The sequence below is a fragment of the Mobula birostris genome, unplaced genomic scaffold (assembly GCF_030028105.1).
Source record: "Mobula birostris isolate sMobBir1 unplaced genomic scaffold, sMobBir1.hap1 scaffold_783, whole genome shotgun sequence".
NCBI classification, from domain to species: Eukaryota; Metazoa; Chordata; class Chondrichthyes; order Myliobatiformes; family Myliobatidae; genus Mobula; species Mobula birostris.
This window is the reverse complement of record NW_027278500.1, coordinates 50,707-188,437: the sequence shown is the minus strand read 5'-3', so window position 1 is coordinate 188,437 and position 137,731 is coordinate 50,707. Positions and strand designations below refer to the sequence as shown.

General features: G+C 44.7%; 1 protein-coding gene and 1 long non-coding RNA gene across 5 annotated transcripts; one reads left to right on the top strand and one right to left on the bottom strand.

Moving 5' to 3' along the window:
- Positions 1–28,275: 28,275 nt before the first annotated feature.
- LOC140193736 (uncharacterized) lies at positions 28,276–32,170 on the bottom strand. The gene is made up of 3 exons (XR_011884919.1): positions 31,721–32,170; positions 30,013–30,140; positions 28,276–29,334 (listed from the first exon to the last, which is right to left on the bottom strand). It is a non-coding gene; the product is annotated as an uncharacterized lncRNA (long non-coding RNA).
- LOC140193735 (polyunsaturated fatty acid 5-lipoxygenase-like) lies at positions 31,784–106,130 on the top strand. Of its 4 annotated transcripts, none has more exons than XM_072250912.1 (14): positions 31,784–32,144; positions 47,079–47,277; positions 47,463–47,544; positions 51,959–52,081; positions 58,337–58,443; positions 62,923–63,092; positions 70,970–71,113; positions 72,268–72,471; positions 74,272–74,358; positions 77,496–77,569; positions 81,896–82,017; positions 89,202–89,302; positions 90,998–91,195; positions 104,113–106,130. In XM_072250912.1, exons 1-14 carry the CDS (start codon positions 31,995–31,997, stop codon positions 104,290–104,292), a joined length of 1,941 nt encoding a protein of 646 aa, XP_072107013.1. In that variant the 5' UTR covers positions 31,784–31,994; the 3' UTR covers positions 104,293–106,130. The 4 variants fall into 4 exon arrangements, with proteins under 4 accessions (XP_072107013.1, XP_072107010.1, XP_072107014.1 ...); XM_072250909.1 differs by having other exon boundaries at positions 31,786–32,144; positions 77,400–77,569; XM_072250913.1 differs by lacking the exon at positions 104,113–106,130 and adding an exon at positions 92,467–98,636 and having other exon boundaries at positions 31,786–32,144; positions 77,400–77,569; positions 90,998–91,168.
- The last annotated feature ends 31,601 nt before the right edge of the window (positions 106,131–137,731 follow it).

Sequence of the window (137,731 nt, the reverse complement as noted above, 5' to 3'; positions counted from 1 at the left end):
ACACCTTTCAACATTCGGTAGGTTTCAATGAAATCTTCTCGGCATTATTCTAAATTCCAGTGAGTACAAGCCCAAAGGAGCCAAACGCTTCATTCCTGGAATCATCCTTGTGAACTTCCTCCGAACTCTCTCCAAAGACAACACAACCTTTTTGAGATGTGTGGCCCAAAATTGTTGACAATACTCCAAGTGCGGCCTGACTAGTGTCTTATAAAGGCTCAGCATTATCTCCTTGCTTTTACATTCTATTAACCTTGAATATAATACCAACATTGCATTTGCTTTCTTTACCACAGACTCAGCCTGTAAAATAACCTTCTGGGAGTCTGGCACAAAGTCTTTAACTCCCTCTGCACCTCTGATGTTTCAAACTTCTCCCATTTAGACAATAGTCTGCACTATTGTTCCTTTAACCAAAATGCATTTTCATACATTTCCCTACGCTGTATTCCATCTGCCACTTTTTTGCCCATTCTTCCAATTTGCCTCAGTACTGCTGTAATCACATTGCTTCCTCAGGACTATGTACCCCTCCATCTACCTTTGTATCATCTGCAAACTTTGCCACAAAGCCATCAATTCTATTATCCAACTCATCGGCAAACAATATAAAAAGTAGTGGTCCCAGTACTGAGTCCTGAGGAACAGCAATAGTCACTGGCTGTCAACCAGAAAAGGCGCCCTTTATTCCCACTCGCTGCCTCCTGTCTGTCAGACATTCCTCTGTACATGCCAGTATCTTTCCTGCAATGCCATAGGATTTTACCTTGTTAAGCAGCCTCATTTGTGGTACCTTCTGAAAATCCAAGTAAGTGATATCCACTGCCTCTCCTTTGTTCACCCTGCTGATTACTTCCTCGAAGCGCTATAGCAGATTTTTCAGGCAATATTTCCCTTTGCAGGAACCATCCTGACTTTGACTTATTTTATCATTAGTCTCCAAGTACTCCAAAACCTCATCCTTACTGAAAGACTCCAACAATTTCCCAACCACTGAGAATAGGTGGACGAGCCTATAATTTCCTTTCTTTGGCCTCCCTCCCTTGTTAAAGAGTGGAGTGGAGTGGAATTTGCAATCTTCCAGCCTTCCAGGACCATGCCAGAATCCTGAAAGATCATGACTAATGCAAAGAATATCTCTTCAGCAACCTCTCTCAGGTCTCTCAGAAGCAGTTCATCTGGTCGAGAAGACTCTTCTACCTTAGGACCTTTGAGTTTGCCCAGCACAATCTCCTATGCAATAGCAATGGTGCTCACTCCTGCTCCTTGACACTCATCAACCTCTGGCACACTGCAAGTATCTTCCACAGTGAAGATTGATGCAAAGTACATTAAATTCATCTGCCGTTTGTTTGTCCCCCATTACTGCCTCACCAGCATCATTTCCAGTGGTCCAATATCAACTCTGATCTCTCTCTTACTCTTTATATAACTTTTAGTATCTTGCTTTATAAATATGAGGTTAGTTTGCCCTCATATTTCACCTGTTCCCTTCTTTTAGCTCTTTCCGTTGCCTTTTGTTGGATTGTAAAAGCTTCCCAATCATCCAAGTTCCCTTTCACTTTTGCTACCTTATTTGTCCTTTCCTTGGCTTTTATGCATTCCTTAACTTCCCTTGTCAGCCACATTTGCCTACCTCTGCTATTTCAGAACACCTTCTTCTGTGGGGCATATCTGTCCTGTGCTTTGTGAACTATTCCCAGAAACTTCAGCCATCTCTGCTCTGCTGCCATCCCCACCAGTATCCTCCTCCAATCCACCCGGAAAACTTCTCTCTCACGTCTCTGTAATTCCCTTTATTCCATTGTGATACTGATACATGTGACTTATGCTTCTCCCTCTCATATTGAAGTATGAATTCAATCAGATTATGAAAACTGTCTCCCAGGTTCCTTCATGTTAAGCTCCCTAATAAAATCCGGGTTATTACACAACACCCAATCTAAGATAGCCTTTCCCAAAGCAGGCTCAAGCACAAGCTGCTCTAAAAAGCCATCTTATAGGCATATAACAAACTGCCTCTCTTATGATCTGACAGCAACCTGATTTTCCCAACCCCCTTTCATAATGAAGTCCCCCTTTACAATTGTGTAATTACCCTAATTACATGCCTTTTCCAGCTCCCTTTGCAATCTCAAAACCACATCTCAGCTACTATTTGAAGGCCTATATATGATTCCCATAATGTTTTTTTTACCCTTGCAGTTTCTTACCTCTACCCATATTCTCTGACCCTCTATCACCTCTTTCTAAAGATGTAATTCCATCTCTTACCAACAGCGCCATACCATCACTTATGCCTTCCTGCCTGTCCTTTCAACACAACATTTAAATGCATTTAAATACAGCACCTTCAATCCTGCATTCTTTGCACTTTTGAATTTTGCCTCTGTGGTACAATTTAACTCTTTGCTCTGTCTGCATTTGCACTCAATTATTGGCTTGTCCTTCCTTACATTCAGATTACATCCATCATCTAATTGTAAACCTGCTGGCTCAACCTCAGCTCCATCATACTGGTTCCATTCCCCCTGCCATAATAGTTCAAACTACTCCCAACAGCTCTAGTAAATCCGCCGTGGAGAATATTGGTTCCCCTTGGATTCAAGTGCAACCCATCCCTTTTGTATAGGCTCCACCTACGCCAGAAGAGGTCCTAATGATCCAGAAACTGCCCCCTGCTCCAAACCTTCAGCCATGCATTTCATCCGCCACCTGGTCCTATTCCTATTTTCCCTGTCGCATGGCACAGGCAATAATCCTGAGATTACTACCCTTAAAGTCATGCTTCTCAGCTTCATTCCTAACTCCCTGTATTCTTTTTTCAGGACCTTTTCCCTTTTTCTACCTATGTCAGTGGTACTAATATGTACCATGACTTCTGGCTGCTCACTCTCCCTTGTCAAGATCTTGTGGATGCATTCAGAAACATCGCAGAGCCTGGACCCTGGAAGGCAAACTACCATCCGTGTTTCCTTTTTACGTCCACAGAATCGCCTATCTGTCCCCCTGAATATAGAGTCCCTATTACATGTTATTATAAATAATATATGAGATCATAAAAAGACAGCATAACTTCATTGGACATGTGATTAGGAAAGAGGAGTTAGAATGCACGGTAATCATGGGAAAGATTGAAGGGAAGAAAGCAAGAGGAAGACAAAGACAAATGATGATGGAGACAGCAGCCAGAGAACTGGAAATGAATACCAATGAATTGATCCACTTGACCCGAAACAGGAGTGTGTGGGCCATGGCAGTCAAAGCTCAAACTGGGCACGGCACCTGATGATGATGATGATTATTGCTGCCAGTCTCTTCAGTTCCCTATCCTTCTGAGCCACAGGACCAGACTCAGTGCCAGAGGCAGAACCGCATTTGCTTCCCCCAAGTAGGTCGTCCCCCTTCCAACAGAACTCAAAATGGAGTAATTATTGTTGAGGTGGATGGCCACAGGAGCGCTCAGCTCTCACTGCCTATTTCTATTTCTCCTGACGGTCACCCAGCTACTCGCCTCCTGCAACTTCGGGGTGACTACTTCCCTGTAACTTTTGATCAATTGTATCCTTGCTCTCCAGTACAAGCTGAAAACCATCCGATTGCTGCTCCAGATCCCTAACACGGTCTTCGAGGAGCTGCAGCTGGATGCACTTCACACAGATGTAGTTCCGGGAGAGTCTGGGTCTCCCAGTTCTCCAACATCTGGCACGAAGAGCACACCATAGCCATTTAAATAGTATAGTAAGAGAGGAAAAAGTAAAGCAGAAGGAAACATTAACAGACATTTATTGGTTGTTTATTCTTTTGTATTTTTCTTCTGTTTTGCAAGAGTAAGAATTTCCGGTTATATATTGTATACATTCTCTGGTGTTAAATTGAACCATTGAACTCAGTGTACGCATAGAAATTTGTTGCTTTAAGACTTTGGTACAGAGCAAGGCATAAAATAAACTACGACTTACAATAAGAAACATACCTTGAAATAAGTTAAACAAATTCTGCAAAAAGAGAGCAAAAATAGTGAGGTAGTGTTCATGGGTTCATTGTCTGATTAGAAATCTGATGGTGGAGGAGAATAAGCTGTTGCTAAGATGTCGAATATGTGTCTTCAGGCTTCTGTATCTCCTCTCTAACCGTAGCAATGAGAAGAGGGCATGTCCTGGCTGCAAGGGTCCTTCTTGACGGATGCTGCCTTTTTGATATTACCTCAATGGTGAGGAGGGAAGTGCCCATGATGGAACTGAATGAATTCACTTGAAGATTTATCGATCCTATGTAGTGACCCCACCATCTCCCCAATGTTTCCCTTTCTGTTTACCACAGGGAACCCTCTCTCCCTGATTCCCTGCCATGTTCTTCTCCTCCCCATCCTCAAGCACTTACCCATGACACTCGAGGAGACATAAAATCTGGTCCTTTCACCTGCTCCCTCACTACCTTAAAGGGGACCTAAGCAACCCTTCAGAGTGAGGCAGACAACCGCAAGGTTCACCTGCACTTCCTCCAACTGGGCTGAGTGCACTCTGTGGTCACAATGTGGCCTCCTCTGCATTGCCGACCATTTCACTATTCTACGTTCTTTCTGTCCTCAAAGGTGGTCTTCAGATTTGCATTGCACGTCATTTTAACTCTCTTCCTCATTCCCACAACAACCCGTCTGTCCTCAAACTGCTCTGTTGCCATTGAGACACCGAGCCTGAATTGGTTGGACAACATTTTATTTTTCTGGGTATCTTACAGGAAAAGGATTGAATTACAAGAGCCCATTTAATGCAGAGAGGAGATAAGTATTTTATCTCCCAGAGTATTTGGAATTCAGTTAATGAAGGGCTTAGTACATATTTATGGCCAAGATAAAACAGACTCTTGATAAGATAGACATGTGGTATGGTAACATTGTGGTTAGCACAAAGCTAAACAGTGCTAGCTGTGAGATTGGCATACGAATTCTGCCACGCTCTGGAAAGACCCTGTACATTTTCTCATGACCACGTTGCTCATAGGGATATTCCCACATTACTACAGGAAAAGCTGTACGGTTGGGGTTAGTGAGTTATGGGCACCAGAAGCATGGTGACACCTGTGGGCTGCCCAGCACAATCCTCACTGAATTCATTTGACACTAACAACACAACTCACTGTATGTTTTAATGCAACTGAGACAAATAAAGCCAATAGGTCTTTGAAAGAAGAGGAAAACGTTACAGAGAGCAGGGAGCAGCATGATATTGGCACTGGTTGGGATTCTAATTGTCAGATGTACCCAGTGGAAAAACCTGTTTAATATTGTGTTCGTACAGATCAAATTATTACACAGAGCATCGAGGTAGAACAGGATAAAGCAATAACCATGCAGAGTAATTTGTCAGATTTACAGAGAAAGAGCACTGCAGGTGAACAATAAAGCGTAGGGTCATAACAACTGAAGTCATCCATACCAGTTCACGAGCCTGATAGCTGAATGTTAATAACTGTTCCTGAACTTGGTGATGTGGGCCTTAAGCTTTCTGTACATTATGCTGGATGGTAGTACCACGATGGCAGTATCGACCTTTACTGTTCCTTTGGGTTCATCGCTTGCATGGAGAGGGGGAGGTTGTTACATAGGCCACAACCTGCTCTCCATATCATACTGCCCAGACTTGCATATCGAGACAACTAGGACACAATATCCATGGTCTACTCTGACCAACGGAAGCCCTCACCTCACCTCAGTACCAAGGAGTGGGCATGACCTGCATGATTGGGATCTCTGACGGATGCTGCTTTCTTGTGACAACACTGCTTTTAAAGGTGCTCATGCTGATCAGGCATCTTTGATGAACTGAGCCATATCCACCACTTTTTGTAGGCTTTCTGCCTTCTTGAGCATTGATGCTTCCATACCAGACTGTGCAGCAACCAGTCAGGACAGTCTCCACTGGGCATCTATAGGAGATTGTCAAAGTATTAGATGAGATGCCAAATCTATGTAAACTTCAATAAATTAGAGGCACTGCCATACCTTCTTTGTGGAGACACTTGTACGATGGTCCCAGAACAGATTGTCTGATGTGTTCATGCAAAGTATTAAAGTTTCTGTCACTCTCCAACTCCGATCCCTAAATGAGCACTGGATGGTTGGCCAGTCCCAAATCAGGCCCAGCATTGGTTGCCCCTGGTGAGTTACTTGTGAGATCCAGATGTGCACAGTCAGTATGCCTCCTGGTGCCCACTTAACCCCTACAGATATGAAGCTGAAACGTCAACTGTACTTTTTTCGATAGATGCTGCCTCGCCTGCCAAATTCCTCCACCATTTTCTGTGTGTTGCTTGGATTTCTAGCATCTGCAGATTTTCTCTTGTTTGCCTTCTTGCCATATCCTTTGATGACCTGACTGATTAGGTAACTATCAACTTCCGCCTTAAGTATGCCCATGCTTGGCCTCCTCCACAGTCTGTGTCAGAATATTATACAGATTCACTCTAACTAAAAAAAATCCTCCTTACCTGTGCTCTAAAAGGTCATCCCCAAATTTTGAGGTTGTGCCCTCTAGTTCTGGATACCCCACCATAGGAAACATCTTCTCCCCATCCACATTATCTACACCTTTCAACATTCGGTAGGTTTCAATGAAATCTTCTCGGCATTATTCTAAATTCCAGTGAGTACAAGCCCAAAGGAGCCAAACGCTTCATTCCTGGAATCATCCTTGTGAACTTCCTCCGAACTCTCTCCAAAGACAACACAACCTTTTTGAGATGTGTGGCCCAAAATTGTTGACAATACTCCAAGTGCGGCCTGACTAGTGTCTTATAAAGGCTCAGCATTATCTCCTTGCTTTTACATTCTATTAACCTTGAATATAATACCAACATTGCATTTGCTTTCTTTACCACAGACTCAGCCTGTAAAATAACCTTCTGGGAGTCTGGCACAAAGTCTTTAACTCCCTCTGCACCTCTGATGTTTCAAACTCCTCCCATTTAGACAATAGTCTGCACTATTGTTCCTTTAACCAAAATGCATTTTCATACATTTCCCTACGCTGTATTCCATCTGCCACTTTTTTGCCCATTCTTCCAATTTGCCTCAGTACTGCTGTAATCACATTGCTTCCTCAGGACTATGTACCCCTCCATCTACCTTTGTATCATCTGCAAACTTTGCCACAAAGCCATCAATTCTATTATCCAACTCATCGGCAAACAATATAAAAAGTAGTGGTCCCAGTACTGAGTCCTGAGGAACAGCAATAGTCACTGGCTGTCAACCAGAAAAGGCTCCCTTTATTCCCACTCGCTGCCTCCTGTCTGTCAGACATTCCTCTGTACATGCCAGTATCTTTCCTGCAATGCCATAGGATTTTACCTTGTTAAGCAGCCTCATTTGTGGTACCTTCTGAAAATCCAAGTAAGTGATATCCACTGCCTCTCCTTTGTTCACCCTGCTGATTACTTCCTCGAAGCGCTATAGCAGATTTTTCAGGCAATATTTCCCTTTGCAGGAACCATGCTGACTTTGACTTATTTTATCATTAGTCTCCAAGTACTCCAAAACCTCATCCTTACTGAAAGACTCCAACAATTTCCCAACCACTGAGAATAGGTGGACGAGCCTATAATTTCCTTTCTTTGGCCTCCCTCCCTTGTTAAAGAGTGGAGTGGAGTGGAATTTGCAATCTTCCAGCCTTCCAGGACCATGCCAGAATCCTGAAAGATCATGACTAATGCAAAGAATATCTCTTCAGCAACCTCTCTCAGGTCTCTCAGAAGCAGTTCATCTGGTCGAGAAGACTCTTCTACCTTAGGACCTTTGAGTTTGCCCAGCACAATCTCCTATGCAATAGCAATGGTGCTCACTCCTGCTCCCTGACACTCATCAACCTCTGGCACACTGCAAGTATCTTCCACAGTGAAGATTGATGCAAAGTACATTAAATTCATCTGCCGTTTGTTTGTCCCCCATTACTGCCTCACCAGCATCATTTCCAGTGGTCCAATATCAACTCTGATCTCTCTCTTACTCTTTATATAACTTTTAGTATCCTGCTTTATAAATATGAGGTTAGTTTGCCCTCATATTTCACCTGTTCCCTTCTTTTAGCTCTTTCCGTTGCCTTTTGTTGGATTGTAAAAGCTTCCCAATCATCCAAGTTCCCTTTCACTTTTGCTACCTTATTTGTCCTTTCCTTGGCTTTTATGCATTCCTTAACTTCCCTTGTCAGCCACATTTGCCTACCTCTGCTATTTCAGAACACCTTCTTCTGTGGGGCATATCTGTCCTGTGCTTTGTGAACTATTCCCAGAAACTTCAGCCATCTCTGCTCTGCTGCCATCCCCACCAGTATCCTCCTCCAATCCACCCGGAAAACTTCTCTCTCACGTCTCTGTAATTCCCTTTATTCCATTGTGATACTGATACATGTGACTTATGCTTCTCCCTCTCATATTGAAGTATGAATTCAATCAGATTATGAAAACTGTCTCCCAGGTTCCTTCATGTTAAGCTCCCTAATAAAATCCGGGTTATTACACAACACCCAATCTAAGATAGCCTTTCCCAAAGCAGGCTCAAGCACAAGCTGCTCTAAAAAGCCATCTTATAGGCATATAACAAACTGCCTCTCTTATGATCTGACAGCAACCTGATTTTCCCAACCCCCTTTCATAATGAAGTCCCCCTTTACAATTGTGTAATTACCCTAATTACATGCCTTTTCCAGCTCCCTTTGCAATCTCAAAACCACATCTCAGCTACTATTTGAAGGCCTATATATGATTCCCATAATGTTTTTTTTACCCTTGCAGTTTCTTACCTCTACCCATATTCTCTGACCCTCTATCACCTCTTTCTAAAGATGTAATTCCATCTCTTACCAACAGCGCCATACCATCACTTATGCCTTCCTGCCTGTCCTTTCAACACAACATTTAAATGCATTTAAATACAGCACCTTCAATCCTGCATTCTTTGCACTTTTGAATTTTGCCTCTGTGGTACAATTTAACTCTTTGCTCTGTCTGCATTTGCACTCAATTATTGGCTTGTCCTTCCTTACATTCAGATTACATCCATCATCTAATTGTAAACCTGCTGGCTCAACCTCAGCTCCATCATACTGGTTCCATTCCCCCTGCCATAATAGTTCAAACTACTCCCAACAGCTCTAGTAAATCCGCCGTGGAGAATATTGGTTCCCCTTGGATTCAAGTGCAACCCATCCCTTTTGTATAGGCTCCACCTACGCCAGAAGAGGTCCTAATGATCCAGAAACTGCCCCCTGCTCCAAACCTTCAGCCATGCATTTCATCCGCCACCTGGTCCTATTCCTATTTTCCCTGTCGCATGGCACAGGCAATAATCCTGAGATTACTACCCTTAAAGTCATGCTTCTCAGCTTCATTCCTAACTCCCTGTATTCTTTTTTCAGGACCTTTTCCCTTTTTCTACCTATGTCAGTGGTACTAATATGTACCATGACTTCTGGCTGCTCACTCTCCCTTGTCAAGATCTTGTGGATGCATTCAGAAACATCGCAGAGCCTGGACCCTGGAAGGCAAACTACCATCCGTGTTTCCTTTTTACGTCCACAGAATCGCCTATCTGTCCCCCTGAATATAGAGTCCCTATTACATGTTATTATAAATAATATATGAGATCATAAAAAGACAGCATAACTTCATTGGACATGTGATTAGGAAAGAGGAGTTAGAATGCACGGTAATCATGGGAAAGATTGAAGGGAAGAAAGCAAGAGGAAGACAAAGACAAATGATGATGGAGACAGCAGCCAGAGAACTGGAAATGAATACCAATGAATTGATCCACTTGACCCGAAACAGGAGTGTGTGGGCCATGGCAGTCAAAGCTCAAACTGGGCACGGCACCTGATGATGATGATGATTATTGCTGCCAGTCTCTTCAGTTCCCTATCCTTCTGAGCCACAGGACCAGACTCAGTGCCAGAGGCAGAACCGCATTTGCTTCCCCCAAGTAGGTCGTCCCCCTTCCAACAGAACTCAAAATGGAGTAATTATTGTTGAGGTGGATGGCCACAGGAGCGCTCAGCTCTCACTGCCTATTTCTATTTCTCCTGACGGTCACCCAGCTACTCGCCTCCTGCAACTTCGGGGTGACTACTTCCCTGTAACTTTTGATCAATTGTATCCTTGCTCTCCAGTACAAGCTGAAAACCATCCGATTGCTGCTCCAGATCCCTAACACGGTCTTCGAGGAGCTGCAGCTGGATGCACTTCACACAGATGTAGTTCCGGGAGAGTCTGGGTCTCCCAGTTCTCCAACATCTGGCACGAAGAGCACACCATAGCCATTTAAATAGTATAGTAAGAGAGGAAAAAGTAAAGCAGAAGGAAACATTAACAGACATTTATTGGTTGTTTATTCTTTTGTATTTTTCTTCTGTTTTGCAAGAGTAAGAATTTCCGGTTATATATTGTATACATTCTCTGGTGTTAAATTGAACCATTGAACTCAGTGTACGCATAGAAATTTGTTGCTTTAAGACTTTGGTACAGAGCAAGGCATAAAATAAACTACGACTTACAATAAGAAACATACCTTGAAATAAGTTAAACAAATTCTGCAAAAAGAGAGCAAAAATAGTGAGGTAGTGTTCATGGGTTCATTGTCTGATTAGAAATCTGATGGTGGAGGAGAATAAGCTGTTGCTAAGATGTCGAATATGTGTCTTCAGGCTTCTGTATCTCCTCTCTAACCGTAGCAATGAGAAGAGGGCATGTCCTGGCTGCAAGGGTCCTTCTTGACGGATGCTGCCTTTTTGATATTACCTCAATGGTGAGGAGGGAAGTGCCCATGATGGAACTGAATGAATTCACTTGAAGATTTATCGATCCTATGTAGTGACCCCACCATCTCCCCAATGTTTCCCTTTCTGTTTACCACAGGGAACCCTCTCTCCCTGATTCCCTGCCATGTTCTTCTCCTCCCCATCCTCAAGCACTTACCCATGACACTCGAGGAGACATAAAATCTGGTCCTTTCACCTGCTCCCTCACTACCTTAAAGGGGACCTAAGCAACCCTTCAGAGTGAGGCAGACAACCGCAAGGTTCACCTGCACTTCCTCCAACTGGGCTGAGTGCACTCTGTGGTCACAATGTGGCCTCCTCTGCATTGCCGACCATTTCACTATTCTACGTTCTTTCTGTCCTCAAAGGTGGTCTTCAGATTTGCATTGCACGTCATTTTAACTCTCTTCCTCATTCCCACAACAACCCGTCTGTCCTCAAACTGCTCTGTTGCCATTGAGACACCGAGCCTGAATTGGTTGGACAACATTTTATTTTTCTGGGTATCTTACAGGAAAAGGATTGAATTACAAGAGCCCATTTAATGCAGAGAGGAGATAAGTATTTTATCTCCCAGAGTATTTGGAATTCAGTTAATGAAGGGCTTAGTACATATTTATGGCCAAGATAAAACAGACTCTTGATAAGATAGACATGTGGTATGGTAACATTGTGGTTAGCACAAAGCTAAACAGTGCTAGCTGTGAGATTGGCATACGAATTCTGCCACGCTCTGGAAAGACCCTGTACATTTTCTCATGACCACGTTGCTCATAGGGATATTCCCACATTACTACAGGAAAAGCTGTACGGTTGGGGTTAGTGAGTTATGGGCACCAGAAGCATGGTGACACCTGTGGGCTGCCCAGCACAATCCTCACTGAATTCATTTGACACTAACAACACAACTCACTGTATGTTTTAATGCAACTGAGACAAATAAAGCCAATAGGTCTTTGAAAGAAGAGGAAAACGTTACAGAGAGCAGGGAGCAGCATGATATTGGCACTGGTTGGGATTCTAATTGTCAGATGTACCCAGTGGAAAAACCTGTTTAATATTGTGTTCGTACAGATCAAATTATTACACAGAGCATCGAGGTAGAACAGGATAAAGCAATAACCATGCAGAGTAATTTGTCAGATTTACAGAGAAAGAGCACTGCAGGTGAACAATAAAGCGTAGGGTCATAACAACTGAAGTCATCCATACCAGTTCACGAGCCTGATAGCTGAATGTTAATAACTGTTCCTGAACTTGGTGATGTGGGCCTTAAGCTTTCTGTACATTATGCTGGATGGTAGTACCACGATGGCAGTATCGACCTTTACTGTTCCTTTGGGTTCATCGCTTGCATGGAGAGGGGGAGGTTGTTACATAGGCCACAACCTGCTCTCCATATCATACTGCCCAGACTTGCATATCGAGACAACTAGGACACAATATCCATGGTCTACTCTGACCAACGGAAGCCCTCACCTCACCTCAGTACCAAGGAGTGGGCATGACCTGCATGATTGGGATCTCTGACGGATGCTGCTTTCTTGTGACAACACTGCTTTTAAAGGTGCTCATGCTGATCAGGCATCTTTGATGAACTGAGCCATATCCACCACTTTTTGTAGGCTTTCTGCCTTCTTGAGCATTGATGCTTCCATACCAGACTGTGCAGCAACCAGTCAGGACAGTCTCCACTGGGCATCTATAGGAGATTGTCAAAGTATTAGATGAGATGCCAAATCTATGTAAACTTCAATAAATTAGAGGCACTGCCATACCTTCTTTGTGGAGACACTTGTACGATGGTCCCAGAACAGATTGTCTGATGTGTTCATGCAAAGTATTAAAGTTTCTGTCACTCTCCAACTCCGATCCCTAAATGAGCACTGGATGGTTGGCCAGTCCCAAATCAGGCCCAGCATTGGTTGCCCCTGGTGAGTTACTTGTGAGATCCAGATGTGCACAGTCAGTATGCCTCCTGGTGCCCACTTAACCCCTACAGATATGAAGCTGAAACGTCAACTGTACTTTTTTCGATAGATGCTGCCTCGCCTGCCAAATTCCTCCACCATTTTCTGTGTGTTGCTTGGATTTCTAGCATCTGCAGATTTTCTCTTGTTTGCCTTCTTGCCATATCCTTTGATGACCTGACTGATTAGGTAACTATCAACTTCCGCCTTAAGTATGCCCATGCTTGGCCTCCTCCACAGTCTGTGTCAGAATATTATACAGATTCACTCTAACTAAAAAAAATCCTCCTTACCTGTGCTCTAAAAGGTCATCCCCAAATTTTGAGGTTGTGCCCTCTAGTTCTGGATACCCCACCATAGGAAACATCTTCTCCCCATCCACATTATCTACACCTTTCAACATTCGGTAGGTTTCAATGAAATCTTCTCGGCATTATTCTAAATTCCAGTGAGTACAAGCCCAAAGGAGCCAAACGCTTCATTCCTGGAATCATCCTTGTGAACTTCCTCCGAACTCTCTCCAAAGACAACACAACCTTTTTGAGATGTGTGGCCCAAAATTGTTGACAATACTCCAAGTGCGGCCTGACTAGTGTCTTATAAAGGCTCAGCATTATCTCCTTGCTTTTACATTCTATTAACCTTGAATATAATACCAACATTGCATTTGCTTTCTTTACCACAGACTCAGCCTGTAAAATAACCTTCTGGGAGTCTGGCACAAAGTCTTTAACTCCCTCTGCACCTCTGATGTTTCAAACTCCTCCCATTTAGACAATAGTCTGCACTATTGTTCCTTTAACCAAAATGCATTTTCATACATTTCCCTACGCTGTATTCCATCTGCCACTTTTTTGCCCATTCTTCCAATTTGCCTCAGTACTGCTGTAATCACATTGCTTCCTCAGGACTATGTACCCCTCCATCTACCTTTGTATCATCTGCAAACTTTGCCACAAAGCCATCAATTCTATTATCCAACTCATCGGCAAACAATATAAAAAGTAGTGGTCCCAGTACTGAGTCCTGAGGAACAGCAATAGTCACTGGCTGTCAACCAGAAAAGGCTCCCTTTATTCCCACTCGCTGCCTCCTGTCTGTCAGACATTCCTCTGTACATGCCAGTATCTTTCCTGCAATGCCATAGGATTTTACCTTGTTAAGCAGCCTCATTTGTGGTACCTTCTGAAAATCCAAGTAAGTGATATCCACTGCCTCTCCTTTGTTCACCCTGCTGATTACTTCCTCGAAGCGCTATAGCAGATTTTTCAGGCAATATTTCCCTTTGCAGGAACCATGCTGACTTTGACTTATTTTATCATTAGTCTCCAAGTACTCCAAAACCTCATCCTTACTGAAAGACTCCAACAATTTCCCAACCACTGAGAATAGGTGGACGAGCCTATAATTTCCTTTCTTTGGCCTCCCTCCCTTGTTAAAGAGTGGAGTGGAGTGGAATTTGCAATCTTCCAGCCTTCCAGGACCATGCCAGAATCCTGAAAGATCATGACTAATGCAAAGAATATCTCTTCAGCAACCTCTCTCAGGTCTCTCAGAAGCAGTTCATCTGGTCGAGAAGACTCTTCTACCTTAGGACCTTTGAGTTTGCCCAGCACAATCTCCTATGCAATAGCAATGGTGCTCACTCCTGCTCCCTGACACTCATCAACCTCTGGCACACTGCAAGTATCTTCCACAGTGAAGATTGATGCAAAGTACATTAAATTCATCTGCCGTTTGTTTGTCCCCCATTACTGCCTCACCAGCATCATTTCCAGTGGTCCAATATCAACTCTGATCTCTCTCTTACTCTTTATATAACTTTTAGTATCCTGCTTTATAAATATGAGGTTAGTTTGCCCTCATATTTCACCTGTTCCCTTCTTTTAGCTCTTTCCGTTGCCTTTTGTTGGATTGTAAAAGCTTCCCAATCATCCAAGTTCCCTTTCACTTTTGCTACCTTATTTGTCCTTTCCTTGGCTTTTATGCATTCCTTAACTTCCCTTGTCAGCCACATTTGCCTACCTCTGCTATTTCAGAACACCTTCTTCTGTGGGGCATATCTGTCCTGTGCTTTGTGAACTATTCCCAGAAACTTCAGCCATCTCTGCTCTGCTGCCATCCCCACCAGTATCCTCCTCCAATCCACCCGGAAAACTTCTCTCTCACGTCTCTGTAATTCCCTTTATTCCATTGTGATACTGATACATGTGACTTATGCTTCTCCCTCTCATATTGAAGTATGAATTCAATCAGATTATGAAAACTGTCTCCCAGGTTCCTTCATGTTAAGCTCCCTAATAAAATCCGGGTTATTACACAACACCCAATCTAAGATAGCCTTTCCCAAAGCAGGCTCAAGCACAAGCTGCTCTAAAAAGCCATCTTATAGGCATATAACAAACTGCCTCTCTTATGATCTGACAGCAACCTGATTTTCCCAACCCCCTTTCATAATGAAGTCCCCCTTTACAATTGTGTAATTACCCTAATTACATGCCTTTTCCAGCTCCCTTTGCAATCTCAAAACCACATCTCAGCTACTATTTGAAGGCCTATATATGATTCCCATAATGTTTTTTTTACCCTTGCAGTTTCTTACCTCTACCCATATTCTCTGACCCTCTATCACCTCTTTCTAAAGATGTAATTCCATCTCTTACCAACAGCGCCATACCATCACTTATGCCTTCCTGCCTGTCCTTTCAACACAACATTTAAATGCATTTAAATACAGCACCTTCAATCCTGCATTCTTTGCACTTTTGAATTTTGCCTCTGTGGTACAATTTAACTCTTTGCTCTGTCTGCATTTGCACTCAATTATTGGCTTGTCCTTCCTTACATTCAGATTACATCCATCATCTAATTGTAAACCTGCTGGCTCAACCTCAGCTCCATCATACTGGTTCCATTCCCCCTGCCATAATAGTTCAAACTACTCCCAACAGCTCTAGTAAATCCGCCGTGGAGAATATTGGTTCCCCTTGGATTCAAGTGCAACCCATCCCTTTTGTATAGGCTCCACCTACGCCAGAAGAGGTCCTAATGATCCAGAAACTGCCCCCTGCTCCAAACCTTCAGCCATGCATTTCATCCGCCACCTGGTCCTATTCCTATTTTCCCTGTCGCATGGCACAGGCAATAATCCTGAGATTACTACCCTTAAAGTCATGCTTCTCAGCTTCATTCCTAACTCCCTGTATTCTTTTTTCAGGACCTTTTCCCTTTTTCTACCTATGTCAGTGGTACTAATATGTACCATGACTTCTGGCTGCTCACTCTCCCTTGTCAAGATCTTGTGGATGCATTCAGAAACATCGCAGAGCCTGGACCCTGGAAGGCAAACTACCATCCGTGTTTCCTTTTTACGTCCACAGAATCGCCTATCTGTCCCCCTGAATATAGAGTCCCTATTACATGTTATTATAAATAATATATGAGATCATAAAAAGACAGCATAACTTCATTGGACATGTGATTAGGAAAGAGGAGTTAGAATGCACGGTAATCATGGGAAAGATTGAAGGGAAGAAAGCAAGAGGAAGACAAAGACAAATGATGATGGAGACAGCAGCCAGAGAACTGGAAATGAATACCAATGAATTGATCCACTTGACCCGAAACAGGAGTGTGTGGGCCATGGCAGTCAAAGCTCAAACTGGGCACGGCACCTGATGATGATGATGATTATTGCTGCCAGTCTCTTCAGTTCCCTATCCTTCTGAGCCACAGGACCAGACTCAGTGCCAGAGGCAGAACCGCATTTGCTTCCCCCAAGTAGGTCGTCCCCCTTCCAACAGAACTCAAAATGGAGTAATTATTGTTGAGGTGGATGGCCACAGGAGCGCTCAGCTCTCACTGCCTATTTCTATTTCTCCTGACGGTCACCCAGCTACTCGCCTCCTGCAACTTCGGGGTGACTACTTCCCTGTAACTTTTGATCAATTGTATCCTTGCTCTCCAGTACAAGCTGAAAACCATCCGATTGCTGCTCCAGATCCCTAACACGGTCTTCGAGGAGCTGCAGCTGGATGCACTTCACACAGATGTAGTTCCGGGAGAGTCTGGGTCTCCCAGTTCTCCAACATCTGGCACGAAGAGCACACCATAGCCATTTAAATAGTATAGTAAGAGAGGAAAAAGTAAAGCAGAAGGAAACATTAACAGACATTTATTGGTTGTTTATTCTTTTGTATTTTTCTTCTGTTTTGCAAGAGTAAGAATTTCCGGTTATATATTGTATACATTCTCTGGTGTTAAATTGAACCATTGAACTCAGTGTACGCATAGAAATTTGTTGCTTTAAGACTTTGGTACAGAGCAAGGCATAAAATAAACTACGACTTACAATAAGAAACATACCTTGAAATAAGTTAAACAAATTCTGCAAAAAGAGAGCAAAAATAGTGAGGTAGTGTTCATGGGTTCATTGTCTGATTAGAAATCTGATGGTGGAGGAGAATAAGCTGTTGCTAAGATGTCGAATATGTGTCTTCAGGCTTCTGTATCTCCTCTCTAACCGTAGCAATGAGAAGAGGGCATGTCCTGGCTGCAAGGGTCCTTCTTGACGGATGCTGCCTTTTTGATATTACCTCAATGGTGAGGAGGGAAGTGCCCATGATGGAACTGAATGAATTCACTTGAAGATTTATCGATCCTATGTAGTGACCCCACCATCTCCCCAATGTTTCCCTTTCTGTTTACCACAGGGAACCCTCTCTCCCTGATTCCCTGCCATGTTCTTCTCCTCCCCATCCTCAAGCACTTACCCATGACACTCGAGGAGACATAAAATCTGGTCCTTTCACCTGCTCCCTCACTACCTTAAAGGGGACCTAAGCAACCCTTCAGAGTGAGGCAGACAACCGCAAGGTTCACCTGCACTTCCTCCAACTGGGCTGAGTGCACTCTGTGGTCACAATGTGGCCTCCTCTGCATTGCCGACCATTTCACTATTCTACGTTCTTTCTGTCCTCAAAGGTGGTCTTCAGATTTGCATTGCACGTCATTTTAACTCTCTTCCTCATTCCCACAACAACCCGTCTGTCCTCAAACTGCTCTGTTGCCATTGAGACACCGAGCCTGAATTGGTTGGACAACATTTTATTTTTCTGGGTATCTTACAGGAAAAGGATTGAATTACAAGAGCCCATTTAATGCAGAGAGGAGATAAGTATTTTATCTCCCAGAGTATTTGGAATTCAGTTAATGAAGGGCTTAGTACATATTTATGGCCAAGATAAAACAGACTCTTGATAAGATAGACATGTGGTATGGTAACATTGTGGTTAGCACAAAGCTAAACAGTGCTAGCTGTGAGATTGGCATACGAATTCTGCCACGCTCTGGAAAGACCCTGTACATTTTCTCATGACCACGTTGCTCATAGGGATATTCCCACATTACTACAGGAAAAGCTGTACGGTTGGGGTTAGTGAGTTATGGGCACCAGAAGCATGGTGACACCTGTGGGCTGCCCAGCACAATCCTCACTGAATTCATTTGACACTAACAACACAACTCACTGTATGTTTTAATGCAACTGAGACAAATAAAGCCAATAGGTCTTTGAAAGAAGAGGAAAACGTTACAGAGAGCAGGGAGCAGCATGATATTGGCACTGGTTGGGATTCTAATTGTCAGATGTACCCAGTGGAAAAACCTGTTTAATATTGTGTTCGTACAGATCAAATTATTACACAGAGCATCGAGGTAGAACAGGATAAAGCAATAACCATGCAGAGTAATTTGTCAGATTTACAGAGAAAGAGCACTGCAGGTGAACAATAAAGCGTAGGGTCATAACAACTGAAGTCATCCATACCAGTTCACGAGCCTGATAGCTGAATGTTAATAACTGTTCCTGAACTTGGTGATGTGGGCCTTAAGCTTTCTGTACATTATGCTGGATGGTAGTACCACGATGGCAGTATCGACCTTTACTGTTCCTTTGGGTTCATCGCTTGCATGGAGAGGGGGAGGTTGTTACATAGGCCACAACCTGCTCTCCATATCATACTGCCCAGACTTGCATATCGAGACAACTAGGACACAATATCCATGGTCTACTCTGACCAACGGAAGCCCTCACCTCACCTCAGTACCAAGGAGTGGGCATGACCTGCATGATTGGGATCTCTGACGGATGCTGCTTTCTTGTGACAACACTGCTTTTAAAGGTGCTCATGCTGATCAGGCATCTTTGATGAACTGAGCCATATCCACCACTTTTTGTAGGCTTTCTGCCTTCTTGAGCATTGATGCTTCCATACCAGACTGTGCAGCAACCAGTCAGGACAGTCTCCACTGGGCATCTATAGGAGATTGTCAAAGTATTAGATGAGATGCCAAATCTATGTAAACTTCAATAAATTAGAGGCACTGCCATACCTTCTTTGTGGAGACACTTGTACGATGGTCCCAGAACAGATTGTCTGATGTGTTCATGCAAAGTATTAAAGTTTCTGTCACTCTCCAACTCCGATCCCTAAATGAGCACTGGATGGTTGGCCAGTCCCAAATCAGGCCCAGCATTGGTTGCCCCTGGTGAGTTACTTGTGAGATCCAGATGTGCACAGTCAGTATGCCTCCTGGTGCCCACTTAACCCCTACAGATATGAAGCTGAAACGTCAACTGTACTTTTTTCGATAGATGCTGCCTCGCCTGCCAAATTCCTCCACCATTTTCTGTGTGTTGCTTGGATTTCTAGCATCTGCAGATTTTCTCTTGTTTGCCTTCTTGCCATATCCTTTGATGACCTGACTGATTAGGTAACTATCAACTTCCGCCTTAAGTATGCCCATGCTTGGCCTCCTCCACAGTCTGTGTCAGAATATTATACAGATTCACTCTAACTAAAAAAAATCCTCCTTACCTGTGCTCTAAAAGGTCATCCCTAAATTTTGAGGTTGTGCCCTCTAGTTCTGGATACCCCACCATAGGAAACATCTTCTCCCCATCCACATTATCTACACCTTTCAACATTCGGTAGGTTTCAATGAAATCTTCTCGGCATTATTCTAAATTCCAGTGAGTACAAGCCCAAAGGAGCCAAACGCTTCATTCCTGGAATCATCCTTGTGAACTTCCTCCGAACTCTCTCCAAAGACAACACAACCTTTTTGAGGTGTGTGGCCCAAAATTGTTGACAATACTCCAAGTGCGGCCTGACTAGTGTCTTATAAAGGCTCAGCATTATCTCCTTGCTTTTACATTCTATTAACCTTGAATATAATACCAGCATTGCATTTGCTTTCTTTACCACAGACTCAGCCTGTAAAATAACCTTCTGGGAGTCTGGCACAAAGTCTTTAACTCCCTCTGCACCTCTGATGTTTCAAACTCCTCCCATTTAGACAATAGTCTGCACTATTGTTCCTTTAACCAAAATGCATTTTCATACATTTCCCTACGCTGTATTCCATCTGCCACTTTTTTGCCCATTCTTCCAATTTGCCTCAGTACTGCTGCAATCACATTGCTTCCTCAGGGCTACGTACCCCCATCTACCTTTGTATCATCTGCAAACTTTGCCACAAAGCCATCAATTCTATTATCCAAATCATCGGCAAACAATATAAAAAATAGTGGTCCCAGTACTGACCCCTGAGGAACAGCAATAGTCACTGCCTGCCAACAAGAAAAGGCTCCCTTTATTCCCACTTGCTGCCTCCTGCCTGTCAGCCATTCCTTTATACATGCCAGTATCTTTCCCGTAATGCCATAGGAATCTATCTTGTTAAGCAGCCTCAGGTGTGGTACCTTATCAGATGCCTTCTGAAAATCCAAGTAAATGATATCCACTGCCTATCCTTTGTTCACACTGCTTATTCCTTCCTCAAAGAACTCTAACATATCTTTCAGGCAATATTTCCCTTGCAGAAGCCATGCATGCTGACGTTGACTTATTTTATCATTAGTCTCTAAGTACCCCAAAACCCATACTTACTAAAAGGCTCCAACAATTTCCCAACCACTGAGGTTAGGGTAACTAGCCTATAATTTTCTTTCTCTGGCCTTCCTCCCTTCTTAAAGAGTGGAGTGGAGTGAAATTTGAAATCTCCCAGTCTTTCAGGACCGTGCCAGATTCTTGAAAGATCTTGACCAGTACAAAGAATATCTCTTCAGCACCCTCTCTCAGGACTCTCAGAAGCATTTGATCTGGTCCAGGTGACTTATCTCCCTTAGGACCTTTGAGTTTGCCCAGCACAATCTCCTATGTAATAGCAATGGCACTCACTCCTGCTCCCTGACACTCATGAACCTCTGTCACACTGCACACTGTGAGTATCTTCCACAGTGAAGACTGATGCAAAGTACTTATTATATTCATCTGCCACTTATTTGTCCCCCAATGCTGCCTCACCAGCATTACTTCCAGTGGTCCAATATCAAACTTTCATCTCTCTCTTACTCTTTATACATAACTTTTAGTATCCTGCTTTATAAATATGAGGCTAGTTTGCCCTCATATTTCATCTTTTCCCTTCTTATTGCTCTTTTAGTTGCCTTTTGTTGGATTTTAAAAGCTTCCCAATCATCCAACTTCCCTTTCACATTTGCTACATTATATGTCCTTTCCTGGGCTTTTATGCAGTTCTTAACTTCCTTTGTTAGCTACATTTGCCTACCTCTGCTATTTCAGAACAACTTCTTCTGTGGGACATATCTACCCTGTGCTTTGTGAACTATTCCCAGAAACTTCAGCCATCTCTGCTCTGCTGCCATCCCCACCAGTATCCTCCTCCTATCCACCTGGCAAGCTCCTCTCTCATGTCTCTGTAATTCCCTTCGTTCCATTGTGATACTGATACATGCCACATGTGCTTCTCCCTCTCATATTGAAGTATGGATTGAATCATATTATGATCACTGCCTCCTAGATGTTCCTTTATATTAAGCTCCCTAATAAGACCAGGGTTGTTACACAACACCCAATCTAAGATAGCCATTCCCCGAGTAGGCTCAACCACAAGCTGCTCTAAAAGGCCATCTTGTAGGCATTTAACAAACTCCCTCTCTTGTGATCCAACAGCAACCTGATTATCCCAACCCCCTTTCATAATGAAGCTGTCCATTACAATTGTGTCATTACCATAATTACATGCCTTTTCCAGCTCCCTTTGCAATCTCAAAACCACATCTCAGCTACTATTTGAAGGCCTATATATGATTCCCATAATGGTCTTTTTTAACCCTTGCAGTTTCTTAACTCCACCCACATTCTCCAACCCTCTATCACCTCTTTCTAAAGATGTAGTTCCATCTCTTACCAACAGAGCCATACCACTACCTATGCCTTCCTGCCTGTCCTTTCAACACAACATTTAAATACATTTAAATATAGCACCATCACTCATGCATTCTTTGCACTTTTGAATTTTGCCTATGTGGTACAATTTAACTCTTTGCTCTGTCTGCATTTGTACCCAATCATTCGCTTGTCCTTCCTTAAATTCAGGTTACATCCATCATCTAATTGTAAACCTGCTGGATCATCCTCAGCTCCATCATACTGGTTTCCATCACCCTGCCATATTAGTTTAAACCAGTGGTCCCCAACCACCGGGCCGCAAAGCATGCGCTACCGGGCCACGAGGAAACGATATAATTTGGTGACATGAGTCAGCTGCACCTTTCCTCATTCCCTGTCACGGCCACTGTTGAGCTTGAACGCACGCGAGGTCATTACCCGCGCGTCATCCATGTCAGCGCGGGAAGGAGATCAACTCCTCGAGCTTGCAAATGACAGTGGGCTGAAAAGTATGTTTGACATAACATCTCTGCCGGCATTCCAGATCAAAGTCAAGGCTGAATATCCTGAGATAGCCACAAAAGCACTGAAAACGTTTCTTCTACTTCTAACATCATATCGCTGTGAAGCAGTGTTTTCTGCGATGAATGCAACGAAAACGAAATTGCGGAATAGACTGGACATCAGGAACCTCCTTTGAGTATCGCTGTCTCCCATCACCCCTCAATAGGACCGTCTTGTTGCAGGGAAACAAGCCCAGGGCTCCCACTGATTCAGCGATATTGGTGTGTTGCAATGATTTTATATGTTCATACGGGGAAAATATGTGCTGTGTGTTTAATATCCAAATGTTACTTAAAATGTTATGATGCTATTGACTTATAAGTGATTTATATAACGATGTAACAATTACAGCACAGAAACAGGGGATCTCTGCCCTTCCAGTCTGAGCCAAACTCCTAGTCCCACCGACCTGCACTCAGCCCATAACCCTCCTTTCCTTTCCTGTCCATATACCTATCCAATTTTTCTTTAAATGATAATATCGAACCTGCCTCTACCACTTCTACTGGAAGTTCGTTCACACTTACTTCAAGCTCTCCGTCCTCCCCTGATAATTGACTTATCGCTATATTCATGCGAGGAAAATATGCGCTGTGTGTTTAATATTAAATTCGTTAGATAAACCCATTTAGAAAGGAAATTGAGTGTATTAGCCACTTATCACCTATATTCTGGTCATGATTAACAACCCTCCTCCCCCCGAACAGAATCACCAAAAACAATTTGTAGAAAAAAATTGGCACATACAGGCATGCGCAGGTCATGCATGCGCACTGGTGCCCGCGCAAGGCTTCATGGTCATTGTAGTCTCTTTGGGGTAAACACAACGTATTTGACTGCTACTCTTGTCGGTTGGCAATCCCAACATATACACTCAGTGGTCAGTTTATTAGGTACAACTGTTCACCTGCTTGTTAATGCAAATATCTAATCAGCCAATCACGTGGCAGCAACTCAATGCATAAACTCATTCAGTCATGGCCAAGATGTTCAGTTGTTGTTTGGACCAAATATCAGAATGGGGAAGAAATGTGATTTAAGTGACTTTGGCTGTGAAGTGTTTGCTGGTGCCAGATAGGGTGGTTTGAGTATCTCAGAAACTGATGATCTCCATAACTGATGCTATTTCACACACAACAATCTCTAGATTTTACAGAGAGTAGTTCAAAAAACTAAAAACAAAATTATCCAGTGAGTGGCAGTGGGTGACAATAGCTTGTTAGTGAGAGAGATGAAAGGAGAATGACTGGGCTGGTTCACGATGACACGATGCCAGCACGTGTTACAACTGTGGTGTGCAGAAGAGCATCTCTGAATGCACAACACATGAAACCGTGAACATGCAGCAGCGAAAGACCATGGACACACTCAGTGGCCAATATATTAGGTACGGGAGGTACCTAGTGGAGAGGCCACTGAGTGTATGCAATGAAATTTGTTGTTTGAAGGCAGTTATACAGCATAAGACATAAAATAAACTGTAAGTTACAATAAGAAACATACCTTAAAATAAATTAAATATGTGTAACAGCAGTGGAACTCCCAGGGTGAAACATATTTAGTGAAAAAATAGTGAGGTAGTGTTCGTGTCTTCATTGTCCGTTCAGAAATCTGATGGTGAGGGGAAGAAGTTGTTCCTAAAATGTTGAGTGTGTGCCTTCAGGCTCTGCACGTCCTCTCCAATGGTAGCAATGAGAAGAGGGCATTTCCTGGGTGGGAAGGGTCCTTCATGAGGGATGCTGCCTTTTTGATGGTACTTAAATAGTGGGAAGGCTAGTTCCCATGATGGAGCTGGCAGAGTTTACAACCTTCCACAGCTTTTTCTGAACCTGATCTGTGACCCCCACCATCTTCCTCCCTCTCTGCCCCTTTTCTGTTTACCGCAGGGAGCTCCCTCTTTCTGATTCCCCCTGCTGCTCTTTCCTGTGCCGCTATAGGGGATGTCACATCTGTTTCCATCACTGCCTTCCAGCAGACCTAAGCAACTTCTTCAAATGAAGCAGAGAACCAAGCGGGTCACCTTCACCTCTTCCAACGGGGCTGAGTACCTCCTGTGGTCATGGTGTGGCCTCCTCTACATTACTGACCATTTCATTTCAGTTTTGTGTACTTTAACTCTCCTCCATTTTCCCACACCAACCTGTCTGAACTAGGCTTTCTACCAAACTGGTAGAACAATATTTCAATTTCCTGGGTAGTTTACAGCAAAAGGATTAAATTATAAAGTCCATATAGTGCAGAGAAGAGGTGAATATTTTGTCTCCCAGAGTGTTGCCTGTCTTTGGAATTCTGTTAATAAAAGGCACTGGAACGCATTTTTGACAACGGGAAATAGAACCTCAATGAGATAGATAAATAGCGGTTAGCGTATCGCTTTACAGTGCCCGCTGTAGGATTGAGGTTCAATTCCCACCACTGTCTGCCAGGAGTTTGCACATTTTCCCCATGACTGTGTAGGTTAACTCTGGATGCTCTGGTTTTCTCCCAAGTTCCAATAAAAAAATCCTTCTTGTTTCGTGGATGTCTCTGTGAAGAGTAAGAATTTCAGATTGTGCACTGTATAATTCTCTGATATTAAATTGAACCACTTGTACAGTTGGTAGGGTTAGTGAGTTGTGGGCATGCTATGTTGGCACCAGAAGCAAAGTGACACTTGCGGGCTCTCCAGCATAATTCTCACTGATTTGATTTCATGCAAGCGTCACAGTTCACTGTAAGTTTTTATGATCCTCTGACAAATAAAGTTAATCTTTCTTTAAAAGATATGGAACATTTCATAATGGGTAGGGAGATGTATGATATTAGTCAGATGTATAATTGTCACATGTACCAAGATAGTGAAAAAACTGTTTAACATCCTGTTCATACAGATCAAATCATGACACAGTGCAATGAGGTAGAACAAGGTAAAATAATACAATGCAGAACAAAGTGTAATGTCTGCAGAGAAAGTGGCGTGGAGGTAAGCAATAAAGTGCAAGACCATAACAAGGTAGAATGTGAGGTCAAGAGTCCATCATACTGTACAAAAGTCTGTTTAAGAGTCTGATAGCAGGAGAATAGAAGATGCTCTTGAGTTGATGGTACATGTTTTCAGCATATATAATGGAGGTTACAAACAGATTAGCTGTGACTCGTTGAATAGTCCAGTGGTCTTGAGGGACTGAGTGACCTGCTCCCAGTACTAATTCATGTCTTCACACAAAGCCTTAACCATCCCCTCTCCTCCACATTCAAAGCTCTAAGTAAATTTTTTATCAAAGTATGTTTATATGACTAAGCAACACACATAAAAGTTGCTGGTGAACGCAGCAGGCCAGGCAGCATCTGTAGGAAGAGGTACAGTTGACGTTTCAGGCTGAGACCCTTTGTCAGGACTAACTGAAGGAAGAGTGAGTAAGGGATTTGAAAGTGGGAGGGGGAGGGGGTGATCCAAAATGATAGGAGAAGACAGGAGGGGGAGGGATGGAGCCAAGAGCTGGACAGGTGATAAGCAAAAGGGATACAAGAGGATCATGGGACAGGAGGTCCGGGAAGAAAGACAAGGGCGGGGGGACCCAGAGGATGGGCAAGGGGTATATTCAGAGGGACAGAGGGAGAAAAAGGAGAGTGAGAGAAAGAATGTGTGTATAAAAATAAGTAACAGATGGGGTACGAGGGGGAGGTGGGGCCTAGCGGAAGTTAGAGAAGTCGATGTTCATGCCATCAGTTTGGAGGCTACCCAGACGGAATATAAGGTGTTGTTCCTCCAACCTGAGTGTGGCTTCATCTTTACAGTAGAGGAGGCCATGGATAGACATGTCAGAATGGGAATGGGATGTGGAATTAAAATGTGTGGCCACTGGGAGATCCTGCTTTCTCTGGCAGACAGAGCATAGGGTCTCGCCAATATATAAAAGGCCACATCGGGAGTACCGGACGCAGTATATCACCCCAGCCGACTCACAGGTGAAGTGTTGCCTCACCTGGAAGGACTGTTTGGGGCCCTGAATGGTGGTAAGGGAGGAAGTGTAAGGGCATGTGTAGCACTTGTTCCACTTACATGGATAAGTGCCAGGAGGGAGATCAGTGGGGAGGGATGGGGGGGACGAATGGACAAGGGAGTCACGTAGGGAGCGATCCCTGCGGAATGTAGAGAGAGGGGGGGAGGGAAAGATGTGCTTAGTGGTGGGATCCCGTTGGAGGTGGCGGAAGTTACGGAGAATAATATGTTGGACCCGGAGGCTGGTGGGGTGGTAGGTGAGGACCAGGGGAACCCTATTCCTAGTGGGGTGGCGGGAGGATGGAGTGAGAGCAGATGTACGTGAAATGGGGGAGATACGTTTAAGAGCAGAGTTGATAGTGGAGGAAGGGAAGCCCCTTTCTTTAAAAAAAGAGGACATCTCCCTCATCCTAGAATGAAAAGCCTCATCCTGAGAGCAGATGCGGCGGAGATGGAGGAATTGTGAGAAGGGGATGGCGTTTTTGCAAGAGACAGGGTGAGAAGAGGAATAGTCCAGATAGCTGTGAGAGTCAGTAGGCTTACAGTAGACATCAGTGGATAAGCTGTCTCCAGAGACAGAGACAGAAAGATCTAGAAAGGGGAGGGGACATCAGTGGATAAGGTGTCTCCAGAGACAGAGACAGAAAGATCTAGAAAGGGGAGGGGACATCAGTGGATAAGCTGTCTCCAGAGACAGAGACAGAAAGATCTAGAAAGGAGAGGGGACATCAGTGGATAAGCTGTCTCCAGAGACAGGACATCAGTGGATAAGCTGTCTCCAGCTCCCTACGCGACTCCAGTGTCCATTCATCCCCCCCATCCCTCCCCACTGATCTCCCTCCTGGCACTTATCCGTGTAAGCAGAACAAGTGCTACACATGCCCTTACACTTCCTCCCTTACCACCATTCAGGGCCCCAAACAGTCCTTCCAGGTGAGGCAACACTTCACCTGTGAGTCGGCTGGGGTGATATACTGCATCCGGTGCTCCCGATGTGGCCTTTTATATATTGGCGAGACCCTACGCTCTGTCCGCCAGAGAAAGCAGGATCTCCCAGTGGTCACACATTTTAATTCCACATCCCATTCCCATTCTGACATGTCTATCCACGGCCTCCTCTACTGTAAAGATGAAGCCACACTCAGGTTGGAGGAACAACACCTTATATTCCGTCTGGGTAGCCTCCAACCTGATGGCATGAACATCGACTTCTCTAACTTCTGCTAATGCCCCACCTCCCCCTCGTACCCCATCTGTTACTTATTTTTATACACACATTCTTTCTCTCACTCTCCTTTTTCTCCCTCTGTCCCTCTGAATATACCCCTTGCCCATCCTCTGGGTCCCCCCCCCCTTCCTTGTCTTTCTTCCCGGACCTCCTGTCCCATGATCCTCTCATATCCCCTTTTGCCTATCACCTGTCCAGCTCTTGGCTCTATCCCTCCCCCTCCTGTCTTCTCCTATCATTTTGGATCTCCCCCTCCCCCTCCAACTTTCAAATCCCTTACTCACTCTTCCTTCGGTTAGTCCTGACGAAGGGTCTCGGCCTGAAACGTCGACTGCACCTCTTCCTAGAGATGCTGCCTGGCCTGCTACGTTCACCAGCAACTTTTATGAGTGTTGCTTGAATTTCCAGCATCTGCAGAATTCCTGTTGTTTGCATGTTTATATGACTATATGGAACCTTTAGAGTAGTTCTTGCACAGGAAAATAAATACAACAGTATTTATGACAAACTGATTTATGATTTATGACTTTAATCAAAAACTGACAAACAACCAATCTGCAAATGAAGGAAAATTGTGCAAAGAACTTTAAAAAGCAAATAAATAACTAAAACTAAGAACATGAGTTGTAGAGTCCTTGAATGTGAGTTTTAGGTCATGGAATCAGCTCAGTGTTATGGTGGGTGAGTTCACAAGCCTGAAGGGTTATAATTGCTCCTGAGCCTGGTGGTGTTGGCTCTAAGGCTTCTGTACAATTTTCCTGGTGGTAGTGTGTAGAAGAGAGCATGGTCTTGATGATGGATGCTGCTTCCTTGGGGCACCACGCCTTGTAAATGTGCTCAATGGTGGGGAGGCCTTTCCCTGTGATAGACTGGGCTGTGTCAACCAATTTCTGAGGGGCTTTTCCATTTGTGGGCATCAGTGTCTCCATAGCAGGCCATGATGCAACTGGTCAGAAATCTCTGCTCTGGGGATCTATAGAATTTCACAGCAGTATTAGATGACATCCTGAATCTATGCAAACCTTAAGAAATCTGAGGCACTGTCATGCCTTCTTTGTGATGACTCTTATGTGCTGGTCCCAGGACCGACTGTTTGATATGGTAACGTCAAGGAATTTAATGTTACTGACTACTTCACCTCCAATCTCCTAATGAGGACTGGCTGGATGGCCAGTCCCAAAGCAAGCCTAGCATTTTGGTTGCACTTGGAGAGTTGCTTGTGGGATCCTGCTGTGCACAGGCAGCATTCTTCCTGGAGTCTGCATAACACCTGCAGATGTGAAGCAGCACCCCATCCCTGGATCAGCTGAAGCCTCTCACATGTTGGGAGGAAAGTTATTCTGTGTTTATTTCTGTGGAATTGTTGAAAGCCCCGGCATCTGGTGCACATCCTGGGTTGTCCTGTTAATCATTAGAAATCCCTAGGTGATGTCCTGTTAAACAGATGTCAGCACCGAGTGATAAGAGAAGCCTCGATCAGCACACACAAAAGGCTGGAGGAAAACCGCTGGTCAGTCAGCATCTATGGAAATGAATAAACAGTCAACATTTTGGGTTGAGACATTTCTTCTGGTCTGGAAAGTAAGGAGAAAGTCAGCAAAATATAAATATGCGGGAAGGGGAAAGAGACTAGATAGAGGGTGATAGGCGAAGCCAGGTGGGTGGGAAAGGTAAAGGGCCAGTGAGGAAGGAATCCTATTAGAGAGGAAAGTGGACCATAGGAGAAAGGGCAGGAGGAGAGGGCCCAGGGGGAGGTGCTATATGAGGTCATTCTTACCCTCGGCCATTAGGCTCTAAAATGAGTCAACTATAGCCAGGGAAGTAATGACTCCCTCCTGTTAGACTGTTGGTGATAACTTATTTTTTTATTCTTTCTACTTTTCTTCTAATATTCATATCCATGCACTTATAATGCTACTGTACCACCGTAATTTCCTTTGGGATCAATAAAGTATCTATCTATCTATCTATCTATCTATCTATCTATCTATCTATCCATCTATCTATCTATCCATCCATCAATCCATCCATCCATCCATCCATCCATCCATCTATCCATCTATCCATCTATCCATCTATCCATCCATCTATCTATCTATCTATCTATCTATCTATCTCCATCTAGGCAGGTGAGGAGAGCTAAGAGGCCAGAGTGGAGAATAGTGGAAGAGCGGAGGGGGAGAGAGAATTTTTTTTTTACCAGAAGGAGAAATCAATATTTATGTCATCAGGTTGGAGGCTGACAGATGGAATATAAGGTGTTGCTCCTTGACCCTGAGGGTGGTCTCATCTTGGCACAGAGGAACCCATGGACTGATATGTCAGAACCTGGAATGAGAATAGGAATTAAAATGTTTGCCCACTGAGAAGTCCCAATTTAGCAGATGGAGCAGAGGTGCTCAACGAAGCAGTGCCCCAATTTACGACTGGTCTTACTGGTGTAGAGGAGGCCACATCAGAAGCACCAGACACAATAGTCAACCCCAGCAGATTCACATGTGGAGGACTGTTTGGGGCCCAGAATGGAGGTGAGGGAGGAGGTGAATGGAAAAATTTTCTTTATCTTCCCAGCAAGAATGAATGGAGTTATGGAGTGTCATACTGGGCTAGTGATTCCAAGATGTGACTCCACCAGGGGTAGTTAGGAGGGGCAACAGGCTCTGGTTCTGTGTGTACTTTCAGCCCCCACTGAGAGTAGTTAGAGAGGTTGTAGATGCTGTGACCACTTGCTCCTCCATCCCCTCTTCATGGGTTGAGACAAAGGACAATAGACACAGGGCTTATGCAGCTACAGTCTCTGGTGGAAGGTAGTTAGTGAGGCAATAGATCTGTCTCAGCCTTTACAGACACTTGAGGACCTGCCAGTAGACAACCCCTTAGGGGAAGATCGTATTCAACTTGATTGATCACACAACTACTGCTACTCCTGTCTACACTTCACATTGCCTCAGGAAAGCGTCCCACCAGGCTCAAGGACAGCATCTATCCAGCTGTTACAAGCCTATTGAACTGCTCACAGGTACAATAAGATCGGCTGTTAACCTCAGTCTACTTTGGGTCAGCATGGTAGTATGGTGGTTAGCACAACACTTTACAGTACAAATGTCCCTGGTTCAATTCCCGCCACTGCCTGTGAGGAGTTTCTATGTCCTCCCTGTGACCCACGGGTACTCCAGTGTCTTCTCATAGTCCAAAGACGTACCAGTTTGTAGGTGAATTGGTCAGTGTAAATTGCCCTGTGATTAGGCTGGGGTTAAATCGGGGAATTGCTGGATGACGTGGCACCAGAAGGGCCAGAAGAGCATCTGCTGTGCTGTATCTCAATAAATAAATACGTAATAAATAAAAAGATTTGTTATAGACCGTGTACTTTATTGTCTGCCTGCACTGCACTTGCTTTGTAACTGCGACACTGTATTCTGCATACTGTTGCACAAACCCACACACACGCTCACAAAGCACACCACACAGACATATACGCACATGCCTATGCACAGACACACTCAACATGCGCCCCCCCCCACACACACACACACTACACACAAACACATGCACAACACACAGGCACACAAAATGCACAACCCAGACATAAACGCACACAAAATCACACAATACGTATGTACACAAAGGACAGAACAGACACACAAACACACAGGCACACAAATACATACACACACTACCGCCACACACAGAAAAAAACACAAATGCACACACAACAAACGCACAACGCACATACACAACCACACACAAAATGCATAGCACAGACATACACAACACACACGGCCAAAGAAAGATAAAAACACACATACACACACAGCGCCGGAAGTGGGGATCGAACATGTGTCTCTGGATTTCTGAGGCAGAAGCACCATCTGCTGTGCCCACTTTCTACCCTTTCCTTGACCTACCCTTTTTGGTCTGTCCGAGATGCGAGAGTCACCGGTTCAGTTTGGCGGCTGGGAAGCTGTCTGTTTCCAGTCCCGTACTGAAGATGACGGAGTCGGAACTGGTAGCGGCAACTTCTAAAGGAACGCGAGCCAATCCCACAAACCACAGAGTGGTTGGCAGTGCCCCAACAGGCGGCTGTTATTTATATAAAGTGCACCGCCCCACCAGGTAAAGTGTTTATCTGTAACTGGACTCCGAGTGCTGGCTCCGCGTCTCCTCACCTAGACAGGAGAGATGGTCACCTACAGGGTCACGGTAGCCACTGGAACGTCAGAATACTCGGGAAGCAACGACTACGTCTATGTCACTCTAGTGGGAGAACGAGGGTCCAGCAAGAGAACTCTCCTCGACGAGTGGCTGTACGATGACCTGGAGAGGGGAAGCGTAAGTGTGAGGGGGAGGGGAGCGAAAGTGGGAGGGAGGGTGGGAGGGAGGGATGGAGGGGGAGAGGGAAAGGGAGAGAGGAAGAATATATGATTGCCAGCGAGGATATAAGAGATTTGTGTCTGAGGGGGAGGGGACGATAGGACCCGAGGAAGAAGCAGAGATTGTAAATGTTTGAGAGGGGGAATGTTGAGAGAGTGTGGAGAGGAGAGGAGGGGAGTGTGTATCTGAGGGGAGTGTGTATCTGATGACAGAGTGTATGTGCGAGTGCAGAGAAAAAAGTGTGCATTGACAGAGTGTGTGGGAGCTAGTTTGTATATGGCGGGAGATGGTCTGTGCGTGCGGAGAGAGGGAGAGTACATGGGAGTGTGTGAGAGAAAGTCTGTGTGGGGGAGAGAGAAACTGAGTATGTGAGGGAGCGTGTGCGCGTGGGGAGAGAGAAGAAAGAGGCGAGAGAGTATGGAGAGAGAATGTGAGAAGAGAGAGGGAAAAGAGAACAAAATATGCGGAGAGAGTGAGAGAGTACAGAGTGTGTGAGGAGAGAATAAGAGGAGAGAATAAGTAGAGAGCGAGCGTGGAGGGCTCTTCATCTCATGCTCTCGCTATTTATTACTTATTATTATTCCTTTCTTTGGTGTCTTTTGCACACTGGTTGAACTCTCAAGTTGATTCTATCATGGTTATCATTCTATTACGGATGTATTGGGTATGCCCGCAAGAAAATGAACCTCCGGGTTGCAAATCGTGATGTATGTGTATTTTGATAATAAATTTACTTTGAACTTGAGAGTGGCAAGAGAGAGTGTGTGTGTGTGTGGAGAGAAATGGGGGGAGAGGGCGTGGCTGTCTGTAAAGACAGCGGGGTAACAATAATACCCAATAATAACCTCAGCACTGGCTACAAAGTTTTCCCTTGGCAATGATTGTCCTTGAAAAAGTTCTGCGGAAGTGACACCCCCTATTGCAGTTTACCCGTGAGATTCCGACCAGACCAACAGTGGGTGTCAACAAGTGAGGATCTCGACCCCTCTTCTGTGCGCATCTCTCCTCGCCGCTTCCTGAACTTTGCTTCCGAGGCCTGGGGTCTGTTGTTAAAGCGAGCGCGGGCTCGGCCGAGAGCGCTGGTTATTGACGTGTCCAGTGACATTGACCGTCCGGGTGGAGAGTGAGTCAGGTCAACGTCCAGCAACGGCGGGATGTCCAAGGACACAGAAATTTATTGGAGCAACAACACCTCATATTCATTCTGGGTAGCCTGCAACCTGAACATCGATTTCTCTAAGTTCCTCCCATTTCCTTCATAGCCCACTCTCTTCTCCTATCAGATTCCTTCGTCTTCAGACCGCGACTGTCATAAGTGCGGTGCACGGGTGGACCCAAATGCATGACAAACACATTTAGTAACGTTAACAAAAATAGAGTTTAGAAATAGTTACTAGGAAAGCAGGGGTTGTACAGAGAAACAGCAAGGAATGAATGAAGCGGAAGTGGGAATATGCATGGCTGGAGTTGGGCTCGGACCGTGGACTTAGACTGGGATTTAGGGCCTGGTCTTGGCCTGGGACTCGGGACCCAGACTTGGGCCTCTTTCTTGGACACAGGACACAGAGCCGGGTCTCTTCCTATCATGGTCCGGATCGGGTTCCCTTTAAATTTACTTTGTTTGTGTTACGATCCGGACCATTGACTCCGTTTCCCTTTGGTTCCCTGTTTTCCCGTGTCCCTCGGGCTTGGTGATTGGAGGCAATTTACTCTCAGCTGAACCGGCAGTTTATAAGTCTTCGGTTTTCAGCTGTTCAGCGTGAGAGCGTTAACAAAATCACCAAAGGTACTGCGAGTCAGTATTATCTGGCCGGAGCAAGCTTAGTCTCCTCCCGAAGCAAGTGCCAGTAAGTCGCCTTCCCCTGTCAGTACGGGTCAGTCAAATTTAACCCACTGGGGGTGAGTCAAGAGGTCGCCGCGGCTTGGAGCTTACTTGAGCCCAGTTATAGTTCTGTTCATCGTTGTGTGGTCTCCGTATCCATGTCGTGCGTCTAAAAGGGATCCTAGCCCTGTACCCTGGAAGGGTCCGTGTCAATTAGAGTCCCGACTCCGTCCTGTGCTAACAAGGATTCCTGGCTCTACGTTTTATGTCCTGTGGCTGGGTCTGTCCTGTGATTAAGAAGAGTTCTTGGCCCCGGCGGCTCCAAGTATCAAGTCCTGGCCCCGGCGGCTCCAAGTGTATCAAGTCCTGGCCCTGGCGGTCTGTGATTCCGAGTCCTAGCCCAGACCCTTAGTCCCAGCCTAGTCCAAGGCCTGTGTCCTTGTCCAGTACGCTATTCCCAGCACCTCCCTCTGTGACTCTTCCCGGGACGTGGGACGCGGAGCCGCGACTCTTCCCAAGAAACACGGGGAAACAATGAATTAAAGGAAAACAAGGAGTCAGTGGTCCTAATCGTGACACAAAGGAAATTTAAAGGGAACCAGGGAATAACAGATCGGGACCGTGACAGTGACCTTTTCAACAGATCTCCTCTCAACTTTTCCCTTTCTCCCCTACCACACCACCTATCTTTCCTCTCGCCTGGTCTCATCTCCCATCTCTCTCCCCGCCCCCCCCCCAAATACCTATTCATTCTGCTTTCTCCCTCCCTCTCCAGACCTGATGAAGGGATTTGGCCAGTAACTTCGACTGCTTTTTCCTCTCCATTGATGCTGTCTGACCTGCTGGGTTCCTCCAGTATTTCATACGAGTTAATAAGAAATTTATTCCCTGGAACATATGAGAGTGAGGGAGATCTTACAAAGCATACAAGATATTGAGGGGTTTTCCCCCTCGGGCTGAATGACTAGCACTAGAGGTCATAGGTTGAGGGTAGAAGGTAAAATATTGAAGGAGAATCTGAGAGGTAACTTCACTCAAGGACATCGCGTGTGTGAAACGAGCTATCAGCGGAAGTGTTAGAGATGGGTTCAGTTGCAACATTTAAGAGAAGTTTGGATAGCTATCTAGGGCTAACGTCTGGGTGCAGGTAGTTTGAACTAGCTAGGCAAAAAACCAGGCCGACAAGCACTAGAAGGACTGAATGGCCTGTTTTTGTGTTGTAGTACTAAATAATTATGTCTGTAAATAAAAGTTGCAGTGGACCACTCAACCCCTCGTTTAAAAAACATCTCTGCTTTTCACCTTGGGCTTTTCCCTTTGGAATGAAGGAGGGCGAAGGGTGAATTGATAGAAATGTGGATGTGTTTCGACACCTGTGGATTGCCCCCAGCGCATCCTTGGGTGTAGCACAAATGACGCATTTCACTGTGTGTTTCGATATACATTCAATAAATAAATCTAAATCTGAAATCAGTCACAACACGTTCTGCGCCTTCTCCGTAGTTAACTTCCCCTTATAGTGTGGAATTCTGTCAAATCAGACACCGGATAATTTCAATCAACCGTTTCTTCTTTATTACAACTTCAGCCAGCGAGAGATCCGAGATCTACAGTTGGCAAGACTCAACCTCTTACCGACCGGACCTTCCCAGGATCTCTGATAATACTACAGATACAGCTTATTTTATAGTCATTCTGGACAAGGTCACTCATTGTGATTACAACATCTTTAACCGTCATGCTGAATCAGTTCCCTGTTATCAGTTCCCCTCAAGGTTACTATTAAGACAATAGTTTATTATACCAAACAGCGATTCTACCCATAAGTTAATCACACATCAGAAACAAATTTAGACAGTTCAGAAAGTTTCAACTACAAGTTCATTATAAAACAGGAACAAGTTTAAACCGCTAGGACAACATATTTCATTGCAGTTACAGGTAAGTGACAAGACATGTGTTATTTTGCTAACACTTAAAAAGAATCAGCAAAACATTTATTAACTCTTTAACTTCATTAATGCAATTCTTCATCATTCCCTCCTTTTTATCATTTGATGATAAAATTTAAAGTAATCCATCATGCCTACAACAAACTATAAGAAGGGGACTAACACATCTTATAAAAATTACTATGGCTATAATTAAAACTATTATCATCGCTACATGCAGAAGTCTTCCCCAAAAGTCTCCAAAAATATTAAAAGGCCAAGGCCAGGTTCCCTTACCATCGGTCAACCCATGCATCTTTTCTCTTTTCCAGTCTTTTTATTAATTTTCAAAATTATAAACATAATAATATTGATAAACAGAGAATGGGATTACATTAATAGCTAGCATTTGCAAATATAAAATTGCTGATAGTACAAGTATGTTAGATCTCCCCAATTCTAAATATAATTGAACATGGTAAAAGATAAATGGGGAATAAACCTCCAAACTAAAAAGAAAAAAAAACACCAAATTAAGCTAAGCAAAACTAGACTAAACTAAACAAAACTAGTTTAGCATCTTTTCTCTGATTCCCTTAATTTTCTGGATTTCCTGAGTGATATGCTGAGATAGATCTGTAATATTAGAAGGCTCATCTGGAATATAATCACAGCATTCCTTTCCTATGACAGCACATGTCCCTCCTTTCTCTGCTAGCAATAAATCCAATGCCATCCTATTCTGTAAAACTGCCATCCTCAGAGCTACTATTTCAGTAGTTAAATCCTTAATCTGGGTCTGGACATCAGTTAAAACCTCAGCAGTACTATTCGCCAACTCCTCTAGTGCAGCTGCCAACATGATTATTTCTCGCGAATTTCGGGCTGTCCCATAAAAAAGGAAAAACTATCATCCAAAATCTCTCACTTTCTGTAATTCCTCTCCTATTCCGTTCTAGCTGAGTATGATGAGAAATATTGGCTAATGAATATATAGAAGGTACTACATAAGCAAAGTAGCAACAACCTGTCCAATTTCTCGTCGTGACAGTTCCCTTGTCATCATAAGGCCCTGAGAGCCATGGATAGATATGCCTTCTTACCACATACCCAATAAGTTCCATTAACAGCAAACGGAGGGGGATCAGTCCTAATTCCTGTACAGGAGCTATTTCCCAAAAATGTTTCCTCTATTCCTCCAGTTCGGCAATAACAAGTTCCATTTACCTTTCTCGGAGTATGGGGTAAGTTCTATAGGAGGTCTCTCAGCCCCTTCTGTGGGTATACGTAAATACCATCCCTTAAAACAGAGACACCCACAATTCTGGGTTATGTTACACCCTGATACTCACCATTGATCCGAAACGAGGCGGGGAGGGGGGGTGCTTATTCCGAGAATTCATAAATCTCACAGATAACCTATCACTACTATTCAGGGGTACTCCTTCTAAGGACACTCCTGATTCCACACGTTGGGGTAACCTGGCACATATCCAACAAACTGACTGTCTTACTTGTCCTGCATATGTGTGGCACAGAGAAAGGAAGACTTGTTTGGAGACCTGGGATTCATAGTACAAAAAGTAGCACTAGCACATTCATCATGATATTATTTTCCCTCTGTTTCCATTATCCTTCTTCTGACGAGTTTACAGTCAGTCCGATGAATCCACCTCGGTTGCCCTTCCACCTTCACAGCCGTGGGTGTGGTCAGCAGCACCTGATAGGGTTCTTTCCACCGAGTGTCCAACTTCTTTCTGTCCCAATTCTTTATCAAGAGAAAGTCCCCAGGATTAACAGTGGGATAGTCCCCGTTAGTTTGATCCTCGTCCTCTTGGTGGGCCTGGCGAACCTGCGAATGCAAACTTTGGGAAATTTTGGTAGTTTACACAAATATTTTCCCATTTCCTCCCCTAGAGTACGCATATCTATTTTATCAGGGAGGGGACGAGTTAATCCTGGTGTCCATGGGGTACGCACAGGCTTTCCATAGATGATTTCTGCTGGGGATAATCCAGTTCTAGTCGAGGGTGTAACTCTCATATGGAACAATGCCAAAGGTAAAACCTTAAACCAGGTTAGTCCAATTTCTTGCATGAGTTTATTTAGCTTATTCTTTAAGGTTCCATTTGCTCGTTCCACTATACCAGCTGCTCTTGGATGGTGAGCACAGTGAAATTGCTGTTTTATTGCCAGTTCTTTACCGATTTTCTCACTTATCTTAGCAATAAAATGAGGTCCACTGTGTGACCTTATTGATTCGGGTAATCCATAACGGGGAATCACTTCTCTTAATAATATTTTTACAACCATCATAGCAGTATTATCAGTAGTGGATATAGCCTCTATCCACCTGCTAAATTCATCTACTAATACCAAGCAATATTTCTAACCATGTACTCTAGGTAGTTCAATAAAATCAAGTTGCAGACAAGAAAAAGGTCCACCTGGCAAGGGGGTGTTCCCGGGAGCACAAGGTATCCTTTTCCCAGTATTTGCCTTTTTACATAATAGGCATGCCTTCGTCCGTTTTTCAGCTGCTGATTGGGAATTAGGGTGCCACCAGGATTGTAATAATGTGGTTACCATTCCCTCCTTGCCCAGGTGGGTACAGTTGTGCACATAATCAATCAAGACAGGTAAAATGATATTTGAACTGCAGGGGTCAGCCACAATTGGGTGTTTTTATCATAGTGGCATCCCATCTAAGACCAGAACTGGTGTACCTCAGCAGGGGCGTCCCCCTGAAATGCACTAATTTCCCCCGTGTCTGGCATACCCGTTTGCTGTGGCGTTTGAACCTGTTTACTCCCCATGGGTATAATAAGCGGCTGGTGGAGAGCTGCTTGTGTTGCCGCCTCATCCGCCCTAGCGTTTCCCTGGGACACCTCATCAGTAGCTCGTGTATGTGCGGCGCATTCAATGATAGCTACTTGGAAGGGGAGCTGAAGAGCCTCGAATAAATGGCAAACATATAGGGCATTACTAATCATGGGTTTTTCTTTAGATTATGAGGACACTCAATCCTCTTTTATTGTCATTTAGAAATGCATACATGCATTAAGACAGCGGTCCCCAACCACCGGGCCGCGAGGAAGCGATATGATTTGGCGATACGAGCCAGCTGCACCTTTCTTCATTCCCTGTCACGCCCTCTGTTGAGCTGGAACGCACGCGAGGTCATTACCCGCGCGTCATCCATGTCAGCGCGGGAAGGAGATCAACTCCTCGAGCTTGCGAATGACGGCGGGCTGAAAAGTATGTTTGACATATGTTACGTACCCCGTAACTGGGTTGCCAAACCAGCAGAAATGGACCACTTAGTTGGAGTCTGGATTACTGGAACTAAGAAAGTTTTATTAAAGAAATAAGTAACACAGTACTCTAATAGTAAGGATATAAATGCAACAGTTTAGCAATGATAAAACACACATGTACACAGAACTAGGATAATAGGATCAATCAAGCTCTATCGCAGTCTAGGGGTAAATGACCAGTTTCAAATGACGCAAAGTTCAGTTCAATTTAGTTCAGTTCAGTTCACAGTAATCGCTGTTGTGCCGTTGGGGCGGGGAGGAGAGAGAACGAATGAATATGCAAATCGGATTCCAAACAGACCTTCGATATTCCTCGCAGTTAGCTTTCGGGCGAGCCCTTTGTAATGACTTCTGAGGTCACCGACTGTGACCCCTCCGTTCCAGATACGATCGTTCTTCTGCGGTGAACCCGGCACCCAGGCAAGGGCGGACACACACACCAGATCCCGCCCGACCGTATCTTTCCACCCTGTGCGTCTGGATGTATTGGAACAGCAAAAAATGCATGTTGTACATCCATTATTGTAAATACTCAGGCGGCTGCAGGTATCAACTCAAAATAGTTGCAGGACTTGGGGTTTGGAATGGAACGTGACTTGGACTCACCCTGACCGTTCCAATAATAAACAACAGCTCGTCTCATCTGGGTTCGAGTATTGTCAGACCAATCCACATTGTTAGTCTGGATCATATCTGCAACACTGGGAGGAACACACTACAATAACACAGCATTAAACAGGGGTGAACCTTGTCCCTGGTTAAAAGCTGAATCACTAGCAAACGTTCCGTAACAGGCAACAAAACGTTCCCAATACTCACTTCCTGTCTCTCCAGGTTTGGGCTTGCACTCCAGCACCCCGTTAATATTTACTGGTTGTTGAAGGGCTTGCTCCAGTGCTTGAATCAAATGATTAGTCCGATTATCACGATCAGGGACTTTTCCTTCCAAATCCTCCTGAGTCGGAACCGATCCTGTATCATCACTCATTTGTTGCAACCATTTGCCTTTCTCTTTTGGGGATAGAATCATATAACATAGCCCAAATAGGTTGTTAGTAGTAGCCCCATACACTTGAATAGTACTCCGGACATACTGGACAAATTAAGCTGACTTCTCCTTCTGGTCCAAATAACAATGGACCCAGCACTGATCCCTGTGGCACACCACTAGTCACAGGTCTCCACTCGGAGAAGCAATTCTCTACTACCACTCTTTGGCTTCTTCCATTGAACCAATGTATGATCCAATTTACCACCTCTCCATGTATACCTAGCGACTGAATTTTCCTAACTAACCTCCCATGCGGGACCTTGTCAAAGGCCTTACTGAAGTCCATGTAGACAATATCCACTGCCTTCCCTTCATCCACTTTCCTGGTAACCTCCTCGAAAAACTCCAGTAGATTGCTCAAACATGACCTACCATGCTCAAAGCCATGTTAACTCTCCTAATAAGTCCCTGTCTATCCAAATGCTCGGAGATTCTGTCTCTTAGTACTCCCTCCAATAACTTACCTACTACCGACGTTAAATTTACTGGCCTATAATTTCCCGGATTACTTTTCGATCCTTTTTTAAACAATGGAACAACATGAGCCACTCTCCAATCCTCCGGCACCTCACCTGTAGACAGCGACATTTTAAATATTTCTGCCAGGGCCCCTGCAATTTCAACACTAGTCTCCTTCAAGGTCCGAGGGAACACCCTGTCAGGTCCCGGGGATTTATCCACTTTAATTTTCCTCAAGACAGCAAGGACCTCCTCCTTTTCGATCTGTACAGTTTCCATGATCTCACTACTTGTTTCCCTTAATTCCATAGACTTCATGCCAGTTTCCTTAGTAAATACAGACGCAAAAAACCTATTTAAGATCTCCCCCATTTCCTTTGGTTCCGCACATAGCTGACCACTCTGATCTTGAAGAGGACCAATTTTATCCCTTACAATCCTTTTGTTCTTAATATACCTGTAAAAGCTCTTTGGTTTATCCTTCACTTTGACTGCCAAGGCAACCTCATGTCTTCTTTTAGCCTTCCTGATTTCTTTCTTAAGTATTTTCTTGCACTTCTTATACTCCTCAAGCACCTTATTTACTCCCTGCTTCTTATACATGTCATACAACTCCCTCTTCTTCTTTATCGGAGTTGCAATATTCCTTGAGAACCAAGGTTCCTTATTCCTATTCACTTTGCCTTTAATCCTGACAGGAACATACAAATTCTGCACTCTCAAAATTTCTCCTTTGAAGGCTTCCCACCTACCGATCACATCCTTGCCAGAGAACAACCTGTCCCAATCCACGCTTTTTAGATCCTTTCTCATTTCTTCAAATTTGGCCTTCTTCCAATTAAGAACCTCAATCCTAGGACCAGATCTATACTTGTCCATGATCAAGTTGAAACTAATGGTGTTATGATCACTGGAACCAAAGTGCTCCCCTACACAGACTTCTGTCACTTGTCCTAACTCGTTTCCTAACAGGAGATCCAATATTGCATCCCCTCTAGTTGGTCCCTCTATATATTGATTTAGAAAACTTTCCTGAACACATTTTACAAACTCTAAACCATCTAGACCCCTAACAGTATGGGAGACCCAATCAATATATGGAAAATTAAAATCCCCTACCATCACAACTTTATGTTTCCTGCAGTTGCCTGCTATCTCTCTGCAGATTTGCTCTTCCAATTCTCGTTGACTATTGGGTGGTCGGTAATACAATCCCACTAATGTGGCCATACCTTTCCTGTTTCTCAGCTCCACCCATAAGGACTCAGTAGACAAGCCCTCTAATCTGTCCTGCCTGAGCACTGCTGTAATATTTTCCCTAACAAGCAATGCTACTCCCTCACCTTTCATTCCTCTGCCTCGATCACATCTGAAACATTGGAACCCTGGAATATTAAGCTGCCAGTCCTGCCCCTCCTGTAGCCAAGTTTCACTAATTGCTATAACGTCATAATTCCACGTGTCAATCCACGCCCTCAACTCATCCGCCTTCCCCGCAATACTCCTAGCATCGAAATATATACACCTCAGAAGATTTTTACCACCACTCACAACCTTTCTGTTAGCAGATTTGCTTGAACTTTTAACATCATTTATTTTCACCCCAGCCACACTGTCAGCTCTGGCACTCTGGTTCCCATCCCCCTGCAAATCTAGTTTAAAGCCTCCCCAATAGCATTAACAAACCTCCCTGAAAGGATATTGGTCCCCCTGTAGTTCAAGTGTAACCCATATCTCTTGTACAGGTCCCACCTGCCCCAGAAGAGGTCCCAATTATCCTGAAATCTGAAACCCTGCTCCCTACACCAGTTCCTCAGCCACTTGTTCATCCTGCAGAGCATCCTATTCCTACCCTCACTGGCACGTAGCACAGGTAGCAATCCTGAGATTACCACCCTCGAAGTCCTGCTTTTCAACTTCCTACCAAGCTCTCTATACTCACTCTCCAGGACCTCCTCACTCTTCCTTGATATGTCATTGGTACCGATGTGCACCACGACATCTGGCTGATCACCCTACCACTTCAGAATGTCATGCAATCGGTCAGAGACATCCTTGACCCTGGCACCCAGGAGGCAACAAACCATCCTGGATTCTCTGTCACGACCACAGAACCTCCTATCTGCACCTCTAACTATCAAGTCCCCTATCACTACCGCTCTCCTCTTTTCCCCCCCTCCCTTCTGCACTGCAGAGCCAGACTCAGTGCCAGAGATCTGGCTACTGCAGCTTGTCCCAGGTAAGTCATCGCCCCCCCAACAGTATCCAATGCAGTATACTTGTTGTTGAGGGGAATGGCCACAGGGGCACCCTGCTCTGCCTGCCCTTTCCTCTTCCCTCAGCTGACAGTGACCCAATTTCCTGTCCTTTGCTCCTTTGGCGTAACTACCTCCCTGTAGCTACTATCTATAATCTCCTCATTCTCCCGAATGATCCGCAGGTCATCCAGCTCCTGCTCCAGTTCCCTAACGCGGTTTGTTAGGAGCTGCAGCTGGATGCACTTCTTGCAGGTGTTGTTGTCAGGGACACCGGAGGGCTCCCTGACTTCCCACATCCTGCAAGAGGAGCAATGCAACATCCTGCCTGACATTCTCTCTACTCTAAACAATCTGAACAAAAAAACTTACCGGAACCTACCCTGGCCTTTGCCTGTTCTCGCCAAAGCCTGTTGAGCCAAAGCCGTCCCACTCTGACTCAGTCCACTCCGATGATGGCCGCTACAACGATGGCCGCTGTATATGGTGGTCTGCTTTTTAAACCTTGGCACGCTACATCACACGCCTGCGCAGTGCAGACCATTCTCCCCGAGTAGTGTTTAAAAAATGATTTTTTCTACCCAAATTCTTCCACTCTCTTCTTCAGCTGCTTGCTTCGACTGAAAGCAGCTCTCTCGACATGAAAACAACAGCGTTGCTAGATCGTCGTGAGAATACGGTGAGATGCCGATTTCACCAGACTGCAGCTTGCAAGCATTTAGTGCGGGGCCCTCGAAAATGCTGGGCCCGTAGCATATACTACTTTTGTTACTAGGTTAATCTGGCACTATCAGCTAAAGGCTATACAGTATCGGGATCCGAATCACGGCACCAAATGTGGAATTAAGTCAAATCAGACACTGTATAATTTCAATCAACCATTTCTTCTTTATTACAACTTCAGCCGGCGAGAGATCTGAGATTTACAGTGGGCAAGACTCAACTTCTTACCAACTGGACCTTCCCAGGATCTCTGATAATACTACAGATACAGCTTATTTTATAGTCATTCTGGACAAGGTCACTCATTGTGATTACAACATCTTTAACCGTCATGCTGAATCAGTTCCCTGTTATCAGTGCCCCTCAAGGTTACTATTAAGACAACAGTTTATTGTACTAGACAGCGATTCTACCCAGTAGTCACCTGACACAGAAGTCACCTGACCTAATCACACATCAGAAATAAATTTAGACAGTTCAGACAGTTTCAACTACAAGTTAGTTATAAAACAGGAACAAGCTTAAACCTCCAGGACAACATATTTCATTGCAGTTACAAGTACTTGACAGTCAGTCAGTCAGTCAGTGGGTGCCATCCGGAATGCAGGGTTGGCAGCTATGCACCTCCATCTTCTTTGATCTTGCGACAGCACCGAGTACAGCCTCCCCTCCAGTTTGTTCTCGATGGCTGCCTTGACACCGCCTGCCACCGCCCCACCGAACCCAAGCCCGAGGCCGTGTCGGCCTCCAGCCGCGGCCGCTTCTTCGAGCTCGGCCCTTCCTTCGGCGGAGGCCTCGGGCAGGTCCAGGCACACAGTGCAACGCCCAAGTTCATCATGTCTCTTCTAATTATGTGCATAGCATACGATTCGTGGACACGTGGTGAGGCTTTAATCTCTTCCACAGAAGATGGCCGTTGGCTCACAAGGAGCTCATCCGCCCTTTGTCAGGGCTTGTTTTTTTTTAGTCCTGCTGGGTGTCCTCACACCCTCCTCACCAGACTAAGTCCGGTGGAGGAGCCGGCCCAAGTATGTGACAAGACACGTGTTATTTCGTTAATACTTAAAAAAGAATCAGCAAAACATTTATTAACTCTTTAACTTCATTAATACACTTCTTCATCAATAGCACACGCTCTCTAATCCAGGCGGCATCCCGGTGAATCTGTTCTGCACCTTCTCCATGGCCTCCACATCCTTCCTGTTTGCTCTGTTGTAAGTTATCCCTGGTGTGTTACCCCTGCTGTAAATTGGCTCCAGTGTGTTACTCTGTTGTAAATTGCCCCTTGTGCATGTCCTGTGGGGCTTATTCTATTGTTGAAACTCCCTTGATTGTGTTCGTTTAAAAACTGTGGCTGCTTTTCCAATTGGTTAACTGCCCAGTGTCCAGTTTCAAATATCCTGGGTATATTCTGACTCCCTTTTTTAAAGGCAAGTGGCACTCATGACCTTTGGGAAAGTATGCACTGCTTGTGCTTTTAACTAAGTATGTTTGTTGAATATTCAGCTTTGTAGTTACTGTAATTTGAGGAACATGAATGTTCGGTTGAATTTTTTATTGTTTGTAAATAAATAATGAATATACCTATTAATGCAGTCAGCATTTCCTATCTCACTTGCCAGACCCACAAACCTGGTTCACCATTACAGTATATTACGGCTCTCTGTGGCTATAAATCTCACAGATTCATCTCCCTCTGGCAAAAGAAATTCTCTTCATCTTTGTTCTAAATGATGTCTTTTTTTCTGAGGCTGACTTAGACTGATCGGGATGGAACATCAATCTGGTTTCACTCTCTGCAGTTGCTGCCTGACCTGCTGAGCTTTTCCTTTTTTTCTGATTTTATTTCAGATTTCCAGCATCTGCAGTTTTTAAAAAAATCTATTTCTGGAAGAATTCATTTGAATCACTTACATGGCCTGGTGTGCTTGTGTGTTTGAATCTTAAATGGCCCTCTGGAGCAATTAGGGATGGGCAAGAAATGCTGGCATTACCATGTGCATCCACTTCCAGTGATTGCAAAAATAAAGTAAAATCCAAGAAGATTTTTGGGGAGAACTCCAGAGATATGAACAACCCAGACTGATTAAATATGCTCCACATTCTCTTCTCAGGGTTCCTGCTCACTCCTGTCTATCTTTCTATCTATCTACCTTCACGGAACAGGTCCTTCCTGCCCAACAAGCTATGCCACCCAGTAACCCACCAATTTAGGGAGGGGAGGGAACGTCGACTCAGACCTTGAGAGGCCTGTGTCGACATTTTCATGCCTTTCTTTCTTTCTTTTCAAATCTTTTTATTATTATTATTATCCAAAATTAACACAAGTACATCGAAGTAAGCAACACTTACAATGTCTCAAGAAAGAGAAACATTATTTAAAGATTGAAAAAGTTTTGGTGATAATAAAAACCCCTACTAAGCAAGAAAAAGTGGGGGGGAAACCCCATTAGGTGTTCACCCCGGAGCCATGCGTCATACAAAAAGCTTCTAAAGATAAACATCAAACTGCCAGCAAGAAAAAAAAGTACCAAAAATTTACAATTAGATCGTGGAAGAAATCTATCAGTTAACTCAAATGATAATAACGAGCAAATGTACCTCATCTTTTCTCAAAATCAAATATAGGTTCAAATGTTTGACTTCTAATTTTCTCCAAACTAAGACAAAGCATTGCTTGAGAGAATCCCTAAAAAAAACTTTAAATTCGGTTATAAGATGCTATAATAAAGCAGAAAAAGAGTTAATAGCATATTTAACCCAACTAAATTTTCAAAAATACCAATTAATAATATCATAAGTAATTGAACCCTCCCCTAAATATATATATGTTAAAAGAACCCCCATTAGTAGGAAAAACTACCAATTAGTTAATTAAGAAAGAAACAAATAAAAACATCAGACCAGATATTAGGTTTTCATGCCTTACAAGGCGCAGATTAGAAGTCTGTGTGGGGCGCCACTCCTCACACAGATACTAGAGCAATGTGTGGTTAAGTGCCTTGCTCAAGGACACAAACATGCTGCCACAGCTGAGGCTCGAACTGGCGACCTTCAGATCACTAGACGAACACCTTAACCACTTGGCCATGTGCCCAACACACTGATTTAACTGTAGCCTAATCACAGGACAACTTACCATGGCCAATCACCCTTTTAACTTCCTTGGACTATGAGAGAAAACTGGAGTACCTGGGTGAAACCCATGCTGCCTTACGGGGAGTCTCCTTACAGGCGGTGTCAGAATTGAACTTCGAACTCCAATGCTCCGGGCTGTAATAATGTTGTGCTAACCATCTTATTTTGTGATGCGACCTCTGATTTGAATGGTCAGGTGCATGAATACGGGGTGGAAAGTGAGAAGAACCTGGGTTGCATCTGGTGGGTGCAACTGGACAAGGAGAAGTTCCTGATGGGGGACGATTGGTTCTGCCGCTACGTGATGGTACAGACGCCTTTGGGAGAGAGCCTCGTCTTCCCCTGCTACAGATGGTTGTGTGACAATGACAGTGTCTCTCTCCGGGAAGGATCAGGTGAGACTGCGGGAGAAGGGTTGGGGAGGTGGCGAGGGATCAGCAATGGATACCACTTTATACTACAGGGAACAGCAGCCCTGTGTAGGCTACAGTTAGACCATGCGCACGTTATATCGGCTTCTGTAAGTACGAAATGCCAAACATGCCTGTGAATTTGATCCTGTAATCTCTTCTCACCACAGCTAAGCGACCCATTGATGACACATTACCCGTCTTTCAGTTGCATCGTCAGAGGGAGCTCGAGGACAGACAGAAGCTGTACAGGTAATGGTGGCTGGCAGCTCGCCTGGAGTCCTGGGAAGTTGAAGCAGCCAGATTTGTTCCCAGTGATTCCTTACCTAGGGAGGCAAATCCCAGACTCCACACTTCTAGCTCCTTTCCATCATGGCGTTAAGGTTCTGTGGGGATATATCAGAGGATTTTATTCCCTAATCCCACAGGAGCCTGACCTGTTATGTGCTTGGAATCCCTGTCCAGTTAAGCAGGGATCCCTTACTTTCAGATTAGAAGGAAAAGGGGAGAAGGCAGGAGACTGGGGCTGAGGGGGAAAATGGATCAGCCACGATGAAATAGTGGAGCAGACCTGTTGGGCCAAATAGCCTAATTCTGCTCCAATACCTGTTGGTCTAAAATGCATTTAACTTCTATTTTTATAAAGTTTTTAATTATTTGTTGTGGTTCATATATTTTGAATTGCTTAATATTAAAATAGTAAGAACAATTTGAATAGTTTTTTAAAGAATCAGTGATTTAGAGTCAGATTTATTATCACGGACTAATATGATGTGAAGTTTGCAGCAGCAGTACAGTGCAAAGGTGTAAAAAGCATGAAACTATTTGCCAGGGAAATGGGACTAGCTTTGATAGACATCTTGTTGTTGGGTATGGAATGATGCATGTCTGGATGGTACCCGAAACAAAACAAATTCACTGTACCTCAGTATATGTGACTACTGATCTATTGGTATTGCAGTCAGGTGACTTCAGCAATTATTATGGCAGCAGAAGGATCAAAACCCAGGAGTAAAAATAGGATGAATAGAAAACTGGTACCATGGTGGACAGAGGACAGAGGAATGTTGTCAGGCTGTAAAAAACAGAAATAGAGCATTCAGGCTAGTTAAAAGAACCCATAATATGCAGCATTTGATTCAATATAAGAAGGCACAGGCAGTGGTGAGAAGAACTATATGTCAAGCTAAAACGGCAAGTTGGAGGAGTTTTTGCAACAAAATAGGAAGAACAACACTTGTGGGAGAGATATGGGGAATGATTAAGAGGATGGGGGGAGATAGAAGGGAATGGGAATATCCAGTAATGATATCTGAGGAGGAAATAGGAGTCTCCAGTAGGGATAAGGCTGAGATCATGGCCAAATCCTTTTCACAGATACACAGTTCAGAAAATTTGAAAAGTTCTGAAGAAGGGAGAAGGAGAAGGGAAAGAACAATGAGTCAACACCCAGGTATGTTAAACAGGAGGGGGAAAAACTGATGATATAATTGATGATCCACTTACCTTGGCAGAAATGGTGAGAGCGATAAAGAGATCAAGACCAACCTCCCCAGGGAAAGATCTGATATGTTATGTTATACTAAAAAATCTAGGAGAAGGAGCGCTCTTGAAGTTGCTGCATTTTTATAACAGAGTGTGGGAGGAGGGCAGATTACCAAGTGCATGGAAAGAAGCAGTAGTAATTCCAATAAGGAAGCCTGGCAAGGATCTGTCAAAACCCACTAGCTACAGACCAATAGCATTAACTTCAAATATATGCAAGATAATGGAAAAGATGATAACAGAAAGGTTATCGTATGAGCTTGAGAAGAGGGGAATGCTGGCAAGTTATCAGAGTGGTTTTAGGAAGGGAAGGAATTCCATGGACTCAGTGATAAGGTTAGAGACTGAAATAAGAAAGGTCCAGGCAAATAAAGAATCAGTAGTTGCAGTGTTTTCTGAGATTGAAAAAGCCTATGATATGATGTGGAAGGGAAGATTATTAATTAAACTGCACAAGATGGGGGTTGGTGGGAGAGTTTTTAATTGGATTAAAGATTTTTGTTTGGTAGAAAAATTCAAGTTCGGATTGGATCAGAATTATCAAAACAGTACATAGTGGGAAATGGCACACCTCAGGGTAGTGTGATTAGCCCCTTACTTTTCATCATTATGATCAATGATATTTTCACAAAGCTACCAATGGATTTAGGTAGGTCACTGTTTGCTGATGATGGGGCCTTGTGGAAAAGAGGCAGGGACATGGAGCATATAATCAGGAAACTACAAGGAGCAATTGATGAAGTTGTGGAGTGGGGTTCTGACTGGGGATGTAGATTTTCAGTCAAAAAAAACTCAAACTGTATCTTTCACCAGGAAAAGAATTGAAGTAGGGAAGAAGTTAAGGATGTATGGGATTGAATTAGAAAGGGTTGCATCATTTAAATTTTTGGGAGTTATATTTGATTCACGATTACCATGGGCTAACCATATCAGGAAAGTTGAGGAGAAATGTAAAAAAGTAATAAAGGTGATGAGATGTTTGACTGGTAGGGAATGGGGAGCAAGTTGTTCAGTGTTGAAGAGAATGTATGTGGCTTTAGTAAGATCTGTATTGGATTATGGAAATATAGTATATGGATCAGCAGCTGGGTCTCTTAGAAAGAAACTGGATGTGATTCAGGCGCAGGCTTTGACAGTGTGCAGTGGGGCTTTTAAAACATCTCCAGTGTCAGCCCTACAGGTAGAAATGGGAATAATGCCTTTGGAACTAAGAAGGATGCAACTGATGGCAAACTACTGGGCGAACTTGCAGGGGCACAATGATTCTCACCCTACTAAAGGAGTGTTGCAGGAGTGCTGGGAAAATGGGCGGTTTCAGAGGGATACCTTTAGTCGGGTAGGGAATGATATCGTGAAAGAATGTGGAGTATTTGATCTGAGGATAAGTCCTTCAGTAGTTTATCCGATTGTAGCTCCATGGAAGCTTATATGGCCTGACATAGACTGGCATTTGATAGAGGTAAAAAGGAAAGAAAGTTATAAAACAGATTTGGTAAATGCATTTAACTGTCATGTGATGGAAAAGTATAGTGATTATACTCAGATTTATATGGATGGTGCTAAGAGACCTGTAACAGGAGTGACAGGGTTTACTAGCAAAAGAAATTGGAATCAGCAGGAGAACATCTAATAAGTTAGGGGTGTTTACAGTGGAGATGCTGGCAGTGTTGGTTGCGTTGCAATGGGTGCAGAAAGCTAGACAAGCCAAAGCATTGATATGTTCAGATTCATCCTCAGTTCTAGCAAGTTTAAGGTCTTTTCACTCAAACATTTGGCAAGATGAAGTCCTTCAGTCAGTCACAAGAATTGCAAATCAGGGAGGTCAGGTAAAATTTCGATGGGTTCCAGCACATGTAGGGGTGAAGGGGAATGAGAGGGTGGATGAGTTGGCAAAGAGGACATTAAAGAATGAAAATATAGAAATGCACATTAGTATCAGTAAAGCAGAGGTTAAGTGCATAATCAGAGAAAAAATCAACCAAATGTGGCAAGAAAGATGGGACAGGGAGGGAAAAAGGAGGCATTTGTATCAAATACAAAAGAGTGTTGTGGATACAGAAGAGAGGAAACTGTGTGGACTAGGTTAAGGCTGGGCCATTGTGCATTTAACAAAACATTGAAAATGATAGGGAGACACCAGACAGGATTGTGTGAGGAATGTCAGGAAGAGGAGTCAGTAGAACATGTAGTTCTGAGTTGCAGGAAGTATGGAATACAGAGAGAAATGATGAGAATTAATCTAAGGGAATTGTGGGTGCAGGAATTCACATTAAAAGGGTTGCTGGGCATGGGTGAGAGAACGCAGGTTAGGGTATTTTTAGCTTTCTTAAGGGGTACAGGGGCTTTTTATAGGATATGATGGATAAACAGGAATAGGGTACTAGGATGGCCAAAGATGGGAGGATAAAGTGTAGGTTAGGTTGTGTGTGTGTGTATGTGGATGGATGTGTGATTGGGTGAAGGGATTTAGAATGTAAGTCTATTACACACTCCGGAGCAGAAGGTGGTGGTAATGCACCACTAAGCTGGGTGCCAACCACCATAAAACAAGATGGAGAGAGAGAGAGTATTGTAGGGCCAGTATCTACTCAGTGGGCTGATAATGTAAATAGTGGGCAGAATCTTTTATAATTTTTTTTTTAAATACTGGCCTATTTGATGGCCAACATCGCTACTAATTGATGAATTGAATAGTCATAATAGTAATAATGAAACTCTTAAAAAGGTCTGAGAGAGGGTAGCCCTTACATAAGAACATAAGAAAGAGGAGCAGGAGTAGGCCATCTCGCCCGTGGAACCTGCTCCGCCATTAAATAAGATCATGGCCAACCTGGCCATGGACTCATCTCCACCTACCTGCCTTTTCCCCATAATCCTTAATTCCCCTACAATGCAAAAAGCTATCCAACCTTGCCTTAAGTAGCCTCTACTGCTTCATTGGGTAGAGAATTCCACATGAACTCTGACTCTCTGACTCTCAGTATGGATTTACCGGTTTGGGTCTCCAGAGGGGGAATAATCTCCTGAATTTGGGATAAGGATCCTTCCCAGTGAGTGAGGGTCAGGACGTCCACAACCACTGCCCGCAGTGTGCCGACGCAGCCCGCTTTGTGTTGTGCAGGTGGAAGGTTTGGAAGGCTGGCGTCAGCAAGTGCATTGCCGCTGAAACCAAGGACGACCTCCACCCGGATGTCAAGTTCGATGACAACAAGCGTGCCGACTTCGAGAACTCCTTGCACTTGGTGTGAGTTCAGCGTTCGCTCTGAGTCGTTCCTTAAAGTGCGGTTGAAGCAGTATGGGACTGGGAATGCGGGAATGGGGAGCCCCTCCTCCAGGATTCTATTCATTTATTTATTCTATTTAGAGATAGAGGGCGGTAACAGGCCCTTCTCGCCCACTGCTCAGTTACACCTACACGTATGTGACCAATGAACCTACTCAACCACACGTCTTTCTCAATGTGGGAGGGAATTGGAGTATCCGGAGGAAACCCATGCGGTCACAGGGAAATGTGCAGACTCCTTACAGACAGCGGTGCGAATTGAGCCTGGATCACTGGCACTGTAAAGCGCTACGCTGCTACCACGCCATTGTCATGCTGTACACTGACAGACGACTGGACCAAGGTGCAGAGAAACGACAGACTCCCATGTAGAGACAGAAACCTAGTTCACTCATAGGGATTCCAACAGAAAGTCGGTGGCTCGACTGAGCAACACCGTGAGACAAATCATTCACTTGTCACGAGGACCCCGTGATCGGCACTAATTGGGAGCCCCCTTTAAATAATCACAGTATGCAGAAAACCGGAGCCAGTCAAACAGATTAAATAGAAACAGGGCTCAGCGACACTAAATAAGATAACAATTAACAAATACAGGTGCACAGGCCAAAGGACTCACAGCAACCATGCCTCCTGGGTCACTGGTGTTGGTTCTACTCGCTGTACTTCTGTGCCGCCCGTGAAGGGAGTATCAGTAATAAGGGTGCACGGTGGTGCAGCGATTACTTAACAGCGCCAGCGATCGGTGACGGGGGTTCATTTCCCGCAGCTGTCTGTAAGGAATTTGTATGTTCTCCCCGTGACTGTGTGGGATTCCTCTGGGTCCTCTGATTTCCTCCACTGTTCTGTAGAATTAGGATTACTAAGCTGTGGGCATGCTATGTTGGTAACACTTGCAGGCTGCCGCCATCATAATCCTCGCTGATCTGATTTGACGTAAATGACGCATTTCACTGTACATAGAATATAGAAAACCTACAGCACAATCCAGGCCCTTCAGCCCACAAAGTTGTGCTGAAAATGTCCCTACCTTAGAAATTACTGGGCTTACCTATAGCCTTCTAATTTACGAAACTCCATGTACCTAACTAAATGTCTTAAAAGACCCTGTTGTATCCGCCTCCACCATCGTTGCCACAACCCAATCCACACACTCACCACTCTCTGAGTAAAAAACTTACCCCTGATATCTCCTCTGTACCTGCTCCCCAGCACCTTAAACCTGTGTCCTCTTGTGGCAACCATTTCAGCCCTGGGAAAAAGCCTCTGACTATCCACACAATCAATGCCTCTTATCATCTTACACACCTCTATCAGGTCACCTCTCATCCTTCATCGCTTCAAGGAGAAAAGGCCAAGTTCACTCCACCTATTCTCATAAGGCATGCTCCCCAATCCAGGCATCATCCTTGTAAATCTCCTCTGCACTCTTTCTATGGCTTCCACATCCTTTCTGTAGTGAGGCGACCAGAACTGAGCACAGTACTCCAAGTGGGGTCTGACCAGGGTCCTATATAGCTGCAACATTACCTCTTGGCTCCTAAATTCAATTCCACAATTGATGAAACCCAATACACCGTATGCCTTCTTAACCACAGAGTCAACCTGCGCAGCTGCTTTGAGTGTCCTATGGACTCGGACCCAAGATCCCTGTGATCCTCCACACTGCCAAGAGTCTTACCATTAATACTATATTCTGCCATGATATTTGACCTACCAAAATGAACCACTTCACACTTATCTGGGTTGAACTCCATCTGCCACTTCTCGGCCCAGTTTTGCATCCTATCAATGTCCCGCTGTAACCTCTGACAGCCCTCCACACTATCCACAACACCTCCAATCTTTGTGTCATCAGCAAACTTACTAACCCATCCCTCCACTTCCTCATCTGGGTCATTTATAAAAATCACAAAGAGTAAGGGTCCCAGAACAGATCCCTGAGGCACCCCACTGGTGACCAGCTTCCATGCAGAATATGACCCATCTAAAGCCATTCTCAGCCTTCTGTGGGCTAGCCAGTTCTGGATCCACAAAGCAATATCCCCTTGGATCCCATGCCTCTTTTCTTTCTCAATAAGCCTTGACTGGGGTACCTTATCAAATGCCTTGCTGAAATCCATATACACTACATCTACTGCTCTTCCTTCATCAATGTGTTTAGTCACAAACTCAAAAATTTCAATCAGGCTCTTAAGGCATCAGCTGCCCTTGACAAAGCCTTGCTGACTACTCCTAATCACATTATACCTCTCCAAATGTTCATCAATCCTACCTCTCAGGATCTTCTCCAGCAACTTATCAACCATTGAGGTAAGAGTCACTGGTCTATAATTTCCTGGGCTATCTCTGCTACCTTTCTGGAATAAAGGAACAACATCTGCAACCCCCCCCCCCCCCCCAGTCTTCCCAATGGGAACCTCTCCCGTCCCCATTGATGATGCAAAGATCATCGCCAGAGGCTCAGCAATCTCTTCCCTGGCCTCCTACAGTAGCCTGGGGTACATCTCATACGGTCCTGGCAACTTATCCAGCTTGATGCTTTCCAAAAGCTCCAGCACATCCTCTTTTTTAATATCTACATGCTCAAGCTTTTCAGTCTGCTGAAAGTCATCACTACAATCACCAAGATCCTTTTCCATACTGAATACTGAAGTAAAGTATTCATTAAGTACCTCTGTTATTTCCTCCGGTTCCATACACACTTTCCCACTGTCACACTTGATAGGTCCTATTCTTTCACGTCTTATCCTCTTGCTCTTCACATACTTGTAGAACGCCTTGGGGTTTTCCTTAACCCTGCCCGCCAAGGCCTTCTCATGGTCCCTTCTGGCTCTCCTAATATCCTTCTTAAGCTCCTTCCTATTAGCCTTATAATCTTCTAGATCTCTAACATTACCGAGCTCTCTGAACCTTTTGTAAGCTTTTCTTTTCTTCTTGACTAGATTTATTACAGCCTTTGTACACCGTGGTTCCTGTACCCTACCATAACTTCCCTGTCTCATCGGAACGTACGTATGCAGAACTCCACATAAATATCCCCTGAACATTTGCCACATTTCTTCTGTACTTTTCCCTGAGAATATCTGTTTCCAATTTAAGCCTCCAATTTCCTGCCTGATAGCTTCATAATTCCCCTTACTCCAATTAAATGCTTTTCTAACTTATCTGTTCCTATCTCTCCAACGTTATTGTAAAGGAGACAAAATTATGATCACTATCTCCAAAATGCTCTCCCACTGAGAGATCTGACACCTGACCAGGTTCATTTCCCAGTACCAGATCAAGTACAGTCTCTCCTCTTGTAGGCTTATCTACATATTGTGTCAAGAAACCTTCCTGAACACACCTGACAAACTTCACCCCATCTAAACCCCTCGCTCTAGGGAGATGCCAATCAATATTTGTGAAATTAAAATCTTCCATCACGACAACTCTGTTATTATTACGCCTTTCCAGGATCTGCTTCCCTTTCTGCTCCTCGATACCCTTGTTACTATTGGGTGGCGTATAAAAAACACCCAGTAGAGTTATTGTACATTTCAATATTCTTATGACGAATAAAGCTGAGGTCCTCTCTCAGCTGAAAGGATTGATTCTGGGATCTGGGATTTTGGGGAAGAGAGGGCAAGACCTGGCTGTGACCAGTGAGGAAGCTGGAGAGGGAGAACAGAGATCCTGGGATGAGTGATACACCTGCTGCCTGCACCTTCTCCCGCAACACCAGTCACGGCCCCAAGCGGTCCTTCCAGGTGAGACAACACTACACCTGCGAGTCTATCGGGGTCATCAAATGTATCCATTTCTCCCCATGTGTGGCCTCCTCTACATCGGTGAGACCCATCACACGTTGGGAGCTACCTCTACCTGTTGCAAAAACCAGCATCATCCAGTGCCCACCCATTTCAATTCAACTTCCCATTCCCATTCTAGCATGTCTGTCCATGGCCTCCTCTACTGCCATGGCTAGGCCAACCTCAGGTTGGAGGAGCAACACCTCATATTCTGCTTGGGTGGTATGAACATTGATTTCTCTAAATTCTGGTCATACTCCCCCTCTGCTCATTGTAACTTCCTCCATTCCCCATCCTGGTTTCCCTCTCACCCCATTTCTTCAGCTCACCTGTCCATCACCTTTCTCTTAAAGCATGCCCTCTAGAGTTTGACATTTCTACCCTGGGAAAAAGATTCTGACTGTCTATGCTCTCTATGCTTCTCATAATCTTGTAAGCATCCATCAGGTCTCCCCTCAACCTCTGCTCCTACAGAGAAAACCGACACAAGTTTGTCCAACCACTCCTTATAGCACATATCCTCTAATCCAGGCGACATCTTGGAAAATAACTTCTACACCTTCTATAAAGCCTCCATATCCTTCATGTAAGAGGGCATCTCCTTCCCTTCCTGCGATTGTTCACTGTTCTCTCCTACCAAATTTCTTCTTCAGCAATTTACTTCCTCCACCTATCACCTGTTAGCATCTTACAACATCCACTGCCCACCCACCCACCTTCTCCCTCACCTGGTCTCACTTATCACCTGCCAACTTGTATTCCTTCTCCTTCCCACCTCCCCCACCTTCTTATTCTGGCTTCTACCCCCTTTCCTCTCCAGTCCTGGTGAAGGTTCTCAGCCTGAAATGCTAACTATTCATTCCCCTCCATGGATAGTGCCTGACCTGCTGAGTTTCTCCTTTGTGTGTGTTGCACAGTGATCCCAGGATTAGCCAAGAGGGAGGTTATTGTCCCTGGGAGTACGAATAGTTGGGGAAAACTGGCCTATTGTGGGATTTCCGTAATTTCCACCGGATCACAAATCAGGGAACATTTTTGACATTAACAATGTTCAGAAGGATTTGATGTACAGAGGACTCCTAGGTTGCATGTATGTATAGTTTCCTGCATAGAGAGGCAATGAAGGTGAACGGCATGCTTTCCTACATTAGTTGGAGCATTGAATGGAAGAACAAGGAAGCCATTTTACGGCTGTATAAAACTTTGGTTATGCTACCCTTGGGGTATTGTGTGCAGTTCTGGTTGCCCCGTTAGAAGGAGGATGTGGAGGCTTTGGTGAGGGTGCAGAAGAAGTTTTCCAGGATGCCACCTGGGTTATAGGATATGAGCCATAAGGGGAGATTGGACAAACTTGGGTTTCCTCTGGAACATCGGAAGCTGATGGAAATTAATAAAATGATGAGATGGGGTAGACAGTCAGAAGTTTTACCCAATGTCAAAATGTTAAATACTAGAGGTGACAGGAGGAAAGGGTAAAGATACATGGGGCAAGATTCAAGGTGAGAGTGGGGAGATCGAAAAGAGATCTAAGAGGGCACTTCTTTACACGTAGGACAGTGAGTGCCTGGAATGAGCTGCCGGAGGAAGTGGTCAAGCAGGGTACCATTGCAGTGTTTAAGTGGCATTTGAATGTGTACATGGAGGGGAGGGGCTTGGTAGATTACGGTACAAACTCAGGCAAGTGGGACTAGCAGGGAAAATACTGGGGTCAGCATGGAGTGTTAGGCTGAATGGCCCTGTTTCCGGGCTGTGTTACTCTGTGACACAAAAGCAAGATATTCTTTTATACAGAGTTGTGGGTGCCTGGAATGGAGTACCTGGGGCAGATAGTGACGTTCAAAAGTGTATTAGACACATGAATGTGCAGGGAATGGAGGAATCTGGATCAGGTGCAGGCAGAAGAGATTTAATTTAATTTGGAATTGTGTTGGAGGACACCCGGTTAGAACAGGCACGAGGAGGAATTTCTTCAGTCAGAGGGTGGAGAATCTGTGGAATTCCTTGCTACAGATGGCTGTAGAGGCCAAGTCATTGGGTTTATTTAAAGACATGAGAAAATGTGCAGGAGCTGGAGATCCAGAGCAACACACAAAAGGTGCAGGAGGAGCTCAGCAGATCAGAAAGCATTTATGGAAAAGAGTAAACAGTCAGCGTTTCAGGCCAAGACCTTCTTCAGGACTATTTAAAGCAGAGTTTAATAGGGTCTTGGTTCGCAAGGGTGTCAAAGGTTAAAGGGAGAAGGTAGGAGAATGGGGTTGAGAGGGAAAATAAATCTGCCATGATCAAATGACAGAGTAGACTCGATAGGCTGAATGGTCTCACTCTGCTCATATATCTGATGGACATTATGAGGCGAAGAGCCTATTCCTACTCTGTACTGTTCCATGTACTATATTCTACACTCTTCGATATCTCTTCTCAGTTTAGGGGAACTGTTTCTGAAGAAGCTTGTGAATATGTTCGAAAGCCCATGGGACAGTCTGGAAAGCTTTCAGAGGATATTCTGGAGAGTCAAGAGTGCCATAGGAGGTAAGAATTTAGTAAATTGTGCACCAATTAGCACAACATCCAGGGTCTGGGAATCCTACAGGTTTATGCCAAGGTCAGGAAGTTGGGACTTCTGCCCACAGTGGTAAGGTTGCCAGGTGAATTGTCCATACAATTCCATCCCAGCTCTTGTACATTTAGCTGGAGTGCTGTCACAGGAAAGCAGCATTCACGATCAAACACCCCACCATCCGGACCATGCTCTCTCCTCACTACTACCATCAGACAGGAAGCACAGAAGCCCTAGGTCCCACACCACCAGATTCAAGAATAGTTATTACCCTTCAACCATCAGACTCCTGAACAGCATGAACCCACCTGAACTCTGAACTGAATCCACAACCTGTCGATTCACTTTCTAAAACTCTGAAACTCATGATCTCAGTATTTTTTTTAATTTTCATATTTTTTACACATTGATTGTCAACCTTTGTATGTAATTTTTCAAAAATTCTATTGTATTTCTTTATTTTCTGTAAATGCCACAAGAAAGTAAATCTCTATGTGGTATATGGTAATATGTACTTTGACAAGAAATTTACTTTGACTTAGGGTTCCTAGAAACACTTTATTAGAACTCCAAATCCACTATTCTTTCCCCTCATATTTTTTATGATATAGAAGGATTTGGCCATTTGATCTATTCAGTCAGTTCTCACTGCGATCACTTCAACCACCTCCACCAAAAATCCCTGTTCGCTATCCCCTCACACCCACCCGTGCCCCGTACAATTTACAGCCACCAATTGATCCACCAACTCGCCACAACTTTTGAACCTGAGATAAAACTGGAGACCCCACGCGAAGGGGGTCTCACACAGACAGACACACGGACAGCAATGGAGGGCAGAATCGAACCCTGGTTCTTGGAACTGTGAGCCCGTAGCTCTACCCACTGTGCTGCAGTTCCACCCCAGATTCTCAGCTCTGCACTACCCTTTTGTTCTGTCTCAGCCTTCTGTCGACTGGTTACCCACCACACCCCCACCACCCCCACCCAACTCCCTATCCTCTTCTTCCTTCTGCCTTACAAACTCTCCCTGATAATATCAGGGCTGTAGGGAAAGGACCCTGACTTTTCCTTCAACCTCTGGATTTTTCCTGTTTCCCTCAGAATCTCTCCCCTTATCTGACAGCTGATCATAGAGCCATCTATCTGTAGGCCTCTAACCTCACTGGATATTAGAAACATAGAACAGCACAGTCTGGGCTCTTCACTGCATGTTTCATGCCTTAGTCTGACCACCAGGGGGCGTTGGAGTCCTCCAGGCTCTGACGACCCTTCTCCCCAATTAGTAGTTGATTATTATCATCTGTGTCTTGTTTTAGTTATCAGTGCACCCGTGCCTTGTTTTGTTTGTCTATTTAAGTTCCCTCTGTTTTGTTCATTTTTGCTCTGCCTTCAGTTTACCTACCCTGGTGAGGAGTGCTTCTCGAGTCATAGCCTGTGCTCCCTACTGACAAATCAACAAGTGAGGATTCCATCCTCATCTCTAGTCTCCTCTGGACTTGGGTCCACTGGTCTAAGTCTTTCATGGTTGACCACTGGTTAAGATGTGAAACTTCACTATTAGAGCGCTGGTGCAAACTCAGCTTGACACCCACCCCCGTTACTTCACGATGTTGCACTGACCTTTGACAATGCTCCTCAATTATTCTAACCCTTCCCTCATACACAGCCCATAAAGTGTGGTCACATGGTCTCTTGGAAGAGTTGTTTGGAGGAAACTGGTATTGACAACCTCAAAACCGTGCATCAGGAACACACTGAGACACTGTGGGCATGCCTGAGGAGTACATCACTTCAACATCTGCCCAACACCTCTGCCCCATGTGTGGGAACGGTTCCCACATTGCCCTCATCCTGACCCTTTACACTGAGAGCAGCCGAGAAGGAAATAAGGGAGTGTTGGGCCTGAATGGGTGGAGACGATGTTCTATATTGCAGCAAATCATCCTGTGATGTCACTGGAGTGGTTTGGTGCGGTCTTTTATTGATTCTATTATGGCTATCACTCTATTAAGGATTTCTTGAAACTACCAGCAAGTAAATGAATCTCAGGCTTGCATATGGTGACATACAAGTACATTGATAATAAATTTACTTTGAACTTTGAATGATTTGGTACAGACAGGGTGAATGCACAAAGCTATCCCCCAGTGTTGGCAAATCAAGAACTGGAGGCATAAGTTGAAGGTGAGAGGTGGACAGATTAATAGTGACCAGAGAAACAACTTTGTTTCCCAGAGGTTGAGCCATATATGGAATGAGTTGCCAGAGAAAGAGGTAGAGGCAAGTACATTAACAACAGTTAAAAATAAATGTGTGTGTATGAGAAATGGAATTGTAATTGGTTTATTATTGTCAAATGTACTAATCTATAATTAGAAGCTTGCTTGGCATACTGTCCATACAGACCATTACACGGTGCATTGAGGTAGAACAAGGTAAAACAATAACAGTGCAGAATAAAGTGTAACAGCTACAGAGAGAGTGCAGTGCAGGTAGACAATGAGGGTACAGACTGGGAGCTCGAAAGTCCAACTTATTGTCAGCTTGAGGGGGATATGAACCAAATGTGGGCAAATGGATCTTAGATGGGAATTGTGGTCAACATGGACCTGATGGGCCAAATGGCCTGTTTCCCTGCTGTATGGCTATGAGTGTGTGATGTCACAGGAAGTGAGGTTTCAGTATGAATGGGGGGGCAGTGAGAGAAGCCCCCATTTTGGTCCCACCATTTAATAACATCACCCCTGATCACATTGTAAAGTCAACTCTTACACCCAGTAGCCTTCACCCATTTGCTTTATCAAATATCTCCCTTCAACCTTTTCAAACATTCCTATTGCCCCCACCCTTTCAGGAAGAAACTTTGAACCCTCTGTCAGAAAGAGTTCAGTTTCTTTGTTTCTTCCTCTCTGGCTCTCTCTGCCTTCCCATGTCTCTCTGTCTCTCTCTCTGTCTCTGGAGAGGAGGTGGAAGATGCCAGAATAGAAAAGGTGGGGAGGGGGAGGGGAAGAAGGATTATCTAGAAAATGAGACATGAAGTCAGGTGGGTGGGAAAGGTAAAGGGGTGAAGAAGAAGGAATCTGATAAGAGAGGAGAATGGACCCTTGGAGAAAGGGAAGGAGAAAGGCACCAGGGGAGGTGTTAGGCAGGTGAGGAGAAGTGGCAAGAGGCCAGAGTGAGGAATAGAAGAATAATGTTTTATTCTTCATCTTGTTGTGAGTTTTCCCTTGAACTACCTCAATACACTGAGGCAGTGAAATGATCTGTGTGGATGGAATACAAATCAGACATTTCACTATACCTCAGTACATGTGGCAGTTAGAGACCAATTTGCCAACTTAGTGATATCAAATCTTGCAATCTTTCACTGTTCAGGTAACATGTTCTCTTTAAATTTTGCCCCTGTCAAATTTGAACATTATACCTCATTGTTAGATCTTTGGCCACTCACGTAAGCTACCTATATTTTGTTGTAGCCTCAGACATCCTCTTCCTGGCTTCCACAAAGGCAAGGTGGTGGGTTCTGGTACAACAGTCTGTGGGTGGAACTCAGTGATTCAGGTAGCAGCTGTGGCGGGAAATGGACTCTCAACATTTTGGACCAAGACCCCATTTTGGACAGCATGTGTCTCAACTTGAAACATTGACTGTCCATTCCCTCCCCCCACCCAACAGACTGTCCAATCTCCCCACCACGCTCCTTGGCATCATCAGTACATTCAATAACACTGCCTTTGGAGATTTTGTACATAAATTGCGAAGGATGCTACACAAAGAGGCTAACGGGAACTTTTTCATGGACCTCGAAGGAAATAAGAAAGTTTGAAGATCAAAATACATATATGTCACCGTATACAGTACTAACCTGAGACTCAACTTTTTGTAGACGTTTACAGTATAAGAAATAAATACCATAGAATCAGTGAAAAACTACACACAAGTAGCTTGCAGATGTTTCGTCACCAGTCAATGTGACTTACTCCGTGGGCAGTTGTTGGTGTTTCTCTCTGGGAGTCCTTGCTCGCTTGCCTCCTCTCCCGTTCACTTGCCTCAGTCCTGATTGACTACTCCTTCAGTTAACCTTTGAATTCTATTGGCTCACATTTCTTTGGCTCTTAGGGTTCGTAGATGGTGTCTATTTCAAACATCTGCAAGCTAATTGCCAAGCTCAGTGAACACCGCAACGTCAAACACCTCAAACCGAACTACCAATATTCACCACCATCCTAAAGTGCACACAGAAGCAAACAAACGGCAACAAACAGCTCACCAATGAGCAAGGAAGGGCAAAGGGTGCTTCGCCATCTCTATGTTCTTTTAAGGTCACAGAAAAACTTAGTAGAAGGCATTTTTCTACAGGAGATCATTACTCATGTGATGAATTTCTTCTTATCTCTCCTTCCTTCTCTATCCTTCCCCCCCCCCCACCCATTTCCGTTATCTACCAGTCTACGTGGCGAAACACTGGAAGGAAGACTGGTTCTTTGGGTACCAGTTCAAAAATGGTTGCAATCCCTGCTTGATAGAGAGGTGCACGGAGATCCCAAAGAAATTCCCTGTGACAGACACCATGGTCAACCAGTTCCTCGGATGCTCTACACTGGCACAGGAAATGAAGGTGCGTGCATGTGGCTGGTACTTACTGCATTAGGGTCAAAGGACTACCAGGGTGGCACAATAGAGCAGTGGGTAGAGCTGCTACCTCACAATGTCAGAGATCTGGGTTCAATCCTGACCTCTGGGGTGTGTGTGTGTGTGTGTGTGTGTGTGTGTGTGTGTGTGTGTGCGTGTGTGTGTGTGTGTGTGTTTGTGTGTGGCGGAGGGGCAGGGTAGTGTTTGCATCATCTCCCTGTAAACGTGGTGTTTCTTTAGATTCCTCTCCCATCCCAACGATGTGCTGGCTCACAGGTTAATTGGCCAGCTTAGATATGGAGATCCCATTCCCAAGGTCAAACACAGAGTGAAGCTCTCTCTACAATGTCCCAGCACACTATCTCAGGGTCAGACACAGAGTGAAGCTCCCTCTACACTGTCCCATCACACACTCCCAGGGTCAGACGCAGAGTGAAACTCCCTCTGCACTGTCCCATCACACACTCCCAGGGTGAGACACAGAGTGAAGCTCCCTCTACACCGGCCCATCACACATTTCCTGGGCAGTGGCAGTTGTGACAATCCTTCCCTTGTACATCAGGGCCCTGGGTAGAGAGGACTGCAGAGAGTGGTGTCCTGCATACATTTTAAAGTCTGCACACTGATTTCCCAGCTGTGTTCTCAACCACAGGCTGGAAGAGACCTTGTACCAAAGAAAGCTAATCTGACCCGTATATGTCTAGAATTTGGGAGGGTACTGGAATTCACATGCAGTCTTGGGGAGAATGTGCAAACTTCTTACAGGCAGCAATGGAATCAAACCTGTTCACTGGCACTGTTATAGTGTTACACTAACCAACACACTACTGTGCTGCCCAACAAAAACCTTTTAAATGCAAAGTGGGAGGTTGACCATAAGACCATTCAGCTCATCGACTCTGCTCTGCCATTCAATCAGGGGCTGATCCAGTTCTTCCAGTCATCTCCACTCCTCTGCCTTCACCCCATACCCTTCGATGCCCTGGCTAATCAAGAACCTATCTATCTTTGCCTTAAATACACCCAATGACTTGGCCTCCTCAGCCGCTCGTGGCAACAAATTCCACAAATTTACCATCCTCTGACTAAAGTAATTTCCCTGCATCTCAGTTCTAAATAGACGTCCTTCAATCCTGAAGTCATGCCTTCTTGTCCTGGACTCCCCTACCATGGGAAATAACTTTGTCATACCTAATCTGTTCAGGCTCTTTAACATTTGGAATGTTTCAATGAGATCCCCCTTCATTCTCCTGAACTCCGGGGAATACAGCCCAAGGGCTGCCAGACGTTCCTGGAATCATTTGCGTGAATCTTTTCTGAACCCTCTCCAAAGTCAGTATAACCTTTCTAAAATAAGGAGCCCATAACTGCACACAATACTCCAAGTGTGGTCTCACGGGTGCCTTATAGAGCCTCAACATCACATCCCTTTTTGACATGAACAAAAAGACAGAAAAATAGTCCAACGTGGAGTCATAGAAAAGTACAGCACAGACACAAGTCCTTCAGCCCATCTAGTCCATGCCGAACCATTTAAACTACCTACTCACCTACTCCCATGGACTGCACCAGGACAATAGCTCTCCATACCCCTCCATGCATGTACCAATCCAAACTTACCTTAAAGTCCTAACCTATTCAATCTTTTGGCCAGCTGATGGCACAGTGATATCAGCGCCAGACTCTGGAGCGAAAGTTCCTGAGTTCGAACCCAATCGGGTCGCTCCCGGGCACACTTTCCACCCGTGCCGGGTTGAGTGTCAAGCTCACAACTCGGCCTCGTAAAAAAAAGACTGCGCTGTGAGAAGGACGTGGGAGAACACTCACAGAATCTTTCCTCCAAGACAACCACTTTAAAAAGTGGTCGCCAAGGCTCTGGCAGAATATGGCACAGAAAAAAAAATTCTATCTTTCCTTGCAACTCAGGTCCTCCAGACCTGGCAACTTAAAAGAGATGCTCAAGAGTAGACAAAACTGATGAGCATACTATGACAACCACTTCCATTCAAGCTTACATTAATTATGACTCCGCATTTCAAATGTAAATGCACAATTTCCAGAATAATAAGACCTTATACATTTCTGAATGACTGATAGGTGCAGATATTCTGCAGATGCTGGACATACAGAGTAACACACAAAATGCTGGAGGAACTCAGCAGGTCAGGCAGCATCCATCAAGGGGAAAAACCGGAATTCAGGTCAAGGCCCTTCATCAGGCCTGAATGGAGGGGTAAAAGGGGAAGGTGTTCAAAATTTCAAAGTAAATTCATGATCAAATTACGTAAACATCACCATATACCACCCCAAGATAATTTTCCTGTGGGCATGCACAGTAGGTACAAAAAACACAATAGAATCAGTGGAAAAACTTAGCACAAAGATGGACAAACACCCAATGTGAAAAGAAGACAAACTGTAAAAACAGAACTAATTAATTAATTAATTAATTAATAGATAAATAAAGTTGAGAATGTAAGTTGTAGTCTCCTTGAAAGTGAGTCCATAGGTTGTGAAATCAGTTCAGTGTTGAGGTGAGTAAAGTTATCCACGCTGGTCCAGGAACCTGATGGTTGAGGAGCTACAGGGAGGTAGTCATCCCTAGGCTACAGGAGTCAGAACACTGGGTCACTGTCAAGAGAGGGAAGGGAAATGCCCGGATAGTGGAGAGCACCCCTGTGGCTGTCCCCCTCAGCAACAAATATCTTGTTCTGGATGCCGTTGAGGGGGATGACCTGACAGGGGACGCCCACGGTGACCGGGTCTCTGGCACTGAGCCTGGTACTGTTGTGCAGGAGAGAAGGAGGGAGAAGAGAAATGCGGTAGTCGTGGGGGATTCCATAGTCAGGGGAACAGACTGGAGATTCTGTGAGCCTGACAGATATACCCGCATGGTGCGTTGCCTCCCAGGTGCCAGGGTACGGGATGTCTTGGATCGGGTCCTGGGTATTCTAAAGGGGAAGGGTGAGCAGCCAGTTGTCTTGGTACATGTTGGTACCAATGACATAGATAGTACAAAGGAGGAGGTCCTGAAGAGAGATTTCCAGGAGTTAGGAAGGAAGCTGAGAAGCAGGACCTCCAGGGTAGTAATCTCGGGATTGCTACCTGTGCCACATGCTAGCGAGGGCAAGAGTAGTCGGATCAGGCAGATGAGTGCCTGGCTGAGAGACTGGTGTAGGGGGCAGGGCTTCAGATTCTTGGATAATTGGGATCTCTTCTGGGGGAAGTATGACCTGCTCAAAAAGGACAGGTTACACCTGAACCCGAAGGGGACCAATATCCTGGCGGGAAAGTTTAATAGAGCTGTTAGGGAGGGTTTAAACTAATTTGGCAGAGGGATGGGAACCGGAATGATAGAGCGGAGGAAGGGGAAAACAGAAATAAATCTAAGATAGTGAGCAGTAAAGATGTCAGGAAAGACAGGCAGGTGATGGGGCAAATGTGTAGCCATTGGGATGAGTTACAGTGCAATAAAGTTGCAGTGAAATCAAAGCAAAAAATATCAAATACTGGTCTTAAGGTGTTGTACTTAAATGCACGCAGCATAAGGAATAAGGTGGATGATCTTGTTATACAGCTACAGATTTGCAGGTATGATATTGTGGCCATCACTGAGACCTGGCTAAAGGATGCATGTCTCTGGGAGCTGAACGTCCAAGGATACACGGTGTATCGGAAGGATAGGAAGGTAGGCAGAGGGGGAGGCGTGGCTTTATTGGTAAGAAATGATATTAAATCATTAGAAAGAGGTGATATAGGATCGGAAGGTGCAGAATCTTTATGAGTTGAGCTAAGGAATAGCAGGGGTAAAAGGACCCTGATGGCAGTTATTTATAGGCCTCCAAACAGCTGCAGGAATGTGGACTACAAATTACAACAGGAAATAGAAAAGGCTTGTCAGAAAGGCAGTGTTATGATAATTGTGGGGGATTTTAACATGCGAGTAGATTGGAAAAATCAGGTCGGCACTGGATCTCAAGAGAGAGAATTTGTAGAATGTCTGTGAGATGGCTTTTTAGAACAGCTTGTTGTTGAGCCCACTAGGGGATCGGCTGTACTGGATTGGGTATTGTGTAATGAACCGGAGGTGATTGGAGAGATTGAGGTGAAGGAACCCTTAGGAGGCAGTGATCATAACATTATTGAGTTCACTGTGAAATTTGAAAAAGAGAAGCCGAAATCTGATGTGTCGGTGTTTCAGTGGAGTAAAGGAAATTACAGTGGCATGAGAGAGGAACTGGCCAAAGTTGACTGGAAAGGGACACTGGCGGGAAAGACGGCAGAGCAGCAGTGGCTGGAGTTTATGTGAGAAATGAGGAATGTGCAAGACAGGTATATTCCAAAAAAGAAGAAATTTTCGAGTGGAAAAAGGATGCAACCGTGGTTGACAAGAGAAGTCAAAGCCAAAGTTAAAGCTAAGGAGAGGGCATACAAGGAAGCAAAAATTAGTGGGAAGACAGAGGATTGGGAGGTCTTTAAAACCTTACAAAAGGAAAGCAAGAAGGTCATTAAGAGAGAAAAGATTAACTATGAAAGCAAGCGAGCAAATAATATCGAAGAGGATACTAAAAGCTTTTTCAAGTATATAAAGAGTAAAAGACAGGTGAGAGTAGATATAGGACCGATAGAAAATGATGCTGGAGAAATTGTAATGGGGGATGAGGAGATGGCAGAGGAACTGAACAAGCATTTTGCATCAGTCTTCACTGAGGAACACAGCAGGATACCGGACACTCAAGGGTGGCAGGGAAGAGAAGTGTGCGCAGTCACAATTACGACAGAGAAAGTACTCAGGAAGCTGAATAGGCTAAAGGTTGATAAATCTCCTGGACCAGATGGAATGCACCCTCGTGTTCTGAAGGAAGTAGCTGTGGAGATTGCAGAGGCATTAGCGATGATCTTTCAAAAGTCGATAGATTCTGGCATGGTTCCGGAAGACTGGAAGATTGCAAATGTCACTCCGCTATTTAAGAAGGGGGCAAGGAAGCAAAAAAGAAATTATAGACCTGTTAGCTTGACGTTGGTGGTTGGGAAGTTGTTGGAGTCGATTGTCAAGGATGAGGTTACAGAGTACCTGGAGACATATGACAAGATAGGCAGAACTCAGCGTGGATTCCTTAAAGGAAAATCCTGTCTGAAAAACCTATTACAATTTTTTGAGGAAATTACCAGTAGGCTAGACAAGGGAGATGCAGTGGATGTTGTATATTTGGATTTTCAGAAGGCCTTTGACAAGGTGCCACACATGAGGCTACTTAACAAGATAAGAGCCCATGGAATTACAGGAAAGTTACATACATGGATAGAGCATTGGCTGATTGGCAGGAAACAGACAGTGAGAATAAAGGGATCCTATTCTGGTTGGCTGCCGGTTACCATGGTGTTCCACAGGGGTTCGTGTTGAGGCTGCTTCTTTTTACATTGTACATCAACGATTTGGATTATGGAATAGATGGCTTTGTGGCTAAGTTTGCTGACAATACGAAGATAGGTGGAGAGGCCGGTAGTGCTGAGGAAATGGAGAGTCTGCAGAGAGACTTGGATAGATTGGAAGAATGGACAGAGAAGTGACAAATGAAGTACAATGTTGGAAAGTGTATGGTTATGCACTTTGGCAGAAAAAATAAACAGGCAGACTATTATTTAAATGGGGAAAGAATTCAAAGTTCGGAGATGCAACGGGACTTGGGAGTCCTCGTACAGGATTCCCTTAAAGTTCACCTCCAGGTTGAGTCGGTAGTGAAGAAGGCGAATGCAATGTTGGCATTCATTTCTAGAGGAATAGAGTATAGGAGCAGGGATGTGATGTTGAGGCTCTATAAGGCGCTGGTGAGACCTCACTTGGAGTACTGTGGGCAGTTTTGGTCTCCTTATTTAAGAAAGGATGTGCTGACGTTGGAGAGGGTACAGAGAAGATTCACTAGAATGATTCTGGGAATGAGAGGGTTAACACATGAGGAACATTTGTCCGCTCTTGGACTCTATTCCTTGGAGTTTAGAAGAATGAGGGGAGACCTCATAGAAACATTTCGAATGTTAAAAGGCATGGACAGAGTGGATGTGGCAAAGTTGTTTCCCATGATGGGGGAGTCTAGTACGAGAGGGCATGACTTCAGGATTGAAGGGCACCCTTTCAGAACAGAAATGCGAAGAAATTTTTTTAGTCAGAGGGTGGTGAATCTATGGAATTTGTTGCCACGGGCAGCAGTGGAGGCCAAGTCATTGGGTGTATTTAAGGCAGAGATTGATAGGTATCTGAGTAGCCAGGGCATCAAAGGTTATGGTGAGAAGGCGGGGGAGTGGGACTAAATAGGATAAAATGGATCAGCTCATGATAAAATGGCGGAGCAGACTCGATGGGCCAAATGGCCTACTTCTGCTCCTTTGTCTTATGGTCTTATGGGTAATAACTGTTCCTGAACCTTGTGGTGTGGGATGTATAACTCCTGTACTTCCTTCCTGATGGCGGCAGCAAGAAGAGAGCATGTCTTGGATGGTGGTGGCCTTTGCTGATGGATGCTGCTTTCTTGTGGTTGACCCTGTGGTGAGGAAGGCAAATGCAATGTTAGCATTCAGTTCAAGAGGACTAGAAAATAAAAGTGAGGATGTAAGTTTGAGGCTTTATAGAGCACTGGTGAGGCCTCACTTGGAGTATTGTGAGCAGTTTTGTGTCCCTTATTGTAGAAAAGATATGCTGAAACTGAAGAGGGTTTGAAGGGGGTTCATAAAAATGATTCTGGGATTGAATAGCTTGTCATATGAAGAGCGTTTGATGGCCCTAACCTATATTCGCTGGAATTCAGAAGAATGAGAGGTGACGTCATTGAAACCTATCGAATGGTGAAAGGCCTCAATAGAGTAGATGTGGAGGGGATGTTTCTTTTGGTGGGACAGTCTAAGACCAGAGGACACAGAATGGAGGGACAACCTTTTGAAATCGAGATGAGGAGGGATTTCTTTAGACAGAAAGTGGTGAATCTGGAATTCTTTGCCACAGGCAGCTGTGGAGACCAAGTCTGTGTGTATATTTAAGGCGGAAGTTGATAGATTTTTGATTGGTCAGGGCATTAAGAGATACAGGATGAAAGCAAGGGATTGGGGCTGAGAAGAAAAATTGGATTAGCCGTGATGAAATGCTGGAGCAGACTCGATGGGCCATATGGCATAATTCTGCTCCTATAGCTTATGGTCTTGTGGTCTCTCCTTGTAGGTGTGCTCAATGGTGGGGGTAGCTTTTCCCGTGAAGGTCTGGGCCATATCCACTACTTTCTGTAGGCTTTTCCATTCTTGTGCATTAATGATTCCATACCAGGCTGTGATAAAAGCAGTCAGGATACTCCCCACTCTGCATCTAGAGATTTGTCAACATTTTCGATGACATGTCAAATCCACGCAAAGTTCTAAGAAAGTAAACTTCTTTGTAATGGCAGTTATATGCAAATTCCAGGATAGATCCTCTGACATGATAATGCCAAGGAATTTAAAGTTATTGACTCTCTCAACCTCTGATCCCCTGATAATACTGCCAGATGGATCTCCAGTTTTCTTCTGCACACCTGACAGGTGATCGGTGAAGCCAGGTGAGAGGAGAGCTGGGTGGGTAGGGAGTGGGAAATGAAGTGAGAGCTGTGAAGTGACCTGACCTCCTGAGTTCCTCCAGCATTTTAGAATTCTGCTGTCCGTTGACATAATTAGATTTTCTAGAGAAATTCTGCAAAAATCTTAATAGCGGGTAACCAAAGTATTAAAAGTGTTATGCTGTCGCCCCACATTGGGTGTCGATTGCTTTTTGTGTTGGTTTTAGTGAGGACATTTCTCTCTCTTATCTATGACTCTGTGTGTGTTTCTTGTGTCTGTTCACAGAAAGGGAACATTTACATTGTGGACTACAAGATCTTGGATGGAACTATTGGAAATGTGATTAAGGGGAAACAGCAATACGTGGCAGCTCCCCTCTGTCTGTTGTTCCAGGACCCCCAGAACAGGCTGATGCCTCTGGCCATCCAGGTAGCTGGGGGAGTGGGCATGTGGGATCTGAGAATGATGGAAGGACCATTACTGCCACCCAGTAATGGTCTGAAGGCAGAGAGGAAGAGAGACAATGAAAGAACGAGGATGTTTGTGGCTGGAAAGGAATGGAGAGGGAGAACAAGACATAGAGAGACAGAGGGGGCTGGGGGAGGGAGAGGGGAGACGGAGATGAGAGGAGGAGGGAGATGGGAAGAGAGAGGGGGTGGCAGAGTGTGGTAGAGAAAGAAAGGGAGAGAGCAAACAGCAAGAAGGAGGGAAGGAAAAAGAGGAGAAAAGGAGGGGGAGAGATGGGAGAGAAATGAAAAAGAAAGACTGATGGAAAGGGGAGGAATCAAGGGAATGAGGGAAAAGAAGGAGTAAGATAGGAGAGAGAGGAAAGAAGAGAAAGACTAAGAGAAGATGGGAGAGTATATAGAGAGATGTGAAGGCAGAGAGCAATGGCACCATTCTAGCTGATTGCATCACCATCTGGTGTGGAGGGACCACTGCACATGACTGTAAAAAAGCTGTACAAAGTTGCAAACTCAACCATCCCCATCATGGGCACTAGCCTCCCCAGCTTTGAGCGCATCATCAAAAGGTGATATGGCATCCATTATTAAGATTCACCATCACACAGGATATGTCCTCCTCTTATTGCTACCCTTAAGGACAAGGTACAGGAGCCTGAAGACACACACTCAGATGTTTCAGGAACAGCTTCTTCCCCTCCATCATCAGATTTCTGTGGAGGTATTCAGTACCTCCACTGTTGTTTTTGCTCTCTTTTTGCACTACTTTGGGCAAGTAAACTGGAGGATCCATAGAAAACCCACACGTTCCAAAATTGAACTATATTGCTGCCACAAAGCAACAACATTTCACAAACTGTGCTGGTGACATTAAACCTAATTCTGATTCAGGGAGAGGGGAAAGGAAAGGATGAGATTGAAGCTGAGGGAGAGGGAAGGTGGCAGGGAGTTAGCATGGACTTAGTCGGCTGAATGGCCTTCTATGTTCTCTGGGAATGTACAACAAGCAGAAAGAGTGAGTGAGTAGCATTGGGTGCCTTCAGGAGCTCAGGATCAGAGGCTCCTATTCCAGGCCAACGTTTCACACTGTTTCAAACCTTCACCTTCCCTCCCCTGCAGCTTGGGCAGAACCCTGGGCCAAACAATCCCATCTTTCTGCCCTCGGATCCAGAGAACGTCTGGCTGCTGGCCAAAATCTGGGTGCGGAGTTCTGATTTCCAGATACACCAGATGGGCTTCCACCTGTTTGGGACTCACCTCCTGGAGGAGGTGTTCTGCATCGCCACGTTGAGGCAGCTTCCTGCCGTGCACCCCATCTTCAAAGTGAGTGTCCCCAACTCTCCTTCTCTTCCTCTATATCCCTCCCTCCCTCAGTCCTCTCTCCCTTCCACTTACTTCCTCCTCTATTATTCCAGCTCCATCTCCTTCTCTCTGTCTCCATGTCCTTCCCTTCATCTCATTGTCTTTCTGTCTCTGTGTGTCTTTTTCTTCCCATTCTTCTCTCTGTCTCCCTTTCTCTCTTATGTCTCTCTTTCTCTCTCTCATCTCTATGTATCAGGTCGATCTGTGGAGTGCTTTCTGCAGCTCTCCCATCCATATTGTGAAATGCCCCAGAGATATCAATCTTGTTCATTGGGCTCCCTGCCCATCGGCTGATACTGTAGATATTCCACTGTGCTTCTCCTCTGCCTCTTCCCCCCCCCCCACTGTTCCTCCCTCCTTTGTCCCTCTCTTATCCTTTCCCTCCCTATTCCTATTCTTCCTTTCCTGTATCACCCCATCTTCACTGCAACCTATTGAGGGCAGTTGCTTCCCTGGGAACAATAGTGGCAGGAGCTTCACTGCAGACTAGGGATTCACTGAAGCTTTGGTGGACATGGTTTCACTGGGGATTATCATGAACGGGACTTCACTGTAGAAAATGGTAAATGGACCTTGATTGGGGACTATGCTGGGAGGTGCCTTACTGGGGACAGTCATGGGTGGAGCTTCACTTGGGAGAAGGATGGGTGGACCTTGACTGAGGACTAGTGGGAGTGGCATCACTGGTTCGTGGGCCTGAATTGGGGTCTATGGTCGGAGGGGTTTGACTGGGAACAATCATGGGAGGGGCTTCGCTGGGGTCAATGGTTGGTAAACCTTGGTTAGGATCTCTCATGGCAGGGGCTCCACTGGGGCTTTGGTTGGCAATGCTTCACTAGGGACAATGGAGAGTAGAGCTTGACTGGAGACCATTATGAGTAGAGCTTCACTGGGGACAATGGTGGGTAGACCTTGATGAGTCTGCGGGAGGAGCTTCACTGGAGACTATTGTGTGTGGGACTACTGTGGACTATGGGAGTTGTGCTTGACTGAGGACAATTGTAGGCTGAGCTTCACTGGGTTCTAGTGGACAGAGCTTCACTAATGACAATGGAGGGTGAAGCTTCATTGGGACTATAGTGGACGGAGCTTCACTAGGGATTGGTGCGTGGAGTTTCATTGAGACCTAGGTTTAATGAAGCTTTACTGGATCAAGGCCATTTCCATAGTTGCTGCCTGGCCTGCTGAGTTCTTCCAGCATTTTGTGTGTGTTCCTGATTCTAGTCCAAGTTTCCTCGATCACCCATGAAAAGGACAGATCAAAAGGATTATTTGTAAAAGTGGCTAAAACCATGGCCACACACTCTCCCTGCCCCTTACTGGTGAGATAATGGAAGGAGAGGGAAGTTCACCAACAATAAGCGTCACTTTCCACCCTCTTTTCCTGCAGTTCCGTGTGGAGTCTCCATTGTCAGGCAAAGGCCTGAGTTGGGGTGGCTCAGTAGCATAGTGGTTGGCACAACGCTTTACAGTACCAGCAACCCAGGGTTCAATTCCCGCCACTGCCTGTAAGGAGTTTGTATGTTCTCTCTGTGACTGTGTGGGTTTCCTCCAGTTGCTGTCATTTCCTCTCACATTAATTGATCATTGTAAATTGTCCTGTAGCTAGGCTAGGGTTAAATCAGGGGATTGATGGGTGGCCCAGCTCAAAGAACCAGAAGGGCCTATTCCGTGCTGCACTCCAACAAAATAAATTATGAAGTTCATTGCCATCCCAGGCTTGCTCTGCTCAACCTGGTGACCTATCATTTCTTTCCTCAGCTGCTGATTCCACATACGAGGTACACACTGGAGATAAACACACGAGGCAGGATTGAACTCGTGGGCGAGAATGGTATCGTTGCCAAAGTAAGTCACACCATTGCGGCTTTGATCACAAACTGCCGAAATTTCATTCTTCAAGGGTGGTACAGTAATGTAGCAGTTAGTGTCATGCTATTACAATGCCAGCTGTAAAACTAGCATTCGTTTCCCCCTGTATCTTCTCTCCGTGATCACGTGGACTTCTTCCGGGTGCTCAAGTTTCTTTCCACGTTCCAAGGACGCTAGGTTAGGTTTAGTGAGTTGTTTGGCACCAGATGCATGGTGACACTTGCAGGCTGCCCAGAACAATCTTGCTGATTTGATTTGATGCAAACAGTGCATAACACTGTATGTTTCAATATGCATGTGATAAATAAAGCTGATCTATAATCTTTAATCAAGGCCATTCAATTTCATTAGTGCAAGGTTTCACAATCTGTTTGACCAACATGCAATACATCAGAATCTCTTAGCAGTCTTCCACAATCTTCTACACCTCCCCCCAACCTACTGGAAAGATGGGGTCCTTTAATTTAATGCAGCGGTCCCCAACCACTGGGCCATGGACTGGTAACGGGCCGCAAAGCATGTGCAACCGGGCCGTGACGAAACGATATGATTTGGCGATAGGAGTCAGCTGCCCCTTTCCTCATTCCCTGTCACGCACTGTTGAGCTTGAACGCACGTGAGGTCATTACCCGAGCATCATCCATGTCAGCACGGGAAGGAGATTGATTCCTCGAGCTTGCAAATGACGGCGGGCTGAAAAGTATATTTGACATAACATCTCTGCTGGCATTCTGGATCAAAGTCAAGGCTAAATATCCTGAGATAGCCACGAAAGCACTGAAAATGTTGCTTCCATTTCCAACATATCTCTGCAATGAATGCAACGAAAACTAAATTGCAGAATAGACTGGACATAAGGAACCCCCTTCGACTATCGCTGTCTATCATCACCCCTCGATAGGACCGTCTTGTTGCAGGGAAACAAGCCCAGGGCTCCCACTGATTCAGCGATATTGATGTGTTGCAATGACTTTATATGTTCATAGGAGGAAAACATGCGCTGTGTGTTTAATATCCAAATCTTACTTAAAATGTTATGATGCTATTGCCTTATAAGTGACTCATATAGCCATATAACAATTACAGCACGGAAACAGGCCATCTCTGCCCTTCTAGTCCATGCCAAATGCTGCTCTCACCTAGTCCCACTGACCTGCACTCAGTCCATAAAACTCCATTCCTTTCCTGTCCTTATACCCCCACCCCCCGGGGTTGGCCAGTCCGCAAGAATATTGTCAATATTAAACCGGTCCGCAGTGCAAAAAAGGTTGGGGACCCCTGATTTAATGTACTATCTTGAATTCAGCACCTTGGATAGTTCCAGAGGGGGCAGGGTAGATGTGAAGTTTATGTTTCTTTGTGTGGGCAATCTCAAACATAGAACATTACAGCACAGGAATAGGTACTTGGCCATGATGTCAGTGCTAACCATGGCACCAATTTAAAATTCAATTAACCAGCGCATAATTGATGTATTCATGTGCTTGTCTAATGCCTCTTAAACTTCATACTTTCTCTACCTCCTCAGGCAATGCATTCCAAACACTCTGTGTAACAAAAAAACTTGTCTCATAAATCTCTTTTAAAATGTTCCCCCTCTCACCTTAAAGCTATGCCTCTAGTATTTGACATATTCACCCTGGGTAATTGATCAGCTAAGCCACTCAAACTTTATATACAGTACTATGGAAAAGTCTAAGGCACCCTAGCCCTATGTAACTCTCGCTTCGGCTTGTGGCTTAGTATAGGGGATGATAGGCCCCGGCCCGGCCAAACTTAAGAAATTTCATTTGGGTCGATGCTGCACGGTATGTCCCCTTTTACAAATCAGTACCATGAAATAACAAACAGTACACAATATGTGATTAAACGATTGAGCTTTATAATTCTTAATTTGACTATATGGTTAATCAAAAATAGCTTTAATGTAATACACAAATGTTGGGTGAACTCAGCAGGTCAAGCTGCATCTATAGCAGAGAATAGTCAACATTTTGAGCTAAAAGCCTTCATTCAGGACTGGCAAGGAAGAGGGATGAAGCCAGAATAAGGAATGAGGGGAGGGAAAGGAGTACAATCTGGCAGCTGATGGGTGGAAATGTTAGGGTTGAAGAAGAAGGAATCTGATAGAAGAGAAGAGTGGACTATCTGGGAGAATGGGAGGAAAGAAGGTCAAAAGAATGATGAATGGAAAGATGGAAGGAATGCAAAAAAGATAGTAAGGGAGGATAAAGGAAAGAGACAGAAAGAAAGTAAAGCAAAGAAAAAAGAATCAATGCAAAATTTAGAGAAAAAAATGAAATCAGAAAGGATGAAATGATGTAAGAAGAGGAGAAAGAAAATTTCTGACAGAGGGATGGAGAGATAGGAGTAGAGAAGTGATGGAAGAAGGATGGATGGAAGGAAGAGGGGCAGACTGAAAAGGAATCTGAGAGGAGAGAAGAATGGACCATGGGTAAAAGTGAAGAAAGAGGGGCACTAGAGGAAGGTGATGGACAGATGAAGAGATGTTTTAATGTAGGATTCGTGCAAATGGATCAGCACAGACTCAGATGGCTGAAAGGCTGATTTCTATTTGCTAAGCAGTGTGAATTCAATTATTTCTTTATTTAATTAGCACAGTACCAGTTCCTTCCAGACCAATGAGCTGGCCCCGTCCAATTACACTCATGTGACCAATTAACCCACTAACCAGTACGTCTTTGAAATGTGGGAGGAGAACATACAAACTCCGTACAGACTGCAATGGGAATTGGACCCAAGTCGCTGGTTACTCTAACCACTACACTACTGTTCTTCTTAAGTAAGGGGTGAAAATTATCCAGGGTTGGCTTATGATGGTGGTGGGGGAGGGGTGGAGGTGGGCATAAATGGATATAGGGAATTGAAGTAGTGATGAAATCTTCCTTGATCTTATAATGCACTGGATGAGGTTTGAGAGGCTCTTGATTCATCTACAGCTCCAACAAATAATTAAATTCTAAATGGAGAAATCTGGTTTGATATTTTTTCCCCAGTTAGTGGCTTCAGGTGGCCCTGGCCTGGATGCATTTGCCCAGCAGATCTTTAAGTCATTCACCTACAGGTCCATATGTCTCCCTGACAACTTGCAGGACCGTGGAGTCCAGGGGTTGAAGGAATACTTCTATCGGGATGATGGACTCCAAATCTGGGGTGCTATCAACAAGTAAGTTCTTTTGGTAGTCAGAGACAACTGGATTGCATGTTTTAATTGATGACATTTAGTTTGTCAGTCTTTGTTTGTGTATCGAGTTTCATTTTGTTGTTGGACTTCACTATATTGTATTTAGATGTTCAGGGTAGAATATGGTGATATATACTGTATGTACTTTGATAAAAAATTAACTTTCAACATTGAACATTGAACAAGAGACAACAGATGCTTGGAGCTAGAGTAATGGACAAAGCGCTGGGGGAGCTCAATGGGTTATGCAGCATCTGTGGAGGGAATTGGACGGTCAATGTTTCAGGAATCTGGTGCAGAGGGTTTCCACATTGGGAAGAAGCCAACATACTGGCAGCCGCTCTAATCTAAGAGGGAGTAGGATCTCTTCTTCAGAGGAGGATCTGAAACATCGCACTGTTGATTTCATAAGACCGTAAGGCCGTAAGACCATAAGACAAAGGAGCAGAAACGGCCATTAGGCCCATCGAGTCTGCTTCACCATTTTATCATGAGCTTATCCATTCTCCCATTTAGTCCCACTCCCCCGCCTTCTCACCATAACCTTTGATGCCCTAGCTACTCAGATACCTATCAATCTCTGCCTTAAATACACCCAATGACTTGGCCTCCACTGTTGCCCGTGGCAACAAATTCCATAGATTCACCACCCTCTGACTAAAAAAATTTCTTCGCATTTCTGTTCTGAATGGGTGCCCTTCAATCCTTAAGTCATGCCCTCTCGTACTAGACTCCCCCATCATGGGAAACAACTTTGCCACATCCACTCTGATCATGCCTTTCAACATTCGAAATGTTTCTATGAGGTCTCCCCTCATTCTTCTAAACTCCAAGGAATGCAGTCCAAGAGCGGACAAACATTCCTCATATGTTAACCCTCTCATTCCCAGAATCATTCTAGTGAATCTTCTCTGTACCCTCTCCAACGTCAGCACATCCTTTCTTAAATAAGGAGACCAAAACTGCCCACAGTACTCCAAGTGAGGTCTCACCAGCACCTTATAGAGCCTCAACATCACATCCCTGCTCCTATACTCTATTCCTCTAGAAATGAATGCCAACATTGCATTCGCCTTCTTCACTACTGACTCAACCTGGAGGTTAACCTTAAGGGTATCCTGTACGAGACTCCCAAATCCCATTGCATCTCCAAACTTTGAATTCTTTCCCCATTTAAATAATAGTCTGCCCGTTTATTATTTCTGCCAAAGTGCATAATCATACACTTTCCAACATTGTATTTCATTTGCCACTTCTCTGCCCATTCTTCCAAACTATCCAAGTCTCTCTGCAGACTCTCCGTTTCCTCAACACTACCGGCCCATCCACCTATCTTCGTATCGTCAGTAAACTTAACCACAAAGCCATCTATTCCATAATCCAAATCGTTGACGTACAATGTAAAAAGAAGCGGCCTCAACACGGACCCCCACGGAAAACCACTGGTAACCGGCAGCCAACCAGAATAGGATCCCTTTATTCCCACTCTCTGTTTCCTGCCAATCAGCCAATGCTCTATCCACGTATGTAACTTTCCCATAATTCCATGGGCTCTTATCTTGTTAAGTAGCCTCATGTGTGGCACCTTGTCAAAGGCCTTCTGAAAATCCAAATATACAACATCCACTGCATCTCCCTTGTCTAGCCTACTGGTAATTTCCTCAAAAAATTGTAATAGGTTTGTCAGGCAGGATTTTCCTTTAAGAAATCCATGCTGAGTTCTGCCTATCTTGTCATATGCCTCCAGGTACTCTGTAACCTCATCCTTGACAATCGACTCCAACAACTTCCCAACCACCGATGTCAAGCTAACAGGTCTATAATTTCCTTTTTGCTTCCTTGTCCCCTTCTTAAACAGCGGAGTGACATTTGCAATCTTCCAGTCTTCCGGAACCATGCCAGAATCTATCGACTTTTGAAAGATCATCGCTAATGCCTCCGCAATCTCCACAGCTACTTCCTTCAGAACATGAGGGTGCATTCCATCTGGTCCGGGAGATTTATCTACCTTTAGACTATTCAGTGTCCTGAGTACTTTCTCTGTCGAAATTGTGACTGTGCACACTTCTCTTCCCTGCCATCCTTGAGTGTCCGGTATACTGCTGATGTCTTCCTCAGTGAAGACTGATGCAAAATACTCACTCAGTTCCTCTGCCATCTCCTTATCTCCCATTACAATTTCTCCAGCATCATTTTCTATCGGTCCTATATCTACTCTCACCTGTCTTTTACTCTTTATATACTTGAAAAAGCTTTTAGTATCCTTTTTGATATTATTTGCTAGCTTGCTTTCATAGTTAATCTTTTCCCTCTTAATGACCTTCTTGCTTTCCTTTTGTAAGGTTTTAAAAACTTCCCAATCCTCTGTCTTCCCACTAATTTTTGCTTCCTTGTATGCCCTCTCCTTTGGTTTAACTTTGGCTTTGACTTCTCTTGTCAACCACGGTTGCATCCTTTTTCCATTCGAAAATTTCTTCTTTTTTGGAATATACCTGTCTTGCACATTCCTCACTTCTCGCATAAACTCCAGCCACTGCTGCTCTGCCGTCTTTCCCGCCAGTGTCCCTTTCCAGTCAACTTTGGCCAGTTCCTCTCTCATGCCACTGTAATTTCCTTTACTCCACTGAAATACCGGCACATCAGATTTCGGCTTCTCTTTTTCAAATTTCACAGTGAACTCAGTCATGTTATGATCACTGCCTCCTAAGGGTTCCTTCACCTCAATCTCTCTAATCACCTCCGGTTCATTACACAATACCCAATCCAGTACAGCCGATCCCCTAGTGGGCTCAACAACAAGCTGTTCTGAAAAGCCATCTCGCAGACATTCTACAAATTCTCTCTCTTGAGATCCAGTGCCGACCTGATTTTTCCAATCTACTCGCATGTTAAAATCCCCCACAATTATCATAACACTGCCCTTCTGACAAGCCTTTTCTATTTCCTGTTGTAATTTGTAGTCCACATCCCTGCAGCTGTTTGGAGACCTATAAATAACTGCCATCAGGGTCCTCTTACCCCTGCAATTTCTTAGCTCAACCCATAAAGTTTCTGCACCTTCCGATCCTGTATCACCTATTTCTAATGATTTAATATCATTTCTTACCAATAAAGCCACGCCTCCCCCTCTGCCTATCTTCCTATCCTTCCGATACACCCTGTATCCTTGGACGTTCAGCTCCCAGAGACATGCATCCTTTAGCCAGGTCTCTGTGATGGCCACAATATCATACCTGCCAATGTGTACCTGTCCCTCCAATGATTCTGCTGAACTCCTTCAGCAGCTCGTATTGGCTCCTAGTTGCTAAAGTTTGGCATAAGGCAATGAGAGAATTTGTCACAGCAAGAAAAAAGGCCATTATGTCCATTGATTCTCTGCTGGTAGAACAATTCCTTCAGACCCATAAGCCTGTTCTTTCACAACAGGGTGGCAAATTATTCCTTATCGAGTGCCTCTTTCATTCCCCCTTAGAAAATGTCAACTGCCTCTTGTTTCTACCACCTGGGTCACTGTCCACTCTCCGCAGCTTTTCGACATATTTCCTCACAACCCTTTCGTTCCCTTCCACCCAAGATTCTATACTCCATGAAAAAACTGCAGACTTGCGGATGCACCTCTATTCGTGAGAGAGGGAAAAAAAAACAATCTCTCTTCCACACTTGCAGCTGTCTTGGTAAACAGCCAGCATAATCAAAGACTGCACCCACCCTGAACATTCTCTCTTCCACACTCCACCACATCCCCAGATGGGCAGAAGGTACAAAGTCTGAGAGCACGTACCACATGGTTCAATGACAGCTTCTATCCTGATGTTAGAAGATTACTGAACATATCCCAGTACAATAAGATAGACCCTTGTCCTCACAATCTACCTCGTTATGACCCTTGCATCATGTTGTCTGTCTGCGCTACACTTCCTCTGTGAGTGTAACACTCTATTCTGCATCCTGTTGTTGCTTTTTCCCTTGCACTACCTCAATGTACTGATGTGATGAAATGGATGGCATGCAAAGCAGAAGTTTTTCACTGCCCTCAGTATGAACCTAATTATCAATTCACAAATTTACCAGTTGTCTTCTTCTCTCTGCTCTCCTGCACACATCTGGCTTAAATGTCACTCCTCTGGTGAACAGTAATGTTGGAAAGAGAGTCACGGGGTTTGGACCCATGGATGATGGAGGAACAGCAATGTATTTCCAGGCTGAGACAGAGACCAGAGGAGGGCTTAAACAGGGGAGTTTCTCAGAGAAGGGTCTTGCAGACGGACAAGATGGAGGGGGCTGCTTAATCATGTTTCTGCCCCACAGGTACGTGAAGAACATCATGGGGCTCTACTACAAGAGTGACTCCGACGTACTTAAAGACGTGGAGTTGCAGGCTTGGCTGAAGGATGTGGTCCAAGAGGGATTTGCAGATCTCCCTGGAATTGGTGAGTGAAAGTTCTAGTTTTGAGGTATAGTTGGGAGGGACAGCAATCAGGTGAGAAAAGAGAAGCTCCAGGTGATGCCCCATTGTCAACCTCTCCAAAAAATGGATCTTGTCCTGAACCACTGTATCCTCTCTGTTTGGAACCTGGATCCAAGAGATGAAGTGACCACCAGGGTTTTACCACTCTTGAGATAAGGACGCTGTCAGTAATGCCCATTGTTCATTGCCCCCGGGGGGGGGGGGTGGTGGTGAGTGGTGTTTAAGTCTCAGCTGTTGTTCTGGGTCTGGAGTCATGTAGAAGGGAGAGGAGGAAGAGTGGCTGGTCTCTGTCCCCGGGGTTTTCATTGTAACTTCAGGGTCAGCATGTTACAGTAGGTTTATTTAAGGCCATAAATTTTCCAGCTACCGGACTGTGGGACACTTTCCAGTGGCTCAGGTACTTGACTCATAACTTTTCCCTTCTTCCTATCTGATGCCTGCTTGATGATCCAAATGTAGCCGTGATACTGAGGGCAGCACCGTGGCGCATGTGATAAAGCTACTGCCTCCCTGTCTCAGCAACCCTGGGTTTAATTCTGACCTTGGGTAATGACCATGTGTGGAGTTTTCCTGTTTTGTGACCAAGTGGATTTCCCTTGGGTGTCTATGCGTCATGGAGCATTGAAACAGGCCTTTTGGCCCACTAAGTCCTTACTAACCAGCATGCACCCTTTTCAAGGATTCAAAGATTCAAAGTACATTTGTTATCAATGTATGTATGCAGTATAAAACCTTCAGATTCGTCTTCCCACAGGCAGCCACAAAACAAAGAAACACCATGGAACCCGTTCAAAGAAAACGTCAAACACCCAATATGCAAAAAAAAAAAAAAAAAATCATGCAAACAGCAAAAAGTGAGGGAATAGTAAACAGAATATTAAGCATCAAACTGCAGGATCCTTGAAACAGTCTAGGAATGTTCAGTTCAGTTTAACATTGTGCCATTCGTTGGCTGCAGATCGCAGAGCCAGTCCATCCCAGTCAAAATCACGCAAAATAGGAATAAAAAGGAGTAACCAGAAACCCATATAACTTGAACTGCAGAGTCCTCTAAAAACAAGTCTAATTCACAAATCTCAACGATCAAACTTGCCCAAGACCCAAGACTTTGTCCCACTCAGTTTCTGCTGACAGTCAAGCACACTTTTACACTTATCTCAATTTATTTTCCCCAGGTTCTACCCCTCACCCACATACTAGTTTAGAAACAGGAGCACCTTGGGATCAAACCTGCTTCTCTGGAGCTGGATTGTGGCAGCTTTACTAGCTGCAGCACTGAAGGTGTCCTGTTTTCAACCCATGTCCCAAGCATGAGAGGGCTGGTAGACCAATTGGCCACTGAAAATTACTGGGCTGGGTATGGAGTCATGTGCAAGTGCTTTGATGAAGGGTAGAACCTGCAGGAAGCTGATGGGAAAATGAGAAGAACAAAATGGAAATCACAGAGGATTGTTGGTATTGGTAAACACACGAGATGTTGAAAATCCAGAGTAATACACACAAAATGCTGGAGGAACTCAGCAGGTCAAGCAGCATCTACACAGAGGAATAAACAAAGTTTAGGGTCATGAATGGTCTCAACCTGCAATGTCAACTGTTCATTCCTTTGCACAGGCGCTGCCTGACCTGCTGAGCTCCTCCAGCATTTTGTGTGTGTTGTTAGTATTGATGTTGGTTTACCATTGTCACATGTACCAAAATAGAGTGAAAAGTTTGTCTTGCATAATGTTCATTCAAATCAAAGCAATACACGGTACATTGAGATAGAACAATCCACTTCCATGGGGACCTCAACTTTGTCATGGTTTGGAGGCTTGCGTGCCTCAATGACCCATAGAGCGATGTTGGCTGGAGACAGGGCTTTACGTTTTTGCTCTTGGTAGGGTCACCCATACCAGACAGTTCAAAGGGTAGAAGCAAGATGGAGAGTGGTCCACCAGTCCTCCAGGTTCAGGGGTTCAGTTCAGGGCTAACAACCCTGACTGGTAAAACAAAATTGTTACAGAAACAGCAGTGGAGATTCCTTCTACATCTGAGTGTGACGGTATTTCTGAGTCTCCACCTGGGACTTGCATGACTGACAGTAGCAAAAACCGAGTGACTGATATGATGAAGGAAGCCCTGAACATCACCTGAGATGGAGGACCTTCATTGCTACCCTAAACAGCACTGGTGTAATGGGTAGCATTATGTGTAATAACAATGCAGAACAAAGTGTAAAGGGTACAGAGAGTGCACTGCAGTTAAGCAGTAAAGTGCAGGATTATAACTATAAGACCATAAAATATTGGACCAGAATTAGGCAACTCAGCCCATCGAGTCTGCTCCCCCATTTCATCATGGCTGATCCATTTCCCTCTCAATCCCATTCTTGTGCATTCTCCCTGTAACCCTTCGCGCCCTGACTTATCAAGAATCTATCAATCTCCACTTTAAATACACTCAGTGACCAGACTCCACAGCCAGCTGTGGCAATGAATTCCACAGATTCACCACCCTCTGGGTAAGGAACTCCCTCCTAATCTCCTTTCTAAATGGACATCCCTCTATTCTGAAGTTTTACCCTCTGGTCCAAGACTCCCCCACTATAAACATTCTCTCCACATCTACTTGGTTGTTTTCAGTGAGACCCCCTTCAGTGTTCTAAATTCCAAGCAGAGACCCAATCCCATCCAACACCTCATATACAATATGACAAGCATTTCAATCCTGAAATCATTTTCGTGAACCCCTTCTAAAGACCCTCCAATGTCAGCATATCCTTAGATAAAGGGCCCAAAATTGCTCACACTACTCCAAGTGAGGCCTCTCTAATGCCTTATAAAGCCTCAGCATTACATCCTCATTTTTATATTCTGGTTCTCAGAATGATGCCAGCCTTCCTCACCACTGACTTAACATGCAAGTTAACCTTTAGGGAATCCTGCATGACCCTGCATTCCTTTGCACCTTGGATATCTTTTAATTTTCTCCCCGTTTAGAACATAGTCTACTCGTTTATTCTTTCTACCAAAGCATATGACAATACACTTCCCAACACTATATTCTACTTCAGAATCAGAATCAGGTTTATTATCACCAGCATTTGACATGAAATTTGTTAACTTAGCAGCAGCAGTTCAATGCAATACATCATCTAGCAGAGAGAGAAAAAAATAATAAATTAAATAAAACATAACAATAAATAAACAAGTAAATCAATTAAATATATTGAATAGATTTAAAGGAATATGCAAAAACAGAAATACTGTGTAATAAAAAATGTGAGGTAGTGTCCAAAGCTTCAACGTCCATTTAGGAATCGGATGGCAGAGGGGAAGAAGCTGTTCCTGAATCACTGAGTGTGTGCCTTCAGGCTTCTGTACCTCCTACCTGATGGTAACAGTGAGAAACGGGCATGCCCTGGGTGCTGGAGATCCTTAATAATGGACACTGCCTTTCTCAGATACCGTTCCCTAAAAATGTCCTGGGTACTTTGTAGGCTCGTGCCCAAGATGGTGCTGACTAGATTTACAACCCTCTGCAGCTTCTTTCCGTCCTGTTTAGTAGCCCCTCCATACCAGACAGTGATGAACCCTGTCAGAATGCTCTCCACGGTACAACTATAGAAGTTTTTGAGTATATTTGTTGACATGCCAAATCTCTTCAAACTCCTAATAAAGTATAGCCGCTGTCTTGCCTTCTTTATAACTACATCAGTATGTTGGGACCAGGTTAGATCCTCAGAGATCTTGACACCCAGGAACTTGAAGCGGCTCACTCTCTCCACTTCTGATCCCTCTATGAGCATTAGTATGTGTTCCTTCATCTTACCCTTCCTGAAGTCCACAATCAGTTAGTTCATCTTACTGACATTGAATGCCAGGTTGTTGCTGCGGCACCATTTCACTAGTTGGCATATCTCACTCCTGTACGCCCTCTTGTCACCACCTGAGATTCTACCAACACTTCACTTCACTGTCACTTCCTTGACCATTCTCCTAATTGAAGTCCTCATGCAGCCTCCCTTCTTCCTCAACACTACCAGTCATTCGACCTATCTTCGTATCCTCAGCAAACTTGGCCATAAAACCATCAATTCTGTCATCCAAATCATTGACATACAACATAAAGAGAAGTGGTCCCAACACCAACACCTGTGGAACACCAGTAGTCACTGACAGCCAATCTGAAAATGCTCCCTTTATTCCCAATATTTGCCTCCTGCCAATCAACTAATGCTATGTCCATGCTAGTATATTTCCTGTAATACCATGGGCTCTTGTCTTGCTAAGCAGCCTCCTGTGTGGCACCTTGTCAAAGGCCTTTTGAAAATCCAAGTACACAACATCCACCAATTCTCCTTTGTCTATCCTGCTTGTTATTTCCTCAAATATTCAAACAGATTTGTCAAGAAAGATTTCCCATTAAGGAATCCATGCCGACTTCGGCCTATTTTATCATGTGCCTTCAAGTATCCCTGAACATCATCCTTAACAATTGACACCAACATTTCCTAACCACCGAGGTCAGGCTAACTGGCCTATAATTTCCTTCCTTCTGCTTCCCTCCCTTCTTGAAATGTGGAGTGAGATTTGCAATATCCCAGTCCTCCAGGAATATGCCCAAATCTAGTGATTCATGAAAGATCATGACCTCTTTCAGATTCCTCATGCACCTAGTCCTTCAGAACTTCCAGCTCTGCAAACACTTTCTTCCTAGTAAAAGTAACTGCACTCACTTATGCCCCCTGACACTCTCGGATATCCGCATACTGTTAGTGTCTTCCATAGTGAAGACTCATGCAAAATATTTATTCAGTTTCGTCTGCCACTTCCTTGTCCCCATTTGCTACTTCTCCTGTGTCATTTTCCAGCAGTCCAATATCTACTCTCACCTCTCTTTTACTCTTTATATATCTAAAATAAATCTTTTGGTATCCTCTTTAATATTATTGGCTAGCTTACCTTAATGTTTCATCCTTTTGCGCCCTATTGATTTTTTGTTGGTCTTTAAAAGCTTCTCAATCCTCTAACTTCCCAGTACTCTTTGCTGTATTATATGCTCTCTCTTTTGCTTTTATGTTGGCTTTGTCTTCCTTTGTCAGACACGGTGCATCATTCTGCCTTTAGAATACCTTCTCTTTGGGATGAATCTATCCTGTGCCTTCCAAATTGCTCCAAGAAACTCCAGCCATTGCTATTGTGCTGTCATCCCTGCTAGTTTCCCCTTCCAATCAACTCTGTAGTTCCCTTTACTCCATTGAAATACTGATGCATCCGACTTTAGCTTCTCCTTCTCAAATTGCATGGAAAATTCTATCATATTATGATCACTGGCTCCTAAGGATTCCTTTACCTTAAGATCCCTCACCAAATCTGGTCAATTACATAGCAGCCAATCTCGAATAACTAATCCCCTAGTGGGCTCAACCAGAAGCTGCTCTAAAAAAATCTCATAGGCATTCTACAAATTCTCTCTCTATTGGCATCCAAGACCTAAATTTCCCATCTGCCTGCAAATTGAAATTGCCCATTACTTTCATAAGATGGCCCTTTCTAGATGTAGCTCACATCCTGGCTCCTGTTTGGAGGCCTGTATGTAACTCCCATCAGGTTATTTTTCCCCTTGCAGTTCCTTAACTCTAGCCACAATTATTCTACATCTTCAAATTCTATGTTACCTCTTCCTAAGGAGTTGATTTATTTTATTACCAACAGAACCATGTCACTCCTCTCTGCCTACCTGCCTGCCCTTTCAATACAATATAAATTCATGGATGTTAAGCTCCCAACAATAATCTTCTTTCAGCCATGACTCAGTGATGTCTGAAATGTCATACCTGCCAATGTCATACCTCTGAAATGTCATACCTGCCAATCCCTAACTGCGCTACAAGATCGTCCCCTTTATTTTGCATACTGTGTGCATCCAAATGTAACACCGACAGTCCTGTATCTATCACACTTCTCGATATCCACCTCCCCCCATTACCCTACACTCATTCCACTGACTGAAATTTTGCCCTGTTATCTGCCTGTCCTTCCTGACAGTCTCACTACACACTGCATTCGCCTGCATACCAAATGCCCTGTCTTCAAATGTATCACCCAGTTTCCCATCCCCATGCCAAATCAGTTTAATCCCACCCCAATAGTTCTGGAAATCAGCCTGCAAGGATATTGGTCCCCCTCAAGTTCAGGTGTAATCTGTCCCTTTTGTTCACATCATACCTCCCCCAGAGAAAATCCCAATGATCAGAAATCTGAAGCCCTGCCGCTGCACCAATTTCTTAGCCACGCATTCCTCTGCCAAGTCATCATACTCTTACCCTCACTGGTGCTCAGCACAGGCAGCAATCCAGAGAATACTATCCTAAAGGTCCTGCTTTTCAGCTTTCTACCTGGCTCCTTAACTTCTCTCTTCTGGACCTCCTCTCTTTTGTTACCTATGTCATTGGTACCAGTTTATATCAAGTCTTCTGGCTGCTCTCCCTCCCCCTTCAGAATGCTGCGGACCCAGTCCAAGACGTCCCTGACCCTGGTACCTGTGAGGCAAAATATCACCGAGTGTTTCTATTGTATCCACAGTATCTCATGTCTACTCCTCTAACTATGGAATCCTCCTCTCCCCACTTCCCTTCTGAGCCACAGCACCAGGTTCAATGCCAGAGACCCGATTACTGCAGCTCCTCCTGGTAGCAACCCCCCACCACCAATAGGATCCAAAGTGGTGTGACTTATTATTGAGGGGAACGGCCACAGGGGTACTCGGCACCCTCTGCCCATTTCCCTACCCTGTTATGACAGTCACCCAGCTTCCTACCACTTGCAGCTTAGGGGTGACCACCTCCATGTAGCTCCTATCTATCACTTCCACAGTTTCCCATGAGCCAAAAGTCATCAAGCTGCTTTATCATTTCCTTAATATGTTCTCTGAGGAGCTGCAGCTTGGTACATCTGGTGCAGATGTGGTTATCCGGGAGGCTCGAGGTCTCCCAGATTCCCTACATCTCACACAAAGAACACAATAGAGCCCCTGAACCCATCCTCACTGGCAGTATTTCCAATGTCCACTATGTCTGATCAAACTACGAAGTTCATACAGTGACTCTCCTGCGGCATTTTGTTCATGTCCAGCATCTAACCCTGTCCATATTGGCTTCAGGCTTCCCGACAAGCTTTCTGACCAGGGAGGAGCTGTTCAAATTCCTCACCACGGTGATCTTCATCGCCTCTGCCCAGCACGCTGCGGTGAACAATGGTCAGGTAAGGGCTCCGTCTCATCCTGGAATATCCTTCAACCTCTCCACACTGGAGGGATCCAGACCATCACCTGTTCCAGGTTGATCTTTGTGTGAAGGTGCAGATGCTGAGCAATATTCAGGGCAAGGGGCAAGAACCGGGAATCATAACAGATCAATTACAAGAAGGTGGCAAGTCCACATGCAGTCAATTGATCCTGCAGTAAATTGATTGGGCATTCGAGTGCGTGGGTCTTTCATCTCTGTGGGCCAATTTTGTAGCTCCCACACTGTAAGTTGCATGTCACTAACATGACTCAGTAAAAACATTTCATCATGCCACTCTACTGTTGTTCTCGCACCTTGCATACATCGCAGGGTTGACTGTTGACAGACAGGTCAATCAGAGCTGAGGGATCGAGCCTGCTATCCAGTGTCCTGGGGTGGGATGGATTCCTGCCTCAGTAGAAGCCTTTGGAGTGTCAATGAGAAGGGCTTCTCTTCCCCAGACGAACACCAAGAGGTACGAATTTAAAGTGATGGATAAACACAAGAGGTTACGGGCTGGAATATGGAGATTATCAGCTACTTTTTGCCCTCTCCCCCTCCTGGTTTGATCCACATGTCATCCACACATTTCACCCACTCCATCCCTTCCCCATCTGGTTCCAGCTGCCCTACATCTTACCCCTAATGGTATTCATTATCACATTCCTTACCTTGCACTGGTAAACTTTGTGTTCCCATTTATCACATCCAGCCACCTTGCACCTCCCCCATCACTCTCCCCTCATTTGGCTCCACCTGCCCCTTGTCTGGCTCCATCTCATCCACTTGCCCCGATCCCCAACACCATTCCTCCCCCTCATTCAACTGTTCATCATTCTTCACCCCTCCTTGGTCCACCAGTCACCTGCTGCCTCTTGCTTCCCCCCTCCTCCTTCTTTGGATCGGCTATCTTCCATGTCCTGTTGAACACCCTGACCTACTATCTGCAACAGAGCCCACTTCTTTATCACCCTCTAACTACATCGTTAACAACTTGTACTTACTTAACCTGTCCTATCACATGTATCCCCTTTGTCCTATCCATTCCTGCCCACATCCATAGGCCAGCACAGTAGCACAGCAGTTAATGTAATGCTATTACAGCACCCGCGACTCGGGTTCAATTCCGACACTGTCTGTAAGGAGTCTGTACATTCTCCCTGTGACCATGTGGGTTTCCTCCAGGTGCTCCGGTTTCTTCCCACATTGCAAAGATGTTCAGGGTTTGGGCTGTGGTTGGCAAACTGTGCGCATCCTATGTTAGTACTGGAAGCTTGGCGACACTTGGACTGTGTTGGTCATTGTAGCAAATGATGCCCTTCTGCTGTATTTGTCGATGTTTTGATGTACATGTGACAAGTAAAGCTAATCTTATCTTAAAAATCTTAACCCATCCCTGCCCACATCTTCTCTCCAAATTAAAACTAATCAAAGCAAAAAGCACCAGAAACACTCCGAAGCATCTACAGAAGGAGGAATGATGTTAATTAGTTCTATGACCTTTGATTAGAACCTGAATACATCAACTGAGTTTCTCTCTCCACAGATGCTGCCTGATCTGATGAGTGTTTCCAGCATGTTTTTTATTTTGTCTCAGGTTTCCAGCATCTGTAGTTTTCATGCTATTTCACTGTTATCTCTGACCCTTGAATTTTGACCTTGCCCCTGACAGTATGATTGGTGCTGCTGGGTGCCAAATTCACCTTGCACCATGAGGAAGCCTCCACCCTCCTCCAAGGAAGACCTCTCAATCGAGCAGCTCATGGACACGCTACCCGATATGAGTCAGTCCGCTCTTCAGATGGCGATCACATGGCTCCTGAGTCGGCCTTTACCCAACAAGGTGGGCAGTGCAGCTATGTGTGTGCAGGTCTGTATGTGTGTGTATATAGGTGTATATATGTGTGTCTACATGTCTGTATATATGCATGTGTCTGTCTGTAAATGTATATCCACATGTATGTGTTTATATACGAATGTGTGTCTCTCTCTACGTGTGTGTGTGAGTGAATGTCTGTCACACAATATGTGTATCTACTCTACATGAGTGTGTGCATGTGTGTATCTCCATGTATTTATGTGTGTTCATGAATACTCTGTATGTGTCTGCGTGTTGTACTGTATATGTATCTGTGTACACATGTGTGAAAGTAGGTGTGTACTTGTGTGTATGTATGTGCGCATGTGTATATTTCCTGCAGCATGAGTAAACAATGTGGAAATTCCCATGTTAGCTCACTCATGGATGCTTGGCTACGCACCTGTTGTATCAACACATAGATCATGTTCTAGGGCTGTGAGGCTTTATCAGGAGGGCAGAGGAACTGTGGGAGAGGGGTGGGCTGCCCTCAATCACTCATCCTGATCATCCACACCCTGCTTGGCATGTTGGCCATCAGACTGGGAACGGTACATCAATATGATCACTACCCCCTTCCTGCGTCCTCTCCACCCCTCCCATTGCTACCCTTCCCATCCATCTCTGTCCCCCTCCAATCATTCTTTTCCATCTCACCCTTCCCTTCCCCTTACCTTCTTAACTTTCTCTCCTCCTTCCTCTCCCCACTCCCCTTACTCTTCCTGCTTCCCACACTTCTCCTTCTCGACCTCCCCCCTTTCCCCTCTTCCCACTCTTTCCTCTCCCTTTCCCCCACCCTATCCCCTCTCCTTTGTCTCCTATCACTCTCTCGCCTCACCTCCTCCTCTCCTTCTCTTTTCCTCTCCATGTTCTCCCTCTTCCCTTCTCCTCACTCTCCCTTCACTTTCCCCTTCCTCCTCTTCCTCTCCCTTCTCTTTCCTCTCCCCCCTTGTCTCCCTCTTTCTCCCTTTCCGTGGCCCCTCCCCTCTATCTACCTTCTCTCCTTCACTCACTCTCCCTCTTCCACCCTCCCCTTGGACTCCTCATTCTCCCCTACCCTCTCGCTCCTCACTCCCATTTCCTCCCTCCCTGTCCTCCACCATGTCACATACCTTTCCTCCATCAATGTTCAGAAGTATTGATAAACATGACACTGCATTCAAAGAAGATGTGAAACGGTTGGCTCAAGCATTTTGTATTGATGGCCACTTTCAATCTGATGCTGCTGCAATAAATAAAGACATGCATCACCTTCCAACAAACTATGTTTCTCAATTTTCAAGCATGTTATGACTTGGGACATAACAGATGACATACAAGATGATGTAAGACCAAGATGAGAGTGTGTCAAAGCAGAACGCCTGGCTGGTGGAACTCTGTTGTTCTGTATAAACTACGTCCTTTCCATGCATTAAAACAGAGGCTGATTTAGCTGCATTAAGGCAATGGCAGGAGGGCATGTTGAGAACAAGACCAGGCATACCTCAATATGAGGCCTCACCCTGGTGAAGCCACAGTACAGGACAACTTGCATGCCAAACACCATGAGCAGCAAGTAACAGACAGAGCTGAGTGCTCCCACAACCAATGGATCAGATCTGAGCTCTGTAGTCTTGCCACATCCAGCTGTGAACGGTGCTGTTAAGGATCCGGCCTGAACACTGGGTCGAAGGGCCTCTGCTGGTAGCTCTGGATCATGCCAGTCTTTAATTTCTGTTTTCTTTCACCTGGCCATGTGGGTTCTGGCCCAGCCTCTTTCCCTTTTTGGACTGCCTCCAATTACCTGCTCGTCTCCTCATTTGCACCCACCTGTTTCTAATTTTCACTCATTACCCTGTCCATTTAAACCCCGCCTTGACGAGCACTCTCTGCTAGTTTGTCCCAGTTCTGACCTGTGTTGTTCTAGCTTGTCATTGTGACTTCTGCCAACCGATTTTGCCTGATTCTGTGTTTTGGACTTTGCCTGCTCTTGGACCCGATTTTTGCCTGTGCGCTCTGGATTGTCTGCCCTCACCTGACTGCCTTTCCTGTTAAGACCTCTGCCTGTCATTTTGGATTCGTGCCTGCCTTCTGTTTTTGAAAGACTGTTGCCTTCGTGCTCCCTAGTAATCCTGGTAAAATAGTATTCATTGGTCTGCACTTGAGTCTCACCGAAACCCAGAAGAACCTGACAGGTGGTGGAGAATCAAACAACTCACTGGAGGAGGAGGCTCCACAAATATCCCCATCCTCGATGACAGAGGAGCCTAGAACATGTGTGCAAAAGACAAGGCTGAAACATTAGCAACAATCTTCAGTCAGAGGTGCTGAATAGATGATCCAGCTCGGCCTCCACCGCAAGTCCCCAGCATCCCAGATGTCAGTATGCAACCAATCTGATTCACTCCACGTGATATCAAGAAACATCTGAAAGCACAAGATACTACAAAGGCTATTGTCTCAGACAAAATCCTACCAATGGTCCTGAACCCTTGTACTCCAGATCTTGCTGTGCCACGAGCCGATCTGTTCCAGTACAGCTACAACACCAGCAATGTGGAAAATTGCCCAGGTACGTCCTGTTTCTTGTGTACAGTTCAAGTCCAACCCAGCCAATTGCTGTCCTATCAGCCTACTCTCAACCATCACAAAGTAATGGAAGGAGTCATCAACAGTGCTATCATGCAGCACCTACTCAGTAATAACAAGAACTGCTTACGGATGCCCAATCTGGATTCCGTTAAGGCCACTCAGCTCCTGACCTCATCACCTCCTTGGTCAAATATGGACCGAAGAGCTAAATACCAGACCCTCAACATCAAGGCAGCATTTGACTGAGTATGGTATCAAGGTGCCCTAGCTAAAATGTCAATGGAAATTAGGGAGAAAACCCTCCACTGGTTGGAATCATCCCTGACACAAAGAAAGATGGTTGTGGTGGTTGGAGGTCAATTATCTCATCCTCAGGACATCATTGCAAGAGTTCCTCAAGGAAATGTCCTAGGACCAACCATCTCCAGCTGCTTCATCAATAACCTTCCGTCCATCATTAGGTCAGAAATGGGGATGTTCGCAGATGACTATACAACGTTCTGCACCATTCGTGAAGCAGCTCCTGCCCAAATGCAGCAGGATCTAGACAATATCCTGGCTTGGGCTGACAAGTGGCAAGTAATATTCAAGCCACACTAGTGCCAGGCAATGACCATCTCCAACAAGTGAGGCTCTAACCATCGTCCCTTGACGTTCAGTGGCATCACCATCACTGAAACGCCTACTATCAACATCCTGGGGGTGACCATTGACAGGAAATTGAACTGCTCTAGCCATATAAACACTGTGGCTACCAGAGCAAGTCAAAGGCTAGAAATCCTGCAGTGTGTAACTCACCTCCTGACTCCCCAAATCCTGTCCACCATATACAGGGCTCAGGTCAGGAGTGTAATGGAATACTTGCCAGTCACAAAATGAATGCAGCTCCAACACTCAAGAAGCTTGACATCATGTAGTACAAAGCAGGCAACTTGATTGGTACTCCTACCTCAAGCATTCAATCCCTCCACCATCAATGAACAGTTGCAGCAGTGTGTACTATCTACAAGATGCACTGCAACAACAGCACAACAATGTTCCTAAGGCAACACCTTCCAGTCCCACAACCATCTAGAAGGACAAGAACAGCAGATACCTGGGAACACCGCCACTCCAAGTCACTCACACTCCTGACTTGGAAACATATCGCTGTTCCTTCATTGTCGCTGGGTCAAAGTCATGGAATTCCCTCCCTATCATCACTGCGGGTGTACGTACACCTCAGGGACTGCAGCGGTTCAAGAAGGCAGCTCATCACCACCTTCTCAAGGGTATCTAGGGATGGGCAATAAATGCTGGCTTAGCTGGTGTCACCCACATCCTGTAAATGAATATTTTTTTTTAATGGCAACGAGTATTGAGGGACAAACATGCACTGGAAGAACAAGAGAAATAGCTACAGAAAAAGAAGGAACAGTTTAAGTTGGAGGAAGAAATTGCAGCACATATGGCTAAGGGCTTCAAGTGTGTCGAGTGCTAAAAGTGCTCAACAGGACAGTCCAATGGTATGAATGCCTATATTGAAAATACACAAGGAAAAACCAAACCACCGAACGTCAGTGCTGATTTCTTCATTCCTCAAGTTTCTCGGAAACATGAACAAAACCCCAAGAGCTAGTTCATGGTGTTTCCTGTCAATCTGCATTATTGAGGCACTCTGAACCTATGTCACATCCAGCAGCTCATGGGGACGTTCACTTACAGCATGGAAACGCTCTTGTTTCGGATGATGGAGATCAAAACAATATTTTTGATATTATGAGGAAGCAAAATGAAATAATAACCTTATTGGCACAATGACGCCTTTAATCTTTGCTATAAAAGAGAGGTTCAAATCTTCGGTGATCCATTGCAGTATCATGCATTTGTGAAAGGCCTTTAAAAGCAGTGTAAAAACAAGACTGATAGTCATAGAAGTCATTGGATTTCCTCGTGTTTGTGTCATAGTAGCTATCTCTATTTCCTTGAACTGTACACTAGGGTTCACCCTAGGGAACTTGTTAGAAGTTAGCAACATGTTGACCCTAAGAGAAGATACATCAAAGCTAAGGCTTTTCTACAGGAACATTTTGGTGTTGAATAGGAAACTGCTTCTGCCTACAAGGGAAAGGGTCTTTCATGGGTATCCATAAAATCTGAAGACACGAAGGCTCTTAAGGTTACATTCTTTTTGTTGGAGGCTGTTGCAATGCCCTGGAAGAAGTGCAATACATGCATGAGCTGGACATGCTTGCCAATATGTTGACCATTATAAAGAAACTGCCCTATAAGCTTAGGGATATATGGTGAACCATGGTCTGTGAACCTCAAGAAGGACACAAGCATAAGGCTACTTTCATTGACATTGCTAATTTTATTGAAAGGCAAGTAAAAGTGGCAACAGACCCAGTGTTTGGGAATATAGAGGATGCTTCATCACTGGTAATAAGCTAAGATGTGAACAAAACTACTGTAAGTCACAATTTTGTTCTAGAGCGAAAGGAATCAGCTTTGCCACTACTGTGACCATTGTGGGAAGTAAAATTAAAACTGAACCTAGAACTAGAGGTAGGGAAATAGTTTCAACAGCTAAAAGGGTTTGTCTGTTCTGTGGGGGTGGGCACATATTGGAATTGCACCCTCAGCTGGAGAAAAGGGCTTATAGTGAGAAGATAGTCTTCCCGAAGGAAAATTGTGTCTCCCTTGGCTGACTGTGTACAGGACACATCAGCAAAGATTGTAGGAAGCATCTTTCATGCAATATATTCAATTTTAAGCATCCCAGCATACTGTACTTCATATCCACTCATAGGAAACAAAACAATGGTTACTTGTGTTTTCTTGGATCAAGACAGTACAGCAGTTTTCTGCACAGAGTGCCTCATGAACAAGTTCAATCTCACAGGAAAAAGAATATGCATTATCTTACACACCATAGATCAAGAGATGGTCGTGAGTAGCTTCATTGTTTCAGAATTGAAAGTGGCCAGCCTAGACAGTGAAAATTATTGTGAACTACCTAACATCATAACTTTTCACACAGACCTGATCAGTCTCTCTCATGTTCCCCCATGATATGAGCCAGCTGGATGGTTAAAAATCCACTTAATTCCTTTCAGAAGAAAGACATCACTGATCTGTGAGTGGTTCCACTTCTCAATGGCTTTGCTCAACTCACCCTTACCTCCACAACTTTTGTCACATTTTCTGAGTGCAACCTGCCCTCATCTTGCTATAAAGCATCAAAATGCATTAACAAAGGAAAATGTGTCTAACAAAATTGCCACTTCAATGTAAACAGCTCGTAAGGCTAAATTGGTAAATTTGTGGCTACTCACGGTCTTCTCTTGACCTCTGCACTGTTCTCCTTCTGCTCTTCACCTCACAAGGTGCAAAGTCATCCACTCCTACATGTTTAAACTGATTTCATCTGGAGAGACCCTGGCCAGAGGTAGATCTGCCGTGTGCTGGCATCCTGGAGCTGTGTGCAACTGTCGACAAACACCACACTTAGACAGGATTATACTTGGAGCTGCACTAGTGCCGGAAATCTGGCAACCTGGACAATATGTGGTTACTACCACAATGTCCCACCTCTCGATGTACATGCCTCCAAAGGATGTCTGAGATATGGAGGTCCTTTACCAGCATAACAGGATGTTTAGACTCTTCAGGGATAGCATCCACCAACACCTTCCTTGTCTTCTGTGCATTTCCTAATAGCAAAATTGGCACAGAATGGTGATGAATTTTGATCCAGAGAGATGTAAGCCCATTCTAAAGTCCTCCATATCTTGACTGAGGTCACAACAAGCCACCAGAGAAACCTCAGCAAATCTCCGTCTTCTGCTGGTACTTTAACCTGTTGAAGCATTGGTTCAATATCTGTCATGGTCACCATTGGCTCTTTTCTGAATCTGGTCATAACACTAATCAGTGAGCTAGTAGGACCTGATCCCTGTAATAGACGAACATTAAGAGATGTTCCCTGAAATATCGCTCCACAGCCAAGCACAACATGGAGCTCCCTTTTCCTGGAGTGGTAAACACCGTGATGTAGAATATACCAGACTTTCCCATCACTGTGTTCCAGATCCTCCGTAGGCATTCTCTCAGCATAACCTTTGGAGATGACATCCTTCATGAAAGCTGTGTAGTCAGTGCGTAATGACAAATACCTCAGAAACCTCCTGCTTAGATTTAGAGCATGCTGTTCTGCAATCTTTCTATTATTTGCCATGTTAACCTTCTCCCTTCTCCAAGGTAAACTACTATTTTAGTGGCCGTCCACCAGTTTTGCAGAATTTGCAACCAGTTTCATGAATTTGTGGTCCTCTCTTGACAAACCAGGTTGTTCATGCAGACTGCATTCAGGGAAGTCTGGCTGAAACTGCTGCTGCCAAAGCTTATCCAAGTTCAAATCTGAGATCCTATTATCTGTGAGCTCTGGCTTCTTTTGATCCTGTGCAATAGACCCGATCCCTGCCACATGCCAAATGGTGATGCAGCCAGTTAGAATGCTCTGTACATCCATAGAAATTTCTGAGTGTCCAAATCTCCTCAAACTCCTAATGAAATATAGCCACTGTTGTGCTTTCTTATTTTTGTAATTTATTTCTTATTGAATTTAATCATCAGACAAACTTTCCATAAGATGTATTTCAAATACTGTACATATATATCATATATTTGTCACAAATCTCCACATAATGTTTATCTGAGGTATACACTTATAGAAAGGAGAGGAAAGAAAGAAGAATCGAAAGAAGAAAATTATGTGCAGAGTAGGGAGTGATTTTTTTTATACAACATATTCATTGACTTGTAAGAATAAAATCAGGCCTATGAGGTATTATATAGTTCAACCATTTTTCCAGTATGAATAAAATTGTTCCAACTTATGATTAACAGATGCTGTTATCTTTTCCATTCTGTAAACGTCCTTTGTAATTTCCATCCATACATTTAAAGCTGGGCTCTCCTGTGATAACCATTTCCTGGTAAGAGTCTTTTTACCAGCCTCCAGCAGTACATTCATTAAATATTTATCTCTTTTCAACCATTCTTGAGGTATATACCCAAAATATATGGTCTTACTCTCCAAGGGTATTTCACATTTAAAGATGTCTTGTAGGGCATTATGTATCCCCCTCCAACAGTCTTTGATAATGGGGCACTCCCAGAAAATATGATAATCGTTTGCATTTTGATTTCCACAATTTCTCCAGCAAACGGCGGTGGGGAGTTGGGGGTAGTACTATCATAATGGGATTTCTGAGAGGGTGTAATAAAATATCTTATCAAGTTTTTCCACCGGAACTCCCTCCATTTCTGTGAACTGGTATACTTCCATTGATACCTCCATATTATTGTCCATTCTTCCTCAGATATCATTATCCCTCCTTCTTTCTTCCATTTTATTTTAAAGTATGAAGTCAAATGTGTTTTAAGATTTGACAAACCCTTATACACGCTTGAAATTATTCTACTACCGTTGTCTGAATTATATGCTTTTCTAAACTGCTCTATCAGACGTCCTTGCCTTGGTTACATTTTAAACCGTCCTATTAACATACTGTCGCATCTGTAAATACCGGTAAAAGTCTTGTGTTTCTAATAAGTGTTTCTCTTTGAGCAATTCAAAACTGAACAGTTTTCCTTCTTTCATTATATTGCGAATAGCTGTTATTCCTTTAGATGTCCAGTCCTGAAATCTAGCATCCAGTTTAAAATCCGAGTCATATACACACCATTTAAGAATTGCAATGTCTCTCTCTAGTTTATATTCTTTTATAATAGTTTTCCATATTTAAAGGGTCCATTTCACCCACGGGTTGGCAATATTATTTATATCACTTTGTAGATTATTATCAGCCAAAATTGCCTGTATAGGGATGGAAAGTATCCTCTCCTCAATGTTTTTCCATTGTGCGTCATATGATGGGTTGCACCAGCATATCGTGGCTCTCAACTGTGCTGCAAAATAATAATCTCTAAGAGAAGGTAGGCCCCATCCCCCCTTTTCCTTGGCTAATTGCAAAGGTTTGAGATGGACCCTAGGCCTTTTACCTTGCCACATATATCTTGATAGCATCTTGTTCCATTCATTGAATTGATTTTGGTTGCTCTCTATTGGTAGGGTCTGAAAGAGATATAGTAATCTGGGCAGTGTATTCATTTTAATAGATTCAATCCCTGAATTGAGACCAAGAAAAGGAATTAGGTTCCATCTTGTTATATCTTAATTTTTTTATATATAGGCTGATAATTGCATTCTGATAATTTTGCCAAACCTTTTGGCATAATGATGCCCAAATATTTGACGGACTCTGTTTGCCATGCCCAAGAATATCTACTTTCAATTTCTCTTGATGGGTGATAGTTATATGAAAGTAGTTGGGTTTAGTTACGTTGATCTTGTATCCTGATAATTGCCCATATTATTTGAAGGATTGCATCAATTTAGGTAAAGAGTATGTTGGTTGCCCTAGATCGATCAAAATGTCATCCGCGTAACAGGCCAATTTATGCTCTGTCCCTTTAACAGTAATTCCCCTGATATCTTCATTTTGTATTGAGCTAATGGTTCCAGATATAATGCGAAGAGTAGTGGTGACCATGCACAACCCTGTCTCGTGCCCCTTTCTAGGGTAAAACTATTAGATAAATATCCATTGATTTTAATCCTGGTGGTAGGATTGTCGTATAGTGCCTGTACAGTTGTGTCATGTAGACCAAATCTATGTAAAACTCTGTAAAGAAAATTCCAATTAACCGAATCAAATGCCTTTTCAGCGTCCATGCTTATCATATTGCTTCAATTTCATTTTTTTATATGATCCATAATGTGAAGTGTCCTTTGTATATTGTCTTGTGTTTGGCGTTGTTGTATAAAACCTGTCTGATCATTATGTATCAGTGTGGGTAGAAACTCTTCTAATCGTTTGGCCATGATGGAGGTAAATATTCTATAATCCACAATAAGAACAGATATTGGTCTAAATGACCCACATTCTATTTTATCCTTATCTTCTTCCGGTATAGCTGAGATTATCACCTCCTTCCAGCTGGGTGGCATTTTTCAGAGCCCAGTTCAGTGTGGGGAGTAAAACAGGAATTAACTCACTTCTAAACTCTTTATACCACTCTGCCATATATCCATCTGGTCCTGGTGACTTGCTTAATTTAAGCCTACTAATTGCAGTTTTTAGTTCAGCTTCAGTTATGTCAGCAGTCATCGTTCTATTTTGTTCTTTGCTTAAAGTGGGTAACTCTAAAGAATTCAGGAAGGTGTCAGCTTGGGTTATGCTTCCCCTTGCAACTTTGGAATATAGAGTTTGTAAAACATTTCAAAAGCTTCCTCAATTTCACTTAGTTTATTTTTTATCACTTTTGTTCTTGGATCCCTAATTCTATGAATTGTATTTCCTGCTATCTTTTTTTTCCAGTTTCCACACCAGTATTTTCATAGATTTAGATCCACTTTCATGGTGTCTCAGTTTCAGAAACATTAATTTTTTTCTAATTTCTTGTGTAGCCAAACTATTAATTTCATTTCTAATTTTTGAATTTCCTCTAGTGTATCCTGTGCCAAACTCAATTTGTGATTTTTTTTTATAGTTCCTTCAGCTTAATTTGTAATTCCTCTAATGTTTTATTCCTTTTTTTCTTATATGAAGATATCGCTATAATTTTTCCTCTTAAGACAGCCTTCAGAGTATCCCATAGAATGGGAGGTGAAACCCCTCCATTATCATTCATTTCTAAGTAAAGACCAATTTCTTTTTTAATTTGTTCCTTAAAATAGGGATCATTGAGTAGACTTGAATTTAGTTTCGAAATAGTATTCTTTGGTTGCAGGTCAAAATCAACAGATAAATATATAGGTGCATGGTCACTTACATCTATTGCCCCAATTCCACAGGTGATTATTTTGTCCCTATCTTTTCCGAATGTTATGAAATAGTCTATTCTTGTATATATGGAATAGGGGACAGAATAACAAGTGTAATCCCTTCCTCAAGGTCCTCAACATCCTCAAAAAGAGTGTTAACTTTCTTATGTAAGGACTTTGTTTCATAAGTTTTTCTATTGGAAGAGTCTAACTTTGGTTGTAATTGTAAACTTAAGTGTCCCCCACATATCAAGAGACCTTCTGTTTCTGTTACCATATTATTAGTAATTTTCTGGAAGAAACTAATATCACATCCTGGGGGTGCGTATATATTCAATAAAGTAACTGGATTTCCATCTATATTCCCCCTTACCAGAATATATCTGCCCTACTTATCTCTCATTTCGAAAACTTCTTCAAAATTTAGCTTTCCTGAGATGAGAATAGCAACTCCTCTTCTATGTCCTGATTTATATGTGGAGAAAAACAAATTAGTGAAGCCCATTCTCTTTAATTTTCCATGCTCATTGTCACTTAAGTGAGTTTCCTGTAAATATACTACATGGGCTTGTTCTTTTTTCATTTTTGATAGAATTTTACTGCACTTGACTGGATTCAACAGCCCATTGACATTAAAAGAAATGAGTTTCACTTTGTCCTTAGCCATATACTATCTGTTAGTATATCATTGAAATTTGCAGAATATAACTTAATCGATCTACTCCCTGAACAAATAAGAACCAAGAAACGCGAATAATAAAAAAGGTAATGAAGGTGTGATTCCAAGGCTGGGGTCTCTAGATGACCCTGGGTTGAGCTAAAAGAAACGTCTAGCCGTGGGGGAATAGCCCCTCCTACCTGTGAGTTGAGGGCCCCCGCACAGTACCTATAAAAGTAAGTTTAAAAATCTATGTCCATTACACAGAAATGGTTTCCCTGTGTATTCCTCCTATGGATATATTCTCATTTGGGTGGGAAAAAAGATATCAATGAATGAATTTTAAAAAATTGAGTAATGTAAAATCCACATTATAATACGTATTTCTTGAGATAGGTATATCACCGTCTATTTTTGCTTCCGTTTAGTTTATCAGCACTTTTAAAGTTAACTAAACCTTATGGCTCTTCTGGAGGAGGTGAGGGCTGCCCTCAGAGAACTCAGTTTCTTCCTAATGTCCTTCTCTCGTCCTGCTCCCGTCCCCTGCTTTCTCGGTTCTCTTACCATTTCCCAAACAGATCGGGATAACTGCTCAGCCAGACTTTCCCTTGATTTGACCACTCTAATGGGCAGTCCTCTATTCTTCATGTCTGTGGTCCCCTCTTCCGCTGTCTGATATAGTTGTATCCCTTCTTGGTAAAATACCTTCAGTTTAGCAGGGTACGGGGTTTGGAATTTAACCTTTTCTTGCTTTAATATTTGTTTTGCTTCAGAATATTCCTTCCGTTTCTGTAGTACCGCCGGGGGTAATCATGATCGAAATATATTAACTTGCCTTTCCAAAAAACCCTCTTCTTACCCCAGTCCCTTCGTAGAATCTCCACCTTGCTCTTGAATCGAAGGAATCTAAGTACCTTAGAGCGCAGCTTACTTTTTCTGTCTCCGGGATGCCGTGGGATGAGCGAACGATGCGCTCTCTCAATTTCCATCTCCATAGTCGGGGGAATCTCCAGCGCTTCCCGCAGCAGCTTTTCTACAAAGTCTATCATCGACAATCCCTCCACTCCTTCGGGAACATTGTGAATCCTGATATTCTTCTGTTGCGATCTTCCCTCCTGGTCAAGCAATTTACTTTTGTGAGTTCCCTCATCTTCCTTTTTTGAAGTCCACAACCAGTTCTTTGTTGAGTACAAAGTTGTTGCTGTGACACCACTCAACTTGATGATATACCTTGCTCCTGTACGCCTCTGTTGCGTCTGAAATTCTGCCAACAATAGGTGTATCATCAGCAAATTAATAGATGGCATTTGAGCTGTCCCCAGCTGCACAATAATTTTCACCATCTAAGCCAGCCACTTCCATTCCTGAAATAATATAGTTACTCATGATCTTCTCTTGACCCGTGGTATGTAAGAGAAGGCGTGTCCTTTTTCCTGTGACATTAAACTTGTTAATTAGGCCCATAGTTTAATAACTGTTGTACTCCCTTGACCTAAGAAAGCACAAGTAACCATGGTTTTGTTATTCCTCTTGCCTTTAATGCCTTCCCAGCCCTGCTTGCTAGCTTTTCATCCCCACCCTCCTCACCATCACTCCAGCTTCCATCCCATCCTATCCCCTGCGCCCCCCCCCCCATTTCCTCCTTCCCTTCCCTCTCTCTCCTACCATCTCTCCTTCCCATCCATTCAGGCCCCTGTCCTGTGGCAATGGGCACTTCCCACACATAATCTTTTTACCCAGGTGGCGGGGTGCAGCTCAGCTGATAGGAAGCATCTGGAGATGGCAAGTGAGCATTAACAATCACCTGATCTCTACCCCTTCCTCCAGATCCTCCTGGGCTCTTACGAGGAGGAGCACTTCACTGAACTGGATGCTAAGCAGATCATAGCGGAGTTCCAGCAGGATTTGAAGGAGATCGAGCAACGGATTGAGGACCGAAACCAGAATCTTGAACTCAAGTACCAATATCTGCAGCCTACTAGCATCGAGAACAGCATTAGTATTTGAGATCGACTCTCACCAGGTCCCAAAGCTCACCACTGGGACCCTCCCCACATACCACCCACTCACCACAGAGACCCACCCACATCCCACCCACTCACCACAGAGACCCACCCACATCCCACCCACTCACCACAGAGACCCTCCCCACATCCCATCCACTCACGATAGAGACCCACCCACATCCCACCCACTCACCAGAGAGACCCTCCCCACGTCCCACCCACTCACGACAGAGACCCTCCCCACATCCCACCCCACTCACCAGAGAGACCCTGCCTACATCCCACCCACTCACCAGACAGACCCTCCCGTCATCCCATCCACTCACCACAGAGAACCTCACCACATCCCACCCACCCATCAGTGAGACTCTCCCCACGTCCCACCCACTCACCAGTGAGACACTCACCACGTCCCACCCACTCACCACAGAGACCCTCCCCACATCCACCCACTCACCACAGATACCCTCTCCACGTCCCACCCGCTCACCAGTGAGACCATCCCCACGTCCCACACACTCACCAGTGAGACTGTCCCCACGTCCCACCCACTCACCAGACAGACCCTCCCCACGTCCCACCCACTGAGACCCTCCCAACAGAGAACCTCCCCACATTCCACGCACTCACCAGTGAGACCCTACCCACGTCCCACCCATTGAGACCCTCCCCACAGAGACCTTCCCCACATCCCACCCACTCACCACAGAGACCCTCCCCACGTCCCACCCAGTCACCACAGAGACCCTCTCCACATCCCACCCAGTTACCAGTGAGACACTTCCCATGTCCCACCCAGTCACCAGTGAGACAACTCCACGTCCCACCCACTCACCAGACAGACCCTCCCCACATCCCACCCACTCACCAGAGGCCCTCCCCACATCCCACCCACTTACCAGAGACTCTCCCCACATCCCACCCACTCACCAGAGACCCTCTCCACATCCCACCCACTCACTGGAGACACTCCCCACGTCCCACCCACTCACCATTGAGACCCTCCCCACGTCCCACCCACTCACCAATGAGACCCTCTCCACGTCCCACCCAGTCACCAGTGAGACACTCCCTACGTCCCACCCAGTCACCAGTGAGACACTCCCCACGTCCCACCCACTCACCAGTGAGTCCCTCCCCACGTCCCACCCACTCACCACAGAGACCCTCCCCACGTCCCACCCACTCACCACAGAGACCCTCCCCATGTCCCACCCACTCACCAGAGACCCTCCCCACATTCCACCCACTCACCAATGAGACCCTCCCCACATCCCTCCCACTCACCAGTGAGACCCTCCCCACGTCCCACCCACTCACCAGTGAGACATTCCCCCATGTCCCACCCACTCACCAGTGAGACCCTCCCCACGTCCCACCCACTCACCAGTGAGACTGGCCCCACGTCCCACCCAACATCCCACCCACTCACCAGTGACCCTCCCTACATCCCACCCACTCACCACTGAGACCCTCCCCACATCCCACACCCACTCACCAGAGACCCTCCCCACGTCCCACCCACTCACCATTGAACCTTCTAGTCCTGCTAGATAATAGTACCCCTTACTTCATGGGCTCTGTTTTAGGGGGTGGGGTGTCACCTTTCACCCTCAGTCTATGACATCTGATTCTAGTCTAACTCAAGCTGAGGGGGAAGACATCAGTGTATATTTACCCTATCTATACCTCTCATAATTTTGTATACTTCTGGAACATCTCCCCTCATTCTACGCTCCAAGAATAAAGTCGTAAGCTAATCAACCTTTCCCTATACAAGATTTCAGAGAAAATAGATGTTTTGACATGGTACTGCAGTGGTTGGTGTAAAACTATTACAGTACCACTGTCTGTCAGGAGTTTACACTTTCACTCTGTAACCGAATATCAAAAATCCATTCATTCCAAAAATCCTCCATATTCCAAAGATGTACAGGTCAGTAGGCTAATCGGTCACAAGGGTGCAATTGGGCAGTGCGAGCTCTGTGAGCCAGAAGTGTCAATTACACTCCTGTATCTCCTATAAAACAACTACTCCCTCATTAATCATCTTCGAAAGTCTACCTCCGAAGACTCCTTCAGGCCTGTAAAATATGACCTTCCCTGAACAAAGCCATGCTGACTATCCGTAATAAATCTATGCCATTCCAAATACCAGTAGATCCTAACCCTTAGAACTTTCTCTAATCATATCCCAAACACTGATGTAAGACATAATTTTCTGTTTTGTCTTTATTACATTTCTTAAGGAGAGCAGCAACATTGGTTACTCTCCAGCCCTCTTGATCTCACCTGTGACTCTACTGTTGTGGTCATGGATTAAGGTTTAGTGTTAGAGGTTAGGATTTGGGGTTGGAGATTTGCGGTTAGAGTTAGGAGTTGCTGGAGCTGGGGTCGGCCAATAAGAGAGGTGAACATTAGGGTTAGAGTTGAGGTAGTGAAATTTTCCCAGTCTCCTACTGATGATCTGACTTTGCACAGAGCTAGAGGGTAGACACTAGATGCCCACAGTGACAGTGTTGGTTGAGGAGGGTGGGTGTTTGGTACCTAATGGTTTCAACACAATTCTTTAATGCAGAACATGGGATTCCAAACATTTTCTCCCTCTTTCTTGATCACATCCACTCGTCCCCAGCTCCTCACTACCTCAACCCTAACCCTAATGTTCATCTCTCTTAAGACTAGACCCTTACATAAGACCAATAAGGAGAGGGGAGTGGAGATGAAGTAGGAATAGAAAGAGGGTGGTCCTCCTCCAGATCTTGAAGGATTTCTGGACTCTCACTTTTCAAGACTAGAAGAAAGGGAAGACCATTTGGCCCTTCATACCTGCTGTCCCATTCACACTATTTCTTTCACCTCCGTGCCACCTTCCCACACTGACTCTATAACTCTTGACACAAGAGATTCTGCAAATGCTGGAAATCCAGAAAAACACACACATTGGAGGAAATCAGCAGGTCAGACAGCATCCATGGAGAGGAATAAAAAGTCTATGTTTTGGGTGGAAACTTGGGCTCTGGCTTCTTCCCCCTTCCTTTCCACTGCTGATGAAGGGTCTCGGCCCAAAACATTGACATTATTCCTCTTCATAGATGCTGTCTAACCTGATTTCCTCCAGTATTTGGTGTGCTGCCCATAACCCTTAGGCTTAGAGTCATAGCACGATACAGTCTTGAAACAGTCCCTTCAGCCCATCAAACTGTGCTGACCACCAAACACCTATCTTTACACTAGTCCTGCACTAATTTTATTCTCACCACATCTTCATTGGCTCCCTCCAGATCCTACCCATTAATCACACAATTTGCAGGGCCATTAACCCACACATCATTGGGATGTGGGATGAAACCTCCATGATGTGGGTGGGAACCAGAGCACCAGGGTGAAATCCACATGTTCACAGAGAGAAAGTACAAATTCCACACACAGACAGTACCCAAGATCAGGATTGAACCACGGTCCCTGAAGCTGTATGGCAGCTGCTCTACAAGCTACACCACTGTGTCATGCCAAATTTTTTAAAGCTCTTTAAACCGCATCCTTCTTTAAGCTTTTTGTTGATGATAAGATAATTGATCTCTTGCACTTACAGAATAAGTTGGGTAATGTGATCAGATCTCTCAAGGACCTTTTTATTAAGATTACTATGGATCTTTGTAACTTTCCAATAATCCCTGTTATTGATTGAAGAATGCATATTACCATGAATATTTTAAAAATTAATTTCCTTTCCTTTCGCTACTGTTGATAGTCAATAAAACACAGTTCTCCAACCGTTGTGTCTCCGTCTCAAGATGATCTAAAACTGTTCTGATATTTCGGAATTTCACGGAATGATTGGTGGATCTTAACAAGATCTTTAGAGGAGCTATGAGAGGGTAAATGGTGAGATGTTTCCACTAGCAGGAGAGTCTCAAATAGGAGGATGTAGTGACAAGATGGTGAGCTTTTGGCACCTTGTGTTACATATGGTTTCAACGGTATTAGGGATATGGTATTGATGTGGATAGAGAATTGGTTGGCAGACAGGAAGCAAAGAGTGGGAACAAATGGGACCTTTTCAGAATGGCAGGCAGTGACTAGTGGGGTATTGCAAGGCTCAGTGCTGGGACCCCAGTTGTTTACAATATATATTAATGACTTAGACGAGGGAATTAAATGCAACATCTCCAAGTTTGCGGATGACACAAAGCTGGGCAGCAGTGTTAGCTGTGAGGAGGATGCTAAGAGGATGCAGGGTGACTTGGATAGGTTAGGTGAGTGGGCAAATTCATGGCAGATGCAATTTAATGTGGATAAATGTGAAGTTATCCACTTTGGTGGCAAGAACAGGAAAACAGATTATTATCTGAATGGTGGCAGATTAGGAAAAGGGGAGGTGCAACGAGACCTGGGTGTCATTGTACACCAGTCATTGAAAGTGGTGCAGGAGTAGGACATTCAGCCCTTCGAGCCTGCACCACCATTCAGTACGATCATGGCTGATCATCCAACTCAGAACCCTATACCTGCCTTCTCTCCATACCCCCGATCCCTTTAGCCACAAGGGCCTTATCTAACTCCCTCTTAAATATAGCCAATGAACTGACCTCAGCAGGTGGTGAAAAAGGCGAATGATGTGCTGGCATTCATAGCAAGAGGTTTCGAGTACAGGAGCAGGGAGGTACTACTGCAGTTGTACAAGGCCTTGGTGAGACTACAGCTAGAGTATTGTGTGCAGTTTTGGTCCCCTAATCTGAGGAAAGATATTCTTGCCATAGAGAGAGTACAACGAAGGTTCACCAGATTGATTCCTGGGATGGCAGGACTTTCATATGATGAAAGACTGGATTGACGAGGCTTATAGTCTCTGGAATTTAGAAGATTGAGGGGGGATCTGATTGAAACGTATAAAATTCTAAAGGGATTGGACAGGCTAGATGCAGGAAGGTTGTTCCCAATGTTGGGGAAGTCCAGAATGAGGGGTCACAGTTTGAGGATAAAGAGGAAGCCTTTTAGGACCGAGATGAGGAAAAACTTCTTCACACAGAGAGTGGTGAATCTGTGGAATTCTCTGCCACAGGAAACAGTTGAGGCCAGTTCATTGGCTATATTTAAGAGGGAGTTACATAAGGCCCTTGTGGCTAAAGGGATCAGCGGGTATGGAGAGAAGGCAGGTATAGGGTTCTGAGTTGGATGATCAGCCATGATCGTACTGAATGGCGCTGCAGGCTTGAAGGGCTGAATGGCCTACTCCTGCACCTATTTTCTATGTTTCTATGTTTCTGTAACACCGATCTTTAATGGAACATTGAAAGGTCTTCAAAGAAACATGTGATTACAAACATGCCCTACCTTTTTCTTGACCACATGCACCCATCCCCAATGGATATATCACCCCCACATAAAACTAATAAAGGAGTGGAGAGGAGATGGTGAAAGAACAGGAAATGACTGAAAACAAGAGAAAATCTGGAGATGTTGGAAATCAAAGCAATACATAAAAAATCCTGGAGGAACTCAGCAGGCCAGGCTGTACTATAGGGGAAGAAAAGTACAGTCGACATTTTGGGCCCTGAGCCTTCTCCCAAACATTGAAAGATTTCTTGACTTCACCCTTCAAGGTGTGGAAGTCAGAGGAAGCCATCTGGCCCATTGTAACTGTTCTCTCATTCACGTCTGGTCTTTTACCATCGGCATTTGAATCTAAGGTGCAGAGAATGGTGAGCCTCTGGAATTCTCTATCCCAGGGGGAGCTAGAGGCTGGACCTCTGCGTATTTAAGAAGGAGACAACTTGTGATTCTTCTGAAGACAGCATCGCTGTTGACAAATTTGTATATGGTCATGAAGTTGTGCTTGGCCGCACAGTATGTATAGAGATCAAAGTAGGTGTTTAACACACAGATTCCAGGTGAGCCTGATTCCACATCCTAGATACTCTCAAGATTCATATATATAATCCTTGATAGATACATATATGAACGGATAGATATAGAACACATAGTAAAAATACCATTTATATTGTGTGAATATATACAGTGCCTCTTAAAAAGTATTCACCCCCTCCCCTGCCCCCACAAAGTCTGCATGTTTTATTGTTTTACAACATTGAATGAAAGTGGATTTAATCTGGCTTTTTTGTCACTGATCAACAGAAGAAGACTTTCAGGTCAAAGTGAAAACAAATCTCTACAAAGTGATCTATCAATCTGTTTTATAACTATTCATACCCCTTCAAGTCACTATTTAATAGATGCACCTTTGGCAGTAATTACAGCCTTGAGTCTGTGTGGATAGGTCTCTATCAGCTTTGCAATTTTTCTCCATTCTTCTTTACAAGACTGCTCAAGCTCTGTTAAATTGCATGGAGATCATGAGTGAACAGACCTTCTCAAGTCCAGCCACAAATTTTCAATTGGATTGAGGTCTGCACTCTGACTTGGCCACTCCAGGACATCAGTGTTGTTGCTTTTAAGCCATTCTTGTGTAGTTTTGGCTTTATGCTTGGAGTTATTGTCTTGCTGGAAAACAAATTTTCTCCCAAGTTGCAATTCTCTTGCAGACTGCATCAGGTTTTCTGCCAGGATTTTCCTGTATATGTTGCTGCATTAATTTTTCCCTCTACCTTCACAAGCTTCCAGGGCCTGCTGCAGTGAAGCATCCCAACAGCATGATGTAGCCACCAACATGCTTCATGGTAGGAATGGTATATTTCTGATGATATGCGGTTTTCGGCTTACGCCAAACATAGCATTTAGTCTGGTGGCCAAAAAACTCAGTTTTGGGTTCATCAGACCATAGAACCTTCTTGCAGCTGACTACAGAATCTCCCACATGCCTTCTGGCAAACTCTAAATGAGATTTCATGTGAGTTTTTTTTTTCCAGCAGTGGCTTTCTCCTTGCCACTCTCCCATAAAGTTACAACTGATGCAGCACCCAGGCAATGGTTGTTATGTGTGCAGTCTCTGCTGTCTCAGCTGTCGAAGCTTGTAACTCCTCTAGAACCGTCATGGGTCATTAGTCCTCTTCTGTTACAGTCATTCAATTTTTGAGGACGTCCTGCTGTAGGCTGATTTACAGCTATGCATATTCTTTCCATTTCTTGATGATTGACTTAACTGTACTCCAAGGAATATTCAGTGACTTGGAAATTTTCTTGTTTCTGTCTCCTGACTTATGCTTTTCAATAACCTTTTTGTGGAATTGTTTGGACTGTTATTTTGTCTTCATGTTGAAGTTTTTGCCAAGATACTGACTCATCAGTAGTTGGACCTTCCAGATACAGGTGTATTTTTACTACAATCAATTGAAAACTTGACTGCACACAGGTCTCCAAAAGCAGATCTCCATTTAACTAATTATGTGACATCTAAAACCAATTAGATAATGATTTGATGTGTCATATTAAATGGGGGGAGGGGTGAATACTTATGCAATCACGCAAACACGAGGAAGTCTGCAGATGCTGGAATTTCAAGCAACACACATAAAAGTAGCTGGTGAACGCAGCAGGCCAGGCAGCATCTCTAGGAAGAGGTACAGTCGATGATTCGGGCCGAGACCCTTCATCAGGACTAACTGAAAGAAGAGCTAGTAAGAGATTTGAAAGTGGGAGGGGGAGGGGGAGATCCAAAATGATAGGAGAAGACAGGAGGGGGAGGGATGGAGCCAAGAGCTGGGGTGGTATACTGCGTCCGGTGCTTCCGATGTGGCCTTCTATATATTGGCGAGACCCGACGCAGACCGGGAGACTTTTTTGCTGAACACTTACACTCTGTATGCCAGAGAAATCAGGATCTTCCAGTGGCCACACGTTTTAATTCCACGTCCCATTCCCATTCTGATATGTCTATCCATGGCCTCCTCTACTGTAAAGGTGAAGCTACACTCAGGTTGGAGAGATAACACCTGATATTCTGTCTGGGTAGCCTCCAACCCGATGGCATGAACATTGACTTCTCAAACTTCCACTAATGCCCCTCCTCCCCCTCGTACCCCATCCGTTATTTACATATATATATACACATTCTTTTTTTCTCCCTCTGTCCCCCTCACTATACTCCTTGCCCATCCTCTGGGTTTCCCCCCTCACCCTTTCCTTTCTCCCTAGGCCTCCTGTCCCATGATCCTCTCATATCCCTTTTGCCAATCACCTGTCCAGCTCTTGGCTCCATCCCTCCCCCTCCTGTCTTCTCCTATCATTTCAGATCTCCCCTCCCCCTCCCACTTCCAAAATTAGTTTTTCATAGATTATATAATATTTACTTAATTTCCAGTAAATACCTCAAGAAAATTAATCTCAAGGTGATATGTCTTGAGATGCTATCCACCATCAATGCTATGCTCTCTTCTTGCTGCTGCCATCAGGAAGGAGGTACAGGAGTGTTAGGTTCCTCTCCAGCAGGTTCAGGAACAGTTATTACCATTCAACCACCAGGCTCTTGAACCAATGAGGATAGCTTCACTCACTTCAACTCTGAACTGAATCCTTAACCTACGGACTCACTTTCAAGGATTCTACAATTCATGTTCTCAGTCTTAAATAATTATTTAATTTTATTTGCACAGTTTGTTTCCTTTTGCACATTGGTTGTTTGTCAGTCTTTGTTTGCTGGGCTGTACCTAGACATCACGGCCCCTCTAGTGGAGACCCTTTCCTCGATCAAGTCCTCTTGTCAGTTTCCTGCCACAGTAATCCATGTGTGCACAATTGAAACACTGAACTTGAATACCACAACAGAGAGGTAATGAACAGGAAATATGTCTCACACTACCATTTCCCTGATGAGGTCATGGCATATTTCCTTTCCATTACCTCTCTGTTGTTGGAAGAGCTCAACAGGTCAGGCAATGAACAGTGAACACTTTGGCTCAACACCCTTCAGGCCTAAAACGTCGACTGTTTATTTCCCTCCTTAGATGTAGCCTGACTTGCTGAGTTCCTCCAGCATTTTGTACACATTGCTCAAGATTTCTAGCATCTGCAGAATCTCTTGTGTCACCATCTCTCTGTTGTCCTCTAACCCAACCTTCATTCTCATGCAGCCTGCTTTCTTTCTGAAGTGTGAAACATTCGGGATAGAACGTAGAACACAATGCAATCTCTTGAATGGGTTCTTCAGCCCACAATGATGTGCTAAACTAAGGACACATAATTAAACTAATCCTGTCAGCCTACACACTGTCTCATAACACACTGTCTCCTCTCGTTCATTGGGAAATGAGCTAGTTATCTAGATTTCAAGATTCAACTTTATTTAGCAGGTGTACACTGAAACATACAGTGAAAATGTGTGTTTTGCATTAATAACCTACAGGGGTGTGCTGGGGGCAGCCCACAAATATCGCCACATATTCTGGCGCCAACATAGCATGCTCACAGTTCTAGGCAAAGCAAAACAAACAGAACACATAAAAACAAGACACCACAGGCAACAAAACAACAACAGCAAAACAAGCCCTCGTTCCTCTCTCCCACCCACTTTAGTCATCACTAAAGGACCCAGTGGTACTGGCTGGAGTAATGAAAATATTTTGCCTGGGCACTTTGAAAAACTCTCCTTATCATCATCCAGATTGTGCCCAATAATTTCCACATTTAAGGAAATCACCTCTTCTCAAGGTCACACATATTTGAGTTGATGTGAAGACATATTACGCAATACCAGTGCACTAAATGATACTACTTACATACAGTAGTGGATACAGACCAGTCCATCACAGCAAAAGCCCTTCCCACCATTGAGCACATCTACAAGGAGCACTGCCATAAGAAAGCAGCATCCATCATCAAGGGCACTCTCCACCACCACCCACCATCCAAGCCATGCTCTCCTATTGATGGTGCCATTGGGAAGGAGGTACAGGAACACATCCATACCACTATTGTCATTTTTGTACATTTTGTTGTACCAAATACGAGTGAGCTGCCCTGGAATGGACACAAAAAGCCCCTTCACCAGAGGAGCTATCACTCACTGTGCACCCCATACACTCCATACAAATTGTATAGACTTCATAAATTCACCTTCCACACTATTACAGCCAATGTGATGTGTTGTATGGTATGCTTCCCTTCATTGGTAGGAGTGTCGAGTATTAGAGTTAGGAAGTCCTACTACAGCTATATGAAACTTCAGTCAGGTGGCATTTGGAGCATTGTGCTCCATTATTGAAGTTCTCATCCATAGATCTCGCAAAGTGGCCACACATGTTGATCGCGTGGTTAAGAAGGCGTATGGTTTGTTGGCCTTCGTTAAGTCGGAAGGGAGTTCAGGGGCCGTGAGGTAACGATGCAGCTCTCTAAAGCCATGGTTAGACCGGATTTTGAATATTGTGTTCATTTCTGGTCGTCTCTTTGTAGGAAGGATGTGCAAGCTCTGGGGATTATCTACCAAGGTGCTGCCCGGATTGGAGAAGATAACTTATGAGGATAGGTTGAGCGAGTTAGGCTTTTACTCTTTGGAATGAAAAAGGATGAGAGGTGACTTAATTGAGGTGTACAAGATGATAAGAGGCATAGACCGAGTGGACAGGCAAGGCCTTTTTCCCCAAGGTGGAAATGGATAATACGAGGGGGCATAATTTTAAGATGTTTGGAGGAAAGTATAGGGGGTATGTCAAGTGTAGTTTTTGTTTTACATTGTGAGTGGTAGGTGCAGGGAACACGCTGCCAGGGACATTTAAAAGACTCTCATATAGACACATGGGTGAATACAAAATAGAGGCCTATGTGGGAGGCAAGTGATTTTGCAGTATGTTAAGGGGTCAGCAAGACACCGTGAGCCGAAGAGCCTGTATTGTATTGTACGGTTAGATGTCCTACACCCTCGGGTCCATAGTACGGTAAGATGGACTCTTCCCGCACCCTCACTGCAAATTCTGTGGCGGCTACATATTATTATGCATGTTGTTGTTTTACGTTGTTCAAGCTCAATGGACCGTGTAATGATCTGATCTGTGTGAACACTGCCCAAGTTTTCACGGTATCGCAGTAATAACCAACTCCAATTCCAGTACCTACCTGTCGCTGCTATACAGCGCCACCCTCTGCTAGTAAAGCTTCATGACCAGAGTCTGGAAAATGATGGGCCCTTTCCCACGACCCAAGATTTCATCCTCCGTGCTGAGTTTTACTTTCGCCATTGGGTAAGTATAGCCTTTGAGCAACGGAATAAAATTGTGCTTGAAAATTAATGACCTCAAACTTTGTCCAAGGCAAAGCTGATCCCTGCCGATCTCAGAAATTTGCGTAGATTCGGCGCATCAGGGCTGAGTACGAAAACGTCTACCGAAAGCGGTGGGTACAGCCCTCCACATCGTTGAGCACATTTTCAAGAAGCGCTGCCACATTCACCATCAATGACCACCCTCCGCCTCACCATAAGCCATAAGATCATAAAAGGCGGGAGAAGAGTTGGGCCATTCGGCCCATCGAGTCTGCTCCTCCAATCCTCATAATCCTGCCTTTTTCCCGTACTCTTTGACGTTGTTACTAATCAAGAACCTATCAAACTCCACTTTGAATAAACAGAATGACTTGGCCGCCACAGCCGTCCGTGGCAGTGAATTCCACAGTTTATCCAGGCCCTGATTAAAGAAACTCCTCCTTATCTCTGCTCCGCCGGCATTTCCTGGCTGAGATTCGGCCGGCAGCGTAGCCGCACACGCGGTGAAATCTATCATCCTCTGTCGGTCAGTAATCTCCCGACGCATATTGACCCTCCCCTACCCCACCCTCTTCACCGAGTGGTCACCCAGACCTGACAACTGCCGCCTCTTCCATTCCGCCAACTGTAAAGACTACCCACCAGGGTCGTTAATTCCCTGGAAAAAAAACAGATATGAGCCGGCGAGAAATGCAATTCATATCATTTATGCAACAGTGTAGGTAGGGTCAGGGACCCTGAAGGACAATGAAAGAGGCGTCGCTCGTGTCGGATGCATGGATGAGACTCTTCGCACTCTTCGTTCATCTCTACTATTTCCCTGAGCAACAATAATAAGAAGGGTCCTTGCATTTGGCGGAACCAGCCACCTCTGTGATAGGGCAGCGAACTCGACATATCCCACTACATGATGCTATCTCTGAAAAAAAAAACAGGAAGGAAGGATCGTTAAGATGGAGAGGGTGCAGAAAAAAATCCGGGATGGACTGAAGGGCTTGGGCGCTGGATAGAATGGAATTGTGCTTTCCCCGGGAATGGTGACCTTTTAAATGTTTATAAAAATCATACGGGGTATAGATAAGGCGGACAGGTGTGCCTAACAGATTCACAAAATGGTGGAGGAACTCAGCAGGCCGGGCTGCATTTATGGGAAAGAGTAGAGTCGACCTTTCGGGCCGAGACCCTTCATCAGGACTAGAGCTCGGGGTCTCGGCACGAAACGTCGACTGTGCTCTTTTCCATAGATGCCGCCTGGCCTGCTCAGATCCTCCAGCATCTTGTGTGTGTCGCTTGGATTTCCAGCATTTGCCGATTTTATCTTCTTTGTGCCTAATAGATTGGCCATTGAGTGTATGTTCTATTACGTGTGAACACCTGATTGGTACTTAAAAATGCAAATGATGGGATTCAGAAGTGCACAGATTTCTGTTGGATCTAGCCAGTTTTTATTCAGAAACTGACAATTCCTTGTTCAGAGTTCAGAACAGTTTGGTGACAGCGGCAAGGCCTGTGCACAAGTAACTCAAGTGTGATTGAGGGACCAGTGCAAGTGGTCAGAATCCAGTTATTCAGCGACGACTTGAGAATCCTGCTCGACATGGACCACTTGGCCGAAGGGCGTGTCACCTTCCTGCGTTCCTTAACCTGCAACTACATGGAGTTTGGGAGGGATGGTATCCATGAAATAAAAACAATCTGAAGAAGAGAATCAGTAAGAGGTCACTGCTCGGACATCCCCTCGAAGGATGGCTAATCCCCCGCCTCACCACTCTATGTTCCATACCTCATATCCTTACCAGCATTAGCGGGGGAGGGGTGCAGCACGGTGGCGTAGCGGTTAGCGTAACACTTTAGAGCGCTAGTGATCGAGGTTCAATTCCCGTCGCTCTCTGTACATAGTTTGTAAATTATTTTCGTGACCACGTGAGGGCGCAGCACGGTAGCGTCGCCAACCTTGGGTTTACTTCCCACTGCTCTCCGTAAAGATGTGTACGATTTTCCCGTCACTGCGTGGGTTTCCTCCAGGTGCTCGGCCCGCTCCAACCCCCTCTCCCACCACCACATTCCAAAGATGTACGGGTTCTTGGACCAGATGCGCCTTTTGCCTTGTCGTATTTCCAAATGAAGGCTCCAAAGGTAGTCATAGCCGAAGGGTGGTAGTGGAGATGAGCTCCCACTGCTAAACAAATGCTCTTCATGGCGTGAGTCTCAAACAGCCTCTGACAACCAAGTACAACTCCTGACCTTCACGTGTGGCATAATTCTTGTGCCCGGCGGAGCTGTTCTCACTGACAGGAGAAGGAGCGAAGGCGGACCACTAGCACCTTAAACCTGGTTGCTCCGGGCAGATGGGGCTCGTTAACCAGGGACGGTAGCTCATCTAGGAGCGGGGAAACTCCGATTTCAAACCTCCACTGCCTTGCGGCTAAGGCTTTGGGAGTAAACCTCGGGGAAAATTCCGGAGTCGGAATCCCGAAGGCGGCTGACTGCTGTACCCTGCACCGGCACGGCAACTCCTGCGATGCTGCTGGCCCCAAACTGTATCGACTATCGACCTCACAGCATGTACCCAATCAAGCACTCCGACTTATTTTTACAAACCATTTTCGGGATAAGCCTTTCCATCGGATCGTTTAAGCCTCAATTCGTCGGCGGTGATCGCCGGAGTGAGCATCAGATCTCCCAGGAATAAGAGCAGTCTTTTCATCATCTTCGAGCTGGCTCTTAAATCAAGACAAGAGAGGGGCAAATAGAAACTCTTTATAAACACTGAGAATATTCAGTAATTCGGTTTCGAAGGTGGGATAAGTCAATGGTAAGCAACTTGACTGAGGAGATATGAAGTGGTTATAACCATGCAGATCAGTATGAATTAGCAGGTCAGGGACCTGGAGAATGTGCACATTCCAGTGAACTGAACAGAAGGAAATAGACAAATTGACTGTGAATATTCACACTCCCAGACATCAACCTCAGACAGTACAGAAACAGGCGCTTCAGCCTATCGAGATGGTGCTGACCATCAACCACCTGTTGACACTCATCCCTTTTATTATCCCCACAGTCCTGTTATATCTCCCCTCGCCTACCCTCCCACACGCACACACACACACATTCTAAATCATCACCCACATTGGAGGGGGGGGGGCACTATTGAATTTACAGAGGATAATTGCCCCACCAACCCTGCATTTTGTTGGGACATGGAAGGAAACTGGACCATCCCGGGGAAACCAAGCCAGTGACAGGGAGTAGAGGCAAACCTAGACAAACACACATACAGATCGATGAAATGCTTAGTCTATCAGCTTTGCCCTGACCGCCACATAAGCAGAACGGCCTGGTGGCTACCCACTTCCATTTGACTTCTAAATCTAAATAATAGTCTGCCCGTTTATTTCTTCCACTAAAGTGCATGACCATACACTTTCCAACTTTGTATTTTATTTGCACTTCTTTGCCCATTCCCCTAAACTATCTAAGTCTCTCTGCAGGTTCTCTGTTTCCTCAACGCTACCTGCTCCTCCACTTATCTTTCTATCCGGCAAATTTAGCCACAAATCTATTAATCCCATAGATCAAATCATTGATACATCGTAAAAAGCAGCGGTCCCGACATTGACCCCTGTGGAATTCTTTTAGTAGCCAGCAGCCAGGCAGAATAGGATCCCTTTATTCCCACTCTCTGTTTTCTGCCAATCAACCAATGCTCCATTCATGCTATTAACTCCCTGTAATTCCATGGGATCTTATCTTGCTAAGCAGCCTCATGTGCAGCCCCTTGTCAAAGGCCTCCTGAAAATCCAAGTACACCTAGTACATCTTCTTTGTCTACTCTGTTTGTAATTTCTTCAAAAAATTGCAATAGGTTAGTCAGGCAGGATTTTCCTTTCAGGAAACTATGCTAGCTTTGGCCTATCTTGTCATAGGTGCTGATGCCCGGTGAGGGTGCAGAAGAGGTTTACCGGGATGCTGCCTTTAGAAGACATGTGTTTCTAATAGAGACTGAATAAACTTGAGGTTGCTTTCTCTGGAGTGTCGGAGGCTGAGGAAAGATAGAGGGAATGCAGTGGATGTTGTATATTCGGATTTTCAGAAGGCCATTGACAAGGTGCCACGCATGAAGCTGCTTACAAAGTTATGCGCCCATGGTATTACACAAAATTTGCTGGCATGTTTAGACCATTGGGTGATTGGTAAGAGGCAGTTGATTGGGAATAAAAGTGATATTCCACAGGGAACTGTGTTGGGACCACTTCTTTTTATGCTGTCTGCCAAATATTTAAATGATGGAACAGATGGGTTTGTTGCCAAGTTTACAGATGATACGAAGATTGGTGGAGGGGCTGGTAGCATTGAGGAAACAGATCGGCTGCTGAAGGACTTACACCGATTAGGAGAATGGACAAAAAAAGTGGCAAATCAAAGACAATGTTGGAAAATGCATGGTCCTGTGCATTCGTAGTAGAAATAAATGTGCAGACTATTTTCCAAAGGGAGAGAAAATCCAAAAATCTGAAATGGAAGGAGACTTGGGAGCCCTGTGCAGAACACCCTGAAGGTTAACTTGCAGGTTGAGTCGGTAGTGAGGAAGGCAAATGGAATGTTAGTATCCATTTCAAGAGGTCTAGAATACCAGAGCAGGGATGTGATGTTGAGGCCCCATAGGCACTGGTGAGGCCTGGCCTTGAGTATTTTGAACAGTTTTGGGCTCCTCATCTGATAAAGATGTATTGGTATTGGATAGAGTTCAGAGGAGGTTCATAGGGATGAATCTGGGAATGAAAGGGTTATCATACAAGGAACGTTTCATGGCTCCGGGTCTGTACTCGCTGGAATTTTGAAGGATGGGGGGGGGGGGGCGGGATCTCTTCGAAACCTTTCATATGTTGAAAGGCCTAAACAGAGTAGATTTATCCCGTGGTAGGGTAGTCTGGAGCAAGAGGACGCAGGCTTGGGATAGAGAGGCGTCCATTTGAAACAGAGATGCGGAGAGTTTTCTTTAGCCAGAGTGTGGTGAAGTTGTGGAATTTGTTACCACAGGTGGCTGTGGAGACAAGGTCATTGGGTATATTGAAGGCAGAACTTGAGAGGTTCTAGATTGGATACGGCATCAACGGTTATGGGGAGAAGGCCGGGGAATGGGACTGAGGGGGGCGGGGGGAAGAATCAGCTATGATTGAATGGCGGAGCAGACTCGTTAGGCTGAATGGCCTAATTCTGCTCCGATGTTTTATATTCTATTTCCTGAAGGATATTTTGGTTCCAGACAGACCCGGGACGGAACCGCAATAAACAAACATCAAAGAGTCTGCTACACTCTTTTTTTCGGGTCCCTAGCTGACGCTGCGCGGGAAATGCAAGAATCCAGATCAAACAATGGCAGCCTCATGTTCCCAGTGTGCAGTGCAGTAACGAAAGGCCCCGGATCCAACAACGCTCCCGGGCGTCGCTGCAATGAGCAATTTGAACACAGTAGCTCCAGGTGAGGTCGACATAGTGAGAATTTGGGGCATAGGCGAGGGACGGTCATATTCAGGAGAGTTAACAAAGGGGGAGCGACAAGGCGCGGGGTCGGGTGGTCAAATGTGGGCAGGGCAACAGAGAGGGGAGCTTATTAGGGCGGAGCAATGGAGGAATCAGAGCAATGAAGGGACAGATTAGGGCGGAGCAATTGAGGCAAGGCGAGAGAAGGGCAGAAAGTAAAACAGCCGTGGAATGAGTAGATAAACGCGGATTATAGAGAGGGAGGGGAAAGGTAAGGTGGGGTGAGTAACGGAGGAGGCAGGGAGAGTAGGGAGCCGCATGACGGGCAAGTGAGGCGAAGCAACAAAGGAGGGGCAGGGTGAGGGAAGGGCAGATTAGGGTGAGCCGGGTAGGGAGTTAGCCCTGCTGTACATTTTAAATACAACTCAATCTTCTGTTATTATTGACTTGTCTCCAATGATGTTCTAATCTCTTCTCCGAGATCCGGCCATCACCACTCCCCTCCTCTCTTTGTCTAGGCTCCTTGACCCAACTGATTGTCCTGGGTAACACACACGGAATGCTGGAGGAACTCGGCAGGTTAGGCAGCCTCTATGGGGAAGAGACAGCATTCCACGTTTGGGGCCAACGCCCATCCTCAGAACTGAGGAGGAAAGGGGAAAACACCAGAATAGAAAGGAGCGGAGAGGGAAGGTGGGAGAGCTGGAAGGTGATAGGTGAAGCCAGGTACCTGGGAAAGTTCAGGGGCTGGAGAAGAAAGAATCTGATAGGAGAGGAAGGTGGAAAATAGAAAAATAGGAAGGAAGAGGGCACTCGGGGGAGGTAATAGGTGAGAAGTAAAGAGAGGTCAGTGAAGGGAACAGAGGAAGTGGGGAGGAGGAAATTTCTTCACCAGAAGGAGAAATCGATATTCATGCCCTCAGGTTGGAGGCTACCCAAATGGGACATACGGTATTGCTCCTCCACCCTGAGAGTGGCCTCTTCTTAGCACAAGAGGTGGCCATGGATCGACACGTCGGGACGGGAATGGGAATTAGAATTAAAATATTTGGCCACCGGGAAGTCCCACTTTTGGCGGATGGAACAGGGGCACTCGACGGAGCGGTCCCCCGATTTATGATGGGTCTCACCCAATGTACACGAGGCCGCATCGGGAGCACCGAACACAATAGTCGACCCCAGGTGAAATTCGCAGGTGAAGTGTTACCTCACGTGGAAGGACTGTTTGGGGCACCGAATGGAAGTGATTGTCCTGGCGTACTTTCTCTGCTGCGCTACACGAAGCGGCTGTTGTTCGAGCGGAATCTTTGCAGTGTTTGCAAAGGGCCCCGAACAAAGTGATCTACCCCCCTCACCACACTGCCCCCCTCTCTTTCCAGTTTCCGCCGCCTCAATCTCGTTGTTATCCCCTTTTGACAGAACCGCCGACCTGAAAGCTTACCTGCTTTTTTCTCCAGAGATGCTGAGTGACTTGCTTCCCGCCCTTTCTGCTCTCAAGTGTTGAAGTGTCTCCCGCTCCGTGAATGCAGCATGATCGGCTTCCAGCGCCACCCGTTCTTAAGTGGCGGGGAATTAAGTTGGACACGCCTCTGAGGCATGAAGTAGTAATCGAGGTGGCGGACAGGAATAAAAGCCTCCTTGCATTAGAAATTAATGGGCGTCGTCCTCCTTCCTCACGGCGTGTTTTGCATCTTCAGAGGCCTACACTCTGTCCCTTGCAGCATACCACTCACAGACATTCCATCTTCTCTTCCTGTACAGTTTACAATCTTGCTCTCTCCGTGTGAGTATATAAGGAGCATTAGTTAACACATTGAAATGGCACGTTCCCTTTACATGCTGTGTTGACGTTATATTTCCATCTTTGGCGCATTCGGACTGATGTGTAGTACGCTAGGATATATCGTAAAACTGTCCATTTCACAGAAATTGGTGATGAAGATCTACCAGGCATAGATTTAGAGTGAGAGGAAAGAGATTGAATAGATAGCAGAGTACAGCGGGATGTTGGTGCGACCGATACAGACCTACTCCGCAATACAAGCTAATCCCTTACGCGCAGAGATACGGAAGCTCGGTGCAGCCACTACAACGGCTCGGTGGGGAAGGATGACAGAAAAGGGTCATTTATTTATTGATTAACTAAGATATAGTACAGAATAGGTCTTCTGGCTCTTCAAGCCACGCCACCCAGCAATTCCCCGATTTAGTCCTAGCCTAATCACAGGACTGTCACGGTCCCGACCGTTAATTCCCCATTTTCTCCTAATTTCCTTTGATGGCGACACACCTAGTTTTCATGAAGACCTGCAGCATAAGAACCCCGGCTTTGCACCCACTAGTTGCCAGATCGTTGGTTTTGCCAGTGTTGTAATTAACGTTTCCCAGCTGCTTAGGATTGTGTGTTCTAAGTTTTGCTTCAGTACCGAGGTTTACCTGTGAAACTCAGTCTCTCCGTGTCAAGGTAAGTATTCTAAGTTTTACTTCAGCGCTGAAGTTTACCTGTGTAAGTCCGTCTCTCCGTGCTAAGAAAAGTTTTGTCTGCCGTTTTCCCTTCTACGCTCCGTGTCAAGATAAGTTCTGCCTGCCTCCTGCTTTCTTGCACTCCCTCCTGATCGATGCTCACGCCCGCGTCTGCATGCTAATTCAACCTCGGTGCCTGTGTCCTGCGTTTGGGTTCGCCTCGTTCGTTGCAACAGGAACAGCTTTACAATGATCAATTGAGGTACCACCTAGTACGTCCTTGGACTGTGAGAGGAAACCACGGTCAAGGGTAGAACGTACAAACTCCTTATGCGCAGTAGGGGAAATCTCGCTTGTACAGTAAAACGTTGTGCTGCCAACTATGCTACCACGCCACCCCAGAAACTGCCACTGGAGAGAGAGAGAGCAGGTTGGAGGAGGAATCCACTCAATTATTGTAGTAGTGTCCCTCCAGAGGGATCTTCATGAGTGGCTACAGTTCTACTGAGTTAAGGAATTTAATAGAACAGTACCAAAAGCACTTTCAATGGATGTCAGAATTAAAATGTATTGCTTGGTTTATTTTGGGAATATTTTATTATGAATAAAGTTTATATTCGTACATAAAAATTGCCTTCTTACACAGCCCACAATTCTCAATTTTTATTACTTCCGCATGACTGTCTAAGTGTTGTTTAAATAAGACCGTAAGATAGGTGGTATAGTGGCATCAGCACTGGACTTTGAGGTGAATGGTGCTGAGTTCGAATCCAGGCGGCTCCTTACGTGCTTTTATCAGCGCGGGGTTGAGCATCGAGCCTTGTCAAAAACAGACAAGTGCTACAGAAATGGCAAAAATGCCGCCCGATGCGCCACAAGGAGTGAAAAAGGAACTACAATATAGGAGCAGAATTAGGCCACTTGCCCATCGAGTCTGCTCCACCATTTCATCACGACTGATCCATTTCCCTCTCAACCCCATTCTCTCCCCGTATCCCTTCATGCCCTGACGAATCAAGAATCTATGAACCTCTGCCTTAAATATACTGTACATAAACTCGTTGGTTCCACTGCCTCCTGTGGCAGTGAATTTCACAGGTTCACCACCGTCTGGCTGAAGAAATTCCTCCTCGCCGCTCTACTCTGGGGCTGTGTCCGCCGACATAGGAAACATCCTCCCCTCATCCACTCTATCAAGACCTTTCGCCATTCAACAGGTTTCCATTTGGCCACCACTTATTCATCTGAACTCCAGTAGGTTTGTATTCACTAGAATTCAGAAGAATGAGGGATGATCTAGTTATCCCTATTTTATCAGTCGCTACTACCACCCCGAGGCAGTGTGTTTCCAGCTGCCGCTCTGAAAAAATGTTCTATAGTTAATATAACTACATCTGCTACCTCGGCCCAGCTCTGCATGCTGTCTGTGTCCCGTTGTAACTTGTGACAACTGTGCATACTATCCATATCGTACTCTGTAAACTTACAAGAACAGAGAACATAGAAATCTACAACACATTACAGGCTCTTCGGCTGACAATGTTGTGCCAACAATATTACCTACTCTAGAAACTGCCTAGAATTTCTCTAGCGCATAGCCCACTATTTTTCTAAGCTCCATGTACCTATCTAAGAAGCTCTTAAAAGACCCTATTGTATCCACTTCCACAACCACCGCTGGCAGTGCATTCAATGCACTTACCGCTCTCTATTTGAAAAACTTACTCCTGACATCCCTCGGTACCAATTATCAAGCACCTTAAAACTATGTTCCCTCGTGTTAGACATTTCAGCCCTGGGGAAAGCATCTGGTTATCCACATGATAAATCCCCCTCATCATCTTATACACCTCTATCAGGTCACCTTTCAGCCTCCGTTGCTCCAAGGAGAAAAGGCCAAGTTCACTCAACCTATTCTCAGAAGGTACACCCTCCAATTCAGGCAACATCCTTGTAAATTTCCTCTGCACTCTCTCTGTAGTATCCACATCCTTCCTGTAGTGAGGTGACCAGAACTGAACATGGTACTCCAAGTGGTGTTTCACCAAGGTCTTATATACCTGTAACATTACCTCATTGCTCTTGAACTCAGCTCTACGGTTGATAAATGCCAACACACCATACACCTTCTTAACAACACTGTCAACCTGCGCAGCAGCTTTGAGTGTCCCATGGACACGGACCCCAAGATCTCTCAGACCCTCCACACTGCCAAGAATCTTACCATTAATATTATATTGTCTTCAAATATAACCTACCACGCTTACCTGGGTTGAAGTCCATCTGCCACTTCTGATCCCAGTTCTGCACCTTATCGATGTCCTGCTGTAACTTCTGACAACCATCCAGACTATCCACGACACCCCCAACCTTCGTGTCATCAACAAACGTACTAACCCACCCTTCTACTTCTTCATCCAGGTCATTTATATGAACCACAAAGAGGAAGGGGCCCCAGAACAGATCCCTGTGGAACACCACAATGATCACCAACTCCCATGCAGAATACGAACCATATACAACCACCCTTTGCCTTCTGTGGGCAAGCCATTTCTGGATCCACAAAGCAAAGTGTCCTTGGATCCCATGCTTCCTCACTTTCTGAAGGAGCCTTTCGTGGGGAACCTTATCAAATCCCTTATTGAAATCCATATACACTACATCCACTGCTCTACATTCATCAATGTGTTTTGTTACATCCTCAAAGAATTCAGTCAGGTTCCTAAGGCATGACCTGCCCTTGACAAAGCCATGCTGACTATCCCTAATATGATTATGTCTCTCCAAAGCTCATAGATCCTGCCTTTCAGGATCTTCTCCGACAACTTGTCCGCCACTGAAGCCATACTCACTGGTCTATAATTTCCTGGGTTATCTCTACTCCCTTTTTTGAACAAGGGAACGATATTTGCAACTCTCTAATCCACCAGTACTTCTCCCGTCCCTATTGATGATGCGAAGATTATTACAAGAGGCTCAGCAATCTCCTCCCTCACTTCCCACAGTAGCCTAGGGTAAATCTCATCCAGTCCCAGTGACTTAACTAACTGAATGCGTTTCAAAAGTTCCAGCACATCGTCTTTCTTAACGCCTACATGCTCAAGCGTTTCAGTCCACTGTAAGTCATCTCCACAATTCCCAAGGTCTTTTTCCCTGGTGAATACTATAGCAAATTATTCATTAAGTACCTCCGCTACCTCCTCTGGTTCCATACGCGTTTCCACTATCAGTCCTGATTGGTCCTATTTTAACTCAGCTCATCCTCTTGCTCTTCACATACCTATAGAATGTCTTGAGATTTTCCTTAATCCTACTCACCAAAGCTTTCTCATGGCCGCTTCTGGATCTCCTAATTCCATTCTTAAGCTCCTTCCTAGCAATGTTGTAATTTTCTAGAGTTCTAACAGTACCTAGTTGCTTGAACCTTTCATAAGCTTTTCTTTTCTTCTTAGCTAGATTTTCTACATGCTTTATACACCTACCATCTTTAACCCTACCATCCTTTCCCTACCTCAATGGAACATACCTATGCAGAACTCCATGCAAATGTGCCCTGAGCATTTGTCACATTTCTGCCATGCATTTCCCAGAGAACATCTGCTCCTAAGTTCCTGCCTAATAGTATCATATTTTTCCGTTCCCCAATTAACTGTTTTCCCAAATTGTCTGCTCCTATCCCTCTCCAGCATTATGATGAAGGAGATAGAGTTGTGGTCACTACCTCCAAAATGCTCTCCCACCGAGAGATCTGCCATTTGACCAGGTTCTGCTCCAAATACTAGATCAAGTACAGCCTCTCCTCTAGTTGGATTATCTACATCTTGTGTCAGGAAACTTTCGTGAATACAGTACACCTAACAAACTCCACCCTATCTAATCCCTTGCATTAAGGAGATGTCAGTCAATATTAGGAAAGTTAAAATCTCCCATCACGACAACCTTATTATTATTGACCCATTCCAGACTCTGCCTCCCTATCTTACTCAATATCCCTGTTACTATTGGGGGTTCTATAAAAAACAGCCAGTAGAGTTGTTGCCCCTTTCCTGTCTCTGACTTCTACCCACACTGACTCAGTAGACCATCTCTCAATGACTTCCTCCTTTTCTGCAGCCGTCACCTATCCCCAATTAGCAATGCCATGTTCCCCCCCCCCCCGCCCCACCACCACCACCACCACCTCTTTTGCCTTCCTCTCTGTTCTTTTTTGAAACATCTAAAGCCCGGCACAATCAGCAGCCATTCCTGCCCCTGAGACATCCAAGTCTCTGTAATGGCCACAATATCATTTTTCCACGTATTGATCCACGTTCTAAGTTCATCCGCCTTGTTTAAGATACTTCTTGCATTAAAATAGACACATCTCAAACCATCAGGCTGAGTTCATCTTTGCTCTAACATCTGCCTATCCTTCCTCACAAACTCCCTACAAGTTGTCACTACTTGTGCTCCAACCTCCCCATCCTCTGCATCTTCACTTCGGTTCCCACCCCCCTGAAAATCTAGTTTAAACCCTCCCCAATGGCATTAGCAAACATCCCCGCCGGGATATTGGTCCCCCTCTGATTCAACTGCAACCCGTCCTTTTTGTACAGGTCACACCTGCCCCAGAAAAGGTCCCAGTGATCCAAAAATCTGGATCTCTGCCCCCTACTCCAATCCTTCAGCCACTCATTTATCCTCCAGCTCCTATACTCACTGTCTTTGAGGTCCTGTTTCTCAGCTTTCTTCCAACTCCCTGTATTCTTCTTTCAGGACTTCCTCCCTTTTTCTAACTATGTCGTTGGTACCAATATGTACCACGACCTCTAATCAACCCTTACACCTCTTCATCCAAGTCATTTTTAAAAAATCAAAAACAGCAGTCCTCGAACAGATCCCTGTACAACACCACTAGTCACCATACCCTAGGGAAATAGCACCACCCTCATCTTTCGCAGGCAAGCCAATTCTGAATTGAATCGCAATTACAAATGCACTTTTTGCCAGAGACCCCAGGTAGGACGTCCACTTCTACAGTATCAAAAGTGGTATACTTGTTATTGAGTGGGACAGACACACTGGCCTACACTGACTGTGTATTCCCTTTGCTTCTCGTTGACAGTCGCCCAGCCACATGCTTCCGATGACTTAGCTGTGGCTGCCTCCCTTTAACTGCTGCCTTTCAAAAACTTCAAAATACATTTATTGTTAAAGAATGTAAAAATTATTTATTGAGATTGTTTGCCTACAGGCAGTCCCAAAATAAGAAACCTGGAAGAAACCTAAAAAAAATAAAGACCCACACCCAATGCGCAGACAAAGGGGAGAAAAGCACAAATCATGCAAGCAATACAAGCGAGCAACAACATTCCGAACCAAAATGAGTGCTTAGGTCCAAATCCCGGAGCCCAGAGTAGACCCAAGCCTCGGTATTGGTGGGTGCGGAGCACAGCAGCCGGGGCAGTCTTCATAGCTTCAGCGCCATAGTGTGACAGGAGAGGACATCACGGGATCAGCTCTCGCCTTTGATCCCGACACTTGGTCTTTCCGAGTATATTGTTTCAATTGTCCAAATGGCATTTCGTACCTCGCACTGGGACCGGAAAACCGCTGCAGTGAAAGGCTCCATGCTTAGAGCTCGCCACCCAGCCCGAAGCCTCTCTTGATTTCTGCATATCAACTCGGTGCCGACAGCGATCGAACCTTGCACCGTGGCCAGTTGTACCGGCATCAGAACTCTGCTTCGTCAACCTCTCCTCTCTAAATGGCTCCCTCCATCCGCGGCAATTCTGCAGCGTACCAGCGCAGTTCATCCCTTGAATTCACATTGCCTTCGCTCACCTCTTCATCGTTTGCAGTGATAATTTACTACGTTATGTCAGAACAGGTGTTATTAGTAATGTTTTAGTCAAATTTCTTGCATTTTGAACTTTCGGGGAGTTGTCGTACACGATCGGTAGCGCCATCTTAAACCGGAAGCCTCAGCCTCCCTAATAAGTCAGAGATCACGAGCTCCAGTTCCCTAATGCGGTGTGTGAGGAGCTGCAGCCAGATGCGTTTCCCACTGGTGTAGTTATCAGACACTTCCCACATCCTGCAGGAAGAGCTGTCGTACCATTTCCACTGTTCTACCTGTGCAATAGAAGAAAAAAAGAGACTTTGTTGGAACCTCACCCTTCCTTCCGCTCCCTCTTCTCTCCAAAGCCTCAAGGTCACCCTCTTACACTCAAGACTCCTGCATAGGGCACTCCACCACTTCTTCTTTCTGCTCGCAGCTGCCCGATTCGTCAATTAGCTGATCAACAAAAATTGCGGCTTTATCACCTCTTGCTCTCAATCCTGTAAAGGGAATATTTCAAGCTATTTTATTTAAAATAGGAACTACTGGGACATGTTTTTCACCTGGAAGGTGGTCAGTGTATCTAACAATCTGCCTGAGGAAGTAATCAAAGTAAGTAAGTTAATAGCATTCAAAATATATTTGGACGGGTATATTGTTTAGAGTATAGGCCAAACGCTGGTAAGGACCAGTTGGGCCAAAAGGCCTGATTCAAACTTTGAAGTACGGTTGTTATCAAAGTAGGTGCAAGTCACCGTATATTCCCTTGGGGCACATTTTCTTGCAGGCGTTCACAGTAAGACAATGAAATACCATAGAATTGTTGTAAAAAAATTACACACAAAAACCACAGGCAACGAATATGCAAAAGAAAACAAACAATGCAAAAAAAAAAGATAAATACGTAAACAAATATTACTGAGAACATAAGAAGAAGAGTCCATCGATTGGGTCAGTTCAGGTTTGAGGTGAGTGAAGCTATTCATCTTGGTTGAGGAGCCCAGTTGATGGGTAATGACAGTTCCTGAAGCTGGTGGTGTGGGACCTAAGGATCCTGTGCCTCCTTTGAGATGGCAGCAGTGAGCAGAGAGCATGGCCTGGATGCCGGTGGCCCCTGCTGATGGATACTGCTTTCAGGAGACAGCACTCCTTGCAGAAGTGCTCATTGGTAGGGAGGGCTTTGCCTGGATGGACAGGGTTGTACGTACCTCTTCATGCAGGCCATTCTGCCCCTGAGCAGTGATGTTTCCATACCAGGTCATGATACAACCAGTCCGGATACACCCCATTGTGCCAACTATACACTTTCTGTGCTGTGCCTCTCTGACTCTGTGACTACTGTACATTCAAAGATCACAGTATTGATCCACAATACTGTTTGGAGCCATATCTTTTCCTGACACAGTTCTGACTGTGAGTTACACGTGCTAAGGATCGTTAGGCGTGGGACATTTAAAAGAGTTATACAATAGGGAAGCAACTAATTAATACAAATCAGATTTCAAAACAAACATTATTCACATGTAACTTTCCAACAGTAATCGAAAAGTCATAACTGGCAGGTTATGGGCGTACAGTATGAGACAAGGTGATAGGCATGCTTTGGAAATGACAAAATAACTTCTGCTATTGAACTTAGCACCATGGGTTGTGAGATGTTCTGAATCCGTACTAAGGGGTAGACAATAAATGAATTGTTCTGTTAATCAACCCTCAATGGCACTCTAACAATGATATCGTGGAAGATTATATAATGACCAGTGAAGGATATATTTGCTTTGTTAATTATATGTTCGTATATCCATCCTTGATCACTGTAATATAGTAAGTATTGTATTTTTATTGAATGGTAAAACAATATCTTTTTTGTGGTCTCGCGTTTGTGCTGAAAACCCTTCAGGCCACCCTAAGGGGTTTAGAAATTTGAAGTTGTCTTGTTGGTTGAGAAACTCTTGCCTTCTCTTTACAAAGTTACCTGTTTACACCCAAGACATTGAAATAGGTATTGGAAATATACTCAATAATCCATTATAATCTTTGTGCTTTTGAGATTCTCAAGAGATTCTCCAAGAGAAAGCACCTTACAGAGTGCTTGACTGTTGAGCTGAATAACAGCTTTTGATAATGCCCGTTGCAGTCTTGAGGGACAGGAGAATTATCAATAACTTGCTGCATTCCTTTGTTTTAAAGTCTTAAACTTTAAAGTTTCTTTAAAGTTTGTATGATTGTATTTTAAATTATTTGTTCAGTGTTAATCCTTGAAGAGTAAGTCTGTTTCTGGACCAATTTGAAGTGAAAATGGTACAGTGGTGCAGGGGGTCTGGAGACTGATGAGTTCGTTTTGATCAGCAGAGGGAGATGGAGAAAGAATGAGTGACTAAATGAATGAGTGAACTAAAAGCTACAAGTTAGCTCTGTGTGGAAGGATGTTTCAATATCAAATCTGTGCTCCGGAGAAACATCTGTCAATTGAAGTGCAATTAATCTCTTTTATGAGGTGGTATCTCTTTAAGAAGTTGATTAAGTGTGTGATGGATGGGGTCCCACCCATCCATTTTTCATTTCCTCTATTATTTGTTCACATTTATGTGAACAAATAATTATCTGTTCACATTTTCATCATGGAAACAACACGCATTCGGAATTGTCCAGTTAATGACACGTAAGCGAAAAAATATGCAAGCATCAATTTTTGCTTTGAGATTGACATTTGCTTTCTGTGTCATGCTTATGTTCTTATACTGCTTTACTTCAGAATTGTTAAAAGGGAGATGGGAAAGCCTGAGTTTGTGGAGTCTAGACTGAGGTGTTAAAAACATGAATCTATTCCTGGTGTGAGATGTCCTTATTTTTGAAAAGACATGACAATTTAGGAAATTGGTGATAAGTATAAAAGTAAAATGAGTTTGGGAGATAGTACACCTCAATACAGACCCTTCGTCCCATGACGTTGTGCTGGCCTACACCACAGTCAATGTAATTATCTCCTCCTACACAGCTCATAGCCATCCATTTTCATCACAAACATGTACAGCTGTAAGGATCTCTTACATGTCCTGTTGCATCCGTCTCTACCATCAACCCCGCAGATACCGCTCTCTGTGTAAACAAAAATTGCACTTGACATCTCCCCTACACTTTCCTCCACTCACCTTAAACATATGTCTGCTGATATTGGCCAGTGCCAGCCTGGGAAAAGGGCAGTAGTTGACCAATCTATCTATGCTTCCTTCTCTTGTATGCCTCTATCAAGTTGCTTATAATCCTCCTTTGCCCCAAGGAGAAACGCCCTAGCTCCCTCATCCTTTCCTCTAATCCAGACAGTATCCTGGTAAATCTACTCTGCAGCTTCTGTAGATCTCCACCTCTTTCCTATAGTGAGGCAAACAGAAATGAACATAGTACTCTGCTGTGTACATACATCTATTGATGCTTCTGGACACATCTTCAGTGATGTTCCTGGAATCATCAGGTGTTTTGGGTCTTTCAACATCATACAACCTCCTCCAGGTGACCCAGCCGGGGCTGATCAGACCCCAGCTTGTCTCCAGATGGCTAGCTACTTATGACTCCATGGCTCCCCTCTTTTGAGCCACAGCCATCTTGAGGCCCTCTCTGCTGCATCAGTGGTACTGCGTATGGCTCTCCTCTTCCTCTCTCCCTCGATGCCCAAAATGCTGAAGGCTCTAACTAAGGAACGGGCTGTGAATCCCCGACAACCAACCTCCACTGGGAGACACCTCGCTCTCCATCCAGCTTGCTGACAGATGCTGACCAGTCTTGCGTACTTGGAGAGCTTCCTTTCAAATGCCTCTTCCAAGCTATCTTCCCATGGGACTGTCAGCTCCAGCAGCACCACTTGCTAAGTAGACTCAGACACTAGGACAATGTCTGGTCATAGGATGGTGGCTGCGATATGGTTGGGGAACTTCAGCTGCTGTTCGGGGTCCACCAACAGCTGCCAGTCCCTTACAGAGGTCAGGATGCCTGCAGATGTTCTTTTGGCAGGTATTGGCTACTCTCCAGCTCTGAGATATATGCGAACACTTGTGGGGAAACATTACATGTTGTTTTCCTAACAAGGGTATTTTTCTATAATGATAAACTGCATTGCATATGTCAAGACTCAGTGTTTTGATTGCTCCATTGGAAGGCTTTTGTCATGTGATAATTGGTTTGTTTTGTAAAATAGAAATATTCGGACAGGATTTTCCTGTCTGACATAGTGTGAATATGCATGTAATGTGCCTGGGGTTCAGTGTGTGTTTTTCAAAGATGAAAATGGGAACTTATTTTCATTGAGACCATAAGATATAGGAGCTGAATTGGGCAATTTGGCCAATCGAGTTTGCTCCGTCACTTCATCGTAGTTGGTTCATTTTCTCTCTCAGCCCCAATCTCCTGTCTTCATCCTTATCTCTTCCTGCCACGACTAGTCAAGATCTATCAACCTCTGCCTTAAATATACAGTACATAAAGTCTTGGCCTCCACAGCCACTTGTGGCAGTCAATTTCACAGATTCACCACTCTCTGGCTAAAGAATTGCCTCCACATCTCCGTTCTAAAAGGACACCTCTCTACTCTGAGGCTGCGTCCTCAGGTCCTAGACACCCCCACCATAGGAAACATTTTCTCCTCATCCACTCTATCAAGAGCTTTCACCACTCGATTGGTTTCAATTAGGTTACCCCTCATTCTTCTGAACTCCAGTGGGCTTGAATTCACTAGAATTCAGAAGAATGAAGGATGACCTAACACCCTTATTTTTCAGTCACTCCTACCACTCCTAGGCAGTACTTTACAGCTATCACTGTGAAAAATGTTGTGTATTTAATATTTCAGTAATATTTGATTAATATCATAAATACATTGTTTTAACCAACATTATTTGTTATTTATATAATTCATTATGGATAGAGGTAAAAATACCTGAATTGCATACGTCAAGATGACACCACATGATAGATGTGAACCTTACATAAAATAAATAAGAATGACATCAGGGAAGGTTATGCCCAGTGACGGATAGATTTATTTTGTTAATTACTTGTTCATATAGCCATCCTTGATCACTGCAATACAATAAGAATTGTATTTTAATTGAACTGTAAAACAGTAAGCATTTTGCGGTTAAAACCCTTTCGGTCATCCACGGAGATTTAGAACTCTGAAGTAGTCTTGTCGGTGGACATGCACTCTCCTTGACTCTACAAAGTTACTTGTCTAAACCCCAAACATTGAAGTAGGTACTGGAACTATGCTCAATAATCCATTATAAACTTTGTGCTTTTTGGATTCTTACGAAATTTTCCAAGAGAGAGCTCCTTGCAGAGTGCCTGATTATTGTGCTGAACAACAGCATTTGATAATACTTGTTGAGTCTTGAGGGACAGGATCATTATCAATAACTTGCTACATTCTTTTGTTTTAAAGTCTTAAACCTTAAAGTTTCTTTAAAGATTGCATGATTGTATTTTAAATGTTTTGTTCAGTGTTAATCCTTGAAGAGTAAGCCAGTACTGGTCCTCAAGATAGGGAATTTGTAGAATGTCAGAGGATGGCTTTTTAGAAGAGCTTGCTATTGAGCCCACTAGGGTATCGGCTGTGCTGGATTGGGTGTTGTGCAATGATCCAGAGGTGATAAGAGAGCTTAAGGTTAAGGAACCCTTAGGAAACAGTGATCACAATATGATCGAGTTCACTTTGAAATTTGTGAAGAAGCAGCTAATTTCCAATGTGTCGGTATTTCAGTGGAATAAAAGAAATTACAATGGCACGAGAGGGGAACTGGCCAAAGTTGACTGGAAAGGGACAATAGCAGGAAGGACAGCAGAACAGCAATGGCTTGAGCTTCTGTGAAAAATAAGGGAAGTGCAAGACAGATATATTCCAAATAAGAAGAAATTTTCGAATGCAAGAAGGACACTACCATGGCTGACAAGTGAAGTCAGAGCCAAAGTAAAAGTCAAAGAGAGGGCATACAAGAAGCCAAAGCTCGTGGGAAGATAGAGGATTGGGAAGTTTTTAAAAACTTGCAGAAGGGAACTAAGAAGGTCTTTAGGAACGAAAAGATGAATTATGAAAAGAAGCTGGCGAATAACATCAAAGAAGATATTAAAAACTTTCTTAAGTACTGTATATATGACTAAATGAATGGTTGATCTAAAAGCCAAGGGCAGCGATGTTTTGGATACAGACCCTCCATCCGAGTCCGGCCTGTCTCCCTGCTTTTGGCCTGCCCTCCTCTCTTTGTGCTACTACCATCAGGCGGGATGTACAGGAGACTTGGGTCCCCGGGCGCCCAGTTCGGGCGGAGTTGTTACCCTGCAGCCATCGAGTTCCTGGACCGGCCTCACTCGCCTCAGCACTGAACTGACTGCGCAGCCTGTAGACTCATTTCCAGCAAACCTGCTGATCATGTCCTCAGTATTATTTGTTTAATTTGTATTTATTATTTGCATGATTTGTCCTCTTTTACAAATTGGCTGTTTGCCATTCTTTGTTGTGTCTGATTTTTCATTACTTCTGTTGTGTTTATTTGTTTTGTGGCTGCCTGCAAAAATGATGAAACTCAAGGATTTATTTGGTCAACTTTGAACTTCCATATACAGATGGACGCTTCCTCTACCGTGGCTTGGCACTTAAGCTCAGGTCAGGAACATCGCCAGGTAGCTACCGCACGGCCAGAAAGGCTCGTCGGGCGTAGGCTCCGAAACTTCTTCGAGGACTGGTCCCACACATCCTGAATTGTCTCGCAGAAAGGGCCTCCGTGCAGCGTATCATCACACAGGGACACTTCCTGCGCCCCTGCTCCACTCACTCGCTCCCGGCTACGGCCCGGTCACACTCCAGCGATGAGCTCTGCCACCTGGCGCCGACTGGAGGCTTCTGAACGAGGATCCGCTGCACGAAGCAGCTTTGCTAAACTGGTTCAAGGCCGACAGTGCATATTTCCAAAGCCTGCGTCCATCATTAAGGGCCCTCCATGATATGCCCTCCTCTTACTACCGCCATCCCGGAGGAGGCCCTCCCCAGGCACTCTACTCTGCAACTGTACAAGAATATTACACCTGCCTCTACTCTTGCCTCACCACCACCCAGAGCTCCAAACTGCCCTTCCTGGTGAGGCACTCCTTCGCATGCGAACACTGCAATGTTATCCTTTGCATCCAGTGCTCCTGGTGTGGCCGCCTATATATCGATGAGACCGGACGAAGACTGGGGGTGGGGAGGGCGGAAGGAACAGCTTCCCCGGGCACCTTCCCTCTGCCCGGCGGTGCCAGGTGAGATTTCCCAGTGTTCAGACATTTTACCTCCGCTTGCCAGTCCCACGCCAACGTGTCTGCACACGGCTTCCTCCACTGGGTCGAAGCCAAGGGCAAACTCCGGAGCGCTGCGTGTAGTCAGTTATCCCGCACATCTCTTTGACCACCACCCCCCCCCCCCCGCACCATCAGGCAGGAGGTGCTGTAGGCCAGTTAGGATAGCGCGATCGAATCCCCTGCCGCCACTCACGTCTCGCCACGTATTAAGCGCCATTAGCGATATATTGCTTTCTTTCTAGCAATGTCTTGTCAAGGGAAAGTCGTAAATTATTTGTGGTAATCCTACTTTGTGCTGTGTGCGTTATATATACTGTGTTGTGCATCTTGGTCAGGAGGGACGTTGTTTCGTTTCAATGGTTCAATTGTTTAATTTAATTTCAGAGAATGCATCCACTATACAATCTGAAATCCTTACTATTCGCAGACATCCAGGAAACAGAAACAAAACGCTAAAGAATGAATGACAGAAAACGTTAGAACCGTAAAGCCGCCCCCCCCCCCCCCGTCCGACCTCCGCTTGCTCCAGCTGTATCAACTCCACCACCCACCATTCAAGCAATACCAAAGCCCTCAGAGTCCACCAACACCTCGACGTCCCGGACAGGCTACCTCTCTTACTGCGAGGGAAAGAGAGATATTGCTCCTGCCACAGCAAGATGGAAACTAACAACTTGTTGTTTGCGTGTTACATTCTGCAGCCTTATTCGAGCTCCGGCGGCTGGAGGGCCTTCTTTCAACAGGAGTGTACACTGCTGTCACGAAGTTTCAAGCTCCCGCGACGCTTTATCGGCGACACTGGCGAGGTGTCGGGTCGACCACGGGGCCGCACCCTGAAGGCGCGCATCTTCAAAGCTTCACTTGAAAAGCCTAAGATGCCGGCTGCTCAGTGAGAACCCGCTGCCGTGAAGAACCGCAGTTTGAAAGCAGTCGTAGATCACGAGCTCCGACAGAACCCCAACCACATTGAAAAGTGAACGAAAGATATTAAAACAAAAAAAAATTTCGCAGGTAAACTGAAAAAAGTCACCCAGGTCCGCAGAAATGTCTGGCGTCATCTAGGGCTGATACTGTACATATATACCGCCGAATGACAGTAAATGTGAACTTCAAATTAGAGGAACAGCGCCTACCTTAAGCATTTGTTTTGTCGCACCAAACACTGAGCACCCAGAATAAGCCTTCTTTACATAA

What these genes read in the sequence shown, in the direction of transcription:
- LOC140193735 (XM_072250909.1), top strand. Translation starts at nt 31,995, where the DNA reads ATGGTCACCTACAGGGTCACGGTAGCCACTGGAACGTCAGAATACTCG. An exon ending in GACAGACAGAAGCTGTACAG is followed by an intron (nt 47,545 to 51,958) that starts GTAATGGTGGCT and finishes TGTGTTGTGCAG; the next exon opens with GTGGAAGGTTTGGAAGGCTG. An exon ending in AGAATGGTATCGTTGCCAAA is followed by an intron (nt 74,359 to 77,399) that starts GTAAGTCACACC and finishes TTTTTTCCCCAG; the next exon opens with TTAGTGGCTTCAGGTGGCCC.